The sequence below is a fragment of the Carassius gibelio genome, chromosome B13 (genome assembly GCF_023724105.1).
Source record: "Carassius gibelio isolate Cgi1373 ecotype wild population from Czech Republic chromosome B13, carGib1.2-hapl.c, whole genome shotgun sequence".
NCBI classification, from domain to species: Eukaryota; Metazoa; Chordata; class Actinopteri; order Cypriniformes; family Cyprinidae; genus Carassius; species Carassius gibelio.
In genome coordinates, this window is record NC_068408.1 from 24,424,042 (window position 1) to 24,545,937 (window position 121,896).

Consider the following 121,896-nt stretch of genomic DNA (forward strand, 5'->3'; position numbering starts at 1 on the left):
GTTTGGGACAATTTGGGGATAAGAGAAAATACCTTCCTAAAAAAGTCTGGTTCGTCATTATTTGGACCATAGACATTTATTAACGTAATCGGGAAACCATAAATCTCACCAGATAGAATAATGTAACGACCCTCCCTATCGGTTTTCAAAGCATTTTGTTTAAATGGAATTCCTTTTCTTAATAAAATAGCAACCCCCCTAGATTTAACCGAATAATTAGATTGATATATCTGTCCTATCCAGCTACCTTTTAATTTGTCTTTAGAGTCCACTTTGAGATGAGTTTCCTGCAGAAAAATTATATCTGATGAGAGAGATTTTAGATGTGATAATATTTTGCTTCTCTTAACCGGGTGATTTAATCCTTTAACATTCCATGAAATACATTTAAGACCTTTTCTGTTACTTTGAGTAGTTATTTTGCTTGATTAAAAATGAGATCAATCATCTTCACTGCTTGTTTAGAACCTTGGATTATTTTAAACAGGCTCCCATCCCACGTTCCCCAAAACATAAACAATAATCCCGCCATCTAACCGACTAACTAGAACACGCGGTGCGATACGGAATTACACAAGAAGTAAAATATAACAACAAATTATATAATAAAATAAGGAAAAAATCTAGCAAATACCTTCAAAAAAATATCAAACCTTAAACTTCCAAAAACTCGTATCAACACAGCTCCGTAATAAGGAGTACAAGGGGAGCATCTCAATATAACATGACACCAAGAGTTATGTGAACAGTCATATAAAGAGTCGATGCTGAATGAAGCTCACCAGCATTCACATTATTCTGATCTTACTTTGACTCAGTCCAACGATATCCTTTACACTGGTTCTGAAATTCCAAAGTTGCTTTCGGCGAACTTGACTGCTTTGTCTGGATCGGTGAAATAGAATTCTTTACCGTTGTGCGAGACCCTCAGTTTAGCGGGGTATTGCAGTCCGTATTTGACTCCGGGTTTATCCTTCAGCAACTCCCTCGCGCGTTTAAAAAGTGCGCGTCGCTTTACCACAGCAGGCGGATAGTCCGGAAAGATATTAATTCTTTCACCTCTGAAGAGAATCTGCTGCATCTTGGCCGCCTTTTGCATTATTTCTTCCATCTCGTGGACATAATGCAAGCGCAAAATGAAGGCTCGGGGTGGTTCATCATTTCCAGAACGGGCGCGTAGAGCTCGGTGGGCTCGGTCTACGTGCGGGGGTTTCTCTAAGGATAGGGCCTCTGCGAGGAGTCGGGCAACGAAATCTCTAGGCTTTATTCCGGATTCAGCGCCCTCTTTAATGTTCAGTATACGGATATTTTGTCTTCTGCTGCGGCTTTCTAGGTCAGTGCATTTTTCTGTAAGTTGTTCCACTGTACGCTTTAGCTTTCCCAGATCTTGTTCCAACTTAGCCACTGTGTCAGAAGAAGTGGAAGCATAACTTTCCAGATTTACTAATTTCGCAGAGTGATCGTCCATCGTTACTTTAATCTCCGAGATTGCCGTGCTGGCCTCGTTTTTAAATGCCGAAAGTTCTCCTCTGATAGCGACAGCGAGTTGTTCGATCTTTGAGTCTATTATTTCTCCAATGTCTGATTTGATTGAAAGAAGTTCCGCGCGAAGGGACGAGATCGCGTTGAGGATGACTGCACTACCCGCATCTGAAGCATCTTCTTCGGGCGCTTCTTCAACATTAGTGCCGGAGGTTGTCGCGGCCTGGTCTGTGGTTTTCCGAGATTTGCCCGGCATGTTTAGAAAACTGAACAAATTAAATCCTAAAGTCGTCTAGTAGCTTCTAGGATGCGAGACTATAATTTTATCAATGTTCACAATTGCTGAAGAGATGTTCTGACAATGTTATATTTATTTTTTACGGAGCCGTCGTCAAGTGCGTGCTACTCACTCATAACGAAACCCGGCAGTCCCAAAACGTTTATTTTTGATTTGATTAATCACACGCGTATATATATATATATATATATATATATATATATATATATATATATATATTTTTTTTTTTTTTTTTTTTTTTTTTTTTTTTTTTTTGAATGAGCTAGTCAATGCACGCATAAATTCAAGAATAATGACAACAGATAATGGCTTCTAACATCCTGTTTATCTTCGAAATACATCAGATTATCCAGCTTTAAGTAGGCCTAGTAATTTTTCATACACGCATGCTCTTTCCTTTCTATAAAATCATACACTCTGCAGCAGTAAGGACACAGTCTGAGAGAAAAAGGTGAAAGAGAAGAGAAGAGAAGAGAGCACTCTCTCTCTACTATCCTAAAGAGGTTGATAATGTGCAATAATCTATTTCTTCATCAAATCCCTCGGGTTGGAAAAACAACGCCTCCACTTCGCACTAAACACTTTGAAAATGGGACTTCTCTAAAAGGTCACACTATTTTTTCACATTTCAATAATTTAAAAAAGCACACACACGCTGAATCATACTAATGCACCAGTTCTAAAGAACGCTACTACAGGAGACATAAATTGACACACAAATTACTTGTGAATGTGAACATGCACACAGTTTTACTGATGTTTAATTAGGAATTTAAAGGATTGTGAAAAGAAAGAGCTTGATGATATCATCCAATGAGGGATGGAGCAAGTTAAGTTGTTAATGCACAAGGCACACATTTTTACCATCAAACACACAAAGCCCGATGTTTCTACATGCATACTGTGTGTGCTGCTAGAATATGTGCCTTTTGCACTAATTAGTTTGTTTAGGTTAAGGTGATAACACTGTTGTTCACAGTTGAAAAAGTAATGGAGGAGAGAGAACAACGACAACAAACTACTGGAGACGGCAACAACAAAAGATGCCTGGATTAACGAGCGCTCTTGTGAGGGGATTCTGTGATGCACGCAAAACTAATCTTTGTTTTTGCTTTTCTTTTTTTATATAACTTTTGAAAAGGAATAGTGCAGACCCTGGACAAAAAATGTCAGTGTTCATGCATGCTAACAAACAGAGTATAGCCTACTTTAAAAGCTTGCCTGTACATGCACTGTAAAAAACTATGTACACTTTGGGCTTCATTTTTTTGATGAAAGAAGATTGTGTTTCTTTGGAATAACATGCACTGATGGATTGTGCATAATAAGACCAGGGCAGTATCGTAAGAATGTAAGGCTACATATACACTTATTTGATTACTTTTGTTAGATTAGATTTGTTTTTGTCCTGCAAAAACTGAGGTTTTTGAAGATGCTCTCTCAAGTGGATACGTTTTCAAATGCCATTTTCACCTAATAGTGTGGACTGTGAAAACAGGCATTCAAAAGCGAAATACTGTATACACATACTGTACCAACACATATCTTAATATTGATATTGTGCCTTATGTGCTGTTCACATTCACACTCTTCACATCCCAGAAAATGTGCTTGCAATTGTGGCCCTCCAGCAAAATATGAGGCAGTTGTGTTTAAAGAAATAAATCTAAATGAAATAATCCTGCCATAAGAATAAAGTTTAATCTTTTTGTGAGTTCTGTCTGCACCATCTCTGTGAGCTCTTATGGGATTTTATAAGGCAAATGTAGGGCTTTCCAACATTTCGTTGTGGATAAGATACATCTGGAAAAGACGAGTGTGGCGACTAATAATAGTATACTAAAAAAATGTATTTAAGTGTAAAATACAACATTTAAAATTTACAATGACTGCATGGTAAAGACATAACTATGATGTAACTATGTAATGCGAAGCATTCACAAATTTTGTGCTTGATGTGTATTAACAGTCTGATAGTGTCAATGCAAGTCTGTGTATGTGACGTCACATCACAAATGTAGTCTGAATGTGATTGTGAGGGCTTTGGGTCGGCATTTGGGATAGGCCTTACAAACACTTTTCAAGCAAAGCATTGCACAGTAGCTCTTTGTTAAGCACTCACCTGGGCTGTCAGAGTGGCACTGGGGTGACAGAAGAGAGCAGACCTGGCACCTGTTCTCAGACCGTGTGCTCTCCTGACAGTCTGGTGACCTCCAAGTGAAATGGACAGCGCCTCCTGCAGGAAAGGAGGAGATACAGAATATCAGTGTGACATTCAAGAACAAAGAATGATATTCAAATAATGTTCCCTGTAAGTGGAAATATTGTAATCAGAAGTTCCAAACACATGAATGAAAAAACAGGAAAGGGAACACAAATTGATGAGTTGTGATGTTGGAAGTGAAGTGTCGATTTAAAATACTGCAGAAACTGATGAATAAAATAGATTATATCATATTAAATGATTTTCCAAGTTATTTTGAACTAACATGCTGTATTTCAGTCATTTTATAGGTGCAGGAGTGCAAAGTGAATAACTTGACTTTAACTGATTGATTTACATAACTAATTATTTACATAACTAATTTTAATATAAAATTATATTTTCAATAGCAACCGGGACGCTTCTAACGGCAACTGCAAAGATGCACTGTCTTAACTGATTCATTCAGAAGGCGGGGCTTCCTGCGATTGCGCAGCCATATTGAGCAGTGCATTTTTCCCCAATCAAAACTATTCGAGTGCCATGTCTTGGGTGTTCTAGTCTTTGATTCAGATGGACTTTTCAGGGTTTGAGTTTCCCAGGTACACTTGAAAGCAGCATAAGAATTTTTCAATAGCCTCCTAATTCATTTTTGATATAGTTTATTTTAGGGCTGTTACATACTGTATGAAAAAAAGGTAATTGCAACTTTTTTTCTAGGCAATTTCAACTTTACAGATATAAACTTCGTAATTGTGTGAGATGACGTCAGAATTGGAAGATATTTTACAAAATATTATCAGAATTATGTGAGATAAACACGCAATTGCGAGTTATAAAGTCAGAATTGTGAGTTTATATCTCACAATTCTGACTTTATAACTCGGAATTGCAGAAATGAAGTCTGAATTGTGTGATATTTACTCGCAATTGCGAAGTTATAAACTCCCAATTCAGAGAAAAGTCTTTTTTTCTCCTCAGAACTGGACTTTATAACTCATGATTGCGAGTTTATATTTCACAAATCTGACCAAAAAGTCAAAATTATGAGAAACAAACTCACAATCGCAAGAAAATAAGTCAGAATTGCTAGTTTCTATCTCCCAATTCTGACTTTATAACTCGCAATTGTGAGTTTATATCTCACAATTCTGAGAAAAAAGTCAGAATTGTATTTATAGGATGCAATTCTGAGAAAAAAAAATGAAACAAAAAGTCACAATTACATTATTCTTTTTTTTATTCAGTAGCGGAAACAGCCTTCCATAGTTATAACGAGAAGTGGGATACAGTGGAGAAATTATTTTGGATACAGCTAAAAAAGGCTAATGTTATATAAGTTTCAGGAAATTATCAGGTTATGAAATTAATACCCTCACACCACCAGTCAAATTTAAGTTATACCAATTAAGCTCATTTGAATTGGAATTTACACACAAGAAATGTTTAGTTTTTTGTTTGTTTGTTTTTGTAATTTTCCAGTTCAGTGTATTTAAATTGTGGTAATACCAGCAACATCTGCATTCCTAAATGTACTTAATAAACCAATATATCAAATATTTACCAGATGGCAGTGAACGGTCACCAACGAGCCATGACACAAATGAAAATTTAAGCGTTACACCCCTACCAAATACAGCACTGAAACTTACCATCCTCCTTTCACTTTACTCATCATATAGCAGCTGTTCCCTATCAAATTATGACTAGTTACACACATTACAAATTAATTATGCAAAAGCTCAGTACTACAGACAGCTGCAGGTGGGTATGTTGCATCAAAGAGGCAGAAAGCAGCGGGGGACCGTGTGTGGATGTGAGGGAATACGTAGGCGAGGTGTAGCACAGGTTGAGCGGGGTCAAGGACTCAAATGTCTGCAAAGCTCTTATCTTAATTTAATGCAGGCGCCGAGCCCGAAGATCTCGCTCTCGACTTCTGCAGTGTATTTGTATAGCTCCCAGAGTGATAGATAAAAGGGGTCATGTCCATCACCTCAGGAACGAGAAGAAAGTAATAGAGATAAAATAACAGGGTATGCAAAGCCAGAGATGGGATTTCACATTGAGTCGCCAGTGTTCAAACGCAAAGCAGTGACAGGACGGTCAATGTGAGCAACTTAATTATTTTGTTGAAGAGTCACAGTCTCAGGCATGAGTGAACCTCTTGGCCACTCAGCCATGACAGCAGCAATTAGCCCTGCCCTGTGTAGGCTGTGAGGATATCCCTCCTTTAAATCGGCCCATCAAAACCTATTACTTTTGTGAGATCCACTTATAATGTTAGACAAGTCGTTTATTTCAGTCTCAACTGTTAGATAGCACACTTACAGTCCATTCACTGAGCATCTGATGCATAGGCCTACTGCACTCAAAAAAGACAAACACTCTTTCAATCAAAAGTTTTTTTTTCTTTCTATATATAAATGGTACTAGGCTGTCTTTCAGAGGAAGAATGCATCCATTGATTTGCCTTGATTAGAGGAATTAAACCTTTTTTCCCCTCAAATATTTCTTTGGAATAAATCAATATACTTTCACATTTAAACATACAAAAATGTTGATGATCAAAGAAAGAGATGATCTGATCTACCAACTATTTGGTGACACTGGTCTGGCAAAAACAGACATCAGTTCTTCCTCTTCAAGTGTGTCCAGATGTCTTCACACAATAGTTCTGCTTATCACCACAGCTCACATCCTTAGATACTAGATGGGGATATTCAAGGCCTCTTCTGCCAAACTGAAGGGCTGTCATAAAGCAACCATGTGTATTCCTGTTGATTAGCCGATCACAGTAAACCACAGCATGACAGTTTCCCCCCGAAAGATCAAACGAGCAACCATCCAACTGTCTGGTTTTCCTTTGTCAGCACAGTGACAGTGGCTTCTCTTGGGGCTTTAGACACGATGTACATAAGAACAGCCCGACAGACTCAAAATCTGCTAATATAAAACATATATTTCTAACCAGTATCTGCTTTAACACATTGGCTTTCAAGGAGGTGGGGGGATGGGGGTCGGGTTGCTGACAGTTATGTAACGTCTTTCAGTTCAGAATTAAGCCGTTTCATCACTGTGGGAAACTTAAACCACAGGAAAGTCACACAGTTTAATGTGACAAAACATGAAGTCGCAACTACCGCCTCAGAACTGGTTTAATATTGATTTTCAGGCTGATTTATCATGGGATAAGCTCGTGATGAATTGACAATTACCTAGGAGTGAGATATTTGCAAGGTACTCTATACACTCAACTTAACGACCTCTATTTAGTTAATGGTTTTGAGATTATAAACTTTGCATGTGTGCCATTTGACATCAAAACAAGGAGGAACCTCATTTTGTCATGTTTTCGGGCAATAGTCAGTCAGCAAACAAAGAAATGAACGTAACAGTTTTAGAGTAACAGACTTACAGTTAATATATGACCTGACATACGAACGAGTAAGTGATAATGAGGCCCCTGTGATACACAAGCGCAGAGCACAGCAGCTCTAAATACAGACACATGGCAGAGAGAAACAGGAGTAAGACGTAAATAAAGTCATGCACGCAAACTAAACACCCAGACAGGCTTACAGGCCCACAGCACATGACACAGGAGACATACCAAAAAATGAAAGAGCTGTACTTTGCATTAGCTGTATTTAGTATAGCAAGGCGTGAACAGACCACAGTATCTGGAAGATCTTCTCATGTGAAAACCGAATTAAGAGTGTCCAACATATGGCAATTCTATGAAAATATCAACCATAGCATAAAAAGAAATCTACAATTTTAGCATAACTTTTAAATTGTGTTTTACTGGAATAAAGTGCTTTAACAGAGTTTTGAAATAAACTGCATTGTTTATCTACAGTGTGCGATAATATTAACATTTTCATATCTTTATGGCTTCAACAGAATATAAGCCTTAGTTATATTTACAAATTAATTATTTATACACATTTAACGTAAGGTTAAGTTAATCTCAAAACAAAATTTAACATGTAAGTTGAATAACTATTACTGAATAAAAATGTTCTGCATTTATTTTTGTTACTGTATGATAAACTTGTATCAAGTCAGAAATATTGATGACTAGGTTTATACTTCATTTCAAGCATACCAAGTTGAGCATGCTGTAGTATGTGCTGCACAAACAGCCTCAGTGACAGAAAAAGATACATAAAGAACACTTCTGCTATGCAGCACTGCACTATGTGGGCAGTGTGAAATATGTAACCTTTAATATAGGCATTAATATGGCCGAAATATATGTGCATTGCTTAAAAGCTTTCTTTATTCTACTTCTGCATGAAGTATGAAACAAGCCTTAGTTCATCTTCCCAAATCAAAACCTGACAATATTTTTTTCAGATGTTCTGTCTCTTTCTACAAATCAGATTAAAGACACAATGGATCAATAAACTGGTAATTAGTATTTTTTCAGGAAAGTTGCATTTTGAATGCAAATGTCACGTCCGAAAAGGCTTGAGTCTTTGGCTACTGGTGTGTGTGTTTGGAGGAAAGACTTTTCTCACATCCAAAGCAATCACACGGTAGACAGCTGCTGGAACAAAGAGTGCAAAAAATCAATGACTGCTGTCTATTGCATCAGTGTGAATGAGGGATAAAAGCAGCTTTCACAGCTTGAGTGTAAATGTAATAATGAGAGGGGGTCAGTGTGCAGGTATGCATTGTTGGAATGATGAGAGGCCCTCCTAGACATTAGCCTCTTTTCTGACCATTTGCTTGTATTGGCAGTGGTTTCTGGGACAAGCATCACCATTAGGACACACTGTATAAGGGATTTGAACAAACCTCTAACTTTAAAGGTGCCATAGAATGCAAAAATCTCTTTTATAAGGTGTTCGAAAACAGTTGTGTTGCCTCAGTGTAGGGCTGGCCGACATGGCATAAAAAAAAAATAAAAAATAAAAAAATCCCTGATTTTTTTCACAAAAATCCGATTTACGATTTAAACAGATTTATTTATATATTGAATAGATTTATAACGGAGACAAGATGATTGAAAAAAAAAACTATTACATTAATGCTGGAAAGACCTTTATATAAACGTATATACAGTATATGTGCAGTGAGTCAGTGTCATGGAAGTAGGACAGAGCAAGTGTAAATATATTTTCTAGTCTATATTTCCATCTTGTAATGCCGCTGGTTTAGTTTTATTTATTTTTTTATTATATAAATTTGTGAATAGAGCAGACACGGTCTAACGGTGTCTACAACGGACGCAAGAGTTGTCGTGCCAAGCCCCGCTGCGCTAAAATTCTGTCTAAACTTGACACCACACTACAATTCAAATCATATGAACACAGAATGAGTTTACTGATGGCGATCGTGTCACATCACGCCGCATCCAGTGTAGACTACATCACTGGGTTCTATTGTCTTTTGTTGGATCGCGCCAGTCATGTCAAGTGTAGACATGGCGTGAGTTTATTAATGGGTTATGTTATAGCCCTGCTTGTTTTTAATGTTTTATAAAATATCTGTATTGATTGATTTATCATATCAGAGTATTATTTACTGCCATGCGAGCCACAAAAGTAAAGGTTGGCGAGCTGCGCAAGGAGTAACACTTCTGTAGGTTGATTTTTGGTGTGTGCTTGTGCTGCCACAGTCTTGTTCATTTCGTAGGGCGAAACATCTCTCACACTTAGCAGCTCTATGGCAAACATGTGGGGGGACAGTTGGGCCCATTGAGAACTACGGGAGCCCCGAGTGGCACGTCGGTGGATGTTAAAAAGAAAACCGATTATCCTAGTTAATCAATGAAATCAATTTATCGCCTAGCCCTTGTGTGAAAACAACCAGCCTATAATGAAGGGTTTTTCCACACGATATCAAAACTTGAACGCCACAAATAGATTTTTCAAAAGGCTTTGACTTCATTGAAAAAAAACAAAAAAACATGTGCAGTGCATATTTCAAAATCAAAAACCATTGAGTGTATTTTATATCACTGGTTTTCAAAAAGGAACGGAATAGAAAATTTTCGATTTCATTTTCATTTCTTGGAGAAGAGGTTGTCAACTCTGGCCATTGAGATTTCTCTGCAGAGCTTATAACTCTTAAGCTAATCAAACACACCTAAACAAGCTAATCAAAGTATTTAAGATTACTAAGTTTAAGTTTATCATATTTGGAGCAAACCAACTTGATGGAATTTTGGATGTTGTAGAAAACCAACTGAAAATTTAGGATTTTCAGGGCAAAACTGCCCTGTCTCATATTGGAGTCTACTAAGCTGACTGATCAGTTATGTTTTATTAGAAGGAGTTCAAAGAGTTCTGCTGGTGTGCCTCTAGGAATAGGGTTGGGAAACACTGCCATAGGTGTTTGGACATAGTCCTGGTGGGCGATAAAATGGATGAAAGTTCTTAAAGAACAGGCCTGAGCCTTTATCTTGGACCAGAATATATGATACATGAGCCAGTAAGCAAAACCCTAGCAGCCACCCACTTCTTGCTGACTCTTCATAACCTTTTGGAGATCTTTGAGAACACACAGATTAAGATGAATTGTGAAAAGACGGGTGTCATATTCCAAAGGGGCCACCTACCAGCAGTTTAACTCCAACTCTAATTAAACACAACTGAACCAGCTAATCAAGGTCTTCAGAATCATGAGGGCTGCATCCGAAAGCCTAGGCAACTGTCCGGCTGCCGTTTGAAGCAATGACTTTGCAGGCAGAGTTTTCGCACAAAGGCACCTCATGAAACTGTTTTCGGACAGGCTTCTGAGGCAGCATATAGGTTTAATGATCTACAAATATAATCAAAAGTGCAAACAAATAGTCAGAAATATACATTTATAAACAAACTGACCATCAAATGCAACTTTCAGACACCATTTTTATTATTTTAGCTCAACATTCATGGAATGGAATGCACAGGATTTTGGGATATCAAAGGCAGAGAAGGATACATCTATGCTGCCTTCAAAATTGTCCGGAGATCAGAAGTAAAGCAAAATTTGAGTTTGGACATGCCTTGATGCCTTCTTGCCTTAGAATTTTAGAGCTTTCGGACGTAGCAGAGATCAGGGCTGGGCAACTTCGGTCCTGGAGGGCCGCTGTCCTGCAGAGTTTAGCTACAATCCTCATCAAACACAACTAATCATTGCTAATCTCAAGCACAAGGGTTATCCAGTTTATCTCATGAAATATCATCTTCCTGCAGCACTTGGGTCCAACTGTAATTAAACATACCTGAACCCAGTAAATCCTGATTACTACAAACTTTTACTGATCTGAAATACTGAGGATAAACTCTGCATAAAGGTGGCCTTCCAGGAGCAAGTTTGGACACCTCAAGACATACTGAACAGTCTGTGCTTTTATCTCAAACAGGCATGTAGGTGTATTGTGGTGCAATAAGGTGCAATGTGGGACATTGCCAAAACCTCAAGAATCTGTTTGAGAACCACCTAGTTTTAAACAAGAAAAATCTTTCTGACCAACATGTAAAGCCAATTTTTGTTTCGATTTTAAGTGCTATTTAAAAGGTTTTATCAGAAATACTTTATTCTACACTAGAAGACCAACTTAAAAATTCAGATATAAAATTCTAGTAGTTTCACAGCAGTTATAGCAACTTTATTTCCAAATGGACTGGTGCACCCCAGTGGCTGTAAAATGGGCAGAAGTCTGTCGATAATATGGATGAACTATCAGTCCATTAATGTACAGTAAAGTCCATTAAATGTTTTATACTAGGATATCTGAGAGAAAAAAACTAAAAGCGTATGCTGTATTCTGTAAGAATGACAGAGACCCAGAGTTCAATACCCCCAGCAAATAGTAGAGAAACCCAACGTACTCTCCCAGTAGGCTCAATAACTGAGATAGGAAAACTCTTAAACTGGCTGCCCATGAAGAAACAAATATAAATTACTTTGGTTCTTCATTCATAATGAAAGACCCGTAACTTGGCAGCCCTACAAAAGATACACAGAGATTGCAGGAGTGCCCATTCTAGTCGACACACTTTAATAAATGTAGGGGAATGATATAAAATTCAGATTGTCATTCATATTTACACCTGTTGTTCACACTAACATTTTCTCAAAGGCGAAAAAATGGGCATATGCTGCAGAGCTACGGTCACTAAAAGATAAACAAAGCCTGTAAGAGCCCTGTAAACCTCAGAGGTCCTTACAATGTCAAGCAATTACAAGGGACATTTTTGAGCTTGAAAACAACGCCTCCACTCATTTTAGCAAATTACCTTTTACTTTCTCTCTACTCTTGATTGACATTTTCTTTACTGTTTTCCTGACATTTTCAAAGTATGCCCTTTTGCTGGGAAAAACAAGAAAAAAGATTATATTGTCCGGTTGTCTTCCCGCCGCAACTTTCGCAACTTTACAAAGCAGGTCACGTGGAAAGGAATCCACAGTGAATATTAGGAGAAAGTGTGTGTGTGGAGGTGCGACAGACAGACAGACATACAGAAGAAAGAGTGGACAAAGACAGATGGCGGAGAGATGCCGGTAAACCGTCTGACAGCAAAGAGCGGCTCTGTCGTATGCTAAATGGGGAATTAGACAGTTGCTTCCTGAGAGCCTCTTTACCATCTCATTCTCATTCACCCTCTCTCATGCACCTCTATTAGCAGATCATTCTCAAGGCTCAAGTTGTTCTTCCACAAGAACATATCCTGCCGCTAGCTGCTTCAGTTCAATCTAAGATGATTAAAGAAAGCAGCTAGCTATACACTATAAAATTATATATATGTATAAGATGTTTGTTGGATCTCTCTGTTTAAGTGCGGCCAATTTATTTCACATGAACTGTGGGAACCAAAATCCTATATTCTGAATTTCCCACAACCCAATGTGTGTAGGTTTGTGTATCTGTGATCAATTCATCTCAGCTTATGAAAACAGCCTATACTTATTGGCCCCTGACAAGCCCCATAAGGAGTTTGAATGGTCAATTAGTTGAGTTTTCAAGTGGAGAAGAGGTCTTTTTATGACCGCGTTTGAGTCCGTTATTAGTCCTGCACTGCAGAAAGCTCTGATTATGTTACTGGTCGCTGGATAGCACTTAGCACTCTGACCTTGACAGAGAAGCCAACCCACATTTTTTACTTGAGACTTACCCCAAAAAATCAGATACTCCATTGGCTATGCAATAATGTTATGCAACTTCTTGTGAAAAAAAAAAAAAAAAAAAATTCCCATAGAAACGGTCTTCAACAAACATTTATTCTAAGTGAACAGAAAGGCAATGGTTTTTAAATAGTACCTCCTGACTCCTTTACAAACCCCATGCTTGAAAAATCTAGATCTTGATTAAATCTTGGTTACAGATGCCATTTTCTTTCCCTAAGAGTTGTTCGTTCATTTTTGTATGGAAAAATGTTTGACTTAAGACAACTTTGTTGAAGTCCTTTTTGAAGAGCACTTGATCCACACTATAGTTTTTTTTTTATTATAGAGAAAGAAAGATTCACTGAATCACAGTGATGTATTGATGTTGGGCTACACAATCAAATCACTCGGAAAAGAAAATATGATATGGGCTTGATGAATAAGTCAATACAAAACCACATTAGTCTGGGACTAACACTACAGCAGCATGTTAGAGTAGACCTTGACAACAACCTGAGAGGCTAACTGCCAGAGCTCTTAACGTAAGGTGTTAGTGCCGATCAGCTGGCTGTAATATTTCACAGATCACACATAGATGAAGGGAGAGTGGGTGCATTTCATCAGGCTGAATTGGATCTTCCTGAAAAAGCACCGTGTTTCCACAGCAACTCCATGGTGACTGGGAAAAGTGTGAGGTCACAGGCGCTGTGAATGCCGTCTCTTTTCTCCTTGCCCACCTGAAAGCAGCTTGCCCTGAATGTTCATACTTTTCTTTCGAGCTGCGCGTGGAACACTTCAGTCTAGATTTGCATGCCTTTGTGGAGTCGCCGCAGGCTCAGTAATTTGCCAGTGAATCAAATCTTGTTTGTACGTGTCTGTTTTCTGTCTGGGTAATAAGAGGGAATCCTCAAGGATACCCTGGTGAACCAGAGATTTGGGCACTGAGGGGTTCTGTCAGAAGCACTGATCCTGGCTATAGATTTACTCGGTTTTTCTCTTTTTACTCCTACCTTGATTTTTTTCCTTCTGTTCCTCTTTTAGAAAGATCAAAAATACCAATCAAGACTGCAGAGCTATAGAGAAAATCCATTTGTCGGCTCAGCACTTGAAACGTGATACACTTTGAAAATATGAAGCAGTGGAGAAGAGTGGTCCTTTGCAACCATCATGAACTGCAGAACAGTTCCAAATCATTTGACTACCCTCTAAAACTGATTTGGGTTTTCTTTCACCCTGGGTTTAGCCTGTTGGGTAATTTTGATGTTATTAGTGTTTGGTAGTATTGTGTAACCCACGGCTCGGTTTAGATTCAATTAGGGCTGGGCGATATATCTAACGATATGATCATGCGCATCTAGTCAGTTAATCTGGTTCTGGGATTAGCGCTAAATCGCCATCAGCTGCTTTCAAATGGAGAGGCGCTTAATAGACAGAGCCGTAGATCACTGACAAGCTACGCAATATTGCGTTCTTTATCAAAAGCGATTCATCTGGGATAATGAATGCGATATTGCGTAGCTTGTCAGTGATCAACAGCTCGGTCTATTAAGTGCCGCTTCATTTGAAAGCAGGTGATGGCGATTTAGCGCCAATCACGGAACCAGATTTACTGACTAGATGCACATGATCATACTGTTAGATATATCGTCCAGCCCTGGATTCAATGACAGTAGAAATTCAAGATTCTTTATTGCCAATATACAAGTGTACTGATATTTGAGAAATCTTAACAGTGCAGTCACATGTAACTTAGTGCAAAAACATCTAAGCATCTACATCTGCAATACAGTTAACGATAATAGTATGACATTAGCAATACAATACAAAGAAAAGCAACACACACATACACACACACACACACAAAAGTGCTAACATGGCATACAAATGTAAGCCTCATGTACTCAATACTGTATTGCACAGTTGACACGTGACAGAAAAGTATGCATTGTTTGCATTCGAAAGGCTCCAGTTGGTGGACAGTTATTGCACTGGAATACTGCACAATATACATGATATTGCACACTATGATTAGGTGAGTGCAACAAAACGCAAACAGAACTGAATAATTTAAAGTGTAAAAATATGGAGTGAGTGCACACTGAGGTATACAGTGGGGTATTAACTGGTGTAGCTTAGGTCAGCTAGGTGCATTTCTCACAAATGATGTACCTCTTCACAAACTACCAAGCCTGCGGGGTTACAGTAACCTACTGCTGATTTGCAGTTTTAAAACTGGATCAGTCTACCAATGGTCATTTTGTCTCTTATCCAAAAACAAAACTGCTGTCTGAGGAAGAGGTTGTCTTTGTGAATAAATGTATAGTTTGTATGCACTAGTATTACTGCACAGAGTGCATCTGTAGTTTCAGCCTTTTTTAGTAAATGTACCGAGGTTTGCTCTGCTACCATTATTTCACATTACCTGTTATTAGCATTTGTTGTGCATGTAAACACAGACTCATTGGATTACCCACTGTGTCTTAGCCCTTACGTTCTACATTTCCTCGGTTTCAGAATGAAGGTCGCAGTATATTGCAACAGTCTAGTGGTTTACCAGTTGCTAAGGAAACTTGATGTGACGGTTTACACCAGGGTGACCCTCACACAGTCTGTTCTGCCTACTTAACCCATCTGAGAATTAACTGTTCGGGCCATTAATGAGCATGTCAGGGTTTTCCTTTGTGTTCATTTCTCTTGTGACACATAGAATCATGCACTTCAAATTCTGTGTTTGTGTGCACTAGAGCTCGCATGGCTACTTATTTTTTACTATTCAACTAGATGTCCACAACATTAGCCAGTGATTGCCATGCAAAACACACAGAGAAGTCCCACATTTGACAACCTAACCCCAAAGTGTTAGTACTTCTATTTACAGGAGCTTAAGAATGCATGCACTTTGACAGTGAAATTAACCTTGTATCATTATGAAAACATTCAAATTATGGATGTGCTATGCTATATTTTTTACAGACGTTCAGATACTTTAAATGATAAATACTATATGCCATGCCAAAAACAATCTGGTAGATTAAATTGAATAAGCATGCAAAAGTAAAAGTGTGTTTATTCATCCATCAGTGGTAGTGGGAATGCCAGTATCACTATGAGCAGGGCTGCAAATCTCCTGCTCAAAAGCCAAGGCTGACAGGATGATCCACAGCGCATACTCCCCCATCAAACAGGCTGTTTTCCCCAAAGACTAATTTGACAAACAACACAATTGTGCCTTAACCCCCTACTAACCAAGGCAACAAACAACTTAACCTCATGCTTGCAATTACAATACCCGTTTTCATTTCCAGTTACGGTTCACTGTGGGGCTTAAACTTAACGCATCACCAAACAAATCAATTGTTTTACAAACAGTTGAAAATAGTCTCCATGCCAATAATTCTCCAAGATGGCATTCATCCCCTGAATGACCTACTGTCTATCTTCTAGGGCAGAGTAGTATGACAGAATATAAATTAGTCAAGATTTTCCTGTTCATATTCCATTATATTTGCAAACAGAGAGCAATGAAGAAAGAAGGAATAAAGTGGAATGTGACCTAAACCAGTCGAGTCAAGAATTTCCAGCAATTGGAGGTGGAACAAGGAAGCTAAAAACTGCACTCTCTAGCTTCAGTCACTAGTGCCCCTCTTGAGTTCAGGGGAGTGAGCTCTTAGAAAATGGCCACCGTTACACTGGCACAGGTGTCCAACCGCACTCCCATCTGGGTCACCGCACCAATGTAACCCCTCCGGTTCTACTCCCATCACTCGCTAAGTGAGATGAGAACCAGTGATTCTATCATGGGAGGCGGGTGCTAACAAGGACACAAAAAAATGCCAATTCAACTTGTGTTGAGCAAATGCAGAAGAAACAAATAAATAATTGACAATAAATAGTCTCTCTTGTTTGATGCATTTAATTTGAAATGCAAATTAGCTTGAATCAAGTTCACCGAAATGAAATCTAAATTATATGAATAGACAAGAATTCCTGCAAGATTCATGTCAGATTATCGCTTGCTAAATTTGCTAACAGCAAGTTGTTTGGAATGGAGGTGATCTCTTGGGTTCACTCTTTGCACATTCAGCTGCAAAGAACATTCTCAATGGACAATGCACTTGCTTTAAACCTGGTCCTGTCTTCTTCACCTGTAAATTTTGAAAGCGTATGAATGTGGTTGATTCTGCATAAATTACTTTTTTTTTTCTTCTTAAGAATGGTATAATGAATGATTCCCAGATAAAGCTCTGGGGTCTCATTTTAAAAACTCTCCGTAGATTTAATCCTAAAAGGTTATGTAGACACAAAAGCTAGATTTTGCACCAGAACCAGTGCAAAATCCCTTTTTAAATCCCAATCAGTGGAAGATTGTGTGTACGTGCATTTCCACCTCGTCTCCTCCCCGAAATCACTATATATGGAGCTTAAAACGCCTAGTTTTACTATGCATAACCTCATCTGCATTTAATTTCCATGCTTATTCCCTACATGTGACACCATGTTTAACACAGAGACATTAAGGAAATATGAGATGGGGACTATAATGCCATTTGTTATGTTTTATAATAAATATATAAAAATATTGGTCCGTACATATTACGGCAAGTTTATTTTTTATAAATCACGATGTGCGTGGAAAATTGTGTACGCATGTTTCTATGCCCATTTTGTGCGTATGCAACGTTTATAAATGAAACCCCTGAACATTTCTTCAATGAGGTCCAATGTGAGACCCAATGTTCAACTCAGGGGCACTGTGCGGCTACAGAGTAATGAAACAGTGGGAAGCTGAGTCATCTACATCAGGAGCACCATTGCTCAGCACAGACACAGCGGCACATGTTGAATTAAGGATGAGAGCGGTGCACAACTGCCCTCATTATATCACACACTTTGGTTCAACCATGAGAGCTGCTTGAAGCACTTATTCTTATGACTGCTCATATAACATACAGTATAATGGAAAGCTTAGAAGGATAGTACTGAAAGCCATGTGGAGTCCAGCAGATACTGTCAGTACCTTCCTTCAGAACAAATTAACCTTCGGCTACATGGACATCATGAACAATTGCTTTTCTGAAAAGGCTCATATGATAGTACTACAGCTAACCCATATAGGTCTGACAATTAGGAAATGTGGGAGATCTCTATCTTTTAAAAACACTTTCAACCAACCACAGTGACCTAAACAAGCCCTATCATGTAGAATAACAAAACACCATGTCTTAATGACAACAGGCAAATTAAAAGTTCCTTTCCTCTGGGGTATCTTGGGACAGTGTAATATTTCTGTACATGGCAAACTTGCCTCTTGGATGTTTTGGATTCTGCATGGAGGACCCATGTTGATTTCTACATACACAAGAGAGGAAAATCAATTTTAATTTGACTGCTGTCATTAAGACAAACATGGTGGTTTTGTGGTCTAATTGACTAAATGGCACTTAAAATGAACATTTTTACAGTTAGCTTCCATTAACTGTCATACGCATGTTCATGAGAGAGTGGCATTCTAATGGATGAGGTAGGACGTAGTGAGAATATGCTAGGCTCACGAGAACCAAGTTTTGTTTAAAGGAGTCATCGGATGCCTGTTTTCCACAAGTTGATATGATTCTTTAAGGTCTTAATGAAAAGTCTATAACATACTTTGGTTAAAATTTCCCTCCATAGGGTGATGCACAGTTATCTGGGAGACTTTAGCCGCATTTGTCATGAAAATTGCTAACTATCACATTATTAGGAAAGGCGATTTGCAAAATTCATAAACTTATAATCACTTCTTCTGGAGGTGAAACTGGATCACGAATGTTTCACGTAAAAATACACATTTAGGTAGATTGGAGGACAAATTCCCTTAAAAAACAAACATACTCCACTGCTTCTTCAAATGTGGATCAAATGTTGAGAATAAATGCTGACGATGCTATGTTCATTATTACTTCCAGCAACAAACACCTCAATCGCTTAGGAGACATTGTTCTCTACAACCGCTGTGGCATCAAAACAATGGTGGATTGATGACAGTTCAGCTCAGCATCAGTTTGTCAATCAACAATCGTGGGAGTGGTCTGGGTCTGCATCACTCTGAATCTAAGAACGGCTTGATTTTCAGTTCAAACAATATGTGAAAGTTAATCTTGCATCCGATTACCCCTTTAAAGCAAAAGAAAACCAGTCTCTTCTTGGTTTATATCAAAATCCTACAACATTTGCTTACATCCTACATCATCCACTGGAATGCCACTCTCTTGTAAACGGAGGTACAACAGTTAGCGAAGCTAGCAATTACAGTTTATAAAGATTTAAATATTGATAATTGTCAAACAAATGCATCAATTCACTTCAGAAGGCCTTTATTAAATCCCCCGGACTCAAGTGGAGCACTTTTTATGATATATGGCGGCAGTTTTTGGGGCTTCAAAATCTTAAACCCCTATTTGCATTCTAACATTGTTTCACACTTTATACACTCAATATTACAAGTGTATACTGTTGCGTAACCAAGGTTAAAAGTACAGGTTTAATAGATGATAAACCAACATTAAGCAGTCTGAAAATCTGAGGCAGCATATTGTGCTGAAAACCATTCAACAGATGTTAAAAACCGATCTGGCAGATTAATTTCTGTCTCTCACAGGTTTCAGCTGCTCTTAAATAATTATACCATGAAGCATTGTGACTAATGTATCATGATATCATGAGGTAAATGTGGGCGAATCTCAGCCTTATAACAATTTGCTAAAGGCAAGATTTTGGAGAGGATTTTGGAAGGGGCATCGGTTTTTAATTTTTCCCACCTATTCCTAGTCACTTGAAGCGCAGAAAAATAAATAAATAAATAAAAAGAACAGGAGCACCATGTGACCATAAACTGTAACAGAGTGAATTAGAAGGAAAGTTTTGGATCGGATCTAAAGCAACGAGTTCCTTTGATTCTCCAAAGACTACATAAAAGAAGCCACAATCTTTGTCGGAAAATCATGGGATGCCAGGATAATCATACACTCTCAGCAGTAACTTTAAAGATGATGTGGATCAAAACTCTTGTCCACTACCAAGTTTACCCTACAGTCTAACTCAAACTAATGCACATGTGAAAGCACATCCGAATAGACCAAATCCGCACGTCGTTGTCTAAGCTTTAGTTTTCCAATCTTACATCCCCAGAGGAGGCACAGTGAGTCTGCTTTGTTACAGTTAATAAAATCATGCCCCAAAGGCTAACAGATCAGTTTGAAGGATGGTTTTGCTTTTCTTGGTTTTCCACTGGGTAAAATTTTCCTCATTCTTTTCATTTCATTCCTCAGTCACCTTTCTCCTAAACAACCTCCCCATTACCCAACATGCTTAGCTTTTGTGTAATTATATCGATTTCCTGTTGTGATGCAAAGCTTAAGTGGACGTGATCTAGCTCCACAGAGTGTGCCTCCCCTCCCTTTCCCGTTTTACTCAATGGGGGAGGAGGTCATGGTGCAGACAGCCCACCGAGACACCCACGACAGGCCTGGCAGGACAAGGAAGTCAGATGGGAGCTTGCAGAGCAACTGTGTCCTTGGGATATCGGAGTCAAATACACACACACACACACACACACTTCTTTAAACCAAAAACACAAACTGATCAGATAGCCGGTATGAAGTCACAGAGAAGCCTGTGGTTTTGGGTTTCACATTTGTCTACTGAATGCTGAAGAAATGGCCAGTCGGGGTAATCGACTAGAAACACAACATTGTTTGTTTACAGCTCTCTCTAAGTTCTCCACGGTAAATCTGGCAGAGCGCTGTTGTTGTGGTAACTCTTTACAGTGTAAACACAGATTGCAGGTCATCACGTGGATGCCAGGGCTTGTTTGTGTAATTTTAATTGAACTACTTAGCCGAGTACAATATGCAAGTAAAGATTTCCCTTAACCCCTCCGTTAATGATTATTCATCTTTAAGCATGCAACCTTTGTCATCGTACTCTCGATTGACTAAAACAGGTTCGATGAAGGTGACTTATACTTGCTGTGGAAGTTTTCAAAGCTGTTTACACGCTTCACTGAAGAGTACAACTTTAAAGGGGCAGTCCACCCACAGGAAACCTCCTTTTCCCATTCTTTTTTTCCCCCTTTTTTAACACAAATGGACAAATGTTGAAGAATGTACCAGCTACTCCTGTCCATTTAATGATCCACATTGTTGATCCTACCATTATGACAGCTTTTTATGATGAATGAGCTGAAATTTAAGTCATTATTTCCTGAAAAGTTGGCCTCCTGCTGTCTGTATCCAAGCAAGGCATCTTTAGGCACAACACCTTACATATGACATCAAATATGTTGCAACATCAATGCAATGAGACCAAACAAACTTTGGTAATTTGTAATATGCAAAGAATTCTGCTACAGAATAGGTGCAAATTTACAGGACTATTACTTGAATTCGGGGCTGTTTCCCCACACGAAGTTTATATCAGTCTTTAGAAACTTTATATAATGCACAAGTTACATGGAGTACCTTGATCATGTCTCTATAACATATTTTTATTCCCTTTTTTTACTTTGGAGCTCAGCCCAGATCCTCATTCACTTTCAATTCAGGGGGGGAGTAACCAGTACATCTGTCAGCATTTCTCTTTTTGGACTAAATACAGGTTTGGATGGAATGACATAAGAGTGACTAAATGATGACAGAGTTTCTTTTTTTTCAGATTATTATGCGATGTAATACTTTAACATTAATTTAATTCAATCTTCCTTCTGTCTGCCCATTGTGTGCGTTACATTCACTGAAGATGAGGATGTGGCCTTTTACATTGAAATACAAGGAAGAAGTATTTCACACAACATGAACTGTTGACATTACAACGGATCCACCACAAAACCATCTACCAAGGTCACTGTGTGTCACTTCTCCACTTATTTCCCCCAAAATGTGATGGTTTCACTTTAGATTTGGGTACATTTAAGTACTTTCTAAATTCCAAATCCAGCCCCTATGACCTTGGAGACAAGCTATCAGGGTCTCGGTAACATTCCCCAACAAAGTGAGTCCTTTTTGCGCAGAATGCTGTATACGGTGTCTCCCTTACATTTTTATTTGCAAAACAAACATAAGCCTGCAAATGTCAATGCCCTTCACTGTTAACTCTGCACATCCCACACAGGGGCTTCTCACAAACCTCCATAAGTTTGGACTTCAAACCAACACTGAGAAGAAAACCAAAATATAAAAAGTTCTAAATAAATAAATCCACCCTAATTAGCTCCACATGACCATTTTGAACAAAAAGGGAGGGGAAAGTAAAAGGTGGAAGGTGGCATGGGTCTTTGAAAAGGTAAATAGTGGTTACACCCTTGTAATGCTATGGCTAACTAGGCAGTGCATGCAAACAAGATACAAGCCATAAAAATCCTCTCATAAGAGTGACATGGGCTGGAAATGCAAATGGCTAATAAAGTAATCTCACTCAAAACCTCAGTAATATGCAAGCCTTTATGATGCAATCAATGCAAATCGGTTCATTTCCAGATACTCTGTGCAGTCATGCCGAATACAGACTTAACCAGAGATTTCAAAAGTACTGGTCCTTTACAAAAACATCAGTGTTCATCCCATGCAGTAACATTCCTGCATGTGTCAAATTCACTTCTTGGTTTAAAATGCCTGTACTAACAAGGATTTAATGCAGAGTGAACACATTGGTGTCAAAATACCATGTGTAATATGCTTCTATTTCTCAGCGTTCACTTGAATCCTTATTTGATAATGCTGCATACTTGAAACACTATTCACTTCTCTTGAATCCTTGTTCTGTAGTTTGTATGCACTCCATTTCTCAATTGTCATTTTTTTCTTAATAACTGCATAAAACAAGTAAACTCACAATTACTCTGAAAACACATATCATATATCAATAGTGATATCATTGACAAATACTTCAAGTCAACGAGATAAATAACGTTCACATAAATGATTTACTTTTGTTTAGTGAATATTAATATTAGTCTTCCATATTTTACTTGCATTCACAATTTCACATTGACTTTGGAAATTCTGGAAGCATGTCAAAAACGAGTTATAGGCTAACTAACACTCAAACATCTTCATTGCCTGTTTTTTAGATAAAAAGAAGCACGTGAAAGCAGGTGCAGAAGTGATAGAAGCAGAGGGGGTGCGGATGTACTGGTTGGAAATATGACCTTCAATGGCTAGAAATATGCATCACAGCAAACCTACAAACATATTATGTGTATAAAGCACATCACATGCAAAAGCACATGTAAAAACAATTACCAACCCAGTAATGCATCAATTCAGTACTTACATCAACCTATAGTAAACGTTCAACATACTGCATCCATCCGAATGGAATCTTAGCTCGGATGACCTTCGCCTAAAAGCCTGATTTACCCAGCTGATGCAGATCCTCGATGAACAGAAAGATTTGTTTTCCTGTCAAAAGTAATGACATTGTGGTGTGTCCAATATTCACCAACCAATCAGATTGCCAGGTTTTGTAATAGTGTGAGAATCTAGGGGAAACTTCAGAGCAGAGGGGTAACCAACCGCCTCCCTCATCCATCACCATATTACTCACACTGGCCTCCATTACTGCCTGCATTAAGCATGACTTGCACCTACGGGCAGTAGGAAAGCACAGTGTGCTGCCCAATAGCAGTGAAGATGTTGAGCTTTCATGTAAGAGCACTTATACTAAAAGCAGCTCTAATAACCTTCAATATTGTCACCCAGAATATTAAATATGCCCCTGTCCTCTCCACACTTAAACTGATTAAGTAGGGATGGACCTAAAGATGGCTGTAATACACAACATTGCATATGGGATAAGTGAAAAGGTCTTTCTTAAATTAAAGCTGAACTTTACATTTGCCATACATTGTGTGATTTGACAAATTTAATCAGAATCAGAGGCTCTGTTCCAAAACCTAATAAGCTGCCTGTAGGTGCTTTTCATCGCCTGTTTTATGAATACTATGGTCCACTTCCACTGTATTAGATCTGCCTCATGTTTCTGTTTATGATGTTGTCAACCACATGAATAATTGGAATCCTTTCATTTAAATATTTTGTGTTTAAGATACCCAGGGACACAATGTTGAGCTTTTAAGAGTTTACATCTACCTAAATGTATGCAATACTAATAGTCTATTGCAAAACTGCATCTAAAGATTTTGAATGATTAACGGCATTTAAAATCATTAAAAAATGATTTGTCAATTTTCCACGAAACTCTAAAATATTGTCCCATTTATTGTGTATAAATTTGTAAAAAAAAAAAAAAGAAAAAAGAAAAAAAAAACTTCAGAGGGGAAGACATTGTAAAAATGTAAGGGGCCATTTACACTACAGTGTTTCAGCCAAAACCAAGGAACTTTTTATGCATTTTGCCTGTTCGACAACTTCATCTTGGGGACTGAAAACGCATATTTTGAAAACGGCACCATTATCGTTTCAGTGTAAACACCCAATACGGGAATCTTTGAAAATGGTTATGTCATGCGCATGCAAAGTACGTGTTCGGTATGTAGACATAATGTTGATTTTAAAGGCAATCAAATAAACATACACAATGCCGGAGTACATGGTACTGTTGTTGCTCGAGAGTTTGCTAACGCTTCTTCCGCAAAGTGTGCATTTACTTCACCGATATTACAACCACATCATATACATCAACGAACTGTTTTGGAAATGTTGTCGTGTATACATGAAACCTTTTAAATAGGCAAGGGAAAAACTTTTCCGTTTTTGACCACACAAATGTCATGTAAACGTAACATGAACATGCACCTAAACATATTTTAACTAGTCAGTGTTTCCAACAGTAAAGGATAGATGTGTTTCTAAGGTCAGCAGCAATCTTGTATTGTTCCACAAACCATAAAAAGTAGACAAAATATGAAGCCACAGGAATATGTCATGAAGTTGCAATTGTCACTTTAGATACACAGCCAAAACAGCCTGAAACATAATTTAGGACTATCAGAAACTGATTGCAGGTTCAGTTCCGAGTTGCTATCTGCAGCTTCTAGAGTTTCCAGCTGGGATAATGAGAGTTGCAAGCTCTAGACCAACCTTCTTCTGTTCCTGTTATTCGAAATCACTGAAGACGCCAGTCAATCATGACAACAGTTAATCGGACCACTGAAATCCAAATTGGATTAACAAACTGGGAAGGGTTTATAATTCATATCCAGTTCGTTTAAAAAATAAAAATGGGAAAGCTAGTGGTTTGATGATGTTCTTGATCACACACACACACACACTTTTCATCCACTACTTAACAACATGATGTGATCGCTGGTAAGTAATCATCCATTTAAACACCAATAACAGATCTCACAAGTAATTAATCTGGAATATTTTGAATGAGCATGAACATTGTATAATGGCTATTACGACTGGAAAAAGATCTTATGGTCTTCCATAGGGCTAGAAACCAATGCTGCATGTTTCTTATACAAAATCTCTAAGGTATGCAAAGGGACACACTACTTATACTTCATAGGATTATATTGCAGCTGGTTCACCTTCCACATGTACTCGCTGCATATGCTTGAGGTTTGATTAAAGAGAGTAAACTTAAATCACTGCCCCGATTAAAAAGATCTGCCACCAGGTGATCAGATCTGATCACCAGGGTTTCATATTTCTTTAGATATTACTTTGTTCTTCAGTAGTCTTCATACTTGTCCACATTCTGAAAGGTGACTTTTCATCGAACCGATTAAAAAGCAAGCTAACAAGAGTTAAGTGCAGATCTCCGAGGCCTGGATTCAGAGTGAGGCTAAATATCTGACACCCTGACTGACATTTCCGCTAGTGATCCAAGAGGATGTTGTTTTGCCATGACACTCTCCACTGCTCATGTCCAGCTAAGGTTCAAAGTGCTTTTTAGACACTCAAAGCCTTGATATTTCTACTGAAGTGCATAGTCCTTAGGGAAAACGTTGTTCTGAAGCAATTCGTTAAACACCTCACAGCTGTGCTTTGGATGTTTATGATGAAAGGGTGCTTTGAGACTTGGTGCTCAGCTAGCATGTGATGAACAGATGAAGGCAGCATGGCCTTGCTGTCAGAGACCTGTCACTGCAGTGTCTCAGCCAGACAGGTTTGTGCCAAGTACCGTAAGAGGCCACGCATGCATGGTTTGGGGAACACACTATAAATACCAACAGAGCCACAACACATTACTGCCTAGAGAGAAATAAATAGAGGCACGCAAGCTTCATGATCAAACTGGGACTGCTTAATTCATAGAGGGATGTGAGAGTCTGCTGTTGTGATGCTCTGCCAATCTAAGGGGCATGGCTCTGTAAACAACTAATTGATTTATTTGTATGCTGCAATCTCAAAAGCAAATACTAGTTTAAGTTCAATTTACCTATATAAATAACATAACCCACAAACCCATAAAAACATAATTCCTGAGGAGAAACCATCAATGATGGAATCAGACAGAATTCCAGTATTTATCATAGTACTGTTTGGTTACCAGATTTACATATCGTGGAATTTAAAGTATACTGTACATATACAATTCACTGCAGTTTCATTGGGCATTTCATTTCCAAAGTGCCATGATATGTACAAGAAGAAAAATGTTGCCAAATTCATGTTCATCATTGATGTTTCAGAAAATACTAAGAACGCTTTTAGCGGTTGAGCGTGATTTGACCAAGTACAACTTGTTCCTGGATCAACATCCAACATTCACAGCCAACCAATCAGAATTGAGAGATAATTTTAAAAAACATCCTTGATAATCAGCTATCATTTCCCTCTGATTTTAGGAATAAATTAAGGATACGTTAAAGTTTAGGGGTAGGGATTGGGTTAAATCTGTATTTTTGGATAGTAATGCTGATCGAGGATCAACAAAAGATGTCTTACTTAGCAAAATTATGGCAACCCTTTTTAGCGCAATGCACTGGTAACATCACTATGAAAGTGTCGCAAAACATACAAGAAGCAATGCAATATCCTTTCGGCAGATTTTTTTATTTTTTTTATTACTACTATGGTGCAAAATTGCAGCTTGTCCAAAATAATTTTTAGTACAACGCTTGTAAGAATAGACAGACAGACAGACAGACAGACAGACAGACAGACAGACAGACAGACAGACAGACAGATAGACAGATAGATAGATAGATAGATAGATAGATAGATAGATAGATAGATAGATAGATAGATAGATAGATAACCATGCTATCCACTAGTTTAATTTAAAGAATATCACTGCATAACCATAATGCTAAGTTTTAGAGCTATATCTTAACGGAGATGCCAAAGTCCTTTGTTGAAAGGAAACTCATTGCATTCCTCCTCACATTTTCTCACTTTGATTTGAAAGTCATGTAGGTTGGAGTAAATAAAAATCTATGACGGTGTCTCAAGGACTGTCCATATGTTTTCTTTCCAGCTGAAGAGCTTCTAAACATGCTGGAGCGCCATTGAGTGATGCGCACTGGAGTTTGCTTAAAGGATAACCCACAGGCTTGCCGCTGGAAACGGGAAACACCCGCAGAAAGGAAGGGAGGGTTGTGTGAGTAAAGAGGAGGACTGACATAATTAAACGAAGAACTGAAGTGAACATGCATGCCCATGAGGGAGCGTACTCCTTTTTACCCAACAATGACAGTACTTCATACGAGCAGGGGGGCGTTACACATTCTTGTGTTAGGTCAGCGCTGTTTTTTTATTTGCCGTTCGGAGTACGCATGCGTCGGACGTTGCGTTGCGTTTTTAAGACGGCGCGTCAAGTTAAGAACAGTTCAACTTTATAATGCGTCTTGAAAACGTTTGAACGCAACGTCCTGTGTGAACGCAAGAATCCTGCCGCACTGTCACTCTCTCTCTCTCTCTCTCTCAGTGCACATACACACAATCGGACACTGCAGTGAACCAAACACACTCTCTCTCACTCTCACACACACACACACAGTCCGTCCAGTTCTGCAAACCTTGAAAGAACACGCTTTGCATGCTTGAAATTACTGAAGCGGTCCAATGCCATGTAATCAATCACGGAGAGAACATGATGTGTCTCAGAGTCAGCGTTAAAGTTGAGACCACTGTTGCTTTCAAGGTTATCCTGGAAGGAAATGCACGGAGCCCAAGCGCCACGAGCGCATCCGATTGCACGCGTGTGATTATGTGGCATGCATGCAAAGTTCAGATATAATGTGCATACACAAATCAAGCTGTGACATGGGCTGGCTGTATGTGTGTAATCGCCTCCGGTAAACGTCTTGTACATCTCGACTGAAAGTGCACTGGTTAATGATGCAGCACTGCTGGTCATCACTGTGCAATGCACGGAACACTCAATGCGGACAGAAACGTCCCAAAACACTTCCTTGGCGGGTTGTTTTATCAAACCCTCACCAGAGAGAGGAACCCAGCCCCCTTATCTCTCCCTCCACAACCCTCCCCTTGTCCAGCAGCAGCGGTAGCGGCACCCATGCTCGGTTGCTTTCCGTTCCGGGGACTCACCGTTCTCGTGCTCTGATGATGTCGCTGTGAGGAGACACCAAATGCGGGAAAAGCAGAAGAGGCTACGGCTCCGCTGCTCCGGGACAGGAGGAGGACCGATCTACACACTTTCGCAGCCATCTCTGGAGTGAAACCCGGCCGAGAGAACGCAAGTGCTGCGGGCGAACCGACTGAGACTGTTGGAGGAAAGGGAGGGGAAATAGGAAGGGCAGCTGGGCTGGGCTAATATTTCATACACACAAACGCGCACAGACACGTATACAGCTTACACAAATGTTTCACAAGCAGATTGCTGTAGTTCCGCGTTCGAAGCAAAAGCTCTTTTATTTCTAAAGCGTGAAATCTGACACAGTCCGACGGTTATATCTCATAACACACACTAAAATGTCAGTTTAAGGAAGTCGTAGCCTGAAATACCACGGTCTCTAGGACAACATGAAAGGAGCGTTTTGATTGGCCGAGCGGTTACCTGCTGGCACCGCTTTCGAACTCTTTTCGTCCAATGAGAAGACGCGCTGTTCTGTAGTTTTGACAACTTGAATCGAAGGTCTGTTCGACCAATCAGAGAGCGCGGGACGCTCGCGCTCCAATGTTCTTTCTCTACTAAGGAAAACAAAAAACATAATACATATATTTAGGGCTCAAGCCCAAAGGGCGAGAGGCCTATTGTTTTCCTTAGGATTATTTTTTATTATTATTATTATTATTATTATTATTATTATTATTAGGGCTCAAGCCGGAGGGCGAGAGCCCTATTGTTTTCCTTAGGATTATTTTTTATTATTATTATTATTATTATTATTTTTTTCTAACGTTACGGGGGCTTTTGGGGTCCTTAACATGCTCGAAAACTCTTGAAAATTGGCACACACATTGGAACCTGCGGCCATTAGGGTCGGGCAGAGACTGATACATGGGCGTGGCACAGGGGCTCTACAGCGCCCCCTGGAATACTGAGGGCCATATATCATACATACTTGCACGTAGACACATGAAACTCGGTACACATGTAGATCTCATTAAACCAAACAACTTTCGTACTGCATGTCATAGGCTCCGCCCAACAGGAAGTTGGCTATTTAGGGTTTATTATTCATATTTTTGGTCAAAGTTGTGGGGGCTTTTGGGGTCCCTAACATACTCAAAAACTCTTGAAAATTTGCGCACACTTTGGAATCTGTGCCCTTTAGGAGCCTGCAGAGGTTGGGACCCGGGCGTGGCACAGGGGCTCTATGGCGCCCCCTGGAACACAGTCAGAAATGTTGATGTATAGCTCACACATACTTGCACATATTCATATGAAACTCAGTACACATATAGATCTCATTGTGCCGAACAATTTTCGTATTGCATGTCATTGGGCTCCGCCCAACAGGAAGTCAGCTATTTAGAGTTATGTAAAAAGCGCATGCTCTGGAATTTGATATACTTGTCATAGGTTTTTTACTCGTTTACCACCAAACTCGGTCAACATGATCTCAAGACATTGGGGATGAAAAATTGCCAGGGGATTTTTGATATCTCGAACGGTTTGCTCGTGGCGAGGCGTTGAAATTATGGCGAGAATTGAGAAACAGGAAGTGTCTAATACCATCCACATACATTTCCTGATTTCAATCAAACTTCATCAGATTATTCATTGTATGATGTCGATCACATATATGTGACTATTAGGAGTCAAAGTTATAGCGCCACCAACTGGCAGCAGGAAGTGTGTCATTTTCAAAATGCTTTGAATTCAGCATCTTATTTTTACTCGATTTGCTTCAAACTTCATCAGAATAATGTTAAAACACAGCCGATATGAATCTGCTGGGGGAAATTGGATAGCTAAAAATATTGTTGCCGTGGCAACATGTCAAACTGGAATACTTCTCAGGTGATTTTGAGGCATATAACATGCTTAGAATTTCATCAAACTCAGAACACATATCAGTATTTATGATAACTAGACACTGGCAAAAGTTCATAAGAGGGCGTGGAAGAGGCACTCTATAGCGCCACCTTTTGTCAAAAGTGGGGGGGTTAGTTTTAGCTACAGACACCAAACTCGGTAAAAAAATTGTTCTTATCAAGACGGACAACTTTCTTATTCACAGTCATCAGCTACGATCAACAGGAAGTCAGCTATTTTGATTTGAATGTGGATTTTTTTTTTACATTTAGTTGTGAATTAATGCATACTGCTCAGAGGAGAGTAACACTATACACACCAAACTTTTTCTACATGATGCCAAAACATTTTAAACAACTTAAATTGCCAATGGATTTTGGATAGCTTGAACGGTTTTGTCGTGGTGATTTTTTTTAATGACAGTAAAACTGGAATTATTAATTTTCCTGCATTTTTAAATTCCAAACACTTCAAAACCTTTTTTCATACAGACAAAAAGTCATTCTGAGTAAATATGGATAGTTTCACGACTTTACAACACTGTATGGATAATAGAAAATTAAAAAACTGTCAGACATCTCATATCACTCTGTCCCTCTGTTTGAGTATATGTGCTTCAGACTTCCATTGTCTGAGAGAAATTGCGCCCCTACAGGTGCAATTACCGGAGATTTAGTTTCTCTTTTAAATCGGTTAAAATACAAATAAATACTTGGATTTAATTCACACTGACAAGCTAAACCAACATATATGATTATTATCAGGTCAGGGCTCATTAATAATTGATGTGTGGTCAGTGATATGTGAGAAACACGAGAGATGAATCACCGCTCTGAGCATGAGCATCTGGAATGATGAGCTCAGAAAAAACGAGTTTATTCTTGTTTTATAGCTATTAAAAATAAAGTATTGCAGCGATATCACACAATTCACCAATTAGAACACACCAAGAGCTGAATTAAGATGTTTTTGAACTGTTTGTGTGAAAATGAAATATTTGAGGCTGCCTATATGAAATCACGCCTCCGATCTGCGCGTACAGTGTCGAGCTCAAAACAAACGAATTTATTCTTGTTTAAGAGCTTTTTTAAATAAAATATTACCACAAATGCACACAATAAACCCATTGTAACACTACAAGAGCTAAATGCAGGTGTTTGTGACCCGTTTAAGTGTGCAAGACTATTTGAAAGCGCGACTGGCAGAATAACATATATCTCTCGAGCTGCAGGATTCTGCCTTTCGTCGTAAGAACGAACACATCACGGACAAGATTATTTCAAAATAGCTTGGCGAATATAAACGAAAACAGCCACGTGAACGTAAACCGTTGAGAAATATATCTGAAGTGGATCTACTGGATTTGAATATTAAGTGACCGCGTATACCAGCTGCTTCTGTCTTCAATTTTAATCTATATAAAAAATGTAATTCATTCATCTTGGCTGCGTTTTTAATGTGTGTACGTATTTATTTATTTATTATTTTGCTCTAACAAGAATTAATCTATATTTAATTAAATCAATTACATTTTATTTTACATTTGATTTGTCCATTTCTGCATCTAAACGCCTAAAAACCTAAAACATGCTCTATTATACTATTGTTAGCAATTTCTTTATCGTCCAATTTATCTGGTGTACACACTTTTATTTTCATAATAAACTTGTTTGTTAGATTATACACAGTTACAGTGGTCTATAATAAATATTAACAGGTTTTATTCAAGCTGTTTAGAATGATTGCAGTAGGCTAAAAAACATTGGAAAACAATAACTGTTGTACTTTTTTATATATTTTGTATAATTTCATAGTTTATGCATTATAGTTATAAAAACAAATAAATTTAGCCACTCACATAGAAATCTTAGGCCTTATCCTTTTCTTACAGTTTTAGGAATTTTAAAAAATCGTAAAAAACCTTATTTGTGCCTATTTATAACTCAAAAAGTAAATAGTCAGTTCATGCTTTATAAAGCCTTGTCCCAATATTAATAGTCAGTAGTAAGCAGTTTATAAATACAGCTATAAATAGCTTGTTTTTGGTTTATAAGCACATTTATTAAAAAGGAGAGTAAAGGATCAGTTATCTTCCTATGAAAAATAAAAAAATAAAAAATAAACAAACAACAACACAGATTGATACAGAACTCAGAAATTCTATTGTGGATTTATGATAAAATCAGCCTGTAAATGAATTCATACTCCTCCAAGAAGACACAAGTAGTTCACACCAAACTTTTTTTTTAACATGAATCCAATATACTGAAGATGTTAAATTGCGAATGGGTTTAGGACACCTTAAATGGTGTGGCCATAGCAATTTATTAAAGTAACATAAAAAAATACAATAGTTATTTTACTATATCTTTAAATTTTTTCATTCCAAACTCTTCATAATTTTTTATATACGTAGAAGTCATCATTTGAAGGAACCACAGTAAGTTTCAAAGCTTTATCATTTTCAAGAGCCAGCAAAAAATTAAAACTATCATAACTTATAAATGAAGCTTGCAATTCTTAGTACCAATAATGGCCAGCTGATGGAGCTATAGGATCACTTTTAAATAATTATTGTAGAAACAAGTATGATTTAAATCATTTATAGAAATCTTTCAAAGAAAAATAATATGAATTTTATGTATTTTACTGATAAAATGACCCTCACTTAATTAGAATAACAAGCTGAAGTATTGTGAACTGTATATTAAGAATAATTCTTTATAGGCTTTATGGACAGATTCGTTTTGAGTGACTCTTGAAGGTTCAGCACCACATCCTCTTTTACCACTGTTTAAAGAATTTATCTTACAGAACAGATGCGAATGAATTTTGGATAGCTTGAATGGTTTTGTCGTGGTGATTTTTTGAAATAACAGTAAAAAAGTAACCAGTAAATGTCTTTTATTTTTTTAAAGTGCAGCTTCTAAACACTTCAAAAAAATGTACACATAGAAGACAAGTCATTCTGAGGAAATATGCATAGTTTCATGACTATACAACACTATATGGATGATAGAAAATTAAAAAACTATCATAAATCTGATGTCACTCAGTCCCACTGTCACTGTGGGTAATGTGTGTGTGTGTGTGTGTGTGTGTGTGTGTTAAGTGAATTAGGTGTGAAACTATCAGGGAGCATTTAGTCTCCAGTGCCAACATTTTACAGAGCTGCCACTTTCCTGGAGTCTCAGAATTACAATGTGTCAGGTTCTGAGAAATCTAAGATTCCAAAAAATGATTTAATTAGAATACCATGAAGTATTGTGAAATACTATATATTAAGACTTTATATATAGGCTTCATGAACAGATTATAGTGACTCGTGAAGGACCAGCACCACCTACTCTTGTCCGATGGTTTGAGGAATATATTTTCCAGAATCCGGGATTAAGATTTAGGAGCTCATTTTTATTCCACCTCCTTTCCTGAAAGTCTGTCTTGCAGAATTGACTAAAAATTTATCTTCACATTAATTCCTAATTATTTTGCAATTCTTTTTGTCAGTTCTTCTTGACCTGTTTTTTTCTTCTTCTTTTCTGACCTCATGACCCAGTCAGCATTTTTTGTATAATGGTCAAGTCTTAACTTATCCATTTCTGTATTGCATTTGTGTTTGATATTTCTCATGGGTATTTCATAATTTTCGACTTTACAGTTTGAGTTAAAACTCTTTTTTAGCGCATTCCATCTGCAAAAGAAAACATGCCTAATAATTCTACACACATGAATATAAAGTGTTTTTCTCTTCCAGCTTTCCTGGACTATTGTATAGCACTTATAAATGATTAAATAAAAATAATGGTAGTTATTAAGATTGATATGGTTTGGAATTGGTAAAATGTTCTTGGAAAAAAATCACAATAAAACAATGTTTTAATGTTTAAGTTTGGAATATTAACTGACATGAATGAATGCTATATAAATATTGTTCATGTTAACATAATGTTTATAAATGAAATCTTATTGTAAAGTGTTACTAAAGTTATAAATATATATATATATATATATTATATATATATATATATATATATATATATATATATATATATATATATATATATATATATATATATATATATATATATTGTTCTGTGAATGTAATTTTAAAGTCTAGATGATTCGGATTAACCCTTTAACTGCCATATCCTTTAAAACCTCACTGCCAGAGGGATATTATGAATGCATGTGCCCGCTGGGCACACTTTACCTGATGCCACCGGGGTGGCGATGGCATTGGTGGCTTGAGCCCGCCATCGCTGCTTGCAGCTATATTTATTATTATTTTTTTCCAACGTCTCGGGGGCTTTTGGGGCCCTTAACGTGCTTAAAAAGTCTTGAAAATTGGCACACAGATTGGAACCTGTGGCCATTAGGGCCGGGCAGAGACTGATACACGGGCGTGGCACAGGGGCTCTACAGCGCCCCCTGGAATATGGAGGGCCATATATCATACATTCTTGCTCGTAGACGTATGAAACTCGGTACACATATAAATCTCATCAATCCAAACAACTTTTGTATTGCATATCATGGGCTCCGCCCAACAGGAAGTTGGCTATTTAGGGTTTAGTATTCAAATTTTTCGTCAAAGTTGTGGGGGCTTTTGGGGTCCTTAACATACTCAAAAACTCTTGAAAATTTGCGCACACTTTGGAATCTGTGGCCTTTAGGAGCCTGCAGAGGCTGGGACCCGGGCGTGGCACAGGGGCTCTACGGCGCCCCCTGGAACACAGTCAGAAATGTTGATGTATAGCTCACACATACTTGCACATATTCATATGAAACTCAGTACACATATAGATCTCATCGTGCCGAACAACTTTCGTATTGCATGTCATAGGCTCCACCCAACAGGAAGTCAGCTATTTAGAGTTATGTAAAAAGCGCATGCTCTGGAATTTGAAATACTTGTCATAGGTTTTTTTCTCGATTGCCGCCAAACTCGGTCAACATGATCTCAAGACACTGGGGATGAAAAATTGCCAGGGGATTTTTGATATCTCGAACGGTTTGCTCGTGGCGAGGCGTTGAAATTATGGCGAGAAATTAGAAACAGGAAGTGTCTAATACCATCCACATACATTTCCTGATTTTAATCAAACTTCATCAGATTATTCGTTGTAAGATGTCGATCGCATATATGTGACTATTAGGAGTCAAAGTTATAGCGCCACCAACTGGCAGAAGGAAGTGTGTCATTTTCAAAATGATTTGAATTCAGCATCTTATTATTACTCGATTTGCTTCAAACTTCATCAGAATAATGTTAAAACACAGCTGATATAAATCTGCAAGGGGGATATTGATATCTAAAAAATTGTTGCCGTGGCAACATGTCAAACTGGAATACTTCTCAGGTGATTTTGAGGCAAATAACATACTTAGAATTTCACAAAACTCTGAACACACATCAGTATTTCTGATAGGAACTTAAATTGTGAATGGATTTTGGATAGCTTGAATGGTTTTGCCGTGGTGATTTTTTTAAATGACCTTACAAAGGGAATCATTATTGTATTTTTAAATTGCAGCTTCCAAACACGTCAAAGAATTTTTTCATACAGATGAAAAAGTCATTCTGAGGAAATATGCATAGTTTCACGACTTTACAACACTGTATGGATAACAGAAAATTAAAAAAACTGTCAGACATCTCATCTCACTCTGTCCCTCTGTTTGAGTATATGTGCTTCAGACTTCCATTGTCTGAGAGAAATTGCGCCCCTACAGGTTCAATTCCCGGACTTTTACTTTCACTTTTAAATCGGTTAAAAATACAAACAAATACTTAGATTTAATTCACACTGACAAGCTAAACCAACATATCTGATTGTTACCGGTTCAGGGCTCATGGATAAATTATTTCTGGCCAGAGATACGTGAGAAATAGGAGAGATGAATCACCGCTGTGATCACGAGCGTCTGGAGTAAAGAGCTCAGAGAAAACGAATTTATTCCTGTTTTAAAGCTTTTAAAAATAAATTATTACAGCGATATCACACAATCAACCAATTAGAACACACCAAGAGCTAAATTAAGATGTTTTTGAACTGTTTGTGTGAAAATGAAATATTTGTGGCTGCCTATCTGAAATCACGCCTCCGATCAGCGCGTACAGTGTCCAGCTCAAAACAAACGAATTTATTCTTGTTTAAGAGCTTTTTTAAATAAAATATTACCACAAATGCACACAATAAACCCATTGTAACACAACAAGAGCTAAATGCAGGTGTTTGTGACCTGTTTAAGTGTGCAAGACTATTTGAAAGCGCGACTGGCAGAATAACATATATCTCTCGAGCTGCAGGATTCTGCCTTTCGTCGTACGAACCAACACATCACGGACAAGATTATTTCAAAACACATAATAGCTTGGCGACTATAAACGAAAACAGCCACGTGAACATAAACTGGATCTACTGGATTTGAATATTAAAGTGACCACATTTACCACTTGCTTCTGTCTTCAATTTTAATCTATATAAAAAAGGAAACTCATTCGACTTGGCTGCTTTTTTAATGTGTGCGTATTTATTTATTTACCTTTTTATACATTTTGTATAATTTCATAGTTTGTGTATTACAATTATAAAAACAAAAATAAAATTAGCCACTCACATAGAAATAGCTTAGGCCTTAACCTTTTTCTGACAGTTTTAGGGATTTTTAAAAATCCTAAAACAACCTTATTTGTGCTGCAAATAATAATTTCAAACTCATTTGATACTGACCTATGACATCCTGTGACATTATATTTATTTTAATTTACATAATATCATGGATGTAACAGTAAATCTGTTCAGCTCACAGATCAATACTAAGCTGTAATACAAGCAGAACTTTCACAAATGCTTATGAGTCATTTAAGGATTTGATAACACTGTAAAATAATGTCTAATTTGTTAACATTAGCAAATTAATTGATAACACTTTATAATAACTGCACTCATTATTAAATAGTCAGTTCTTGCTTTATAAAGCCTTGTCCCAATATTAATAGTCAGTAGTAAGCAGTTTATAAATACAGCTATAAATAGCTTGTCCTTGGTTTATAAGCACATTTATTAAAAAGGAGAGTAAAGGGTCAGTTATCTTCCTATGAAAAATAAAAGATAAAAATAAACAAACAACAACAACACAGATTGATACAGAACTCAGAAATTTTATTGTGGATTTATGATAAACTCAGCCTGTAAATGAATTCATACTCCTCCTCATACTACTCCATACTCCTTTTTCAACATGATGCCAATATACTGAAGATGTTAAATTGTGAATGGGTTTAGGATAGCTTAAATGGTGTTGCCATAGAGATTTATTAAAGTAACATAAAAAATACAATAGTTATTTTACTATATCTTTAAAATTTTTCATTCTAACTCTTCATAATTTTTTATATAAGTAGAAGTCCTCATTTGAAGGAAGCACAGTAAGTTTCATAGCTTTATCATTTTCAAGAGCCAGCATAAAATTAAAACTATCATAACTTATAAATCAAGCTTGCAATTCTTAGTACCTATAATGGCCACCAGAGGGAGCTATAGGATTACTTTTAAATAATTATTGGAGAAACGAGTATGATTTAAATAGTTTATAGAAATCTTTCAAATAAAATAATATGTATTTTAGGAATTTTACTGATAAAATGACCCTCACTTAATTAGAATAACAAGCTGAAGTATTGTGAACTGTATATTAAGAATAATTCTTAATAGGCTTTATGGACAGATACGTTTTAAGTGACTCTTGAAGGTTCAGCACCACATCCTCTTTTACCACTGTTTAAAGAATTAATCTTACAGAACAGGTGTGAATGAATTTTGGATAGCTTGAATGGTTTTGTCGTGGTGATTTTTTGAAATAATAGTAAAAAAGGAACCAGTAAAAAAAAGTGCAGCTTCTAAACACTTCAAAAAAAAAATTTACACATAGAAGACAAGTCATTCTGAGGAAATATGCATAGTTTCATGACTATACAACATTATATGGATGACAGAAAATTAAAAAACATACATCTGATGTCACTCTGTCCCTCTGTCACTGTGTGTGTGTGTTTGTGTGTGTTTTAAGTGAATTAGGTGTGAAACTCTCAGTGAGCATTTAGTCTCCAGCGCCAACATTTTACAGAACTGACACTTTCCTGGAGTCTCAGAATTACAATGTGTCAGGTTCTGAGAGATCTAAGATTCCAAAAAAATATTTAATTAGAATACCATGAAGTATTGTGAAATACTATATATTAAGACTTTATATATAGGCTTAATGAACAGATTAGACTGACTCGTGAAGGACCAGCACCACCTTCTCTTGTCCGATGGTTTGAGGAATATATCTTCCAGAATCCGGGATTAAGATTTAGGAGCTCATTTTTATTCCACCTCCTTTCCTGAAAGTCTGTCTTGCAGAATTGACTAAAAATTAATCTTCACATTAATTCCTAATTCTTTTGCAATTCTTTTGTCAGTTCTTCTTGACCTGTTTTTCTCTTCCAGCTTTCCTTGACTATTGTATAGCACTCATAAATGATTAAATAAAAAATAATGGTAGTTATTAAGATTGATATGGTTTGGAATTGGTAAAATGTGCTTGGAAAAAAATCACAATAAAACAATGTTTTAATGTTTAAGTTTGGAATATTAACTGACATGAATGAATGCTATATAAATATTGTTCATGTTAACATAATGTTTATAAATGAAATCTTATTGTAAAGTGTTACTAAAGTTATATATATATATATATATTGTTCTGTGAATGTGATTTTAAAGTCTAGATGATTCGGATTAACCCTTTAACTGCCATATCAAGTTCAAGTTCAAGTTCAAGTTCAATTTATTTGTATAGCGCATTTACAACAGCCTCCTGGCTGACCAAAGTGCTTTAACATAAGAGCAAGAATATTACACATACATAAAAATAGACCAGACAAAAAATTTAAAACCACCCATTTCAAAATGTAGCATAACACAGTAGTCAGTACACTAAGGAAAATAAAAAAGTTTTTAGCAAAGATTTAAAAATAGACAAGGAAGGGGCCAGTCTGATCTCTAAAGGCAGGGTATTCCAGAGTCGTGGCCCAGCCACTGCAAATGCACGCTCCCCTCTACGCTCCCCTCTATCCTTTAAAACCTCACTGCCAGAGGGATATTGTGAATGCATGTGCCCGCTGGGCACAGTTTACCTGATGCCACCGGGGTGGTGATGGCATTGGTGGCTTGAGCCCGCCATCGCTGCTTGCAGCTATATTTATTTTTTGTCCTTGAATTATTAAACCACGACACAAAATTCTATATGTTTTATTTTCAAAATAATGTATGTTGATAGTTGCACATCTGTTCACTGCTGAGATAGTGGTAGATAAACCAATATATAAAAAAAAAAAAATCTCCTAGTCTACCTGAAGTTTCATTGTGTCACTGTGTCATTCATTCTTGCTTCTTGGCAACTGCTCCACCCTGTGCATTATATAATTATGTCTCTATTATTAGTCTGTCCTTCAACCTGTTCTTTGGAGTTGTAGGACAAGAAAATGCCAAACCGCATTTAATATACTCTTTCAAGGCACCTAATCCACTTTAAGCAATAACACAATACACTGAAATTCAATCTACTGGCATATGCATATACTTCTCTGAGTCCTCGTGTAGGGCTAGTTGTTTCTGATCTCAAAATGATCCCTAGGCAGCCAAACACAATTGTGGCTTTCAGAGATGTGTGTTTTTGTCTGTTCAAAGGTTGCATGGTAGCTCACACCCTGTAAACTGTTGCTACACATTCCAGAGTTCAACCAATGATTGAGGGCTCATCTACAATGACTCTAAAGCATGCAGGCTGTAACTCCATTACTACTCCAAGAGATCACTAATCAATCTAAAGCACTATTTTAGCATTGATCTGAACCAGTGGCATTATTTAGATTATACACAGTGACAGATGTCATGGGTTTTACTTTTGGGATTGCACTATTGTTTGCATAAAACTTCAGCCAGAAACTGATGGCTGTTATTGATAGTTCCCATGAATCTACCATGTCATTCATTAACAATTTTACAGAAATCTCAGACAACTGCTTACATCCTAATTTAATCTTTGGTGATCTCCAAATATTTCAAATCCACTCCGAAATGTAATATTATCTTTGAACTTACATTATCAACTGTTTTGCAATGAGTGATCTCTTGGAAGGTCGGTCAGATGGGATTTGAGTTACCTTCGAGCTTTGGTTCCTCCCAAAGTTTCTTCCTCTACCCTTAAGGAGGGGTTTACTGCCATTTGCCATTATTTTTATGACCACAAAAAATAAGCCTGAACTTAAAAATGGCCTTTAATGTTGTCTTTTCATTGTAAATGGTATCTTATACAGTCAACAGTACTCAATGGCATCACATAGCTAGAAATTTGCTTTAATATACCACTCGATAATATCCAGTAACATAATTGAAAACATTCTTTGTAAATAGCAGACACCATGGAAAAACATAGCAAAATTAAGTCCTTTTAAACAATCATCAATAAAAAAAAATTATTACTAGACTTTTCGAATCTTCACTCCAGTAAGGTTTTTTTTTAGCATGTGAGATCATGGGTTACCTCATTAAATCATCTCTAATAATATACAGGTGCTGGTCATAATTAGAATAGCATCAAATAGTTGATTTATTTCATTAAATCCATTCAAAAAGTGAAACTTTTATATTATATTCTTTCATTACACACAGACTGATATATTTCAAATGTTTATTTCTTTTAATTCTGATGATTATAAATGACAACTTAGGAAAATCCCAAATTCAGAATCTCGGAAAATTAGAATATAATTTAAGACCAATACAAAGAAAGGATTTTTAGAAATCTTGGCAAGCTAAAAAGTATAAAAATGGAAGTGAGCATGTAGGTACAGCACTCCATACTTAGTTGGGTCTCCTTTCACCTGAATTACTGCATTAATGCGGCGTGGCATGGAGTCGATCAGTCTGTGGCACTGCTCAGGTGTTATGAGAGCCCAGGTTGCTCTGATAGTGGCCTTCAACTCCTTTGCGTTTTTGGGTCTGGCATATCGCACCTTCCTCTTCACAATATCCCAAATACCCCATAGATTTTCTATAGGGTTAAGGTCAGGCGAGTTTGCTGGCCAATTAAGAAGAGGGATTCTATGGTCCTTAAACCAGGTACTGGAAGCTTTGGCACTGTGTGCAGGTGCCAAGTCCTGTTGGAAAATGAAATCTGCATCTCCATAAAGTTGGTGAGCAGCAGAAAGCATGAAGTGCTCTAAAGCTTCCTGGTATATGGCTGCATTGACCTCAAACCTCAGAAAACACAGTGGACCAACACCAGCAGATGACATGGCACCCCAAACCATCACTGACTGTGGAAACTTTACACTGGACTTCAAGCAACGTGGATTGTGTGCCTCTCTTCCTCCAGACTCTGGGACCCTGATATCCAAAGGAAATGCAAAATTTACTTTCATCAGAGAACATAACTTTGGATCACTCAGCAGCAGTCCAGACCTTTTTGAAGTGAGACGCTTCTGATGCTGTCTGTTGTTCAAGAGTGGCTTGACACAAGGAATGCGAAGCTGAACCCATGTCTTGCATACGTCTGTGTGTAGTGGTTCTTGAAGCACTGGTTCCAGCTGCAGTCCACTCTTTGTGAATCTCCCCCACATTTTGATTGGGTTTTGTTTCACAATCCTCTCCAGGGTTGCTTGTACTATAGCTTTTACACTTTTTTTCTACAACATCTTTCCCTTCCCTTCACCTCTCTATTAATGTGCTTGGACACAGAGCTCTGTGAACAGCCAGCCTCTTTTGCAATGACCTTTTGTGTCTTGCCCTCCTTGTGCAAGGAGTCAGTGGTCATCTTTTGGACAACTATCAAGTCAGCAGTCTTCCCCATGATTGTGTAGCCTACAGAACTAGACTGAGAGACCATTTAAAGGCCTTTGTAGGTGTTTTGAGTTAATTAGCTGTACAAGTTTCACTTTTTGAATGGAATTAGGGAAATAAATCAACTTTTTGATGATATCCTAATTATATGACCAGCACCTGTATTAAAGCTGAATCTTGTGAAATAAACCAATATTTAATTAAAACACAAGTGTCTGGTTTGAATTAGCAGAATTATTTTTTCCTGCCTTAATTGAATATGAATATTCAGTTTGACCTTTAAAAAATGCCTTTCGCTTATATACCCTAGTCAAGTTTATTATGTTATGTTAATTTAAAAAAAAATCTTAGTTTGTGACATTGGTCCGAGTGAATCTGACCTCTTCAGATTGCTGAACATCTACCCACAAAATCCCCTGCTTATCTTGAGACTTAATCTGTGTAGAACCAATTGAATATACAGATGGCCATAGTTTTGAAGACAGCACGTGTGTTCAACAGCTGTAAGGCTTATGTAGTTCGTTAACTTGATCCATGTGATTGAGGCTAAAAAAAGACACTGATTTTCAGTTATTTTTATTTTACACCTGCTGCTGAGTCACAGACCTCTAAAGACCTGCTGGAAAACGTGGCTGACATCCTGATTCTCTACCTACAACTCTCTCCGTGTTGCTCCTCTGTTGCTATAGGAGATAATCGGGCACATATTTGAGCCGGTTCTCCTCAGAACACCTCAGGAGTCTTATCAGTGAATCTGCATGAATTACAGTTGAGTCAGATGAACTCTGGCAGGGAACTCAAACAGATAAAACAAACACAAGCTCTGTTCTTAACTGGACAATCTGAGTGATTCAGTCATGTCAAGGGGTTTGATTTAACTGACTCTAAAGTCCAAAGGTATACAGCCAGTAGTCAAGGACTTTAGATCTGAAGCATGCCGGCTGACAGGAGGTTAGATTAAAGAACAAAAGAAAACATCTGTCCTCTCACTCACCCTTTCATTAATGCAGATACACAGAATGCAACTGCAGGAAACAGTACAAAATATTTCCTTAAGAACATACCAGTGCTTGTAAAGCAGTAAAATAGTCTGAAAGTATTAGATAAAGCAATATAAAAGTTATAAACTCAGATGGATAATGGGACAGAAAGATTATTTGTACTATATAAAAATGGCCTGTGAGAGAGAAAACAACCATCAAAATGCAAGTATGCAAACTGTTCTAAGAAGAAATATTGCAATTCTGCATGCAAATATTCTTATGATGTCACTACAATAAATTACATACCCGGTTTTCTCAAAATTTTATTGAAATAATTTCCCATTTAAGTTTATACAAATCAAACATAGCTAAACAAAATACAATAAAAAAGAGTGCTATGGAATTAAACAGAAGGCATCTTTATGAGCATAATAACTCCTATACATTGTTGCTAATAAAACACTCAGTGCACTTGTCTATATGAAAATATAAAGTTCTGCTCTCAGATTCACCTAATTGGTTTATTACTGTATAAGTGATATTCATTTACTGCATATCATGTCAAAAACTTATGCAATTACAAATCCTTGCTTTAAAAAATAAGTAGTCACCTTTATTTATATAGTGCTTTAAACAAAATACATTGCGTCAAAGCAACTGAACAACATTCATTTGTGAAACAGTGTCTCAATAATGCAAAATGATAGTTAAGGCAGTTCATAATTGAATTCAGTGATGTCATCTCTGTTCAGTTTCAATAGTGTCTGTGCATTTATTTGCAATCAAGTCAATGATAACGCTGTAGATGAAGTGACCCCAACTAAGCAAGCCAGAGGCGACAGCGGCAAGGAACTGAAACTCCATCGGTGACAGAATGGAGAAAAAAACCTTGGGAGAAACCAGACTCAGACGGGGGGGCAGTTCTCCTCTGACCAGACGGAACCAGTAGTTCAATTCCAGGCTGCAGCAAAGTCAGATTGTGCAGAAGAATCATCTGTTTCCTGTGGTCTTGTCCTGGTGGTCATCTGAGACAAGGTCTTTACAGGGGATCTGTATCTGGAGCTCTAGTTATCCTGGTCTCCGCTGTTTTTCAGGGCAGTAGTGAGACAAATTTGTCTTTAAGTATGCAGCATTACTTTAGATCTGGCAACACTGTGCAGCTTTAAGTTTATGTGCTTTTTGAAATCAGCCAAGAGGTCAGGAGGTCAGTCTAATGACTTGACTAATGGGAAAATGTCTGCACTATGCCAATCTGCAGGTCCGCAAACTTGAACTTTGGTACGTATCAGAAGTGAATGAACCATGGTGATTAGTGTGACTGTAGCAAAAAAAAAAAAAAAAAAATACATATACATAGTATATTTATAGGATGCGATCAGGAGAGTTCTACCAGTTCGGACATTGTGTGAATCAGAGGTAAAACATTATTTAAATACTTTTCAGTTTCTTACACAGACCGATCATTTTGTGTCTTTACACATCAATGTATCGTCATGAGCGGCAGAGTTGACTTAGGATTTGTTTGTGTATATATTTGTTTGTTTTATTGTATGTTTTAGCCGTGATCCCCATCCTTACATTATAAGAGTGATAGACTGCAACGCTTTGAGTTAAAAATCTTGGTTTGTGTTCTTCTGAAGAAACAAAGTCACCTACATCTTGTATGCCCTGGGGGTAAGCCGGTAAACATCACATTTTCATTTTTGGGTGAACTATCCCTTTAAAATGATCTACAAAACAAAGTTTGAGTGCAGTTTGTTTGTGAAGAGGTTTCAGTAAATTCACTGCAGAGCAGAATTAGAAGAACTAGATTTGCATTTCCTTAAGGAAACAGAAGTGCTTGTAAGGCACTTATTATTTATAATTGAAAGTTTCAGGTAAGAGATAGATTGAACACCTGAGGCCAAGTGGTTTGGATGAATACTTTGAAAATTGTTCAGGCGGAGAAGAAGAAAAAGAGTGAGGAAACCAATTATTAGCATGTGTAACATATCGTCTGTTTATTAAAGCACAAATTCTGCATGACCATAGTACCTAAATTGAACAACTACCTTACTAATAATTAATACGCAGCAAATTAGAAGGTTATTGGGGCAAGTTATGGTTCATTAATGGCGAGAATTGGGCCCTAAAATAAAGTGTGATTGAATATAATGTTCTTAAGGAATAATTTAAACTGATACATATTTTTAAAAAGAATACAAATAAATTAAACACTTTAAGAAACCCTTAAACAGCATACTTGGTATTCAACGCCTCTTTTCAAGGTCACGTTTCAGGAACACAGTCATGTCTAGGGAGAGGACATAAGGACTGGTAACCACAGCCACACCGAAACATTTGTCAGCACCCGATGAATGCACCGCTCCCAGGGCTCAGAAGAGAATAGAAGGAGAAAGAGAGTGAGCACCTGACACCATTCATAGCTGTATGAAATATCCATCCACACCACAGCACAAATTGATCTAAAAATCATGTTTCCATTCATTAGACTCTTAGTCACCTGAACTCCACACCTGATGCATGGCAGAACGTTCCTCACACACACACACACACACACACACACACACACACACACAGTGACTGAACAAGATAAGCAGAAATCTGAACCTGCATTACTCGTTCTGTTGGAACTATCACACAAACCTAAATTAACAGTGTGTAACACGAGTCCATTTCTTTCTTTCATACACACACACAGATGACAGATAGCAAAAGCAACAACATCGTCCACGCTTCTAGGTCAACAATATCATAAGAGCTCTGCCTTTTCAGGTTTAAATGAATCTGAACGGGCAAATTCTACCTCTGTTTGAAGGTTCTTGTAAATCACAATGAGTGTTTTGTGGCTTTTAGCCTGTCTGTTAGATCCAAGGTCATCTAGGCCAAATTATTTTGATCATTGTGTGTGTGTGTGTGTGTGTGTGTGTAAATGTGAGGGCCAAATGTCCTCACTTATGTAGTGAAATAATATGACACTGCAGTAGTGAGGACATTTTACTGGTAAAAGCCTTGGGCAAGACATGTTTTGTTGCAAATCTAGTGTAGGGGTAGGTTTAGAAGATAGGGGTTAGGTTAGGTGATAGAAAATATAATTAACCTGATATAAAAACAATGGAAGTCTATGCAATGTCACCACTAATATAATTAAACAAATGTGTGTGTGTGTGTGTGTGTGTCCAAAATGGCCTTGGTGTACACATTATTTTGCCCACTTTAGTCAAATGGTCATCATTTTTAACAACCTCTACTGTTTTTTAGGGTTAGGGTTAGTAGCTTGGTAAACTACTGTTTCAAAGTCACCTCCTCAAACACTGATGTACCTTTAGAAATTAAACAAACACAATTATGTCATTGTTGCGATGCACATTTTCCTGTGATAAAGAAACACAGAAAGGATTTAAAACAAAAGAGACGAGGACACATATGCTGCCAATAAGGCTAGTTTGGTCATGCTGTAGGCGTATGATCTGAATAGGTCTATTGTATAAAAGATGGATTTGCGTGCAGATAGTATCAGGGCCAGCACTCTGTGCCCATTGTGGTTAAAAAATGGCATCCTCTCTGAACTTTTATTACCACCGTCCCCTCCTCCAAACTCAGAGGAAATAGATTTATCAAAACTTTACTCCATGTTAATGCAGCATAAATACTGAGCACTAGGGTATAACATCTCCTCCCCCCAAAAATCAATAATAATATGTTTAAAACCAATCCAATCTCTTTTTCTCGCCAACTAAAAAAGGCCCTTTACTGCCCCTGATTATAAAAGGCTTTATTTTTATGTACACTTTTTGACATTGAACAATAAAACATCATGTTTTACTCTGCCTAGAAGGCCTGGATGATTAGGAGGGAGATTCTGTCAGTCTGACAGCAGAGAAATTGGATATGCTATGAGAGCACTCTACAGATCAATGACATTTCTGATAGACTGAAATAGACTTGAATTGAAATATTGCTGTAAGTTACTCTATATTTACACCTCATGAATGACTTTACCACTGACTGTGACTAGTTGGATCTGAACTAAAGTACATTCTTAAAAATTGATTATGGCTGGCATGGATTTGTTTATGGGGATTTATAGAGAAGTGGGCTTAAATGAGACACGTCTCCAGTCTGGCTCCACACTCAAAATGAATGTGAGAACAGTCAGTGGCCTGTGGTTATTTCTGAACAGCAGTGAGACTTCTGCATGAATAGACTCCAAGACTTGCTCTGCCAGACATTGGACTGTAGGCATAAAGTCTGGTCCTCTTTACATCAAAACATATTTAAATATCTTCCAAAGAAATCCATTCAAAATTTGACTGTGGATAATGCTAACTACGAGTGCAACTAACAACAAAAGAATGATTATATGATGGCTAGCTATAAATATATTTGCTAATATTCAATATATTCCTACATACTGTATATGATCACATGTTCTCTTGGCCATACAGAAGTGAGTCAGTATAGCTTCTTACAAAAACATTGAGGTCATTATAATTTTTTATGCTTTTGAAGAAGACTCTTATGCATTTATTTGATCAAAAATAATATCAACTATATTGTGAAACATTATGACAATTTTGAATAAACTGCTTTCCATTATATACTTCAAAATATTTTTTATAAAATATATATTTTAAAATGTAATGGCAAAGCTGATTTAGTGTTTTAGACACTAGAGTCTTCAGTGTCATTTGCTCCTATGGAAACTATTTTAATTTGCAGATTTGTGGCTCAACACAGTAAAAAATTCCCACCTAATTTAATTTTAAAAACCTATGTTCAGTTGCTGCTTTATATTTTTAGGTGTTAATCAACTTAGTCGTACAAGTCATTTCAGCTTCAATTATATTAACCGACATTGGAAATTCAATTGATTGTCATATTTAAATGACACTAAATTGAAATTGTAGTTTTCATTATTTAATTTATAAAAATGTGACTTAATAATTTATTTTTTATAAATAAGAAACATTTCTTCTGTTTCTTTTGAAAATTGTTGTTCTGCTTAAAATGTTGTGTTTCATTGAAAGTTTACAAAAAGATTAGCATTTATTTCAAGATAGATTTCATAACATTTTATTATTTAAATTTAATCTGTCCATTCTGAATAAACGTTATATTTCTTTGTTAAAAAAAAAAAAAACTTACACCCAAACTTTTGAAAGGTGGTGTATTGTTTAGTCAAGATGAAGATTTACTTCTTGTGATTTCCAAGGAGAGAAATTTGAAATTACTGTATTGGCTAAAAGTTTCTTTATAGGCAACTTGTAGGAGAAGACCAGCATAGATGACTTCAACAGAATGACCCCCCCCCCCCCCCCAAAAAAAATAAAAATGTCAACTGTCAAGTTAAGACTTCATGGATTGTCTTCACTAAGGTTATGGTAAGAGGTTAGGATTCATAGGGTCTTAATTCACTCCTCACTATCACTGCTTTACAAGCATTATTATATCAACACACTAGCAGTTGTTTAACATGTGTATAGCATCTTTAATGTAACTAGATCTTGCAGGATAACAGAGCCTAATTATTTAGAGGGCTATGGCAAAAAGTGAACTCTTTATAACCTGGTGAAAAAGCCAAGCTTCACACAGACTAAATGATAAATCCACATTTAACTTCAAACAATCTGGTCTTCGACAGCATCCAAAATAGAATAGTTTGCTCTATGCACCCAAGCTCCAGATCCTGTTTCACGGTTGGTTGATCCGGAGAGGAAATTTGCCAAAGACAGTCTATTTCGCAGAGGGGGTATGTGTGTGATGGCACCAGGAGATGAATTACAGCAGAGGAAACACAGAAGAAGGGAGGGAGAACAAGAGGAGGGCCGGAGAAAGAAGGAATTAGAAGAACTGAGCAAGTTCAAACACGTAGGAGAAAAACTTTCAAAAATGTGGCCTATTTCTGGTCCTCTTGTGTTGAGTGCTTTGGGCATACACTTTTGATATTGAGCCATTTCAGTCTACGCAGAGGCTGCTGGACGTCTTGAAGGGGAAATGAAATCATTCAGCTGAATCAAATATCCAGCCCCACACCAAGTAAACACAGACATTTAAGTGTTTATGACCAGGCCCCGCTGAAAAGATCAAGTCACACTGCCCTAAAGTGGTCAAGGTCAACCAAAGCTTTATTTTAGAACATGGGGATAGTTCAACTGGCTCAGACAAGGCAGTCTTACCCAATTTGACTTTGGTTACTCTTGCTGGTTGTCCAGCTGAGCAACTGCGATCAGTTTCAACCAGTTAAAAGCCATGCAGTTATCATCTGAAGCTAGTTTAGCTGGATTTTCTGGCAAGGTGACACTCTATTTATGACAACACAATGAAGAAGAAGAAAAAAAAAAGAAATGTGGTTTTACAATAAAAACATGACATAAAACATTTCACATAATACATTTCTGAAATAAATCCCTGGCTATTTTATGTCTTAGTATGAGTGTGTGTATGTGTGTGTGTGTAAGAAGATATTATGAAGGGAGAAAGGCTTATCTTAGTCATAACACTTAATTTAATGATAAGCTATATTTTGATTACTGTGTAATTTAATGTTATGTAAGTATTGTCTTTAAATTGAGAAACACACACAGCAAGTTTCTTTTACAAAAAAGGACTATGGAGGCTATGGATTTGGACATTGGCTACTGTATGATTTCCATTTTATGCTCTTAAATAGGGTTTTTTGTTAGTTCACCAAAGAACCATTCAAAGTGGACTATTTTCTTAGTGTGAGGAAAATAAAAAGAAGTTTCCATAGATGTTAAAGGTTCTTCACAGAAGCAAACGCCTTTTTTAAAAGTGTACCATAGTATTTACCATGGTATTTAAATGGTATCACAGAGAATAAAATTACCAACAATGCTTGGATTATTGTCCTAAGCATTGTAATATCAATGTACATTTTCGAAAGTATGGACAAGTATTTTGCTGAAAGTGAGCCAAGCTAAAGCAAGTCTAAGCACACCTTGTTTTTAAGGCACAAACATGAACCACTCCTATAACACATAGCCTACATTTTTGACGAAAGCAACACAAAAGCTGTTTCACGTCGCCTATGAATACTTGTGTTTACAAACAGAAGGGAGTTATTTCCACAGAGGAGAAGTGGTGAGGAGGAGGAGTGTGTTCCTGACGTTAGCCGTGGGGTGTGTTTGTGCCCGGCCTCCGTAGACGCGGAACTTCAGCAGAGACTGCCGTTAACGGAGAATCGGAGGAGAGTCTATAGCGTTTACTGAAGAAATCTTCCGTGCAGGACTTCGTTTACCGAGTGAGTATATGACCAGACTCGACTGACAGAGACAGATAACCACAGGCGCTCGCGCAGCGCCTGAGCATAGATTAGAAAGCTGGGCTGTCTGTATGTGACCGATCGATTATGCATGAACACACTGCAGTTGAAAACGGAATAATTACAAATATCCATGCAGTCTCTAGATATCTTACAGTGTATGACCATGTAAAACGAGGCAGTTATTTTGTGTAGGTTTAGCTAATGCTTCAGCTGCTCAACACCTCATACCCAGTGTAAACTCTATTTCAAAGCTCTTGTTTTTGCCTAGGACCATGTTTATGTTACTCTCGTGTTTATCAGTAGTGCCATATTTGTTTGGCAGGTTTTGTTTTTCTACGTTAGAAGCATTATTTTGGTTATGTATATTAATAAGAAAATAATTATTTAGAAAATTATGGGCTAGTACTGTGCATTAAATCGAATTTGAACTGATTTTATAAATGTTATTATGTCCCGTTATAATGCAGTACAGTACACGTATCCTTAAATTTGCTCTGGGTTTATGAAAGTCCATACTTGGAATTAAAATAAATAAATTCATGAAAATGTAAAATCCTCCAAAACATTTATGTTTTACATTTATTCATTTAGCAGATTTTATCCAAAGCGATTTACAAATGAAGAATACAACATAAACATGAGAAGTGTGCATAATACAAAGTTTTAGACATCATTTGGAAAAATACAAGCTTAGAACAGGATAGACATTGATAATGGGAAAAAAATACTTCAGAATATAATATTAACATTATGACAACTTTACTACAAAATTTATCCACAAACAAACAAAATGCATCGTGTCCTTTGTTTACAAGTGGGATTGAGAAACGAAAATCAATTCCAATTCCAGAATTGGATACTTAAGGTCAGGAATCGGATACTTGTAAAATTAATATTTCAGTTCCACCTATAAATTCCTATGTGAGCATCTTTTTGTTTTAAGTGGCGAAAAGGGGCTGTTAAAAATGTATTTGTATCTGAATGATTGATTCAAAAGATTCATTCAAAAACACTGAAATATCCAGTAGTCATTGAATCATTCATTCATAAATTGCATGGGATTTTGTGTAGTCTAAAATATTTTCTTCAGAATTGTGAGAGAAATACAAGCTCCATAATTTCTTATTTTTAAGTCTCAATTTATCCAAAATTGTGCAGCTCTTTTTTTTGCACACACACAACTTTTAACCGAGTCCAGTTCTTATGTAGCTGGCTGAGTTTTGATCTTGGTATTAAGCAGTCAGAACTGTGAGAAATAAACTTGCAATTGCGAGAAAAAAACTGCAAGTTTGTATCTCACAATTCTTACTAGGGGTGTCAGAGGGGTGTGCGAGTTTTTGATCTCCTTAAGGCGGGCGTACACGGTGCAATCTTTTTTCAATCATGTGGAAATCGTGTATGGTCCTGGCTCGTATGAGAGTAGTAGAGTGCCTTACGAGCACTTCCCGACCTCCCAATCATTTTAAACGTCTAAAAAGTTGTGAGCTGTCGCTTTGAATTCGTGACGTGATTGAACAAGCCAATTTGTTGATCTATCTGAAGTTGACCAATCATGAACTAGGAAAAAGACTATCCAGCAATTACATTTGTTTAAAAATATATAAAAACCATGTTACTATATGCACAAACTTGCATGACATGCTATGGTTATATACTTTCCCATATCTTCCACGACCACAAAGCATGCGCACATAGATACACTTACCTCAAGCTGTTTTTGAAGAACAGAAAGTCCATGCTTTTCTCTGCTTTTCAGCCAAATTCTTTGCAATGCTCATCTTTTTATTTTATTTTTTATTCTTTCGCAAGCCATTGCTGCCACAAAAAAAGCAATCTCTTCCTCAGACTTCATGTTTTTGGTTCGGAACTTCGTGCGATTGCTTTGGAAATCGGCAGGTCGTAAAATTGGGTCATATATCACCTCGTCCGAACAATTTTCAGTTAAACTCATTCTTGACGTATGCATGGACATACCATCTTCTGACCATCAGAATCCGCACGGTGTACGCCCGTCTTTAAAGTGGGGGCTTTTTAAGTGAACAGAGCATTATGTAGTCATCAGGAATGCACTTGGCAAAAGTTGTGACATAATTTCCTCATTATCTTCAGCTGGGATGTTCCTGTGACAACGCAGCATTGTGTCCTTAAGACCTAAATCTCAGAAACTCCAATAATTTTGCTCTTTCTGCTCAAATCATTGTATTTATCAGGCTAGTCCTGTAAATGCACATGCGGTTTAACATAAAGTGATACATACATTCCACCATCTGACATATTAGACGTCACAGTTTCTCCAATTTGTTCTGTACAAATAAACAATCTGTCCACTCCACTTTATGTCTCTGATTGTTATCAGAGTAGTGAAAAATCTTATGCTGCAGGCAAAGTTCTGGGAGCTCAGATAATTGCAGAATGTACCTTGAGGATATTTAGATGGGCTTAGTTTTATTTCCCCTCGTTTGATGATAAAAGGCAAACATGATTGCCGCAGATAGGGACAATGTGTATTGGTGATATTTCAGCTTTTCATCAGCTTTCTTTTGCACTGTAAGAGACACTGTTGGTCATCAGTTGCTCATGAAGTTGGCTGATGTCTGCTGTTGGTGCAATGCCTGGCAGAACCTTATCTGAGAGGCTTATGGCTGTTAGATCGCTGGTGCATAGAGAGAAGCTGAATCCAGATTGCCACTGGATATGTGAAACCCTGACTGCTGCAGACTGTTTGCTGTTGAAGATTGCAGAGAGGCAAGGTTAAAGAGCTCTCTTTGATTAAATTGTTTGGGAGTCTCAGAAGTCTGGAGTCTATGTAGGAATTATGCCCAACCAATTGGGCATACAAGAACTGCGGTTTACCTTAAGTGTTTCTTGTCAGAGGCTGCTGTGCTTCTAAACACCTTTGACTTTATTATTTTTTTCTGTGTAACACACAAAGAAGTGTTTTACTGAATGTTTAAGCTGTTCTTTTGACCTCTTTTGTTAATTGGACGAATTTCCATGGAACACAATAAATAAATCGCTCTATTTTGAAAAAAGTCTTAACGTTTATCTGTACAGAAAAAGTCAGTGGGGTGCAGTGTGTTGCTTGGCTGTCTTTCAGAATATCTTGTTTTGTGTTTTCACAGAAGAAAGAAAATGATATGCATTTGGGACAATGTGAGGATGAGGAAATTATAACCGAAATGAATTTTTGCTTCGTGTAAAAGTTGACTTTATATTTTTAAAAGAGTCATTATTATGGAAATAATATAATTATTAAAGTAAGCCTAGACTAAATGTAATATTTTGGACACATAATTTCATGTTATTGACAATTAAACTATAATGTATGTTTAGATTTATGTTAAATGCAATTAGTTGCATGCTTTTTGACCCATCTTTACATGTGATACTTTAAAACATTGGATTTGAAATCTACAAAGTGCATTTTTTAAAGTGTTTGTAAAAAGAAAGACATAGGCTGTTTGTTTGGAACAACTTGGGAGTGAGTAAATGATATTAATTAATTGTTAAATGCCACAAAGTTTGATGAATTTAGTTAAAGGGGTCATATGATGCGATTTCAAGATTTCCTTTCTCTTTGGAGTGTTTAAAGCTCTTGGTGCATAAAGAAGATCTGTAAAGTTGCAAAAAGTAAAGTTTCAAACCCAAGGAGATATTCTTTTTAAAAGTTAAGAGTCAACCATACCCCCCTAAAACAGATCATTCTAACACGCCCTCACATGTATATGTGGGAAGATTTGCATAACACCACTCAAATGCTCACACAAAGAAAGAAAGCGTAACTTTGATTCTTGCTGTTGCTGCAGTCGTCATGTTGTGGAGACGCTGTTTCGTTGTGAAAGTGAATACTTTACATATGTAAAGGATCTGCCACTGATGATTCAAACGTGAGTTTTGAGCAGTGTAGAGCAGCGGTTCTCAATTCCAGTCCTCGCGCCCCCCTGCTCTGCACATTTTGTATGTTACTCTTATCATTTCAGACGTTTGTTCTATTCAATCATAAGTGCCCTGCGAAGTGGACATCACAGGATATTCTGCCATGATTACAGTTCGAAGCGAATGTATATGTTCCAATCAAAGTGTATTGAATTGTGCGAGATGTGAATTTTAATTGTATATATTTACAGAGCTATATGATGTCACACTTATCCGTGTAGGAAGACGTTACGCAGCACAAATCTATGAATGTTCTAAAGTGAGATAAACTTCAGCAGATTTCCCCAGCTCAGGGAGTAGGGAGCAGTGAACACTGTGTAGGGACCATGTCAATGGGAACACAGTTCATGTACGGAACTTACTTCTAACAAGCTCATTATCTGAATCTGGTTAACAAAGAGAGACATTTAAAATATGCAGAGCTGGGAGGTGCGAGTACTGGAATTGAGAACCATTGTAGCGCTTGTTGTTTGTCATTTCTCCAATCACAAATGCAGACATGGTTTTATGTTTACGCGGTGCAGTGCGATGCAACACAACACATAAAAACACAGTATAAGTCATCATAGTCTGTAATTATGTCCCAACTGGATGCAACAAATGGCTCGTTTGTAAAGAGTTTATTGTTTTCGTATTGTCTCACTGGCGTTCTGACAGGACACATATTACAGTATGACAAGGGGCGCAACATTTCCATCACACGCTTGAGGCATTCAGCCAATCACAATACACTGTATGGGTGGCCAATCAGAGCACACCTTGCTTTTCAGAACAATGAACTTTGTAAAAAAAATTAGAAGGGCAGGGCATAGAGGAGAAACGATAATGTACAGTATGTGGAAAATAATGTGTTTTTTGAACACATATAATTACAGACCAAATACATAAAATAATGTTCTTTTTAGCAACATCATATGACCCCTTTAATTACTGTGCAAAATATTATATAAAAGACTTGCAACTGTAACAGGTCTGACTAAGAATAATTTTTCTCTTTAACAGAATGTCACTTGCAGTTGATTCAGATTTTCTCTGATGTGTGGATAAAATTAAAACCTTATGGACTGTCTTTAAGTATTTGCATAATGTGCATTTTTTATTACTTTAAAAAGCTGTAAATTGACTTATATAATCACTTTCACCACTCAGTTGAATCTTCATGAACTGTGAAGGTTAATGTTAAGGAAACCATCAGTAATCAGTCTAAATGATGCACTTGGCATGGCGTCTCATATGTTATTGAATACAATTTGGCAGCTTTTCCTTCATCAGCCCCCTCATGATGTGAGTGAAACACATTGTACGGTGACACATTTATTAGTTGCTTATTACTAATAAATATGACTTTTTTCTCTCAATAAATTCTTAATTTTCTACTAATTAATAGTAAGGTAGTTGTTAAGTTTAGGTATTGGGTAAGATTAGGGATGTAGAATAAGGTAATGTAGAATAAGGCATTAATATGTGCTTAATTAGCACTACCACATGGCTAATATTCTTGTAATATACATGCTAATAAGCAACTAATAGATGCAACCGTAAAAGAAAGTTTTACCCACTATGGTGTCACCCTAACATTTTTGACTTTACTCCACTTTAGTTCCATGTTTCATTATTATGGTATGCTCATCATAATAGAAGTAGGTTTAAGACACAATGAATTGCATTTTTTATGTATTTTTGAAGAAAATTAAAGATACAGAAAAAAAAGATGAGCATCCCCTGTGTTGCCATACTGAATAGAAAAAAACTTTTAAGAAACAAATTATACTCACTATTAACTAGCATGCACTTTCATATTGACTGTTTATTAGTACTAATAAAGGACATATTAATGCCTTTTTCTGCATGACCATGTTTTAGATCCCTTAATCATACCCTATACCTAAACATAACAACTATCTTACTAACTATTAAGAAGCTTATTGAGGAAAAAGCCATAGTTTATTGTTAGTTCATAGCAGGAACTGGACCTTAAAATAAAATGTGACTTAAAGTTTTCTTAAATGTTTTAACAGATAATCATACTGCTGGTTCACTGCTGCCCAAATGTGTTATCTACACCAGCTTCAATCCTCATTGGAAGTAACGTGAATGAAAAGCTCATCATAATTACAGTTAAACTGTGCAAACATTACATTAATAACATTGTAATGGCCATAACAAAAGCCTTGGAATGTGAAGTCACACAAAGTGTTCTTCGAGAAGGCTTGAACCAGTGGCACTCGCTCTGATAGAACCCACCAGGGTGTTTACTGGGCTAATGCAGTGTCTTCTCCATTTGAAGAGTTATGTGACGCTCTCAGTCAAAGTCCCACTGTCCCTCAGCCCCAGAGACTAGCGCCATCAGTCTGCAATGTCACGCACAAGTGCTCAATCCAATTAGCATGTAGCGCTCCCACTCTCATTATGTTCTGCTGAATCAGGACCTCAATCAAAATACAGTCAATATTGGAAAACGGACAGGTGGCTCTTCTAGCCTCTATGGAGTTTTTGCCTTCCTACAAATGAGGCAGAACACACAGGGAGAGTTCGCAGTCCCTCTCTGCCTACAGTTTGATGTTACAAGATGCAAAAGACATAAGTAGCTCTTTTTAAGGAAAAACGAGCAGATGCTCGATGTGTTTATCTGGGGAAATCTGACAAATTTGGCATAAAAGAAGATTGAAAGTCGCAGGTCTTAAGAGCTATCCTGTGGCTTCACTCAAAAGTTGTTATATGTACACAGTTTGACTGCAATATGTTAACCCCTGTGACAAGATTAGGTCTGCCAAAACTGAAAATGAGTCATCATTTACTTTGTGATTGTGACTTTTCTTGAAATTTAGTTTTGAAAGGTGGAATTTGGAAGAATATGTGCTCTTTTTAGTGAATGGAGATGTATGGTGTTAAGCACCAAAATTGCATACAAAGCACAATAAAAGTATCCCAAGTGGTCTATATATCTTGTGTGCTGTTCTCCAAGCCTTCTAAAGCCATTCAGTAACATTTTGCGGTGGATATACTAAACCACATAAACAGTTCTGTAGCTCTCAAATTAAATGTGATGCCTTAGACTAGGGGTGTTTAGTCCTGCTCCTGAAGGGCTGACATCCTGTAGAGTTTAAGTCCAACACACACCGGCCTGGAAGTTTCTAGCGAGTCTGAAAAGCTTGATTAGCTGGTTCAGGTTAGTTTAATAGGGGTTGGAGCTATGTTTGGACACCCCTGACACATTGTAGGTTTGACATCATTGACCTCTGGTCATGAGATACATGAGAACTAACAATGTTCTCATGTTGTTTGGCCTATTGATGCAGGCAAAACTTTGAACTCTGAAGAGTTCCAGAAGAGCTTGTATAATATTTGATTCATAAGACCATGATTGCTAAATGCCTAAATGGCATGATATCAAATTAAGCTAATGGTTTCAATAGGTAATTCTATAAATGGTGCAAATGGTCCACGTCTGCCTAAATAAATGCATATACCTTGTTTTAAAACGCTGATATAGCTTGTTAACAAGCTGTAAAGTACTTAAGTATTTAGTTGTATTTTGTTACTGTACTAGGGTACTATTTTGGGAGTGTTTATAGGCCTAAAAACAAAGTTCTGTCATAAAACTCTAGATGACGCAGGTGGATAGGTCTAACTCAGTCTAATATAATCACATTATTATTCAAAAGTTGCAGCTGATTGATTTCTTTCCATATTATCAGCCAATGATCTTGCTGCTCAACATTCAAGTACTCATCTAGGGCTTACTGTAGCAGTCGCACTGCGCTTCAGAAACCCTCCAGCTTCCCCAGCTCCACCTGTATATATCTGCTACAGCGTGATTTCATGTATGTTATAAATGGGGGTTATTTCACGTTATATGTGCAGCAGCAGTATTTCCTACATACTCACAGCAGCAGTGTAGCAGATCTGTTCCATCAAGACCAAACACATTAATGTTGCCATGTGTATTACTATGCTAAACTCTCAGAGAGTTGTCCTGACAGAACTGGTAATGTAAAGGGTTTAACTGCAGCACTGTGAATTTGTATTGGAGTTTGATAATTAGAATAATGCCTAGTCTAATTTGTTATTTAGCAGTGAAGTTTCTATGATAAATTCTTATTTTGTGATTGCTTCGTGGAGTATATTCCAAATCACTAGTGCTATATGAATAGTTACCTTGGCAGACCCATCGCTTCCATGGCCTATTTATGGTATTTTTGTTGAGGGGGAAATTTTATTTTTGGCATAAAAAGAAGCTAGTTGCTAATATTTAGATCCTTTAATTAGGCCTTTAGATCTGTATGTTTTAAAAGCTAAAAAAGTTGACTTATTTTTTACATTCACTCAGTTCATCTCAATATAAAAGTGAAGCTGAGATGTTTCATCTCTCAATTTATTTTTATTTTTTAAAATCGCATTGTGCTTAATGTTTGTTATAGCCACAAACTGTTATTTTCTACTGGCTAGCCTGTGGCAGGTGGCAAGTTTTTGCTTATGTCCCTTCAGACAGAATGAGTCGTCAGTATTTTGCGCCATTTCCCCAGAAGAAAAAATTATATATTTTAAATACTTACAGCTCCTAAAAGTCTATTTTGACACTTTTACGAGTATACTCACTTACAGATGACCTCAGAACTAAAAGATGTGGACTTAAGGCCACAAAGCCCCATTTCATTGCATAACTTTCTCAAGTCTTGTTAAAAATGTGTCTTGTCCCTGAACTGCTGGATAATGAGTTTTTTGAGAGTGCAGGCTCGGGGCCGTGGGAGATGTGCTAGTGTAGGGATTCAGGATAATCCATGCAGTGTTCGGGAATGATCTAGAACCCACATTTACAGTTTTAATTTCAGAAAGAATCAAATCATATCACACCATTTGAGGCTTGCCCAAATCTCTGAAGAAGGAGAGGAGGAATGGGCTTGTTTGACTTTGGATGAATTTCATTTCATTCGATAGTTTATAACGTTACTTTGACTTTACTTTGAAATGGTGTCATTTGTGTCACTCCAGGAGATATTTGCATACAGATGTAATTGTCATTCTGAATTAAAAGTATTATTTGCATAGTAAGCGCTCTGTCTTTCTGTCTTCTTGCAGTATGTACCGCTTGCGGACGCTGACGGCTGTCACCGTCGGGATGGTGCAGTTGTCAAGACGGCATCACAGCGGTGCCTTCCGTTCCCATCAGCGGCGCAGACTGATGCTGGCTGCCCTGGCGGGGGTAACGGGCATCTCAGCCAGTGCTGGACTACTGTGGACAAGGTACAGCTCACTGTGGACACCTGTCCCATAAAGGAAGTCTCTTACAATTATAATACAGCATTATAACCTATAAGAGTTACATCATATTGTGTATATCATATTTTTTTGTGACTAGAGTTACGTAAAGCATTAAAAAATATATGTTTATCTGCTTACCCCCAGTGCATCCAAGATGTAGGTGACATTGTTTCTTCAGTAGAACACCAACAAAGATTTTTAACACAAACCGTTGAAGTCTGTCAGTCTTATAATGGAGGTGGATGGGAATCACAGCTAAATCTTACAATAAAACAAACAAACAAAAACATACACAAACAAAACCAAATTAAACCCTGCAGCTGGTGACGATACATTGATGTTTAAAGACACAAAACAATTGGTTTGTGCAATAAACTGAACAGTTTTTATATAGTTTTTTTTTTTTTTACCTGTGATTCACACAATGTCCGAACTGTTAGAACTCTCCTGAGCGTGTTCTTAAGTAGATGTGTTAGGCGTCTTCTTCTTCTTGCTTTACGGTGGATCACAGATTCAAGTTCATTATCGCCACCTATCTCTCAAATGGACTATTGACACTCCTAATTGAGATTGTAGATAGAGTGTAATCAACTTTCTACTGAAGAAACAATGTCACCTACATCTTCGATGCTCTGGGGGTAAGCGGATAAACACCAAATTTAAATTTTCGGGTGAACTATCCCTTTAATTTTTGTGCCAGTAGCAGCACTAAATGGAATCAGAGAAATAATGAAATGGCAATACTACTGGTTTATAATATATATATATATATATATATATATATATATATATATATATACATACATACATATATATATATATATATATATATATATATATATATATATATATATATATATATATATATATATATATATATATATATATATATATATATATACATACATACATACATACATACATATATACACATACACACACACACACACACACACACACACACACAAAGACACACACACTATTCATATCTCTGTATTTTTTGCTTGATTTGTGGTTTATGGTATATATCTCTGTATTTTCTGGCAGAAAAAAAATATTATATATAAGTAGTATATTAGTTAGCGCCTGGTATTACTTTTTCTTTCTTTCTTTTTTTAAATCCGTATTGGTTGTGCTTGGATATTTTATCATACACGCAAATGTTGACTTATTTTTACATTTATGTTGTCTTGTCTTTTATGTAATTTTCACTTAAGGTTAATCTTTAATATAATAAATTATTTAATACTTCTTTTAAATGCAGCCTTTATCAGATCATAATGAATGAATGGATATATATTTTTCATACTGTACATTATTAAATTATGATGCTTACATTTACTTGCAACATTTAAAAAGATACTTTTTTTTCTACTGTTTTTTATTTATTTTATTTTTTTTACCTAAAAAAAAATTAGCTTTTACAGTATAGGCCAGCATTTTTATATTGAGAGTTTTTGGGGAAGTCACCCTAAGAAGGGGCTTACATATAGCTGTGTCTGTATATCAAACTGGGATAGGAGAAAGTATTGTAACATGAAAAGAAATGACACATTTCACCTTTAATGTAAATGTCCTTTGAGCCCATACCTGCAGAGATTCATCTGCAGTCTGGGTGAATGAATAGAGCAACTGATATATCAGCAATATAGAGAAATGCATCTGGGATGTGATCTATAGAATGAAGGAGTTATGAGACGAGGTGGCCTTTCGGTTTTCAGTCTGTGCAGTCATTTTCTCTGTGTCTCATTATATTGAGTTATTGAACAAACCTTCAAACACATCCCATCAACACAACAGCAGACCTTTTTTCAATTACTGCTTTTTGTCCTTAAGATATTGACCCTGTAGCACTCTTCAATGACTTTTAGTATGAGGTACATCTCAGAGATAAATAGACATTGACATTGTTGGATCCCATGTGTAATGGTGAGTAAAGTAGATTTTTTTTTTTTTAAAGAAAATATTTGAGGGATTTGCCTAAGGAAAACTCACTACGGTGTCAGAGTGTTGTTATGCAGTTGCTTATGTGTTCCTTATGTGTTCAGATTGATTTTTAACCCATTGCTATTAGGGCTGTGCAATAAATCGAATGCGATTTTCATGCGCATCTCATCAGTAAATACGCTCCTTTAATTAGAAGTATATCTCCAGCATGTGCATTCAGATCAGGGTTGCCAGGTTTTCGCAACAAATCCTGCCCAGTTGATTCTCAAAACTAGTCCAAAACTAGCCCAAGCGCGTTTCCAGAAGGTTCCACGGTAAAAATTGCCTCCCGGGGTAAAAATATACGTTTTTTGGCATGGTTAGCATTTTAGGGGCAAAATATCATGTTATTGGTATTGGGGTCGCTTCAACATGCGGAAACTGCAGACTTGGCAACACTGGTTCAGGTGGAGCGCCATTTACTACACAGAGCAGTAGTCTACCGACAACTAACACAAAATCGCTTTCAAAATCAACAAAGAATCGATTTTAAAATCGATTTTGTGTAGATTGTCAGTGAATTACGGCTCTGTGTAGTAAATGACAACCAGTGTTGCCAAGTCTGTGGTTGTTTTGTTAGGATTTGTTTTGAAAACCTGGCAACCCTGTTCTGAACGCACATGGTGGAGGTATACTTCTAATTACAGGAGCGTCTTTACTGATGCGATGCGCATGAAAATCGCATTTGATGTTTTGCACAGCCATAACTGCTATGTGGTTGCTAGCTGGACTAGAAGTGCATCTAGAAATGGTTTAAATTACTTTTTTAGTGTAATCTATGGGTTTTTAGTTATATTGTCCAGCAGAAATTGTAGGTCTGATTGCTTAAAAAGAATTGTAAGTGTACACATGACAAATATTGTACACAGTTTGCTAGATTAAGTATATTAGAATGATTTCTGAAGGATCATGTGACACTTACAACTGAAAATTCAGATTTGCATCAAAGGAATAAAATACATTACATATATAATTTTTTTTAACCATATTTTTCATCTAATAAATGTGAGCACAACAATTTTTTCGAAAACATTTTTTTTTTAATGATTTGAACTTTTTCCGACAGTGTTGAGTATTTCTGATGTATACTTTTCAGTGTGACTTATCTGCATGCTCTCTTCTGATTGGCAGAGCATATGCAGAGGCAGGGTCTTCAGTGAAGCATGAGGAGCAGATAAAGGAGGAGGAGAAGGATGTGGCAGAAGAGGTGGAGTCAGACGACGCTCTTGAGTCGAGTAGCGGTGGGGAGGAAGATGAGGCCGGCTCAGAAGGGAAGAGAAAGAAACAAAGAGTTGGCTTCCGTGACCGCAAGGTGATCAATTCACAACATTCACATCATCTCAATCGCATCATGATGAGGTCAGGTTCATCCAGCCGTTATCTGATGCATTCATCTGGCTTCACCGTGTGCAGACAAAATGTGAACTCATCACATCTAATCAGCATGCAAATCCACAGTCACGAAATCAAACTGCATATTTCTGAATTGGGTTTCAATCTCATGTGTGTCATCAGTGGGAACGTGGCAGAGCGACAATAACAGAGTTAATGAATTGCAGCTGACATTAACTTTGGGGAAAATGTGATATTAAAACAGCATCTGGGACAGGCAAGTGTTGATTAAGGGAAAGAGCAGAAAGGATGAGAGAAAAAATAAAATGAATGACACTGTTGTTTTGTTCAGTAGTTGATGTGTTCCTTTTAAATGGGGCACATAAAAAGGCCTTTTGACAGCTTTCAATTTTGATATTTGCTGAATTACTTTTTTATTATTTTGATAAACCACTATTTCAACCAAACAGTATCCAAACAGTTACTGTATTTAAAAGTGCTTCAAAAATAAATAAGTTAAAATTAAACTAAATAGTTCACCCAGTTAGGCTTAGGTTTGCATGTAAAGCAAATATGGTTCAGCTTCCATTTACCATATTTAGGGCCAGATTTACTAAACAGGGAGAATTAGTGTTAGACACAGCCAGATCATTTTCATAATGACCAGCACAATTTTCCCAGCACAGAACAAATTACTGCCTGCTTTAAAGGGTTAGTTCACCCAAAAAAGAAAATTACCCTATGTAAAAAAATTGAAAAAAATGAACCCACCCTCAAAGCATCCTTGGGGAATATGACATTCTTCTTTCAGATGAATCTAATCGGAGTTATATTAAAAAGTACCCTGGCTCTTCCAAGCGTTAGAAAGGGAGAAGGTGGGATTTTCTTGTTAAAAGTAGTCCAAAAGTACTCAAATAAAACGTGCATCACATGGCTCTGGGGCATGAATAAAGGCCTCCTATAGCGAATCAATGCGTTTTGGTTGGAAAATTCTCTATATTTAAAATGTTATAAACTTTTTTCCTCACTTCTGCTGACTATCGTTCATGCAAGCCGACCTGGCGGATGACAGAGGGCACATGTGTTGCACACGCGCTGGTGATTCGTGACGAACGCGGAAGTGTAGAGGAGAGAGAGCAAAGCAAAACGCCGGTCACAAATTAGAACAAAATAAGGATTTGCAAAGAAAAATGTCAAAGACTTTTAATTATATGCCAAGAGGAGACTGGTTTTTCTTTGCTGAAGTGAGGAAACTTAGCTTCCTTTGCTCCTGTTAGCAAACTCACGAGACTAGCATATTTCTCAAGAGGCGCACATGTGACGCATACGTCCTAAGTCATCCACTGGAATGGCTTCCGAAGTGAGAGAAGGTATTAATAACATTTTAAATATAGTTATTTCTCTTACAAAAATTCAGCGATTCGCTATAGGTCTTTATTCATGCCCCAGAGCCATGTGAGGCATGTTTTATTACGGATGCACTTGCTTTATTTGACTACTTTTGGACTCTTGAACAAAAACTCCCGCCGAAACCCATTTTTAATTTTTAATATAGTGTAACTCTGATTGGATTCGTCTGAAAGAAGAAATTTATATATACCTAGGATGCTTGAGGGTAAGTAAAACATAGGCTAATTTTCATTTTTGGGTGAACTAACCCTTAAAGACATGCTTTTTTGGCCATTAAATAATGGCGTCAATACCAGTCATTTGACGAGCACAAACATTAGATAATCGTGTTGCGTGATTCATTTGAATACTTTCCTCCCATAAGCTTAGCGTCTGAAAGGGAAACTCTTACAAATGAATATTCAATAAGGTCAGGTGCAAAAATAACTGTTAGTTAGGTGCTAATTCTTCACTGCATGTTTTTAGTTAAGTCCTGACCGTTCTATTTTAACGCCAAAAGACGGTTTGCACTGGTGCAAGCTGTTAGTAGTTCTTTAAAGGTGCAGCTTAGAACATATTTCCTTGAAACAGAAGCTCTACTGTAGGATGCTGTCGCAGTCAAGGAGGAATTCCCCCTCGAACAATCAGAACTGTCTGTCCAGTAGCGCCACTGTTATTTGTGTTTGCTAAACATTTTGTAGATTTATGTTGTTTATTTTGATTGTGCTGTACGGCGTAAAGAACTGTGTAGGCCAAGCCTATTTATCACCATAATTGGCTTTGGCTTTTATACATCTTTGTGGATGATGGTTGTTCACTGATTGAGTTTCATGACATGGTTACTTAGTCGATGTATTGTGGTTGTTCTTGTGTCTGCGTTCTTTAAAAAAAGGACAGAATTTATCTGAATGATTTATTTTTGCTACTCTGTTTCCTAAAATAGCAGTGGTTCGGACCTTTTTGTTTAGAACCTAATCATCACATTTAATCATAAGCTGAGAAAGGGAGTAGGTATCCTCTGAAATATGGATGCAGTATTAAAATAAACAGCATATATCAAACCAGCAGCACATTAAGAGTGAAGCTGATTCGCTGTAGGATGGTGGGGCTCTGTCTTTGATGGATGAGGCCATTCATCATGCAGTGGGGTACGTTAGACGGCTGTCTCTGTTTACACAAGCACTGCCCTCCAGGCACGTCTTCAACCAATAGGGCTCATTCAAACAGAACCAATTTCTGTGTAACATATGAAGACTCGGCGGTATATCCTTGTAACATACAGTTGTAACCATATTTGGTGAACTACTAAAAATAGCAAATATAATGCTCATAGATTAACTACCGAATCCAAAGTGATCTGAAATGGGCATCACCACATAATATATATTTACATATACATATGTATATAGTTTATTCCGCTCATATTTCATGATTTAGTCCCACTCTGTATTTTGTTAAAATGTTATTTTTGTTGTGTTTTGGTATTTTCCCAGAATTATCAGTGTAATTTTTTTTTTTGGAGTGTCCCCATCAAAAAGAGTCATTTTGAAGTATCATATTGGTAATCTTCTTAAAGCACTCGGAAATTGGAATATTATTAGAAGAAACTAATAAGCAAATACTTTTTAATGGGTTTAAGTCATTCCATCTCATCCCTGTCCCGTCTGAATGAACGGAAACGCATCTCACTCAAAACTCTCATCTAGTTTGAATTAGTTTTAGTTTTATTAGGTAAAATAACTATTTATTTCAGAATGAGTATGGATCCATTTAATCCTGGTTCCTTGTTAATTTACATTTGGGTCAGATCTGAAGTCTTCTGAAGTGTGACACTTTGTTTGAGATGCACTTTAATTTAGCTTTATTGATATTTTTTGTAAGATATATATATATATATATATATATATATATATATATATATATATATATATATATATATATATATATATATATATATATATATATATATATATATATTTTTTTTTTTTTTTTTTTTTTCATTTGTCCTAAATACAATTTAAACTATGGCTTCATTAACTGTAAATGGAAAAATAATTATGGACTATTAATTAATTCATGTAGGAACAACTTTGCCAAGTGTATTGCATTATGCTTACATTTTAATGGCTATAATGTTTTTATTTAGATATTCTGAGACAACAATCAGTAAACTATTCATAGGTGATTCCCCTGAAAAGTGTAAACATTGTGTCATAGTGGTACTAAAACATCACTCTGTGACCCAGCCACAGTGACTCCAATGGCTTCAGGTTCAGGGCCATCTGTTAGATGGGAAACTAGTCAGGAAGCCCATTTGAAAACTATCGTTGAAGTTCCATTTGGTGCATAAATGACGCACCTGAGGTTAAAACTTTACTGATTGTGTAGAGGTAACTATAAATTAAATTAATAAAACGACCTACACTGGTACAAAAACACAGTTGAGTATTACATAAACATTTTCTCCCCTTTTGCTGTACCGCTTAAGACCTTTGTGCATGGTAAAAACCTTTTTGCATATAAAATAAATAACATTGTTTATAAGTTATCATACAAATAATAATCTTTTTTCTGCAGTGTTAATTACGGTCACACCTTTGGACTTTTTTGTTGTGTTTTTATCCATCATGTGTTCATTGACCCAGTTTCTGTCTCTCTGTGATTACTTTGGTTATATACGCTGAGTCCCAATTCGCCTACTTATACTACAACCTAAAGGTATGTACTTTTTTTGTGAGGAAAAAGTACATACTTTTGAGTGTGTAGCAAAAGAGTATGCACGTTCTGGGACATACTTAGATGACGTCATGCAACGTGAACGCCTAGTTACGCACACCACAACTGTTAACGTTTCATTCATTCTTTATGTCCAATAAAATTGTATTTACTATTCCCATCTTTTTTTCTCATCGTTTTTTTTTCACAATACATTTTACAATATGTTCTTCTACCAAGTTGAGGAGTCAAGAAGCAGGGCGTCGTCGTCATAGAACCTAACGCAGGTCGTTTGTGAGGCGGCTGGTTCTGACGTTCATGTGCAATGTGTGTAACGAAATAAAATATAACTTTAATTAGGGTTAAACATTTGAATTCTTACACTTAAAAGCTGAGGGCGCATCTCCGCTGCTGCATCCGGCTGCCATGTTTACATCATCGCAAAGCTCCTCCCTCCCGCACGCAATGGGTTGTGGGCAATATTAGCACTTAGAGTGTGCATTGATCTGCACTTCGAATTCTAACCGGAAATAGTAGACCATCCGGGTATCTTTGGAATACTCTTTTCAACATACTACAATTTGGGACGTACTAATTCTAGTTTCGCATACTATTTAGCACGGATAGTATGTGAATTGGGACTCAGCGATAGTTCACCTGTGTCTTGTTAATCATCCTCACCTGTCTGTCCCTCGCTAGCTTCCCTTCCCTTCAGTTTACCTTTGTCTGGTCTACTATGTCCATACATGTGATTATTTCCTGTCTGTTTGTGGATTTACCTTCCTGTGGATTAATTAAAGACTATTTGCCTTCATCTTCTTCTTTGTGCATGGGTAACACTTTAGAATAAGGTTCCATTAGTTGATGTTAGTTAACTACTTTCGTTAACATGAACTAAGCAAGAACAATCCTTCTACAGCATTTATAAGTCTTAGTTCATGTTAATTTCAACATTTACTAATGCATTATTTAAATCAAAAGTTGTGCTTGTTAACATTAGTTAATGCACTGTGAATTACCATGAACTAACAATGAATAACTGTATTTTCATTAACTAACATTAACGAAGATGAATAAATACAGTAATAAATGTATTATTCATTGTTTGTTAATGTTAATTAATACATTAACTAACATTAACTAATGGAACCTTATTCTAAAGTGTTACCTTTGCAATGTTCTCTAGACACTGTGACAATTGCTAGTCGACTAGTATTTTAGTTCTGTTTAGTCAACTTTATTTGACTAGTCTTGCACATCCATAATGTTAATATTACCTTATTACAAAGTCATAAAATAAAAAAATACTAAAATTAAAGTATTATCCGCCACTAAATAAAAAAAGAAACAAGAGACTTTTTATCTCACAATTATATGATTTTTTTTTTTATCAGAATTGTGTGATATGATCTTGCAATTGCAATTATAAAGTCTGAATTGTCTGATAGCAACTCGTAATATTGAGAAATAAAGACAGAATTGTGAGATATAAACTAGAAAGATTATATCTAGCAATTCTTACTTTATACCCAAAAAAGTTAGAACTGCAGTATAAAAACTCGCAACTGTGAGAATAAAATAAACTGCCATTTCTGAGAAATATTTTTTTTTAATACTTTTTATTCAGTGATGGAAATGGGCTTCTATATTAAAAAAATATCAGATGAATTACTTTTAAAAAAAAAAATCCTTTTTTTTTTTTTTTTTTTTTTGCTGGAATCCTTCAGAGGGAAATAAAGAGCAGCTGGTGCAACACAATTAGAAATGGTTTAAAGTTAACAAATTTAACAGACAGTATTGTACTCTTATTTTGCTCTTATATCTGCTGTTTTGCAATATAAGTATCTGTCTGCTTTCTCCATGAATGTAAAACCTTAATTTTAAAGCATCAACACCTTTTTAAGGATACCGATTCAATTTTCCAATTCCATTTCCTTAAGATGTCTCTCAGGATTTGAAACAGCCAGTGTTTTTTATAGCATAGCAAACTCTCAAAAGATCAAGGAAAGTGCCGTTTGTGTGGATGTGTGTTTGTGATGTATGCTGCTAAGTATGTCCTTGCTTTGGTGCTCGTGCATTTTTTTTTCTCTGTTCCCCTCATTGGTGTGCCAATGTCATCTGGCATCACTGCCAGCCCACGGTGGGTGCCATTTAGATGCCAACCTGTCTGTTTCTATGACACATAGCGTTTCCCTCTGAAACAGAGCAGGAGCCGTGACACATACCCCCACAAACACAAGACTCTTTGTGTATGAATGATGACATACAGATGGCAGTTAGTGCTGTAAAGGGCGACCAGTGTGCAAGTTGTGCACATTTGCTCTCACTAAACATACAGGCAGCGTGCATCATACTCTCCTTTTATTATTTAAGAGACATATGAGCGATATTCCTGGATCAGTTTGCAGCTTATGCTTTGACATAGCACATGCTCATCTGCTGAAAGATTGTTTGTTGTAATGGTATGTTATTTAACTTTCTGAAAATGCAAACTCATGTAATCATGACCTTTAATATTTCAAAACAATGTATCACCATCACTTTAATAGAAAAACGATATTAGCATTTCTATAACACTTTAGTATAGGGACCAATTCTCACTATTAACTAGTTGCTTATTAGCAAGCCTATTATTAAAGGGTTAGTTTACCCTAAAAAGAAAATAAGTCTGCGTTTGACTCACTCCCGTGGCATCTTAGGTGTATATGACTTTCATCTTTCACCCCACGGATCCATGTAATACACTTATTTTTATGGATAGGTACTTTTTATTTAACTTCTTTTGGACTGAAGCAATGCAACACCTACTGACTGCAGTGATAGAGCTTAAAAAGATCAAAGACAGTTTTTAATATAACTATGATTCGTCTGAAAGTCATATTCAAAGTGTCTTGGAGAGGTGAGGTGTCCAAGTCTCAACATCTAACTACTGGGGTGCCTCAGGGCTCAGTTCTTGGACCACGTCTCTTCTCTGTCTACATGGCATATTCTATCTGTTTTCTTTTTATTTATTATATTATTTAAAATCCCATGCTATGTGTACTGTGTTAACCTTACTGAGACTTGTTATAGCACTTATATATCATTGCTCTTTTTGTTGTTTTTGATTGCTTCCACTGTGTTCATCTGTAAGTCGCTTTGGATAAAAGCGTCTGCTAAATGAATAAATGTAAATGTAAATATACACCTGCTTCGGGTGAGTAAAACGCAGCCTAATTTTCTTTTTTTGTGTGATCTAACCCTTTGACATATTCGCTGTTTATTAGCATGATCATATTTTACATCCCTAATCCTACCCAATACCTAAACTTAACAATTATCTTACTAACTATTTATAAGCAGCACATTTGGAGTTTATTGAAACAAGTTGTAGTTAATGGCAAGAATTGGACCTTAAAATAAGGTGTGACCAGCATTTCTTAGAGGAAGTATCAGTACTTGCAAGGCAAGCAAGTGCGTAATTTTTTGTCAGATTTATGTGCGCAATGAACACAATAAAACACTCTCCACATCTCAATATGATGAATACAAAGTCAGATACAGGAATTTGGGGAAAAATGGCAGAAAAGTCAGACCTGGTCAGTTGAATGACAATCTTTCTTGTGTAGAACATAAGATGATATTTTGAGGAATGTTTTGACTATTTTTGTCTATGTATTGAAAGTCAATGGCAAGGCAGGGCATTATTAGGCAAGGGCTCTACATGAGTTTTTAGCACTTGAAAATTACACTTTACACGGCATCTTAAAAACGCACCACTTATGGTGCAAAATCCTGAAATAATGGTGAGCCCAGTACAGTGACCATGTATGTTCTTCTGATGCAAGTATAAACTAAAAAAAATAAATTATAATTAGCAGTGGTGCGCACTGACCTCAGGGTTTGATTGACAAGTACAGTTTTACATTACAAGCATCACTTACTGCAGGCATTCAGGCATTTTCCTAAACTCCAAATTATCATCACTTCATCTTGCAATTACAGTCACTTCTGTTGTCTAATAGCGGCAAGCAAACTGACACTCAATTAGCTTTGAAAATTGCATTAATTAGCCTACAGTAGCCTGCATAATGAGTCACTCGCAAAATGGGCATTTGCAAAAGACAGCCAGATAGTGGAAAAGGAAGCGTCGTCAATGGCTGGATGAGAATGATGAAACTGACCTCTATTGCTGCTCATTTTGATGATCTTTGTTCAAAAATACAGACACATCCATCACAATAATAGATGCAAACTGCAGTAATGGCTCTGATTTAAAAATCAGAATCTCGATTAATGGTTGTCAATCAGTTAAACATTTGAATGGCATGATATGATGAATAAATGGCAAAAAAGACCATTTAAAATATATTATTGATGCCAAAAAAACATTTAATTGTCAACACAAATATAATTAATTCATATAATTGAACATAAACCCACAGTTCTTTGCAATCCATTCAATTAAGTTTGTCAGTCTCGCATGATCACATGATGCAATTGACAGTTATTGTCTAAATATTTCTGGACATTTTCATGCACCAGATAAATTATACAGAGATTTACTTTCAGAGCAAACCTGCAATGGATGATTTTTCAGTTAATATGTGCCATGTCGCCTCAGGCTATTAATAACTTTTAGGCTGCTCTTGATTCAGAACTCAAAACAAAATTGGCTGCTGTTCTGCCACTGTTGCTGATATGACAGCCATAATTTCAGGTTATTGTAATGATCAGAGTGTTAGATTTAGTTATGTAAATGACCAGTATTGGAAGGCCTATGTCTATCTAGCATTCTTTATTATATTTTAGTATTATACTATTTATTCAAAGCAGCCTTACATGAGATAAATTTGATCACAAAGGGCTAGATAGGTCGCACATTTTACTAATGTATTACATCTTCAAAGCTTTTCCACTAATGACTATTTTACATTTTAAAGCCAAATGGATATTGCCTGTTGGCTATTTAAAAAAGGGGTGAGGTTGCGTGATATTTCCCACCCTGTCTTCCTGTTTCAGTTAAAATTATGTCGACACACTGAATAAAGGTGCATGTTTCAGGGTACTTCAGTAGACCTTTAACTATTTAAATTAAATTGTTAAATATTTTGGTTTAAAAAATAAAAAGTAGGGATATGCCGGTATCAAATTTACCTGTTGCAAAAGAACTATAAAGACCAATATGTATCACTTTACAGTAAGACCTCATTAGTTAACCTTAGTTAATGCATTAACATTCAAGGCAAGGCAAGTTTATTTATATAGCACATTTCGTACTCAATGGTAATTCAAAGTGCTCTACATAAAAAAAACTAAAAGAAAATCATGAAGAAAAATAATTACAAAAATAAAACAAGCAATTTAAGAACTTGAAATATGAAGATGATTTAAAAATTGACTTAAAATGAATTTAAGACAGTTTAAAAATAGAAAATGATTTTACATAAAATACAGTGCAATACATAAACTATATTGTAATCAGTTCGGACATCACATAGTGCTCATTCACTAAACAATGAGCAATAGCTACATTTGCTATAGAAGTTATTAATCTTTGTTAAAAAATACAAGTCATAGTTCATGTTAGCTCATTAAATAACACAGTCGCAACTTTCAGTTTTAACAATGTGTTATTAAATATTGCAATACCTAAGATTAATGAATGTTCAGAATAATTTTTCATTGCCAGTATATGTTAACTAATGAAGCCATAATGTAAAGTGTGAATGAACAATGAAGGATCAAAACACTTTCAAACAATATCTATGGCATTTGTAGTCCGGATTAAAAAAATACATGTTTGAAGATAAATAGCCTATTAAGTCAAAATATTTCAGTAGTTGTAGTTGGCTCTGTAATAAACACCATAGGGAATACACAAATCTGATTAAAATTATTGAAATATGGTTTAGAAAGTAGCAGCTGCTTTATTTACGGGGTTTACAGGGTAAGGGCTGCATTTTAGCGCCATCTGCTGTCAGAGAATGAATGTGCTTTCATTCAGTGCGTCTCTTACGTGTTCCTCCATGTGCTTCTCATGCGTGTTTGTTTACATCATGGGCGCATACGCTCTTTCAAGCAGCATACAGTGGTGTTGTGCATTTTGATCAGCTGATGGGAATACTATTCTTAATATGCATTCCAAACTCTGAATGATTAGTAATGTATATTTATTCACGGTATTTAGAAGTGCCCACGATGTCTTAAAAAAAACATATAATTACTTTTGTGCCACAACAATTGCATTGGTGAATCATTTTATGTGTCTATTCATTTACCCAAAATGATTCATTACAATCTTATATGAGCTTGACAGGACATTATACAGGGGTAAATACAGCACACCAGGGTAAAAATGGCAATATAATTTGGTTACGCTAAAGGCTACTTGGATAAAGTAGCTTGTTATTACTGTAAAAACTACTCCGTTTTAGAAACACCTGCACTACTGTCACACTAATAAAAATGTTGTTTATATAGTATAAAAGAGAGTGTTAGGTAGTTAATTCCCAACATTGATATTGACTGTAAGTGTGTGTTTCTGTGTGTGTGATACAGGTGATGGAGTATGAGAACCGGATCAGAGCTTACTCCACCCCAGACAAGATTTTTCGCTACTTTGCCACCCTGAAGATCATCAGTGAGCACGGAGATGCGGAGGTGTACATGACACCACAGGACTTTGTGCGCTCCATCACACCCAATGAGATACAGCCAGAGAGTGAGTTTCAATATTTCTTGACCAGGGTTGGGCAAAATTCAGAATTGGATATTCTGACCGGCCTCGTCAGACAGGATGTTAAATTGAAATCACAGGAAGAGGCATTTACAGAATTGAAAAGAAATTCAGCTGAGAATTTAGAAGAACATTTAAGAACATATAAGCATTCAAAGCTTGCAGTTCGTCACTTCCGCCAAAATGGATCAATGATTTTTTTGACGTCACCTTGTACTTCAGCTTCTCATCAAATCTTCTGACCAATCAAATCCTGTCTAGAATCCGAAGCTTCCCGCTCCCTATTAAATAGATGCTGAAGCAATGGCTGAAATCGAAATTATTTTTCTATTTAGAATTTTTTTCTCAGATGAAACTACTGTTTTTAGATTTAATACTGTAAAAAAATAAGACCGCCATCAAAAGATAAAAAGATTATTTTAAATACAAATTCAGGAGTTTGAAAGGCATTCAATTTGATTCTGAATGGCGCACATCCCTATCTTGCTCATGTATACACACATCACACATCAGTCATGTCTTTTTGTGCTGAGCTTCCTTCTGTGTGTGTAAATAGCTTAAAGCTTGACACACTCATATATACACTGTTAGCCACTGGCTTGTGGCGAAGCCTGTCTTCCTCATTCATTTCCTGTACTCTAATCCAAGTCTGTAACATTCCTCTGAGGGCTGAAGCTCTGATATGGGGTTCCTTTACATTGTAGGGTTTTTGATCTGCCTTGATCCTAAAAATAGCATAGTGAAGAAAACTGAAATCTACCCCACAGACATGTGGCGCTGTGTTGTGAAATTCAAACCACTGTCACAGTTTTGACCCTGGTCTACCAGCTGACCGGGTCATGCTCATCCGCCAAACCAGGGCTACGTTCCTCAATTGTTATGCCCTTCACTTCACTGACCTGAAGCATACATATGAGCTGACTCAAAATGTGAGCAGAAAACTTCTTTCTCAGGGATTCCCCTCAAAATAAGTGCTTAGGGAAGTTAGTGGATGCATGTTTAAAGTGAAATGGGAAGCAGCTTACAGCTTAACACAACTATATTTCCTTTTTTAAATATTCTGTTGTATTCTGTGCCATAAACGTATAAAAAACATTAAATATGTGGTCGATGTACCACAATGTCCCTCCTGTCAAATCAAAATGATGACAGTCTTTATAAAATACCCATTTAGCACTTTGTTTCTACTTTTTTTTTTGTATATTTTCTTGTTTTTATTGAAAACAAATGCCTCTGTGATCTGATTCGTGGTGAGAAACGGGTGAAGAAAAGGATCTGAAAACAGCTAATTCGAGCATCAAAAGCTAAAACTATTTTTACTCTCAATGCCACTATATCAGTTACAAGCTTGGATTCTTTTGTAATTTTTGTGTAACCCATGTTGCCAGATAATATAACCTATATACTTTGCCAGAATAATATGGTATAATATGCTTCCTGTGGATTTTAACAAAATCGTTTTGTTTGAGAAAACAATATGAACATATGCAGTTATTGGGTTTTCAGGTCAAGTCAGCTTTATTTATATAGCACTTTAAACAAAATGCATTGTGTCAAAGCAACTGAACAACATTCATTTGGAAAACAGTGTGTCAATAATGCAAAATGACCTTTAAAGACAGTTCATCATTGAACTCAGTTATGTCATCTCTGTTCATTTTAAATAGTGTCTGTGCATTTATTTGCAATCAAGTCAATGATATCGCTGTAGATGAAGTGACCCAAACTAAGCAAGCCAGAGGTGACAGCGGCAAGGAACCGAGACTCCATCGGTGACAGAATGGAGAAAAAAACCTTGGGAGAAACCAGGCTCAGTGGGGGGCCAGCTCTCCTCTGACCAGACGAAAACCAGTAGTTCAATTCCAGGCTGCAGCAAAGTCAGATTGTGCAGAAGAATCATCTGAATCATCAGAATAAGAGAGAAACAGACTAATATTAGCGTAGATGCCATTCTTCTAATGATGTAGAAAGTACGGTGTTATTTGAAGTGTTTCCAGTTCCGGTTTACCTAATTAATGCAGCCTAAAAATCCTTTAACGGATTTGGATATTAAAAGCATATTAGTATGTTATGTGTATGCCAGGTAAAAGAGATGGGTCTATAATCTAGATTTAAACTGCAAGAGTGTGTCTGCCAACCGAACAATGTTAGGTAGGTTATTCCAGAGTTAGGGCGCCAAATAGGAAAAGGATCTGCCGCCCGCAGTTGATTTTGTTATTTTAGGTATTATCAAATTGCCTGAGTTTTGAGAACGTAGCGGACGTAAAGGATTATAATGTAAAAGGAGCTCATTCAAATACTGAGGTGCTAAACCATTCAGGGCTTTATAAGTAATAAGCAGGATTTTAAAATGTATACGATGTTTGGTAGGGAGCCAGTGCAGTGTTGACAGGACCGGGCTAATATGGTCATACTTCCTGGTTCTAGTAAGAACTCTTGCTGCTGTATTTTGGACTAGCTGTAGTTTGTTTACCAAGCGTGCAGAACAACCACCCAATAAAGCATTACAATAATCTAACCTTGAGGTCATAATTGCTATCAAATAGCTCACCTAGGTTCCCAACTGATGACGAAGAATTGACAGAGCAGCCATCAAGTCTTAGTCAGTGTTCTAGGTTATTACAAGCAGAGTTTTTAGCTCCTATAATTCTATAGTCCTATGCTCACATATTATTATAGCCCACTTTGTGCTGATTACAGTGATATTAGACTTTAGCCATTAGATGTTTATAAGTAACTGAAAAAAGCACAAATGTCAGGACATGACAAAACTTCTCCAGGCCCCAAAAATATCATTAGACCTCTGTTTTTTTTTTGTTGTTTTTTTTCAGAATTTAGCAGTAAGAAATTACTCGTCATCCAGTTTTTTATATCGACTATGCATTCTGTTTTCAAATAGGTGTGTTTCACCGGGCCTCGAAGATATATAGAGCTGAGTATCATCAGCATAATACTAAGTGTATATAATACATAATACATAGTGAAAGCTAACAACGTGTTCCCTGATGATATCTCCCAAGGGTAACCTGTAAAGATGCAAGTGGAAGTGCTCTAAAGAAAGGTCCCCTCTTTCTGTTAAAGGAACACTCCACTTTTTTTTTATGCTCATTTTCCTCACTCCCCTAGAGTTTTACAATATCTAGAACAACCTGAATAAAATACAGTATTTTAGCCTAATCTGAGCTGAAGAAGCTAAATATATGACAATATAACAATATTTACAGAAAGGCAGTAAGGACATTGGTAAGAAGGAGGTTGAGAAGCATTGGTAAATAGAGTCATTATTTTTGTTTTATTTGCACACAAAAAGTATTCTCACTTCATTATTATCTTCATTAGTATTTAAAAATTACATTTTAATGTTTTTACATTATTATATGCAAACAGCTACATCCTGGCATTTGCATGTTGATGGAGGCTTAACTTTTGCACAGTACCTCCCTCCTGCTCTCCATTCCACGCCTCACATGATACGGGAGTCCATGACAGCTGAGCCGGGAAAACAGCTGTTGCGTGTAAAGCGATAGCAAACTGAGCAGAGGCTTTTAAAGGAGTGGAGCCCAACTCATCGAGTGTGTGTATCAGACGCCGACATTTCTTGCTAAATGAATTATCACGGTAGAATGAAAGACTCAGTCACTCTCACCCAGAGGCAGAGCTGATTCAAGAGATTTGATCGCTGGCCATGAATAACTGATAGAAGTGCTGATGGCTGCAAATGCATGTGTTTGAATGTATGAGTGCCTCGACACTTTCAGTTCAGCATTTTCAGACCAGTCTGCATAAGACATTTGTCATTTTTGACAGTAAGTTTTAGTTAATTGGATGATGCAATCACACATTTTTGCTTTAATCTGTTTACACAAGTTGGCTATGTTCCTGTTACAACCTGATTTGTTGATCCTGGAACAGCTTTCCTGTTAACAAATGGCTGCCATCTGATTAAGGGTTTATCCAAAAAATGAAAATTCTCTCATCATTAACACAACCTCATGTTGTGAATTTGAGGCAAAAATTAATAGTGACTTGGACACTTATTTGTCACCCAAAGAAAATCATCCTCTCTAAAGCAGCTCTCAAATCTTGTTCTTCATTCTATATATTTGACACAAATTTCTTGTTACGAGCTCTTGGTGCATAAAGAAGATTTGTAAAGTTGCAAAGACTAAAGTCTCAAATCCAAAGAGATATTCTTTATCAAATTTAAGACTCTGCCGCGCCCCCCTAAAATGGCTCGTTCAAACATGCCCCACATATTGATGCATTTAGGAATCTTTAAGATAACTTACAAGTTTCAACAGAACAGCAACACATTTTATGAACGACCATTTCGTAAACTTCGGAGAGGAGTTAATTCTGACCTTGCTACGACGGAGTTTTGCACGTCACGTGTGTGTGTGTGTGAGAAAGAGAGAGAGAGAGTCTTAACCGTCCGTGGCTTGTGGACTGCAAGTAAGACCACGCAAACAATAATGGCCACTATTAAAGCAAAGTGAATGTTGAAAAATGGCCACTTAATTTTGCGCTTTAAGGACCAAACAAGTATTCACTGTTTATTTGGAAGCAGTTGAACTGTCTGTAACTTCCTTTTTAATAGGGTCTGTTACCTCTTTTTGTTTGAGTCTAAATGATGGCAGTGACCAGCTCTGTGTCCGCACAGCCCCCCTCAGCAGTCCTCTGAGCCCCCCACACAACTCCACAGCTTTTAATTTAACTTTCCTGCTCTCTTTTTGTCCCGTGCAAGCATTGCACTACCCTGTGGTGAGCGGTGTAAGTTATTTATCCCAGTCACAGTATATATCACCATGTATATTATAGTTATTTTTGCTTGTAGCACACATCTTGGGTGTGCTTTATTTTTCCGTAATTCAACGGACCGGAGTCAGTTATTCCACTTATGTGTTTTAAGGACAAAACCCTGACAAATAAGGTGTGGTAACCGTAGTGTTTAACATATTTCATATCAAGCTTTGTAATTTTAAAGGCTTGAGCTAATGATAATGTAGTCAAATGCAGTTGTTAGAAAGTAAGAGAGATAATCTTTTTTAATAATGCATATTACTTAAAAAAAAAAAAAAAAAAAAAAAATATATATATATATATATATATAACAATTTTTTTTCACATTTTATAACAATAATTCTAAAACAGTAAAATGTATATTTTGAGTATACTTCTGATTGTCGCATAACCTTGACTGTAATGAGTATGTGACCACTAAATGTTTATATTTTGCATTTTTGTAATTTATTGCAAAATCTGTCATTACAAGTTAAATTATAGTTAATTAGTTAATTAAAAAAACATGATATGCATAAATTAATAACTCAAACGCCCTTAATAACTCTTGACTTATTTATAGACTTGTTCCAATCTTTAGTTTGACATTGGTTTGTGTCTCTTCGTCTGTCATGTGCAAATAACTCCTAACGCAGCTGCTCGTGCGTGATCAAATAGGTAGCTTAATTCTGATACATATGATGACTATCCATTATGACATGTAGCCATTTTTATATTTATGTAACCTACAAAATAATGTTCTTTTGCAATGTAATCCCTAATTTTTTTTATATTTTACATGTTTTTGCATGCCCATGAGCGCACAAATGGACCCAAATGCATTTGCTATTTTAACAACGCGACGCAGGACGGGAAAATGAGAACTGTGTCTGGCTGAAACTAGTAAAAACACTTGCGCTGTATTGCTCCGGTTGTATGATAGGGCCCTTCATCTGCATTTAATCATTTGGAAGAGGTTTTATTCAAAAAAGCTTGCATTGCACCTGAACTTAACATCTTTTCACTTCATCCATTCCCTAGTCTCAGCCTCAGTCCTAGTCTCGGGCCGTTGGCTGAACGTTGGATGCATATGGCGCACAAAAGTGGAAACGCTTCAGGAATGTCAAAGTAGTCATCGGATTGGTTGATTTCTACAGGATTTTCGCGAGACGTGTGTCGCGTTTTTGACATTCCGCCTGGAAACAAGGATACCGTGATGCCAAACCCCTTCACGAAAGAAGAAAGCCGCCGTGACAATGCATACTGTGACAACGAGCGCTTATCAGGATCAACTTAACAGTGGATTTTCAAAAGTATATGAAATATGTAAAGTTCGCGGCATAGAATCTTTAAAATATGTCAAAGAGTTTTACACACAGGTCTGTTATTGTGGAGACATTTCCAAGTCTCGAAACGTGATGATGAATGAAACGAACTGTGATTGGTTGTTTGACATGTCGGTCAAATGGCCTCATAGGTGGGCCTTAGCCAGTGAAACCTGCCATAGATTCCAGACCTTCAGTTTGGGCTACGTGAGACTATGCATTCCCTAGAAATCAAACCCATGACCTTGCGCTACTTGCATCTGAACTGTACTGTACATCTTTTCAGTTCAGGCATTCCCAGGGAATCAAACCCACAACATTGGCGTTGCAAGCTCGATGCTCTACAGCAATGCTGAATCAGTCGAGATTCCCATCCTCTCAGAATGAAAGACAGAGCACTAGGACGGTATGAGTGTGTATGTGGGTGTATAAGAACGTGGAGCATTATGCATATAGCAGAAATAGAGTGGAAGATGGCACAATTTAGCACGTAACACTTGGATGGCCTTCATTAATTCTCCTCATAGTCAAATGCCTTGTAACTGTAATTACAGAGAACAGTTTCACCAGTTTTATTAGAGTTTAGTGCCTCATTGGGTTTGGAGAAAGTGTTTTTTTTTTTTTTTTTAGTTATCCTGATGTGCCGAACACAGTTCCCTTGTGTAAACGTAGCAAAAAAAAAAATAACTGTTTAGCTGGTAGAGATATTTAATAATGTGTGGCACCCAGTTGTGATGAAGTCACAGTTTTTCCTGAGCCCTTTTGTCGTTTATGTTATGAGGGTTTGATGTATTCATAGTGGAGATGCTCTGACATCCAGAGTGGCTGCGCTTCACGGAGAAACACTGACTGTCTGATTAAAGCGTGCTTGTGTCGAGAATCTGTTAGCTGGTATTTGTCTGGTTGCACAAGCAACACGCTGCACTGCAATTCAGAAAAACTCATCCCTCGCTGTAAAGTGTGTTTCTTACTGCTACTACACTTGTGGATGTGATGTAAGGAGACCCACGGTGTGCTGAAGCGGGTTGTGATGTCATTAACGTTAGTTTAAAGAGTCTGGCTTTCCTTTAGGGAGAGAAGAGGGGTTGTAAAGAAAGGGAGAGTGAGGAAGTGAACACGAAATTCATTATTCATCTGGCTGCGTGGAAACCTGTTCCATAATTCATCCTGTTTCAGCAGCAGAATTAGAGAGATATGCTCAGCTCAAGGCAGTCCGGGCTTCAAACAGGAGTTAGGCTTTTCAGCTTTTCAGTCGTAATCTCGGTCATCCCCTCGCCTGCCACTCAAATGTTTTATGTAAAGAGAATGCAACTTTCGATAAGAATCCAATAATTTCTATGCCTAAAAAAGACAAATCAAAGGTTTTTATCTTGTAATTATTAGGGGTGTCCCCAACTAAAGATTTTCAAAGTCGAATCGGAATTTAAGAGTCTTGCTGATATTCGACTGATAGTCGAATCATAGGTTTGGGGGCGGGGCAAAATACATTGAGTCAAGTCAGACATTCGTCAGTCATAATTACTGATGTTAACACACAGGGGAAATGTGTAACAAATGCCTCGCAGAGACAAACGGGGTAAATAATGTTTTTATATAAAGATAGTTAACACTTAACGTCGGCGAAACCGCAACAATTAACAATTTTTACAATAGTGCTCTCACTATAAAGTTAGCCTATATGACAGTAGTTATTAATGTTCTGCATTTCTGTTTTGAGCTGTGCGCACTGAAGATGACCAGTAGAGTGGCGCATTTGATAGCAAGTTTTTAATCAATGGGATTCAACTCATAATTTCATATAGAATATGCTTCGTTATTTATACAACATAACGTTAATATTAGGACTTATAGGCTATTTGCAAAAAGAGCCCAAATGCAAATGAACGTCTCTGAATGAACTTCTTTTGTGGAAACGTTCTTCACGAAACAATGTGCAGAAACACGGCTGCTAAACTCTAAAAATTCACAGTGTTTTATTATAATGGTGTTCTCATTATAATGGTATGGGTGTGACAGTCTAGTCATAGTTATTAATATTCTGCTTTGTAGTTTGTCCTGCTCGCGCTGTGCACTGAAGAGATATCACCGTAGTACTACGATGAAGCGCTTGACTCAAAATCAAATGCCCCCAGTAATTATTATACATTTTATTTGGAATTTAATAGATATGATTATTCATAATTAATAACTGATGTCTATGTATATACTTGTATACACTTATATGTGTGTGTGTGTGTGTGTGTCTGTGTGTGTGTTTACTGGAATTTTTTAAGATGGATAAGAATTGATAGCAAAGATTTATATTGTTAGAAAAGGTTTATATTTTGAATAAAAGCTATTCTTTTACACTTTTTATTCATCAAAGAATCCTGAAAAAAGTATTGCAGTTTCCCCGAAAAATATTTGGCAGCGCAACTGTTGCCAACGTTGATGATACTAATAATAAATCAGCATATTAGAAAGATTTCTGAAGGAACATGTGACACTTTATTCTGTGGTAATGGCTGAAGGAATATATATATATATATATATATACACACACACACACACACACACATTTTTCTTTAGCACAAAATATTAGAATTATTTTTTTAAGAATCATGTGACACAAGACTAGAGTAATGATGCTGAAAATTGATCACAGAAAAAAACATTTAAACTATATTCAAATATAGTATGAAATTTTTTTCTTTTTTTTTCAGTTGTAATAATATTTCAGAGTATTGCTGGTTAGACTGTATTATTGATCAAAGTAATGCATCCTGGTTGCGCATTAGAGGCTTTTTTCATTCCGTAGACGTCCATTGTAAGTGCACGCTTGTGTTTACTAACTTAGGGACAATTGTAAATTATTTTTAGTGTTAATCTGTTCCTTTGTTGTTCCTTTAATGGACTGCACAAAGGATAAAGTCTTGGCTCATGAAGCTGACTCTAGATCAGCAGAGTCTGTGCTGTTCATCCTCAGTTCAGCTCTCTACTGCATTCAGCACAAGATTAATGGAGAAATGATTTGATGCTGAACGACTCTGACGCTGACATTTATTTGGATCTTCTGGAACATGGAAATGAGCCTTAATAGCTTATATTAATCACTCATACACGTCAGTAATCGTCCAGTTCCTGTAGTGACATCTATAAATGCAAATGACTGCAGGGATTCAAAGATCTGTTTATAAATAGGCTTGTTTATGTGTGATAAAAAGTCTCTTCAAAATCTAGTGAGTTGGCTATTTAGTCAGCAAGTCCTCATAGGCACTTTACCACAGAGAAAGCCGTACATAAACAGACAGCATGAGCATGCATTTTAACCATATTCTAAAGCATCACTGCATAGAGAAAACATTTTTATGTTTTTGAAAGAAGCTTTTGTACTCACCACCAATGATTTATTTGAACATCAATAAAGTAATATTATAGCATTTAATCGTTTAGCAGATATATAACAAATTATATATAAAAAAAGACTTAGAATAACTATTTTCTATTTGAAAATATTTTAAAATGTAATTTATTCCTGTGATAAAAGCTGAATTTTCTTTCATCGTCAAATTATCTTTCAGAAATCATTCTAATATGATGATTTTCTGCTCAAGAAACATTATTATCATCATCAGTGTTGAATTTTTCCTGTTGGATATTTGTATGTATTTATTAAGCATGATACACCACCATCTAAAAAGGAAAATTAAAAAAAATAGTAATAATAACATTTTTGTTTAGCAATGACATTCAATTGATTAAAAGTGAAGTAAAGGCATTTTTAATGTTACAGAAAGTTTATGTTTTCTCACCTGTTTTCAACATGGGTAAGAATAAGGAAGCACCAAGCACCACTTTTTAAGCACCAAATCATAATATTAGAAAGATTTTCGAAGGACCATGTGACATTGAAGACTGGAGTTACTGTATTTTTGATCAATTAAATGCAGTCTTGGTAACATAAGAGACTTGCTTTAAAAACATCACAAAATCTTAATTATTCTAAAGTCTTGACTTGTAGTATATAAAATCATTTAGTATCAAACTGTAGTTTAGTCTGATAAAATGGTATATTTTATCCAATATTGTGTTTGACTGTGTCTTCCTCTCTGTGTCTCTCTCTTACAGACCTTGGTCTGGATCAGTTTGTGGTGAAACGCTTTGATGGAAAGGTAAGCAGCGAGATCTGTGTGCGTGTGCGTATGTGGGCGTGTGAGTGGGAACCGAATAGTTACTTTGCCATTGTGCAGCTCGACAGGATGACGCAGGATGGAGACGTTTGTTCTCATTCACTCTTCATAAAAATCTTTCACTCTCTCTCTCTCCACAGAACCTCATCCACAGCTCAATCATGAGCACACTTTGAGATGGTCACTCTCGTGCAGTGTAAAACACTCATTGCACGCTTGAAACGTTTTGCATGACAATTTACACATACATTCTCATCGGGGGCATTTGTTGTCATTTATATAGTCATGTGTGTTTTCTGTAATTTACGAAAGTCTGGCCTCCAATTTCTGCTTTCTCTTGGTTCTCAATGTCTATAGGTTACAATCTTTAAACACACCTCTGCTGTGTTTACCTTTTAAACGTGTCTATCTTTGCCTTGCTCTACTTACTTGATCTCTCAAGCAGATCATTTATTTTAGAGAACAGATGCTTCTGATATTCCAAGTCAATACTTTTTTGTATTGTGTCAGGGAATCCAAGCAACAGTGCAGTTATGTGAAAACATGCTCTTTTGTTGATTTTGATTGCTTACATTTGTAATTCGCTTTGGATAAAAGTGTTTGCTGAATGACTAAATGTAAATGTAATTATTATTTAAAGTAATTACCGTATTTTTCTGACTATATTTTCTGACTATAAGCACCTGAGTATAAGTCGCATCAGTCCAAAAATACGTCATGATGAGGAAAAAAATATATAAGTCACACATAAGTCGCATTTATTTAGAACCAAGAGAAAACATTACCATCTACAGCCGCGAGAGGGCGCTCTATGTTTTCAGTGTAGGCTACAGGAGCAGTGAGCAGCATAGAGCGCCCTCTCTCGGCTGTAGACGGTAATGTTTTCTCTTGGTTCATTTCTCTTGGTTCATGGCAAATTAATTTTGATAAATAAGTCGCACCTGACTATAAGTCGCAGGACCAGCCAAACTATGAAAAAAGTGTGACTTATAGTCCGGAAAATACGGTAAATATAGTCTCTTAAAATTAAATATATTAAAAAAAACTAGAGAGCGAAAAAAATAATAATTCAAAGCTATTTTATGTCCTATTAAGTTTACTCAAAATATGTATCAGATTATATAATTTCTAATCAGTAATCAGTAATCAGAGCCATATTTGTAGCAAATATAATTTTGTATATGACTTAGACTATAAAAAAAGTTATGCTGGAAAAAGTAGTTGCTACTTTTAGTTAGTTGTTCCAAAACACTGTTGTTTATTTTAAGTCAAACAGGCATCAAAATTATCAAGTGTTTCTGAAGATATCAAAAATCTGGTTCAGGTGTGTTTTTGATTAAAAGTGGAGCAGAACTTGTCTTAAAGCTGCGTTCACGCCATGCCGTAATTACCGGAATGATAAAAAGAGTCTAGACCAAGTTATCACTTTTAGCTTTTTATTAAATGAAAAAATGTGTATGTAACTGAAGTAGTGCAAAACAAGTACAGAAAGTGCATTCGGTCAACTTTTTTAGTGCATGCAATTCACTAATTGCACTGTGCACGTGGGGAAATAATTAAAGGGGTCATATGGTGATTTTTATTTTATTTAATTATTTTATGTATTTGGTGTAACTGAATATGCTGATATGCTTTAATGTTAAAAAAAACACAATATTTTTCAAATACTGTACATTATTGTAAGTCCTCTATGCCCTGCCTCTCTCAAACATGTTGTTTTCTACAAAGTCCCTCCTTCCAACAAGAGCAGTCTGCTCTGATTGGCCAATTGAACCAAAGCATTGTGATTGGCTGAGCACCCCAAGCACTCGTTTGAAATGTAACACCCTTTTCCATTATTGTGAGCTTCATCTTTCTAAATAAATGTAAAGACAGTTAATAATTTCCTTAGTTTTACCATCAGTTCAAGCTCGAAAGAGGAACAGAGTGGTGTGACAAACACAGTGATGATGCTCGTATGTGTTTGCAGTACACAAGCCACGGACGGTTAAGACGGCTGACTCCACTGTGTGACCATCTCTCTCTCTCTCTATCTCTCACACACAGGCGACACGCAAAACTCCGCATTTGAACATTCAATAGCAAATACTTAAACTAAAATCAAAACATACTTACAGAAGTTGCTTCAGAAGCAACAGATTGTCATAGTAAAGGCAGAATTACCTCCTCTTTAAGGTTTAAGAAACGGTCATTCATAAAATGGCGTTGCTGTTCTGTTGTAACTTGTAAGTAATCTTAAAGATTCCTAAATGCATCTACTTTTGAAAGGCCAAATAAAGTGCTTTTGCTTTAGCCTAGATACACACTGCATCTCTCTGACATGTCTGCTTCAACACTAACTGCAGTTACTGAAACCTCACCTTCTTTCTTTGCGTTAACATTTGGGCGGCATTACGCAAATATTCCACATAGTGATGTAGACATGTGGGGGCGTGTCTTAACTTTGATAAAGAATATCTCTTTAGATTTGAGACTTTAGTCGTTGCAACTTTACAGATCTTTTTTATGCACCAAGAGCTTTTTACACTTCATAGAGAAGGGAAAAATTTAAATAGCATTATATGACCCCTTTAAACTGGGATAAGTTTTATTTTTTGTATACAAGTTTTTAGCAAAGAACACAAGTCTGTCAACTGCCTCTGGTTTAAGAGAAGCTCTGTGGCATGAAACTATGTTCTCGCTGGCACTTAAAACTCTCAGATGGGGAGCTAGTTGTTGGAACACATATTCATTTCTTTCAAATCATTGCTTCCACAATGAGGAGCGAGCATGCGTGTATGGTTGCCAGATTGCTTAAAATAAGCAAAACCCTGGACAGAAAATGTGTTTCTTGTAACTGCAAAGCTCTGATTCGGGGATTTGATCTCTTGATATCTGGCCACCGCACTCACAAGAGCTTGGCGTAGTAGAGTCATGTAGAGCTGTCTGCAATAACATGTTGACTCCTTTTTGGGACATTCGGCACGTTCTTTTGAGAAAGTATGTTTAAAATGTAAATTATTCGATATTCATGATATTTTCAATTTTTACATTGTCGTCAAAATTATTGCAATATCATCGTTAATATTCGATATATCACCCAGCCCTAGCATCCATAAAAATTTCAGGTGCTTAAAGTCTAATGTGTCCCTAGCTTTAGTGCACCAGTATCACAAGCAGGTCTCAGCTGATGATTTTCACAGCGTTGTTTGTGATTTCAGGACTTTGTCCCATTTTCCTTGTACTGGAAACAGACTCTTGTCTCCAAAGTCATTAAGAAGGAACATTAGTCAAATGACCCGCTCAGAGAGCGGCTGTCACCCTACAGATGTACCTTTAAACAGGCTGATCTCTGGACTGGGCTGGGTCACTTAATGACTGTTTGTGCTGTTCACACACACATTTTAACTAGGTGTATTTGTTTGCACATTAGTACTAATGAGTTGGTGAATCAGTCTCTGGTCAAATGCTCATAAATCACTCGTCAGTTTCTCAATGAAGTCTAATCACACCAGGTTTATATTTATGTCTATCCACTGTACATACAAGATGCATAACGTTTCAGTATCCTCAGGGACATACAGTTGCTCTCTCACTCTGCATGATTGTTTTCTTGATCAGCTCAGTTTTTTCAGGGGTGCAATGATTTTTAGAGTAAATCTCAGCAACCAGTCAAGAACATGTCCAAGTCATTACACTCCAAAATCCAAATAAATAAAATAAGAGAATATATATATATATATATATATATATATATATATATATATATATATATATATATATATATATATATATATATATATATATATTATATATATATATATATATATATATATATATATATATATATATATATATATATATCAATTATATATTTTTTTCTTGTAAAAGGAAGGTCTAATTTCTGCTATACCAGATTTAAACCGATTTCCCAAACACTCCCCCATCTGCTGGTTGCACGAATACTGTATATAGCCTTGCCCCTAAGCCAACATTGTTGGTTGAGCCTTTGTAGTTTTTCCACTTTCAGATTTTAACATGATAAATGTATCTTTCAAATACCATAGTTAGTATAGTTTTTTTTCGTACTGTACTGTGGCTTTTGCTCCCAAACAAAAAAATTGTGTAAACTTATATCATCTGAAGAGATCACCACATTTCACATTTCTGTTTTGTTGTAATTTAAGTAATTGTAGTAGCTGTTGCATTCTGGTGGAAACCCTGGTCAAATCTGCTCATTACTGTCCTGTATAAATGCGTGAAGTAACATTTCTTAGATAGCCTTTACTGGAAAAATTCAATTTCCAGGTTTTGTATATTGCCCTCTTTCCATCTCCTCTTTGTTCTCGTTTTGTTCCCATGGGTATTGTTGACCTTAGGGATGTGGAATATGTCTTGTTGTTACTTCATTTCCATATTTTTGTCAAATCTGATGTCCCGTCAGGACTGCTGTATCCATCTCCCTGTCCTCTTCTTCTTCCACACTTCCTCGTGTCAACATGGCCACTAAATCCTGGATTGAGAAATGAGATTCCAGGAACCGTATTTTTAGCAAGTTAGCGCATGGGTGCACTATGATAACAAACACTCTTGTGTAATTGTTTTGCTTTCTGTGAGCGTGTGAACACACCAGCACTTTTAACCTTCTCTTTCATCTATCAACAGTATTTCGCAGGTCATCGCAGCTGGTGCTTTGCAAGTGTGACTTTCACAGCTAAAACGGGTTGTGTGTGTGTGTGTGTGAGAGAGAGAGAGTGTGTGTGTGCGTTCCCTTCAGCCCATTTTAATGCGCACAGGCATTTTGCAAACACTATGTGTGTTTTCCAAAAATATTGTTAGTGTTGGGGAAGCTACATTGAAACTAGTGTGTCAAGATGAAACTACTAGTCAGTCTATCTCATACTTTAAAGAAATAGTTCACCCCAAAATTAAAATTCTATCGTTAATTACATACTCTCGTCATTGCTAGCATTTTTTCATATTCAGAACACAAATCAAGATATTTTTGATGAAATCCAAGAGCTTTCTAGCACATTCAAGGCCCAAAAAGGTAGAGAGGACAATGTTAAAATAGTCCATTTGACATCAGTGGTTCAACCGTAATGCTATGAAGCTACAAGAATGCTTTTTGAGTGCAATAATTCTTCTATTCTTCCTTTATTTAGTATGGATGTAATTAATAACATGTGGTTGATTTGCAAGATTCGCTACGTCTGGTTCAGTCAGTGAGTCAGCCGACAGACCAATTCAAACCCATAACTTATGAGTTCAACAACATTTTTAAATTTTTCACATAAATAGCTCTTGGTTCCCAAACTTAGGAGCTCCCTAACACTGACAATATGTAATTATGTGTATGAACATGTAACTGTATATCAATGCTCAATCTCTTTTAACACATGAATTCACTGTTCCTCTAGGCATCAAGATGTCCTCCATTGTTTTTTTGTTTTTTTTGAGGATATAATTGTTGTGTTGTGTTTGTGGTGACAGTGATTAATTTGTGCTCTTTTGACTCTTTCTGTGTCCATCTAACCAATAAACCCCGTCGTTCTCTCCTCTGCCATCTTTTTACTTCTCCATCCATCCCTATGGACCCCCCTCCCCCTTTCTGTGCACCCCTCCCTCTCTGCAGGACTTCTGGCAGGTATGGGGCGCATGCCAAAGCTGCATGGGACTGCGTGTGTGCGAATGAGTCATTCAGCCTCAGTAGTGGTTATTCTGAAAATTTCACCAGACCTCTTAGTCCTTCTCTTTCTTTTCTTCTTCTTCTCCTTGAGTTGTCAGAGAGGAAATCCACATAAGTTCCCAGATGTGAAGCTCTGGCCAAACAATGCATTAAAAACCTCTACATTTCATTAAAAATCACTGTATGAGTAATAAAACTCAGCCAGCCTGGGCCAGATGAGTTAAAGAGCTTTAGCTCAGCAGAAAAGAGAGATTTGAATAATATGACTACGGCAAAGGAGGAGTGAAGTTACTGACAGTGCATTTTCCAGAAGAGCAGAGAGGAGAGGCAGACTGGAGCGAATATGAGCCTGGGTCAGATCGCATATGGCCTGATGGCAGTTGTAGCATCTGGGGGGGGTTCTGTTATCCCACCCCCCCACCCCGCCCCCCAAAAAAAACCTATCAGTGGCAAGTGAATTGTGCAGTTTCCTTGGCATAAATCTTTATAGTTTGCCATGAAGTAGTATTCATTTTTTTTTTGGCTAAAAATTATTTTTTGTTCAAATGTTTGGAACATATAAGAACTCGTCTCATAAGAAGTCACTTCTGCTCACAAAAAACTGCATTTATTTGCTTCAAATTTCCACAAAATGTACACAAAAATATATAGTAGCACAACTTATATGTATGTATATATATGTATGTGTATGTATATATATATGTATAATCCCCCCTCAGGATTATTTGATGACTATAAAGTTTAAAAGAACACACTTTTTTTCCTAAATTTATTTGATGTCACTTTTGATCGATTCAATGCATTCTTGCAGAATAAAAATATTAAATTTCTTAAATCCTAATGAACCCAAACAGTTGAAAGGTTTTGTGAACAGCTGAACACTTTTTTTTTTTTTTTAATTGACTTTTTCTCTTTAGTAGGTTGGTTATGACATATGGAACAAGGCATACTTTTTGTACATGATGTTTCTTTAGCTAGCTAATAGTGAATATGTGACACATTAAGCAGACGCTTGCAGTTGTGTGCCATTTCTGTGGCCCTTATGGCCAGTGTTGCCAGATTGAATGAATTCCAAGCGATTGGACTCGTTCTGAGCCCTAAAGCTCAGAAAAACCCTCCCACTCAAACAAAAAAACCCCACAAAACTTTAACTGTCAAAGTAATGTGATAGAATATGTCAAATCAATCAAGGTTGAATTATATAAAAAAACGTTAGATAAATTCCCCATGAGAATAATAGTAATAGCAATAATAATATTTTTTATATCACCTTAAAATGTAGATCTCAAAGAGCTTTACAAAATTTAATTTAAAAATACAGTATATAAAATAAAACCAATCAAAAATATGAAAAGAAATACATTCAAAACAATAACAATTAAAAGTATAACAATGACAAATAAAAATATAAAAATTATATAAATGTTTAGTTAAAAGCTACCCTAACAAAATTAGTTTTAAGGCGAGATTTAAAGGTCCCGTTATTTGCGCTTTTTTGAAGCTTTGATTGTGTTTACAGTGTGCAATATAACATGTGTTCATGATTCGCGTGTAAAAAAAAACAGTATTTTTCACACAGTTCACCTATCTGTATAACGCTGCTTTCACTGTCATAAAAACGGGCTGATGACTTCCTTGTTCTATAAAGTCCCTCCTTCAGAAATACGTAACGAGTTCTGATTGGGCCAGCGGTTCCTGTGTTGTGATTCGACAGCAGCTTACAGCACGCTGCTCTCCTGCAAACATGATTGGACTAGTTTTGAGAAGCAAGTGGGCTGGAGATGTACTTATAATCAAAGTTGCGTTTTTTTTACATTTACATTTACATTTATTCATTTAGCAGACGCTTTTATCCAAAGCGACTTACAGATGAAGACAGTGGAAGCAATCAAAAACAACAAAAAGAGCAATGATATATAAGTGCTATAACAAGTCTCAGTTAGTTTAACACAGTACACGTAGCATGGGATTTTAACTAATATAATAAATAAAAAAGAAAACAGATAGAATAAAATAAATAAATAAAAAATAAAAGAATAGAGCAAGCTAGTTAGAGGTCTTTACACACACATACACACACACACACATACATATACAAATTGCATAATAAATGAAAAGAAAATAGAATACAAAAAGATTAGAAAGGTAGTTAGATTTTTTTAAAGAATAGAATTAGAATAGTGAGTGTTAAAGTTAGAGGGTCAAATAAAGATGGAAGAGATTCACATTCGTTTTTTTGCACAGCCCTAACATCTAGTTAACAAAGCTAAACAGCGTTGCCCTTTGTGTAATAAGTTACAGAAACTGTTAAACGCACCATCTTAAATAATAAAATAAACTTACCGGTTGTGGTCCATAAACGTCGCCTTCTCCAGACAAAGAGGGAACTGCTCCATCTTTCAGGAATAATCGTTGTGTGAATCCGGCATTAAACTGATTGAGATTGAGGAAGCTGTCCTCAGCAAAATGTGCTGCACATAGTTTTACATGTGGATTATAATTTTCGGGAACCGAGTTAAACATAAATTGTAACCATTAATCTCCAAGTACAGCGTTCCTGGGAAGCCCAAACAAAGGTGATCGGACTCTGAGATGAAAATAACAGCGTTTCAACGACATGGCAAACACAAACGCAGCTCTTCCTCTTCTCCGTCGGAGTGCAACAAGACCACGCCCCCTTTTTGTGTATTCATGTGGGTGGAGGTTAGTCAAAAAACTGTTTTAGTGACGTCATTACAGCAGGAACTAGAGGGGTGTAGTCCAAACGGGTCGTTCGATGTAGGCGAATTCTGTTAAATAAAATATCTCGCTTGACATTGAACTTTGAGCTTTAGAATTTTAAAGATATTATTTATTCTCTAACAACAACATTACACACTAACTAAAGTTTAAAACATGGGATCACGAAGAATGGGTCCTTTAAAAATGCTAAGAGTTTTAGCTTGCCTTATCTCAATCGGGAAAGAATTCCACAGTTTTGGAGCTAATGAAGAAAAAGCCCTGTTGCCCATCTCACTCCACAGTAATTCATGTTTTGAGAGTTGAGTCACTCTCCTACTCTTTAACTTCTATTGAGGCACTGTGATTAATATACAGGAATTCAAAATCAGACCCATTATTGTGCATTAACCCGTCATTCATAAATAATCACGACTGTGAATGTTTGGCTAAAAGTGCAGCTGTGATGTCAGCATCAGCAGTGCCTCTGCAGTGTGTGTGTGTGTGTGTGTGTGTGTGTTCAGTGATGTCATGATGACTGATTGGATGTAATACATGCACACTTGGGTTTGTTTGTTAACCATTTAGCCTATACAACTTAGATGTTTGAAAACCGCCAGACTGACCTTGAACCTGCCCAATCTGGCAACACTGCTTATGGCACCAAACAGAGTTGTAAAATAAAGAATTGATCCAAAGAATCTGTAAGTTACCAGTCTTGTCAATGTTAAAACAGCAGTTTAATGAGCAGATCTGCAAAGTCACTGTGAGGAGCATTCTGATTTATGGTTTTCGCTTGCCTAATGATAAAAAGGCATAACAATTTGGGCCATTTAATGTATCTGATAAATAGTCCAGATTGGTAAATCCTTGAAAACTGTTAGACTTGATTAGTTTAGTCTATGCAAAGTTCTGTATTATGTTCAACAACGTGAACATCACAAAAGACTTCCTCTAGTTCTGTGTAAAATTCACGAAGGTAAGTTGTAAATGCTTTAGATCATGCTGTATGCGGTTATTCTGGTTGGTTGTTATGTGGCTGCTTACTAGCTGAAGTCAAACGAGCCCATTTCCCAGTCTCTATGATATTCTGATCTCTAGATATAGCGCAGGTCCCTCCTTCATTGTAAATCTGTAGGATTTTTATGCCTTTTTATCATTAGGCAAGCGACAACCATAAATCAGAATGCTCCTCACAGTGACTTTGCAGATCTGCTTATTAAACTGCTTTTTTAACTTTGACAAGACTTGACCTTTAAGACTATGTTTATATTGGAAACAGGGAGGTGGTGGCCTTGATTAGGACACACCTAGACACAGATACTGTACTGCATGTTCAGACCCATCTAGACAGGAAAACATACGTGCATGCATATCTACCACACCCCAGGTTGCAAGACCAGCCTGGGACATTAAGGCAGTAATAAGCTATTTGAATGCATGTGAATTGGTCTGGACGTTTCTGCCAGGCCATTCTGCTGACGCCCACCCGTGTTACCCACACGCTCAAGGTCTAAGCGTGTGCACATGTGCAGAGGGGTCTGTTATGGAGTAGTGTTGAGGGAGGCCAGCTGCCGTCTCTCCCTGATGAATTATTGAGTGTAGAGACTCTTCTTTGTGTGCCACACAGAGAAAGAAAGAGTGCGTGTTATGTTCATGCATGTGCAAACGCTCATGTGTATGAATAATGCAGCGCTGGTTATCAGAGCAGTGAGCCATAGGCCATATTTGATTTCGGATGAGAATGGATCAAGGCTCTGAGGGATGGAAGTACAGTGTGTTCAATACTGTTTTCTGCCAGTTCAGCTGGAGAGACTTTTAGTAGACAAAAGTTCAGTTTTTGAACAGTTAACCCTGAATCCATCCTAGAGTATTCACCTAAAAACCTGATATAGTTTTTTTTTTTTTTTTTATTTGTCTTGTAAATTATCCTTTTTTTATTATTTAAAATTGTTACTCGCCATGAAAATAGCTAAAAAAGCTGGAGTTGCTTTAAAACTCCAACCAAACAAAAAAAATTGGACATTTTCTGTAATAATTTGTGAAATTTATTAGCAATTTTTAAGGAGTCAGTTATATCATCAGAAAGTTATTAATAGTCAATAAAAATGCCAGTAAGTTTCACAATTTACAACAAAAATAATAAACATTCCTTGATTTTAAAAAATTTAATGAAAATAGCATGGAGCCTTTCAATATTTCTGAGTTATGTAAACACTCTTCAAATAATTTATTATTACATAAACATTTAATAATAAAATAGAACACTTGTAAGCAGTAGAGAAAATATACAAATATAATACAATACATAAAATAATAACAAATTTGTGTTTGAAGTTTGCAATAGAAATAAAAACAACTAAACAAAGATACATATTATGTAAACTGTTTAAGTAACAAGTTCATTATCTAAACTATCTACACAAATATTTTTTTTAATAAACTATAATAAGTACATCACATAACAAAGGCCATTTAAAATAAGGTGTTACCTTAAATTCTATTCCAAATCAAATGTTTAATAAAAGTATTTCAATATTTTTTAGAGCATTTGCACATGCATGCATTTGGCTAATGATCTGGTTTTAAGAGTTTATAAACTAGTAAAGTTTTGCGGGCCGATGTTTCTGGAGATGACTAGTATTTTTGTTACACCAGTGTTTTCTCGGTGGGTGACTTAACCTTGTATATTTAGTCATAGTATTTATTATTATAATTATTATTTTTTAATATTAACTTAGTAAAGTACCAGTGTAGTTTATATCCGAAGTCAGTTTTGTAATGATGGGTCTAACGATCATTATTCTAATTTATCTGAATAGTATAAATTGTCTCATTCTATTATTATTTAAGAGTTCATTTTTTGTTACTGCTAAAGCACATATACAGCTTAGTCACATTGTACCTTTTTTTTTTTTGCACTGCTCAAGAAGGCTCATTTGTGATTACTGGACAAGGATTACAAGGATAAAAAAAAAAAAAAAAAAGTATAACGATTGCAGGAGAGGATAATATCAAGTGTTAATTCTTGTAACTAAAAGGCAAAATTACTTTATGCTGCAAAGCTGTCAGCAGTAGTTGAAAAATGTCTTGAGATTTAAGGATTTGACTCAGTAAGTAAGCGCCCTCTTGAGGTAGACATTTTTATTTCTCACAGGAAAGAGTTATCTAGTGGCTCTCACAAAACCTGACAGGGGCATATCAGGGTTGTTTTTCCATCTCAAAATCAAAAGAAATATGTACATATTTTTAATGACCATTAAGATTTTTTGTAGATTTGCCATTTTCATGACAGATTTGCCATTTAGGTATAAATTGTGCTTTATTGTCATAAAAATGTCACAGTGTGGAAAGTCTTAATAGTCCTTCAAATAGGCTCAATTTTTCGTCTGTGTTATTTCTTTTACTTTTGATTTTAGGATGAAATGTGATCAGTATTTGATCTCTGACAACTCAAAAAGATGAATGTTCCTCCTGTCTGTCTCTCTCTCTCTTTCTTTCTGTCTCTCTGGTGGAAGCGGTGACCGTGCCTGTGCTTTAGACCTGTGCATGCCCTGCGCTGAATGCCTGTGACTGACTGCAGGACAGGCTGCTAGTGGGATGGGGTAGAGCTGGTGTTGTGTAGCGCCCCCTGTCTGCGCTCAGGACACCACCATTTGCCCTGGATCCAGGAACACATTCTCCTTCTTTCGATCTCTTCTCACTGGGCCTAAAACTGCATGAGCACCAAGCACACAGCATGAGTTGACTAATGTTGGGTCAAAGGTTATGTTGTTTCGGACAGTCCCTCGAACCCTTGTAGGTGCCGCTATGTACTGTGATGCCACTGTGATCATGTGATGGATGGGTGGGTGGTAGGGGGTGGAGCCTGCTATGTGTGGGATGCTGATAGGGCTGCCCCCATGGAAACCAGTCTGATGTCCTGGGCTGACCTTTTCATGACCTTTCGGTTCAGCAGGTGCCTTCCACAAACAGTCTTGGAGAAGTGTGAGTCAGACAGTAATACATGTACACTACACTCTAAATTTAGTTTACATTCGTCACATTTAAAATGGATAATTTGCCCAAAAATTTAAATCATGTGTTATTTTAGTCAGCCTTGTGTCACAAAAGAACACAAAAAGAAGAAATTTTGAAGAATGATTGTGCTGTTCTTTTCCAATTAGTGACACATTTGACTTGATACTAAAGTAACACTGCAGTTTACATCCTGAATCTGGAATAATGGGCCTAAATAATCAGTATTTGAATTTGACTGTATATTCCCTGTATATTTGGCATTTGTAACGAATGAATGAGTTTAGTGGATGTGGACAGTGGCTTTTTTTTCTAAAGTCACTCAGGTGTATTGTGTCCACACTGAGCTTTATGTGGTGCTCTCTTAAAGGGATAGTCCACACCAAAATGAAAATTTTGTCATTAATCACTTTCCCCCCATATTGTTCCAAACTGGTAAATGCTTCGTTAGACTCCAGAGAACAATTTAAAATATTTTGGATGAAAACTGGGAGTCTTGTGACTGTCCCATAGACTGCCAAGTAAATTACACTGTCAAGGTCCAGAAAAGTATGAAAGACATATCTTAAATATCCAAAATATCTTAAATTGTGTCCCGAAGACGAACATAGCTTTTACATTTTAGGAATGACATGGGGGTAAGTGATTAATGACATAATTTTCATTTTGGGGTGGAGTATCCCTTTAATGTCCTCTTTCTTTCCTTATTCTCTGTTTTTAAAGATGGGAAGTGTTTTTAGTTGAATAGACTCTTAAATATAAATATCTGAATGGCTGTGTTGTTGATTGTAGTAGTGGAGGCTCCTACTGCTGGCTGTCATTGTGTTATTGATGGGTTGCAGAACAGGCCATTACTTCTGAAAATCTGACCACAAATGGGATGTATTACCAGTAAAAAGATGGTGTCATTCTGGTTTGGCAAGCAATCTGATTTATTGTTGATAGAAATTAATATTGTGGGGTTTGTATAAACTGCAGCGGTTCATAATAAATCATCTCATGATGAATGATTAGAAATGCTTGAATCAAACTCACTCAGAATTCAGACCATTTTTGACAATTTACTTTTTATGTACAGTACAGACCAAAAGTTTGGACACACCTTCTCATTCAAAGAGTTTTCTTTATTTTCATGATTATGTCACACTGTAGGCATCCAAACTATGAATTAACACATGTGGAATTATATACATAACAAAAAAGTGTGAAACAACTGAAAATATGTCATATTGTAGGTTCTTCTTCTGCTTTGATTACTGCTTTGCACACTCTTGGCTTTCTCTTGCTGAGCTTCAAGAGGTAGTCACCTGAAATGGTCTTCAACAGTCTTGAAGGAGTTCCCCGAGAGATCTTTGGACTTGTTGGTCCTTTTGCCTTCTGTCTGCGGTCCAGCTCACCCCTAAACCATCTGGATTGGGTTCAGGTCCGGTGACTGTGGAGGCCAGGTCATCTGGAGCATCACCCCATCACTCTCCTTCTTGGTCAAATAGCCCTTGATGCCTTCAGTGTGACTCATAGTCATGAAAATAAAGAAAACTCTTTGAATGAGAAGGTGTGTCCAAACTTTTGGTCTGTACTGTATATCCCGATATTTGTCTTCTGCTAATTGGCATGTCTCAGGAGGAGAAGGCACATCTTCTTTTGAGATTGTGTTAGGGCCCTATCTTACACCTGGCATAATGCGGGCACCAACAGGTCGGTTTCTTCTCTTGAGAAGCGTTCAGCTTTTCCGACCTGCAATGGCGTGAGCACATCTGGCTCTTAAGGGGAATGGGAGATGATGACACTCTGGTTGGTTTATTGAACGTTACGTCCATTACTCATTAAGAGAATAGGGACAACCCATTCCAAAAATGCGCCCCAGCGCACAGACATCATTAAAATAGCAAAAGTGTATTTGGACACGTCCTGAGTGCACCTGCGCCATGCGCTTTATACTTTGTGTTTAGATCATTAAAATAGGGCCCAAAATCTCTATTGCACTGCAAAGAATACAAGCTGCTTGCTCAGAACAATTTATTTGGAGACAAACAGATGTGAAAAAATGTATTTGGCTACAAGTGTGACCAGGAGCATCAGTTAATTTTCGCACATTTGGATGAACTGCCTTTAAACCAATTTACAAATCATATCAAGTTTCGAAAACCACTTTTGCACTGAGCTCCACACCAAAAGCCTGAAAGCGGAAATCCTTGGAAAACTCACCAGCGTCATTTGATCCAAATCCAGACCCAGTTTCCCTCAGTTGGACAAAGGTTGAATTTTGTCTTGGGCTTAGTTTTGGACCGTGCCATGCCATAGCAGCGTTACTTGTAAAGTATGGGTTCATGAGTCTGAGATCTGACTTTACAAACACATCCATCTCTCTGTTATCTGAGCTCTGGAACTAAAGGAGCAGAAGTACTGATACATTGTAACAACTTTGATAAATTACAGTGCTGCAGAACAGCCGACACTGGTGCCATATCTCCGTTCAGGCGCTTGGCAGCAGAAAGCTTCCTGTGTTTTGGGAAACCAGCACCTGTGAAGTGTTTCCAAATGTCCCACAGAGACACAGAACGATCTTACTTCCAGTGCTACCTGCATATGGCAAACTAAAGTATCAGAGGCACGACAAGAATGAAGCAAGAATATAAGAACCAGAAAAAAGCAATAATAACGGGTCTACATAAACTCTATTTTTATATCTAAAAATGCAACTGCGCGTTTATCAAAAATAGATCTAACAGTATTTCCAGCTAGCCTACTTCATGGATAACTGATTATGTAATTGCCTCAGACCAGTGGTAATTTAAAGGTGTTTTACAAGCCTTTTCAGACAGATGGTGTTGGAAATCACATCACAGAAATATGTTCTTCCAATCTGCTTGAAGTGTATCCGGGCCTTAATATGCCTCAGTCAATTCAGCTGCGCTCCATCAGGCAAGAACATGTCCTGAGGACATCCACCTGAGGACAAAAGCAAGATGTAGAACTCCGAAAGAACATATTTGAACATATTTGAACTAACATGGACATTTGGAGAACTCCTACGGCACTAACAGGACTGTGATGTAGGGATTGTCCAGTCTTTCCATAGGTCTGCTTGGACACAGAACAGAAAGTATTTGGTCAAGTGGGTCAGTGTAGCAGCGTACTGTTCTTGGATCAGCTGAATCATCATCTACAAACATTTCATTGTTAATATCTTCTTTTTTCTTGACATCTTTTCTTCAGCAGTGTGCAGTACAAATGTTTAATTGTCTTAAAGTAACTTGATGGAAATCAAAGTGTGTGTTTGCCAGTATAAAACAGAATAATGTTCTATTCTAATCCAATCAAGTTATGGGTTTAGTTTAAGTTTAGTGCTTTTGCAGACCTTGAAGTGACCTTTAGCTGTCAGATATCTCTAAAAAAAAATAACTAAATAATCTTGAATTAGCTCTGAAAACATGGACGGAGCACTTCGTACTGCTTAAAAATATGAAATATGGTTCCATCGAAATCTACAGTGATGGCACACAGCTCATCAAATCAAACAATGAGCTGCCAACTATTTCAAATGCATTGCAGCAGTGATAGAGTTTATATGGTTAGAAATATCATAAAAATGGAGGGGGGACAGTGCTCCAGGGGACCAAAGGGTTTTACACATTTTTACACTAAAGCCAATAATTCAAAGCAAGTTTAAAGCAGCCTAAAACTTTTCATTCCTAGTTTGATATGAGCATCAACGGGAGTTGTGTAAGCTCTGAATGCGTCTTCGGGATCTCTGGCTGGATGCTTGTTAGAAGATTACTCATTTAATACATGGAGCTGCCTGCTTAAAAGCTTTTCAAGGCTTTCTTACTTTCACTTTTTTCTGCCACACCACCCACATCCCACATGTGTGTGTGTGTGCTCTTGTTTTTGTGACATATCGGGACACAACAAGTGGGATGTCCCCACTTTTCAGAAAAAACAAACGTGTGTGTGTGTGTGTGTGTGTTTAAACCTTGCTACATGTACTGAGTTAGGCTAACCGAGACTTGTCATTGCACTTGCATATTATTGCTCTTTTGTTGATTTTGATTGCTTCTATTGTCATCATTTATAAGTCGCTTTGGGTAAAAGCATCTGCTAAATGTAATTATGTAACATGTGTAACAAGGACACCTTAAAATAAATGGACCAAACTTGTTATAGTTACATTTTTGGTTCTAAACCGCCGGTGTGTTTGACATCCCTACTATTAACATTGTATAAGACTGAGCATCTCTTGGGAGTCTCTGAAGGTGACAGCAGGGACACAATAAGCCCGGAGCATATTAGCCCCTCACAGCTCCTCTTCACACGCACACACACACACACAAGTTTGCTTTTGTCAGCATCTGCAGCACAAGTCTGTTCCCATTTGGAACAGTTTCAGAGCGGTACAAAAATAGCCTGTGTTCACCTTGTCCCTTATTCACCTTATTCAAAAAGATCGGATTTGCATAATGTAGAGTCTGATGTCCAGAAATTATTATTTCATAGATATGCAGGGATTTATTTGTTCAGATCTGAGGTAATAGCATTTTCGGTGGGAAATATTATTTCCTGATTTTGATTTACTGATGCTACGGTGAAGACGGAGGCATGTATCGTGTGTTATCGGCTTGTATCATGTCATCACAGTGTGTGTTCAGTGGGACGTATGTGTGGGATATTTGTGTGTTAGCATGACATGAAAAGGGCTGGATTTGGGTGTTTGCAATCTTGTGTCTACTTCTGGTGTGTGGTGGGCCTGATTGTCTGCTCAATGGTCAGGTTGTTTTAATCCATTCTTTCTTCCCCTTTACTCACTGATGGGATCCACCCCAGACAGAGGTAACACAATACATCGGCAGAAACTGAACTCTGGCATGCTATTTGTGTGTGTGTATACATGTGTGTACCTCCACACTTGAGGATTCTGATTCTTTCTATGTCTTTCTATGCCAAAAACAGGTAGAAAACGGTGTTCACACCACTGTGGAGTCACCTTCGTTCATGCTCATACGATGTGAACCAGTTTACTTCAGAAATGTCAAATACAGTGTGATCTTGCAGTTTGTGAAGTGAAGTCAAAAACATAGTAAGCTGCCTATCTAGACAGCATTCCTGATCATTATATTAGTCACCTTTATCACATCCTATTTAGGTGTGCACCTATGATGTTAAGAACTGCAGTTAAGGTAGTCCTCTTACCTAATTCAGACATTTGAACCTACATTATGTCGAAAACCTCCATGATTTAAATGGTCAAATGCATCTATTAAGACCACATATGCTGTTTAGGTAGGAATCACACTTGATTTTACCGCCTTGATTTGACTGTCAGAACAAGCTTGATGTTTCAAAAATGCTGTCTTGGTAGGCTGCTCACTTGGTTTTGAAACATATGTGCTGATCTATAAGTGCCACTTATGAAATGACACCGTTTTCGTGATGTTTTATTTTTGCTTGTGTCTTGTATGACTCTTGCATGATTCTACTGTGCTGTGTCAGTGTTAGCATGCTAGTTGCCTTATCTCTGCTGCTCTGTACAGATTGTATGTAGCTCGGCTCTTAAACGGGACTCAGATGCTTTGTGTGGTGTTCAGCAGAAGCATTGCTGACTCTCTCTCTCTCCTTTGTGTCTTTGTGGGCATCTGTAGAAGATCTCTCAGGACAGAGAGAAGTTTGCAGATGAGGACAGCATTTTCTTCACACTGGGGGAGTGTGGACTCATCTCTTTCTCTGACTACATCTTCCTCACAACTGTCCTCTCCAGTAAGTGTCTTGAGTGTGTTTTGTGTATAGGGGTCAATGACATGACTCTACTTTTTGGTGTCCATATGGTTTAACTAAATTGAAAAAGGTTAATATTTCTAAATACATTTTTTTAATTACTTGCACACGTTATAATAACACAGTAAATAATTATGTTGCGCAACATTAGTGTTTTTAAAATGTTTAGCTTTAAGATTTTTAGCTTTAGATTCATATTTCTATTCCATTCACTTTAAATTTTAAAGGGGTAGTTGACCATAAAAATGAAAATTACACCATGATATACTCACCCTCAAGCCATCATAGGTGTTTATGACTTTCTTCTTTCAGACAAATAAAATCAGAGTTATATTTAAAAATATTCCAGCCAAGAAAAGCACATCCATCCATCATTAAAAGTGCCCCACTCAGCTCTGGGGAATTAATAGAGGCCTTCTGAAGCAAATTGTTGCGCTTTTGTAAGAAAATATCTGTATTTAAACCTTTATAAACTGTGATCTCTAGCTTCTGCTAACTGTCTTGTGTGCGTCCACACTGTCCATGAGAGAGTGCCATTCCTGCAGATGACGTAGGATGCAGTCGTAGAGTAAGCTCTGATAAGAAGTGATGGAGGCGGAAGCACAGAGCAGAAAGCAAAACAAAACACTGGTCACAAATTAGAGGTAAAAAAAAACAAGGATTTTGAAAGAAAAATGTTGTTGGATTTCCATATATAAACCAAACATAAATTGGGTTCTCGTGAGACTAGCATATTCTGACTGGAGTCTACGCTACATCTAAGTCCAGCTAGCAGAAGCTAGAGATTCTGGCTTGTAAAGTTTTAAATATGGTTAGTTTTCTTACAAAAACACATTGATTTGCCTTTATTAACTCCCCAGAGCCATCTGGAGAACTTTTGTTATGATGGATGTATGCAGTTTATTGGACTTCTTTTGGACTTTTGAATATCACCCATTCACTGCCTTTATAAAGCTTGAAAGAGCCAGGACTTTTTTTTAATATAACTCCAATTGTATTCGTCTGAAAGAAGAAATTCATATACACCTAGAATGGCTTGAGAGTGAGTAAATCATGGGGTAATTTTCATTTTTGGGTAAACTATCCCTTTAAGCAATATATCATATAATATAATGCAGGGATCCTCAGATCTAGCCCACGAGATACACTTTCCTGCAGAGTTTAGCTCTAGCCCTAATCAAACACACCTGAGCATGCTGAGCAGTGTCTTCAGGATCATTAGAAAATCACAGGTAGGTGAGTTTAATCAAGGTTGGAGCTAAACTCTGCAGCGCATCGGCCCTCCAGGACAAGATTTGAGGAACCCTAATATAATGTAATATACTCATAAATTATTTAATAATGTTGCAGTATGAAGTGGGTGTCTACATTTGAACATAAACTGTGTTAAAAGAAATGTTAATCAAAGATTACTCTGTAAAATACAATGATATTTTATAATTAATACAATATAACAGACCCCTTTATACCCCTATAGATGCCACAGTACAATACAAAATTAAAATTATAATACGAGACATTAGTTCACTGTTAACCACATTGATGATTTCTTTTTGCAGTTTTCTTTTTTTTCAGTATTGAAAAAAATAAACACTTTAGCTGAACTTTGACTGTTGAAGCAACATGGTCAGGTGGTGTTACTGATCTGTGTCAATTGGCGTAACCAGTATTTTTCATAAAATTATAATTATATACTGGAAAATTAATGTGGCATAAAATGTAATCATCTAGTTTAGTTAATCATTAATTTTTTTTACTTATTTTGTCAAAGATCATTTAGAAAATGTGTTTTCAGCTTAATGTATGTCCCACCAATTATTGCAAAAATACATTCAAATTTACATTTATAGATAACTCTTATAAAATCTATTTTCGTTTGATAATTTAAAATGAAGTATTTATTTCTATGAGTATGCTAACATGCCATCAAGGTTGATAAAATATTTAATATTTCTCATTCTTTAGCAGTTACACCATTTTACATTTCTAGGTACATTCGGACTTAACTAATGTTAAGCAAATGCATTTTTTTAATTACATAATATCAACATAAATACATTATGTACATTTTAGATGACCTGATGCATGATTTTAAAACACGTTTTTAAAAGATTTTTGAATTTGTCATCCTGCCAACCCTTTTTTGTCACTGACCCATTTATTTATTTATTTTAAAGATCGCTTTTTGGTGTTTTGCCTTTATTATGATACGATAGTGGAGAGCAGACAGGAAGTGAAGTGGGGGTGGGGGGTAGGATCGAGAATTGTCCTCTCACCGGGATTCGAATTTGTGAAACCTATGTCGACACACTGCCCACGAGGCTATCAGCACTGATGTGTATTTCTTTTAAATCTCTTTTTCTTTTGTTATGACTATAATGACAGTGTTTGTTGGACTCAATGCTGACACCTACTGGTGTGGATGAAGCATCATAAATGCAAGTGTTTGTGCTTTTTCACCTGGTAGTTTATTATGTAACAAAAAGTTTATGATAATAAGGGGGTTAAAAGGAAAAGGTGAGCAGTATTGGGTCATGGGATTTCAACATGGCTGCCTCTATGACGGTGGACCACACTTATGACTTATACACTTAGACTAGAAGTAAAGCGCTTTTATAAGGCCTCTGATATAACTGAATCTTTATTTGATGTGAGTAGAATTTTTTTTTCTAGGTTTTAAGTGAAATTATTGATAAGTGAATTACAGTTTTATAGAATTTTTTTATTTTAAATTTTTTTTGCATTTCTTTTTTTTTTATCAAATTACTTTTTGTGTATTAGTGACAACAGTTGAACATAAACAGTTCACAAACTTCAGAAGTGTATGTTGGATGATTTTTGTCTTTTATGATGACAAGGTTCTGGAATGTTCCAGAAAGCGCTAAAATATTCTAGAATGTTACAGAAATTTCTAGAATGTTCCCATCCTTGTAAAAGCAAAATCTTTTAAAAACATGAACAATTAGTGCAGAAAATGTATCGTTACTTAATTAATATTTCATAATTAATGATAAAAGTTCTAAAATGTACCTAAATATTTACCAAAATATTGATGCTTCTTGAAAATAAATATTACAGTAACAATTATCACCACAGAATCATGTAAATAAAACAAATTTTTGTCACATTGTGTATTATTTTTGTTAAGAAATGCAGAAATTGCATTTATGTGTTATTGAAAGTAAATACTGTCATATACTTGGGTTGCAAGCTCTGTTTCGTCCCCTTTGCAGCTCCTCAGAGGAATTTTGAAATCGCCTTCAAGATGTTCGACTTGAACGGAGACGGAGAGGTCGACCTTGAGGAGTTTGAGCAAGTAGGTGAACACAAAGACCTTCAAAAATACAGACGAACACATTCCATTATTACACTGTCAGAAAAAAAAATAAAAAATATGCTAAAATTGTTCTTTGAGGCTGGTGGTACAACAGCTTGTGACTTGGGCAGTATCCTCAAAGGGACATCTTTGTACCTTATTACTCCTAAAAGATTCATAGCAGTACCTTGAGGGTACATATTACTATACTAAGGTACTATTACTGTTTAGGGGTAGATAAAGTTGTCCCTTTTGTTGTGTACTACCCCAGTGACAAGCTGTTACTGCATCTAAAGGTATAACCTGTAGTGTAGCCCAAGGTGTTTTTGCACTTTTTTTTTCTGTCATTGTAGTGGCCGTGTGTATTTTGGTTACTTGTGTGTTTGCAGCTGTTTGTTTAGCTTATGTTTGCCCCTCAGGCTGTATTTGCCTTTCATTTGCAGTCAATGTGAGTCATTCACCTGGTAGCATCAGGTCTTTCTCTTTCCGAAAGCATTCTGGGTATATGCAGTGCCTGTTGGTAAACACACAGTATGTGCTCAACCATGCAAATATAGTGGCCACATCAAAGATAATATATTTAATGCTCTTGTCTGTGGACACTGGACCGCCAGTAGAAAAGTCGAGGAGGCGACATTCAAACCATGACTGATTTAAAGGCTCAGAGCATAGAGTTTCGCCTGTTTGTTGGCCCGATTTTTAAGAAGTTTAGTTAGAAATGGAAACTTCATTCATGTGATGAATTCTTCATTCTTTCATAGATTATTTAATCACTTTTCACAATCGAATCAATTCCCGATGGATAAAATCCCAAACTATGTTTATATCAGTTGGAAATATGTCAAGTTGATAGATGACCTTTAGTTTGGTATAGTACCATTTATTAAAATTGATTATTTAAACAGCTGAGCTCATTATCCTAAATATAAGCTACTTAAAGATAGCCAGTATGTTGTGTATTAATAGAATGTGAATTTAACACAATTGAAGAATTTAAGGTTAGAGCTATTTGTTTTAGGAAACAATTTTTACTCCCTCTCATAACATCAATCTTTTAAAAATGCTACAGTTAGACTCTATCAAGGGAATAAATCGGAGTCCTCTTGGAATGATTGATTACGCAGCAGTATATAGTTATGCAGTCATTTATTGATAGTTATCTTTAGTTGCACACACACCTCACTGCCCTTATTCCCAGAGAGCCTCAGGAGTTAAATACCCTTGATGTCCTAGACCGTGTCCTAGTCCTCCAGGTCCCTGGACACCTGAACATTTACACCTTCACCCTGAAAAGATCCTTCAATTCCTCCCAGAGCTCTTCAGCTTGAGTTCAGTGTTCACCGGTGACTGATTAATAATACGTTTATAACTGAAAGAATGAGGCTTCTGAAGAAGAGAGGAACTTCTTTTCTCTGTCCCCCTCCTCTTAACCCTAATTCTTCTGTTCCTGTGGAGCATGGGGAGGATCCTCGACCACATGTTCCTCCTTCTTTTCCTCCTACCAATCCATCTTCTTCTCCCTCTTCCTTAAAGTCCCCCATGAAATCAAAATGTTTGTTTTTTAGCTTTTAGTATTTATATGTTAGCCTTAAGGTTATGAATAAGATGGTGAGTTCCAAAACAATGACAAAATTAGCATTTAGGAGATATAAGAATTCAAAACTTCCGCTAAAATGGATCACAGATTTTCATGACATCACATCGCACTTCATCTTCTCATCAAATCTTCTGTCCAATCAAGTGCTCTCTAGAATCAGAAGCACCCGCCCCCTGCACTATAAATAGACGCTGAAGTCTCAGCTGTAATCGGTCACTTGATCACAGAATTAGTATTGTCTGTACGGTGAATGTCACGGAGTGCACTATATAGGGGACAGGGAACAATTCAGACTCTCTAAATATGCTTTCCATTGAGGAAAAACTATTCTGGTTTCGCACTGTGTCACGCTAACCACCGCACCGCACACACTATGCTCTGGTCCAGAGGCACGATAGCACGTAGCGGATCACATTCACACGTCGGTGCAGACCACAAAACATTTTGGATCTATTTGAATTCCACACAGAATGCTGTATTTTATAGCACTATGGATGTGATTGTGGCTGTCATACCATGTCACATGCGTCTTTAATGAGCTCAACGGCTCTGAATGATCGGGCCAATCTGTGGTATAAAACATAGACAGTAAAAGAAATGGACACAGCGACCCCATTGGAACTCAACTGAGACAATTGAAGCCCATTTTTAGCGTTTTTTAGCACTTCCGTTTCTGACGCGCAGACTCAAACGAAGCTTGACGACGTCAGCAACCTGTCTGACAGATGTAAATCTTCTAGTAGCTGTGCATGCAAACTGCCATCGTTAATCTTGCAGAGACGGCGAGCTTGAGCGGGGAGTTCTTTGTCGTGAGTGAGCAGGAGTAAGTATTCTGATTAATTATTTTGTATAGTATTTTAAAATGTAACGCCAGTACGCCATATTAAGTTAATTGCCTGCGAGCTTCTCCTCCTGTCTGTATGGTAATGCGACAGAGAGTCAAGTGGTTATGACACAATCGTTAGCCTATTTTTACAAAAACTGTTTCTATGGGGCCATAATGTAACATAGAAGGTAATGGAGCCCTTTATACATTGTCGTGTATCTTTAGAAATAAATAATGGACAAACGGAGTCTTTAAACGCCTCAGATGTAAAGTTATTCGCTGTCAAAGTGACTGCAAAATGAATGGGAGTCAATGGGATGCTAACGCAAATGAAGTTCTGCTAAAAGATGGCGGCACGCGGCCGACTTCAACTTCCGGTCGACTTCCTTCCCGCCTGGTATATACGAATACTATAGGCTATTAAAAAAAAGGGTAGGGGCTGCTTGCTATGTCCCGCCCTGTCTTCCTGTTTCAGTTAAAAAGACATCCACACATATAATAATGCTAATTTCTCCTTCGATGTTCTCCTCTTCCTCCTACTTCCCTTAATCCTCCTAATTATTCTCCTCCGCTTTCTCTTCCTCTCCCATCTTCTTAACCTCCTCTTCTACCTTTCTTATCCTCCTCCCCTTCTTCTCATCCTCTTCCTCCTCCTTTTTTCTCAACCTCCGTCTTCTCTCTTCTGACTCTTCCTCTCACAGGTGAATACTTGTCTTGTGTTAAAGGAGATTCCTCCTCCCTCGAATGCATTATTGCGAGAATGCGAGTTATTTAGATGAGTTCTTGTGTCTGTTCTTCCAGGTTCAGAGTATCATTCGTTCTCAGACCAGTATGGGCATGAGACATCGAGATCGCTCCACCACAGGAAACACTCTGAAGACAGGATGCAGTTCAGCCCTCACCACCTACTTTTTCGGGGCCGATCTGAAGGGCAAGCTCACCATCGGCAGTTTCCTGGAGTTCCAGAGGAAATTACAGCACGATGTGCTAAAGCTTGAGGTACAGCACAGAAGTCGGGGGAGATGGAGAAGTGTAGATTACATATGAGGGATGACAGAAAAGTAAATTGAGGTTGAAAGTTGTCAGCCAATGTCTCCAATGGAAGCAGAGACTCATACATAATTTACTAGGCCTGCCTCCCTTCCAGGACGGCACACAATATTCTGTGTGGAATAAGGAGGCATTAAACCTAATTTATTGTTATGGGAAAAAAGAAGAAAGAAAGAGAACAATACTCGCAGGTCTGAATAAAAGAATAAAAAGGTCTAGATAAGGAGCATTCATTTCCCCTTGTGTCCTTTACAGAAATTACCTGTTAGTGGGTAATTAACACACACACACACACACACACACACATACATATATATATATATATATATATATAATATTTGTTTAGCAAAGACGCTTTAAATTGATCAAAAGTGATGATAAAGACATTTATAATATAATTTATATATTTCTGTTTCAGATAAATGCTGTTCATCTGAATTTCAAAGAAACCTGAAAATATTTTAGTCAGCTGTTTTCAACATAATAATAATAATAATAATAATAATAATAATAATAATAATAATTTCATTTTTGAGCAGCAAATCAGAATATTAGAATTGTTTACTAAGGATGACGTGACTCGAGTAATGATTTAAACAAATCAGCTTTGAAATCATAGGAATAAATGCCTTTTTTAAATATATTCAAATAGAATACAGTTATTTATTATATATAGCAAAAAATATTTCCAAATTGTACTATTTTTACTGTACTTTTGATTAAATAAATGCCGGCTGGGTGAACAGAAGAGACTTCTTAAAAAATTTGAAAGTCTTACTGTTCAAAACTTTTGACTGGTAGTAGATAGATAGATAGATAGATAGATAGATAGATAGATAGATAGATAGATAGATAGATAGATAGATAGATAGATAGATAGATATCCATCCATCCATATGCATAAGTGTGTGTGTGTGTGTGTGTGTGTGTGTGTGTGTGTGTGTGTGTGTGTGTGTGTGTGTGTGTGTTGATTACCCACTAACAGGTCCGAGTAACACAGTTTTTGTAACAGTTTTGTCTCAGTTTGTTCTGTTTAGTATTTTCTGTCTGAAAATACTAAAAGCCTGAAACTTTTGCACAGCTTTTGTGAATTTTGAGTTAATATAGAAAAGTGTTGATGTCATTTACCACCACTAAACTGAATTGGTAACTATTAGTCCATTATAAATGGTCATCCTGCTCTTTAGATGTCTTAAAAAGTCCAAAACAACTTGGTTTGTAAAGAGTGTGGTGTGCGTGACAGTGGGTGTAATGTACCCTCCTCAGGGTCTGACAGGGTGTCAGTGCTTCAGGCAGATCTCTGTCTGCCTCTCTCTCTCTTTATCTGCTCTTTGAGATGTGCTGAGGCTGCAGATATTCCTCAATCTCACCCGTCTTCTGTCTGTAAACAGCTCCCACACACAGGACGGTCTCGTCTCAGTAGACTGAGCTCCTAAACCTGAGATTACAGACCGCAGAGATGAGCCTTCACTGTCTCAGTCCTGACAATCACTAATACAGAGGGAACAAGTGCTTAGACCCTTTCACACAAAAAAAATAGCTCACCCAAAAATGAAAATGCTGACATTAATTCACCCTTGTGTTTTGCAAACCTGTATAACTTTCTTTTTTAACTCTGATGGGGGACACAAAAGATGAACTGAAATGTCATTTATCATTTTTGGCCGAAGCCCTTTACTCTATGAATCAGCTTGTAGTAGGGGTGTATGTGATGCTAAATTCTTGTGCAGATGTTCTTTGGTTCTGCTGAGTGTTTACTGTGGCTGTTACCAGCTGCAGAAAGTGATAGTGGTGTGTTCTCTCTCAGACTCGCACTCTAATCTTTTACTTCTCTGTGGCGTGTTACCTGTTCTGGTGAAAACATAAAACAAAATGCAACTGAACGTGATCCTGCTGCGGATATATGTTCACATACAAACTGCCGCAGCTTTGAAACCCATAATACTCACATTTATAATCATAATACGGTGGGGTGGTGTTAGCGCAGTGGATAAGACACACGTCTGTGGTGTGGGAGACCCGGGTTCGAATCCACTGTGAGACACCAATGTGTCCCTGAGCAAGACACTTAACCCCTAGTTGCTCCAGAGGCGTGCGACCTCTGACATATATAGCAATTGTAAGTCGCTTTGGATAAAAGCGTCAGCTAAATGAGTAAATGTAAATGTAATACCAGGAAAATCTGATGGTGGCAGACAGGACGAAATGTTCTAATTAAATGTTAAAGGTTCATCTGAGGGTTTCATTCGGTCCCTTTGTAACAATAATTAAGAACTAAGCATAGCAACTCGATGTGCTTTTAAAGTTGGGGTGAAATGGAGGTAGCACCTAATCTTTTCTTATATATTGTGACGTACATCCAAATCAGACATATTCTCATAAAAGAAAAAAAGCAAGGCGGGGACTTAGTTCTATCCTTCAGTTCGTTTTATTCATCAGGACGGAGTCAGAGCTCAATGTGTGCTTGCAGATTGTTTTTTTTTTTGAAAAGGTCAGGGTTTTGTCTGACTGAATAATTTGAGAAGTCTGGTAAGTGTTACCAGAGAGAAAACTGCAACTGCACTGGAAGAGTTAGGAAATTTGCATGCAATTTACATTTCAGATTAAATTTGAAGTTAAAAAGTGCTCCAAACTGTTTTATGCTTTACTTGGTTAACGGCTAGACAATCTAGCTAGTTCTTAAGACACAGTCTTAACATGGTGACTATGTTTACACAACTGGACCTTGATGTCCAGATCAGTACATCATCAAAACAGTAGATCATGTTTGTTATTTTTGCCTAATAATTACTCATGAGCTAATTGCAACCTGCCATCTATACACCTTACTGTACCCACCTTTTTTTTAGAGTGACATCTATGCAAAATCTATAAATAAACTCACTATGAATGTGCAACTGAAGCTGATAGCTTTGCATTAGAAACTGAAACAGATTGAAGTTCAGAATAGTTTTCCACCCTGGCTTTCAATGTCAGTAACCTCAACATTCACAATGGTTGAGTAGCTAATGGCTGAATTTTCATTTCAGATGAATCTAATGGTCAAACCCTAATGCATTGTAACCATAGAGAGCCGTTCGACTTTTACTGTCAGATCCTTTATGACCTGGCACAGCTGTGTCCACGCCAAGTATTCAGCTGAACATGAATTGTAAATGATATTGAGCAGCTGAGCACAAGATTCACTTCTCAGACCATTATTCAGCATTCCTTCTGTGTGTGTGTGTGTGTGTGTGTGTAGTTCGAGAGGAATTATCCCGTGGACGGCAGGATCACAGAGAAGCAGTTTGGAGGCATGCTGCTGGCCTACAGTGGAGTTCAGTCTCGCAAACTCAAACAGATGCAGAAGAACCTCAAGAGGATGTTCAAGGATGCTCAGGTGGGCGATCCGCCAGTCCGAAAAACTCGTGTTTGAGAGGTGTCTCCATTAGAAGAACACTGTGGGTCCTCACTCTCTTTAATGTGACTGAGCGCCTGTGATCTTTCAATCTTTACCCAGTCATAGTCTATTATAAATAACAGTTTGTTAATATGGTGTTTAAAAAACATGTCTTGTAATTATCAATATTCAGTGATTAGCATCAATAGTTGTACTCCCCGCTTTCATTTGAAACAGATTTTTTATAACAATTGAAGTCTTTATTCTAATTTTTTTTATATAAATTTAATAATTTATTTAAAAAAACAATTCGATTTTTACATTCCTCCAATTAAAAGCACTGCCACTGTAGCCAAACGCATTTAGACAGATGTCAGCGTTTAGGCATTGCGTCATCCTTTGTGATGTTTGTGTGTTTTTAACACAGTGTGTACAGTTAAAAATAGCTTGTCTAATTAAAGTAACATTTAAAATCATGCTCTGAGCCCCCAAGCCTCTTTGATTCCTCATAATTTGACATTAATATACAGTAGGGGTCAGTAACCTTGTTCACAGTGTTCATTAGATGATCACAGAGGTGAATGAAACAGCAGTAGGTCACAAATGGATCATTTGATGAGTAAAACATTATAGCCTGATTATTATATTGAGTAAGAATACATCAGGATTCAGAGTTTTAATGGCTCATTATACTCCCTGAAATGTTCTCTCAATAGTGCTGTTTTATGCATGTCTCTCGTCCTCTTATTAAGAGGATAATAAAACTATATTTACAGGCTCTGTGCAATGTGCAAACTCATCTCTATTTCAGAGCTAATGTCATCTCACATTCATTTCACTCTCAACAGTCTTTACTAACCGAGCTGAATAACCAGATGTGTCGTAAAATGATTCAGCTAAACGAATTGCTTTAGTAATGCGGTTATTTTTAGCATTTTCCATTTCTCTCTCTCTCACAGGGCATCACGTTTGAAGAGGTGGAGAACTTCTTCACCTTCCTCAAGAATGTCAATGATGTGGACACCGCATTGAGTTTCTATCACATGGCAGGTGCCTCGATTGATAAAGGTAACGGTGTACAAACACATGAGCGCTCAGCCAGTTCCCTGTGAACATTTCGTTTGGAAACAGACTGAAGTTGTGTTGTGTCAGTGGGCAGCTTGTGGGCATGTTGTCTGACTCTTGAGTCCGCTACAACACTAACTTGGCAATGCAAGAATTCCCAGCCGTAATCTCCATATTGCATCAACTCTTCCTGTTCTCCTCCCTCGCGCTCACTCAGCCAGATGTTTTCCATTTCACAGCAGCTGGCGCTCTTCCCAGCAGTACTTTAGCAATCTTCTCTCCCGCTGGCTCTTCACATGCACACGGTCCTCTCTCTGTATTACCTGGACATATTCAGGCAATGGCGAAAGTCTCTAAAGTGTCATTAGATGTCCTTCTAGTTTAAATACAATCACTTTTCCAGTCCTCCAGCCTGTATTAGATTTCTGTGCAGGGATACAGCTTTTAAAGCTTGTGTGCAGAGACGACTTACAATGTTCTCGAAGAAGAAGAAGAAGGTTTGAGTTGTGCTTGCTCATGCAATGCTAACAGCCACAATCATTTTGATGTGGCATTGCTTCGGTGTTCTGGGTAATAGAGTGCATTAGTGCCCTCCCACTTTTTCAGCAGTGCTGGTTCCAGAATGACTTTCCCCAGAGAGATTTTAAAAAGGTTTTTTGTTAAAGAATTATGAGCCATGAAACAAACCAGATGACTACGAGGAGGATCACAACAGTAAAACTAGGGATGGACATATCAATCCTGAAGTGTCGATGTACAGTATATCGATACTGATTCGGGTATTGAGACTAACGTTACTCAAATAATAATATTGATCGATGCTAAGGTTTATTTTATTTACCAGTGATTTGGTTTATTATTATTACTATTTCACAATAAACAAATTTAATTTGTAGCCTACGCAGTTGCGCAATTACATTTATTTAAATTGAACGTTAAAAGTACATATTGTTCATATTAAAAAGTTAAAAGTCCTGATTGTATTATTCTGTAATGTTAAAATAAATATCAGAATAAAAAGGTTGTATTTTATGCGTGCAACAGTCTATCACTGGCAGTCCCTTATGAAAATGAACGAAATGGTTTTACTAACGTGACCATTTTTAACTTTAACATTTGCAGATTTCCATGCTTGCCACTACAGTTAACATATTTTAACAATGTGTTAGCAAAAACATAACCTAATAACAATTATGGCATGTTGAATGTTAAAATGCATTTCAAAAATAAAGTTAAGTGGCCATCATTACCCATTTTACTCTTGGTAATTTAATGATTTAACAAATTTCTTAATTTAGAAGCATTGTATTAGTATCAATATCGACGATATTTAAGTATCGGTATCGTATCGAAAACAAAAAAACCGCCCATCCCTCATAAAATCTTTGATTTGAAGCAAAATATATTGAAAAAAAAAGGTATTTTGAAAGCATAGTGTGTGTAGATGACTTGGTTATATGCGTTGCTAAAGATGATCTGATCGGTGCATTTTTCTGTGCAGCATCATGCTTAATATGTTTTTGTTTGTTTTTTACTACAAATTCCACTGTTATTCACAATATTTTTTTTAAAGCCCAAACAAGCTCTAAACCTCACAACAGGTCTGTTTATCTGTTATTAGCTATGTCTACATCCACCTATTTTCATACACATTTTGGATTATCGCATAAAAAACGCTGGATGGAAACACCAAGATGTGCATAAATTCTGAAAATGTGCATTTAAAACGTATGCGCACAATTGAGTTGGATGAACTTTTTATCTGATAAGAAAACATTTGCATAAACTACAATGGAAACACATTTACTGAACAAATTCCACCATGCGATGGGACAAACCAGCAGACCGATCTCGTTCACAGCATCTTTATGTTGTTTTGGTCATTCTGAAATGCTTTCTGTATAATCACTGTCTTAGACAACTGCGTTCCCAAACAGCAGGCATCCACCTCCGAAAGCAATGATCGCATCAGTGTGTTACGTCTGCTCTCTCTGAAGCGCAAGTAATTCATTACATGTGGAAGTTATTATATTCAGGGGCTTGTCCTAGTTTTCAGGAAGTGACGATTTTGTTCTCTTTGACTCGTTGGATGGAAATGGTGCTTTATTCGCAAATGTTTTAGTTTTGTGCATAAGTTAAATTCGCACCTTTGGATGGAAACAGCTATTGTTGAAAATTGTTTCAAATTAATGGAGTTTTTACCTCCAGGACCTGACTGTTGCAATCTGTTGCCAGATGGTTAAAAAATAAAAAAATAAAAGTAAAAAATCCAACCCCAAGTCTCTGTAATATATTCTGGTCTCTAGATATGGTTTAAGTACCTGCTTCAGAATGAGTCTTGGGTTTCTTTTTTTACCCAGATTATCGTTCCAAAGGCTGCACAAATGGCTCAAGGTATCAATAGATTGTAAAGATGTGGACACGCTTCCAAAAGCAGTCAGAAAATCATTAGTTGTCAGTGAAAGCTGGTGATCTGAGGTGAAATAAACATCCAGTACTGCGTCTCTGCTCTTCAGTGCATCAGGGCTGCCCTCCGTACAGCCGCACACTTCCACACAGACCTGATCTCACAACTGATTCCTCTCTGTGTAGGATGATAACTCCGTGTCTCTCTTTCATTTCTCTGTCCGTCTCTCTGATCTCTAGCCCATAACACTCAGAAAATGGGAATCACTGATCCTCATGAAGACAAAAGAGGCTTTTTATCGGCTTGTCATCTTCGGAATCGCTTTCTTTCTCGTCTGTATTCTGATCTCAAGGCTGTGTCTGGAAGGCCGGCTACTGTGATGGATGCTTTTTGGCTTGTCTGGTTTCCCCATCACCCTTCCTGTTCCTGTGAGCACTAATGACCTTCTCTTATGTTCCGGACAGGCACTTGTCTCACTCTTTGACTGTAAGAGATGTGCAGAACAACATATACAGTATTGTTCAAAATAATAGCAGTACAATGTGACTAACCAGAATAATCAAGGTTTTTAGTATATTTTTTATTGCTACGTGGCAAACAAGTTACCAGTAGGTTCAGTAGATTGTCAGAAAACAAATGAGACCCAGCATTCATGATATGCACGCTCTTAAGGCTGTGCAATTGGGCAATTAGTTGAAAGGGGTGTGTTCAAAAAAATAGCAGTGTCTACCTTTGACTGTACAAACTCAAAACTATTTTGTACAAACATTTTTTTTTTCTGGGATTTAGCAATCCTGTGAATCACTAAACTAATATTTAGTTGTATGACCACAGTTTTTTAAAACTGCTTGACATCTGTGTGGCATGGAGTCAACCAACTTGTGGCACCTCTCAGCTGTTATTCCACTCCATGATTCTTTAACAACATTCCACAATTCATTCACATTTCTTGGTTTTGCTTCAGAAACAGCATTTTTGATATCACCCCACAAGTTCTCAATTGGATTAAGGTCTGGAGATTGGGCTGGCCACTCCATAACATAAATTTTGTTGGTTTGGAACCAAGACTTTGCCCGTTTACTAGTGTGTTTTGGGTCATTGTCTTGTTGAAACAACCATTTCAAGGGCATGTCCTCTTCAGCATAGGGCAACATGACCTCTTCAAGTATTTTAACATATGCAAACTGATCCATGATCCCTGGTATGCGATAAATAGGCCCAACACCATAGTAGGAGAAACATGCCCATATCATGATGCTTGCACCTCCATGCTTCACTGTCTTCACTGTGTACTGTGGCTTCAATTCAGAGTTTGGGGGTCGTCTCACAAACTGCCTGTGGCCCTTGGACCCAAAAATAACAATTTTACTCTCATCAGTCCACAAAATGTTCCTCCATTTCTCTTTAGGCCAGTTGATGTGTTCTTTGGCAAATTGTAACCTCTTCTGCACATGCCTTTTTTTTAACAGAGGGACTTTGCGGGGGATTCTTGAAAATAGATTAGCTTCACACAGACGTCTTCTAACTGTCACAGTACTTACAGGTAACTCCAGACTGTCTTTGATCATCCTGGAGGTGATCATTGGCTGAGCCTTTGCCATTCTGGTTATTCTTCTATCCATTTTGATGGTTGTCTTCCGTTTTCTTCCACGTCTCTCTGGTTTTGCTCTCCATTTTAAGGCATTGGAGATCATTTTAGCTGAACAGCCTATCATTTTTTGCACCTCTTTATAGGTTTTCCCCTCTCTAATCAACTTTTTAATCAAAGTACGCTGTTCTTCTGAACAATGTCTTGAACGACCCATTTTCCTCAGCTTTCAAATGCATGTTCAACAAGTGTTGGCTTCATCCTTAAATAGGGGCCACCTGATTCACACCTGTTTCTTCACAAAATTGATGACCTCAGTGATTGAATGCCACACTGCTATTTTTTTGAACACACCCCTTTTAACTAATTCAACTAATTGCCCAATTGCACAGCCTTAAGAGCGTGCATATCATGAATGCTGGGTCTCATTTGTTTTCTGAGAATCTACTGAACCTACTGGTAACTTGTTTGCCACGTAGCAATAAAAAAATATACGAAAAACCTTGATTATTCTGGTTAGTCACATTGTACTGCTATTATTTTGAACAATACTGTATTCATAATTATAAACCGAATCGTTCATGATAGTAGGTTGTTATGAATGATAATTGAAGGTATTGCACAAGATTATTTTGTTTAGAGGATATCACACAGTTTTGTTCCTACATCTAGCATTTTGACGTGTCTTGGAGATGTTGGCACAGTTCTTCTGGATGATGATGAGATCAGATCTATGTGTGGAGCACAAGCAAAAATATCACTGGATTATTACATTTAATGGCAAAATGATTTGGAAATGTAAACTGATATTTCCACAAGTGAATGAAATATTGAAGGCATAAACCTATTTGTAAACCCCAAACGACAAAATGAGAAATCAAGCCAAAAACTCGTTTTCCGTTTGTTAAACTTAATGGAATGGAACAATTTCTCGTTATCGAATTCATGTTCTCTCACTTGAATCCTCTTGAATCTTTTCGTTTTCAGTTTAATTGAAAACGGATTTGGAATGGACGGAAGATACCCTGATTTTTTGGCCACCACTGTATTCATATTTTGAATTAGCTCCTATTTTTTTTGTCATTTTACGGTTTTTTTTTTTTTTTTTTTTTTTTTTTTGTACATTGATTTTGGGCTTTTGTCATTTTTATATTGTCTTTAAATATATTTCTATCTAGCTTCATTTTTATTTCAGTTTTAGTCATTTTTAGTACTTTGTTACTTGTCAAGGTAGCATTTCTAAAGGTTTTTTATTTTTTTTTATTTTTTTTATTAGTTTTAGTTGTAAGTTACAAATAACAACACTGGATTTAATTATTTGAAATAATAATATATATATTTATGTTTTTTTTTTTTTTTTATTGGGCATTTTACAATTGTCTTTTTGGCAAATGATACATGCTGCCTTTAGAATTATTGCTAAAGCAAGGTATTCTTGGCCGAATAATGAAATAAGCAATGTTTTGGACTGTCTTGGGCTTGTCCATTATACCTTGAAATGCTGCTTATGGAGGCAGCTCAGGTTTAGGAATAGAGCTAAAATGTCCCTCTTCCTGATGGATATCACTGAAATAGATGTCATGAGCTATCACTCCTGTCTCTGTGACAGCGCAACGAGAGAAAAAAAGGGTCAGAGGAGCAGCCCAGGCTTGTATAAGAAACCCTGTCTGTCAATCATGCTGCAAACTCACTGACATGGAGGGTGGAGTTCGGAAGAAAGTATGGTTGAGTTATAATGTGATAATATAATGTAAAAAATGAACTGGGTAGAAAAAATGAACTGCATTTAGCATATTTAATTGTTAGTTTTTTCACAATATGTATCAATACCAATGACATTATTTGTATGACGTGAATGCATTGAATGTGAACATTGGCAATCTGCAACCTGAAGACGTTTTGTATGGAATTATTGTATTATATTTTTTCCCCACTAAAGGACAATGTTACATGGATAGTGCAAATTGTCACGTGACCAGAGTAGTTTACCGAGGACACAGCGCCATCTTTAGCTTGCGGTCGTTCTGTTTCTGTCTGTGGTTTTCTTGTGGTATCTGTGAGATGTCCTCAGCAGGGAATGAATGTCCAGTATTGATCATCATCTTCTCTCTTCACAGCCACCATGAAGCAGGTGGCCCGAACCGTGGCCAAGGTAGAGCTGTCCAACCACGTGTGTGACGTGGTGTTTGCACTCTTCGACTGTGACGGTGAGTGTGTGTTTATCAGGTCCCTGTTTGAAAGCAGCAGTATCATTCTGTGAGACCGATGACACTGGTTGATACACTGATGGACTATTAAGTGCTATTAGTATTATAGCAGATCAATATAGCAGATTTTAGACTTTAATGTTTCAAGTATAACATCAGATCAGATTATAACAGTCATCATATCACTAAATATCGAGGAGACACTGTGATAAGTTTTATGATTGTGCAACCTAAGACTTTTTTAGGGCAATCATAGCTTTTTATTAGATTTTGAACATTTCACAACTTTATTTAATTTGTTTCGATACTGAAATTGTTGTCAGACAGCTGCTTCTTCTGTAAATGGGTGTTTGTGTGTGTGTGTGTTCTGGTTTTGTTTTGTTGTTTTATTTGCTTATGTGTTGTTTTTGTTCAGTTTTGTTTTGTGTTCTGATTTTGTGATACTTGAATATACAGATAGTCTTGACACATTCAGAATATGAAAACTTAATTTGTACCATTTCAAATTTTTGTGCTCTTGTGTAGTTTTATTTATGCAAATTCTAATTCTATTTCCATTTCATTAGTTTTTCTAGTCTTTGTTTTTGATAATGATAATAATAGTAGAGCTGTCATCGGGCCTTAAAAGTTAGGCCCGACAGTATTCGGCCAAGTACATTTTGATTGACAGTTTTTTAAAAGCCTCAAACCCGTTTACAGCCTGACAATCAAAACTTTTCCATACCTTAGACCTTGCTTTAGTTTTTTATTTCAGTAGTTTTTTTTTTTTTTTCATGATAATAATAGTGGTCCATTCACAGTAATTTGTTTAGTCATGAATATAGGCGTGTTATTAATTAATTAACTGATAATTGTATTTATTCATTTGAATTATATTTAAGCATCTTTAAACATTACATATTTTCAGTCGGGTCCCGTTCCCCCTATGGCATGGTGCTATTTATGCCACAAATGTTGTATTTTTTTTTTTTTTAAGTACAATTACATGAGCACATCACCAGACCTGCTGCATCAGTACTTTACATTCTGCTGAGGGTTGAGAAGCATACAGAGTTGGGCGGCACTGACGGTGTTAATTACCCTTCATATTTCTCTCTCACACTCTATTTAATTTGCTTTTCTTTTTAGGAAATGGGGAGCTGAGTAATAAGGAGTTTATCTCCATCATGAAACAGCGGCTGATGCGTGGGCTGGAGAAGCCCAAGGATATGGGCTTCACCCGGCTGGTGCGCTCCATGTGGAAGTGTGCCCAGGACACAGCCTGGGACTTTGCCATGCCGAAACAGCAGTAACATCTGAGACGGCCGCCCGTCCATTGATGTTACGCTCCATATGGAGTATAATTAATCATTAAGGGATGAACTCTGGAAGGCACATCTGATAACGCATGCTACGATGACTACAGTTCATCCTCAAGCCCTCCTGCAACTACTCAACATCCAGACAGAGCTCACTATCTTGTATTTATTCCTTCTGTCGGACAGTTTTTGGAGTTGAATGCACAGTTCTGCACACACTAGAATGTGATTGTAGCATGAGAAAACATCAGCGAGAGGTCTTCATCAAGTGCCATTGGTCTGAAATGAATGTTAGGACACATATAACTCATGATATTCAGCTTTGACTTTAAAACACTCACCATCACTTCTTCAGCAAAAAGCTCTTTATTTTGCACTCCTCTTAAAAATGTGTCTCAGTCTCCAGAACTGATGTGACAACAGCGACAAGCTATTTTTATTTAGTTGTAAGCTGCATTAATGTTTTGAAAATCTCGTTGTTGAATGGCTTTGTAAGAGTGACGCTGGAAGAATGATAATATTAAAACATTTTACAGTCTGTGTTTTTGAGTTCTTTAATAATATGAGGGGGGTTGATTATTAGATTAAGGCTTGAATCCCTCGAATGGTAATATCTTTGCGTCTCACTTGGAGCCAGTAATAAACCGCCACTATGTCGTCATAAGAACCAGTCGGATGTTTTGGATTCAAATTAGACTGGACCAAGGTTTGAATGTAACCGTCACAAGCAGAAATGCCC

At 36.9% G+C, this 121,896-nt stretch overlaps 2 protein-coding genes across 3 annotated transcripts in view; one reads left to right on the top strand and one right to left on the bottom strand.

The window, feature by feature from the left end:
- The window catches only part of mcu (mitochondrial calcium uniporter), a 69,482-nt gene extending 40,464 nt beyond the window's left edge, over positions 1 to 29,018 (bottom strand). Inside the window, exons 1-3 of one of the 2 annotated variants that reach the window (XM_052572138.1) lie at positions 28,855 to 29,018; positions 28,586 to 28,761; positions 3,903 to 4,016 (exon numbers count right to left, since the gene is read on the bottom strand). In XM_052572138.1, the coding sequence (XP_052428098.1) occupies positions 3,903 to 4,016; positions 28,586 to 28,705 (234 nt within the window). In that variant the 5' untranslated portion in view covers positions 28,706 to 28,761; positions 28,855 to 29,018. Of the gene's footprint in view, positions 1 to 3,902; positions 4,017 to 28,585 lie in introns of both variants that reach the window. The other variant, XM_052572137.1, reaches the window with a different exon arrangement.
- A 21,435-nt stretch (positions 29,019 to 50,453) lies between these two features.
- Positions 50,454 to 121,695, top strand: LOC127970366 (calcium uptake protein 1, mitochondrial-like). The gene is made up of 12 exons (XM_052572911.1): positions 50,454 to 50,617; positions 59,657 to 59,821; positions 62,957 to 63,137; positions 73,802 to 73,964; positions 84,191 to 84,234; positions 102,292 to 102,406; positions 105,658 to 105,740; positions 108,965 to 109,162; positions 112,455 to 112,592; positions 113,552 to 113,660; positions 119,770 to 119,859; positions 120,988 to 121,695. The coding sequence occupies exons 2-12, from the start codon at positions 59,658 to 59,660 to the stop codon at positions 121,149 to 121,151; spliced, it is 1,449 nt and encodes a 482-aa protein (XP_052428871.1). The 5' UTR covers positions 50,454 to 50,617; position 59,657; the 3' UTR covers positions 121,152 to 121,695.
- The last annotated feature ends 201 nt before the right edge of the window (positions 121,696 to 121,896 follow it).

Coding starts and splice junctions, on each gene's coding strand:
- LOC127970366 (XM_052572911.1), top strand. CDS start 59,658: ATGTACCGCTTGCGGACGCTGACGGCTGTCACCGTCGGGATGGTGCAG. Junction 63,138..73,801: donor TTGGCTTCCGTGACCGCAAG/GTGATCAATTCA, acceptor TGTGTGATACAG/GTGATGGAGTATGAGAACCG. Junction 113,661..119,769: donor AGGTGCCTCGATTGATAAAG/GTAACGGTGTAC, acceptor CTCTCTTCACAG/CCACCATGAAGCAGGTGGCC.